The sequence below is a fragment of the Hoplias malabaricus genome, chromosome 6 (assembly GCF_029633855.1).
Source record: "Hoplias malabaricus isolate fHopMal1 chromosome 6, fHopMal1.hap1, whole genome shotgun sequence".
NCBI lineage: Eukaryota > Metazoa > Chordata > Actinopteri > Characiformes > Erythrinidae > Hoplias > Hoplias malabaricus.
Genome location: NC_089805.1, coordinates 26,637,464 through 26,781,642, shown reverse-complemented (window position 1 = coordinate 26,781,642; position 144,179 = coordinate 26,637,464). Strand labels below are relative to the sequence as shown.

General features: G+C 38.4%; 3 protein-coding genes and 1 non-coding gene across 10 annotated transcripts in view; 3 read left to right on the top strand and 1 right to left on the bottom strand.

Moving 5' to 3' along the window:
- The window catches only part of zfand2a (zinc finger, AN1-type domain 2A), a 7,530-nt gene extending 5,812 nt beyond the window's left edge, over nucleotides 1-1,718 (top strand). The window contains exons 9-10 of one of the 2 annotated variants that reach the window (XM_066674704.1): nucleotides 220-359; nucleotides 945-1,718. In XM_066674704.1, coding sequence (XP_066530801.1) covers nucleotides 220-331 — 112 coding nt within the window. In that variant the 3' untranslated portion in view covers nucleotides 332-359; nucleotides 945-1,718. The remainder of the gene's footprint in view (nucleotides 1-219; nucleotides 360-944) is intronic. The other variant, XM_066674702.1, reaches the window with a different exon arrangement.
- Nucleotides 1,719-36,848: 35,130 nt separating this feature from the next.
- galr2b (galanin receptor 2b) lies at nucleotides 36,849-45,060 on the top strand. Its single transcript, XM_066675378.1, has 4 exons — nucleotides 36,849-37,019; nucleotides 39,029-39,095; nucleotides 39,677-40,057; nucleotides 43,596-45,060. The coding sequence occupies exons 3-4, from the start codon at nucleotides 39,684-39,686 to the stop codon at nucleotides 44,356-44,358; spliced, it is 1,137 nt and encodes a 378-aa protein (XP_066531475.1). The 5' UTR covers nucleotides 36,849-37,019; nucleotides 39,029-39,095; nucleotides 39,677-39,683; the 3' UTR covers nucleotides 44,359-45,060.
- Nucleotides 45,061-92,854: 47,794 nt separating this feature from the next.
- Nucleotides 92,855-142,429, bottom strand: axin1 (axin 1). Of its 6 annotated transcripts, XM_066674171.1 has the most exons (13): nucleotides 142,415-142,429; nucleotides 136,773-136,949; nucleotides 122,812-123,009; nucleotides 115,529-116,497; nucleotides 108,958-109,098; nucleotides 107,250-107,346; nucleotides 104,528-104,665; nucleotides 102,049-102,596; nucleotides 101,703-101,873; nucleotides 97,876-98,124; nucleotides 97,448-97,555; nucleotides 95,658-95,807; nucleotides 92,855-95,394 (listed from the first exon to the last, which is right to left on the bottom strand). In XM_066674171.1, the coding sequence occupies exons 4-13, from the start codon at nucleotides 116,416-116,418 to the stop codon at nucleotides 95,268-95,270; spliced, it is 2,619 nt and encodes an 872-aa protein (XP_066530268.1). In that variant the 5' UTR covers nucleotides 116,419-116,497; nucleotides 122,812-123,009; nucleotides 136,773-136,949; nucleotides 142,415-142,429; the 3' UTR covers nucleotides 92,855-95,267. The 6 variants fall into 6 exon arrangements, with proteins under 6 accessions (XP_066530268.1, XP_066530269.1, XP_066530266.1 ...); XM_066674172.1 differs by lacking the exons at nucleotides 136,773-136,949; nucleotides 142,415-142,429 and adding an exon at nucleotides 133,464-133,504; XM_066674169.1 differs by lacking the exons at nucleotides 136,773-136,949; nucleotides 142,415-142,429 and adding an exon at nucleotides 132,769-132,888.
- A 44-nt stretch (nucleotides 142,430-142,473) lies between these two features.
- trnat-cgu (transfer RNA threonine (anticodon CGU)) lies at nucleotides 142,474-142,545 on the top strand. The gene has a single exon. It is a non-coding gene; the product is annotated as a tRNA-Thr (tRNA).
- Nucleotides 142,546-144,179: the final 1,634 nt, after the last annotated feature.

Here is a 144,179-nt window from a genome sequence, read left to right as displayed (position 1 = left end):
GTGGCTCTCTCAGTGGATATGTGTATCCCATCAGTTCTGACCTGTGAGTGTGATGTGTGCTGCTTATTAGATTGCTTAGTAATGCATGCTTATGTATAATCCAGCCTTGCTTTATGTTAGGGGAGTTGGTATTGATGGTGAATTGTCACAAGACAAATTATTATTACTATTATTTATTTTTGGTTAATTATTTTTCTAATATGTCTGTCTGTTGATCAGTCCTCAGGAGCAGGAGGATCTGGCCTTGGCTCAGGCCCTCGCTGCTAGCGAGGAAGATTACAGACGGCAGCAACGAAGACAACAGGTATCCAGAACCCTTAGCAGTCAGTAGCATGCTATGCTAGCAGGACCTCAATTAGGTACTTGGCCTCTGCGGCAACTCTATCTTATCTATGGGTGCATGTGGACATGGGCTGACTGTAACATGGTTGGTATAATGACTGGTCAAAACTTACTGAATGTTGTATAATAGTACCGTACATCAAACATCTGCATTTACTACATATGGATAACTTTGAAATTTGGTGCATTTCAAACAACTTCATTCCTGCTGTTATGGTGAGCATATTAAGAGCGTCGGGTTCTGTTAGAACTTACATGGCATTTGTGTTTTTATAGATTATTTGCTAATCAGTATGTGTGAATTTCAATACAGTTTTCACTTGTGGGGTTTATTTGAGTTTCGGCACAACGGGGATTAGAGGGCCTTTGTTTATCTCTGTGGTATATGTTCAGAGCTCTGGAGACACAAAACATTTTTCTAAACAAAATATCAATATCTCAATCAAAACTTGACCTAGTAATAACTTGAAATTAAAAATTATGCCAAACTTGAAAACAGGTATTATTATACACCCACAGACTGGAGCCACACAGCATGTGTATTCAGAATATTTTGTGGATTAAAAATGTGTCAACACTGAATTACATTTTCTGATCCACAGGAGAGGGAATCCAAGCAGTCCAACTGCCGCCTGTCTTAATGTCAGATCATACTGACCCAGTGCAATCTGCCTCAATCTGCACAAACCATTCCTTGATCCAGCATACAAGCTCCTGAATTTCTGAATGAATGCAACTGAAAATGTTTTAGATTTCATTCTCTTTTTTGTGTGAGCTATTTACAAACAATAGGGACAGGCAATGCTGTTTTTTAGGGGCACAATGTACATATTTTATATAGTAATGTCAATCCATATTCAATGTAGATGTTTCTGAAATAAATTATTTTAAACATATTGCCTTGTCCAGTCTTATGATGCATTTTCTGACTGTAGTCTGTGTTAGAGCTGGCATGCAACGGTGCTCCCACATCATACATTAATGTATCTGTTTAAAGTTACAGTGGGTATTGCCTTATGATATTTCTTAAGCAGATTTGAAGTTACACCACATTTTGATCAATTTATAAGAATGAAAATGTCAAGAATGTTTTTATCTTCATTACTCTGTACACCAAGGACATTCTGACTGGGCAGGAAAGAATGACTAAGCAGGGTAAACCTGTATGTGGAAGTTTGCTTTTTAGTATTAACAAAGGCAGGCTCTGAAATTGTGAAAGGACATAGATAATTAAGAGGGCGTTTGTTATATTTTAGAAGCTGGAAATGGCAGACATAGCACAAATGTAAACAGGTCTTGGCACGTTGCCAGGTAAGGTTTGTATGGTTCTACAATGTCTCCACCGCTAGAGGACAGTCTTGATCCATGTGAAATTTCTGTGAATATGGAATCTTTCTAAACAGTGCAACCGATTTGTTATGTATTTATTATTTGCAAATGTATTAAAGCAGCTCGGGTTATACTACTTCCAAGGCTTTGCTTGAGTCTCTTGCTGGTATAACAATGTTTTTAAATGGAAGGGAAACTGCCCTCAACATTTGGCTGTTGCTGTTGTCTGACCTAGAGCTGAAAGCTTAGGGTTAACTCTACTTCTGTGAAACGGATCTCTTTGGGCAATTAGAAAAAACATCCGTTTTTAGTTGAACATTGCAGCTGTGATCTGAAATTCAGTGGTTATTTTTCTCAACACCTGCATTCAGTGTGTTTAAGGAGCAATCTGTACAATATTTACTGTAATTAGTCATACATATGATCACATACCAGGGTGTGTGATCATAAATTAAGGAAACACTCAAATGCTAAAGCAGTATATACTGAGATTTTCCTTGAGAAAGTGCCCAGTCCTGAGCAGAGCACATATGATCCCGCAGTCACAAGGCGGGAATACTCAGGGCAACACACACACGTCGCCAGTCCACCTAGCAACGTGTGTTTTTTACACCCGGAGGAAACACACCAACTCCTCACAGGCAATCACCCGGAGCGGGACTAGAACCCACAACCTCCAGGCCCCTGAAGCTGTGTGACTGCGACACTAACCTGCTGCACCACCGTGCCGCCTGCCTCTTGAACACGTAACAGCAGCAGACGCCTATGAATAGATTAAAAGGTGTAAATGCCATGGGTTCTGAGTTTATATAAAGAAAAGAAAGTGAGGCATACCGACGTTTAAAAGGTGTCAGGACTGTGTTTTGGGGTGTATTACACGAAGAATGTGAATAACATTGAAACGTGTAAAAACCGTTGTTTGTTCTAAAGAATTTGATGCAGATTCATGTATTTCTCTGTGGTGTGTGTGTGTTTTAAACAAATTAAGGTATAAGAATTGTGTTTGAAAAGCCTCATATTCATTCACCTATTTAAGGTGGAACGGAGATATTAAGCTTGGTAGCAAATATGAAGCGTTTCACTAGTAGGTAGATGATTTAGTGACATAATGTGCACTTTGTCGTGTGTTTTAAATGGATAAAATGGGAAATAAGTGTTTCAAAATGAGTTATGTTTGTAAAAATTAGCGCAAGCTTTAGCCCATTTAAGGTAGAATTAAATGATTGAATACGAAAAGTATGAATAATGGGCTGAATAATAAAATTGGTTTGTGTGTTTTAAACGAATAAAGTGGAATAACGGTTGTTTCAAAAACTACAGCGCTAGTTGCAGCTCTTAAGGTGGAATTAAAGAACCGAGGACTCATAAATGGACACGTGAAGTGGAACGAAATGTTTGACTACGAAAATATAAGATCTGCCTCCTAAATTACATTTATGGTTGAAAGGAAAATCGATAGTCTAGTCAAAATATTTCAGGTGGGTTAAATTTGGATATATTGCACAAATTTTGCATAGATAGATGTTTTAGTGAAATGATAAACACTTTTCTGTGTAAATAGGTTAATTGTGGCACATCAGTTTTCCTCAAACTATATGTTAGCAACCTGTTCGAGCTTCACCTCTGGGGAGGAGGAGGAGGAGGAGGAGGCAGACAGCTCTCTCCACTGTTCTGAAACTGTATTATAGTTCCAATTTTAAACACTTGGTGTCAGTATTACAAAATGCTCATTTAATGTTAAAAAGCAAAATTCGTACATACATACTCATTCTCATTCACATGTATGTACTTACTTGCATTAGCTCTTGTATTTAACATTGCCAGCAGACTGCAAATAATCATTGTGCTGGAAACCCAGGATTGTCTCATGCCAGTATACAAACCGGATCCAAAAAAGTTGGGACACTAAATAAATTGTGAATAAAAACTGAATTCAATGATGTGGAGATGGCAAATGTCAATATTTTATTCTTAATAGAACATAGATGACAGATCAAAAGTTTAATCTGAGTAAATGTAACATTTTAAAGGAAAAATAATGTCAACAAATCCCAAAAAAGTTGGGACAAGTAGCAATAAGTGGCTGGAAAAAGGAAATTGAGCATATAACGAACAGCTGGAAGACCAATTAACACTTATTAGGTCAATTGACAACATGATTGGGTATAAAAGAGCTTCTCAGAGTTTCAGTGTCTCTCTGAAGCCAAGATGGTAAGAGGATCACCAATTCCACCATTGTTGTGCAGAAAGGTAGTGCAGCAATACCAGAATGGTGTTACCCAGCGTAAAATAGCAAAGACTTTTAAGTTATCATCATCAACCGTGCATAACATCATCAAAAGATTCAGAGAATTGCTGTTCATAAGGGTCAAGGCCGTAAAACTCTACTGGATGCTCGTGATCTCTGGGCCCTTAAACGTCACTGCACCTCAAACAGGAATGCCACTGTCAAGGAAATAACAGAATGGGCTCAGGAATACTTCCAGAAAGCATTGTCAGTGAACACAATCCATCGTGCCGTCCGCCGTTGCCAGCTGAATCTCTACAGTGCAAAGAGGAAGCCATTTCTAAGCAAGCTCCACAAGCTCAGACGTTTGCACTGGGCCAGGGGTCTTTTATAATGGAGTGTGGCAAAATGGAAGACTGTTCTGTGGTCAAATGAGTCACGATTTGAAGTTCTTTATGGAACACTGGGACGCCATGTCATCCGGACCAGAGAGGACAAGGATAACCCAAGTTGTTATCAACGCTTCGTTCAGAAGCCTGCAGCACTGATGGTATGGTGTTGCATGAGTGCTTGTGGCATGGGCAGCTTGCATGTCTGGAAAAGCACCATTAATGCAGAGAACTATGTTCAGGTTCTAGAACAACATATGCTCCCATCTAGACGTCATCTCTTTCAGGGAAGACCCTGCATTTTTCAACAAGATAATGTCTGACCACATTCTGCAGCACTCACAACATCATGGCTACGTAGGAGAAGGATCCGGGTACTGAAATGACCAGCCTGCAGTCCAGATCTTTCACCTATAGAGAACATTTGGCGCATCATAAAGAGGAAGGTGTGATAAAGAAGGCCCAAGACGATTGAACAGTTAGAGGCCCTGAATTAGACATGAATGGGAGAGCATTCCTATTTCTAAACTTGAGAAACTGGTCTCCTCTGTCCCCAGACGTCTGTTGAGTGTTGTAAGAAGGGGGGATGCCACACAGTGGTAAAAAATTACACAAAACAAACAAAAAAAAAAGTAAACAATGGACTTGTCCCAACTTTTTTGGGATTTGTTGACGCCATGAAATTTTGAAACAACATATTTTTCCCTTAAAATGATACATTCTCTCAGTTTAAGATTTTGATTTGTGTTCTATTCTGAATAAAATATTGGATTTTGGCACCTCCACATCATTGCATTCAGTTTTTATTCACAATTTGTTTAGTGTCCCAACTTTTTTGGAATCCGGTTTGTAAATATATATATATATATACACGTGTAAGTGTACTTTAATATTCAAATGGTCCTGAAAACCCTTCTGTTGGTATAGTCATTGACTAACTGCTTCAATCATTGGTCAAAATTAGCCTAGCAAATATATTGTGTACGTTCTCTTTATTCAATCCCATTTTGATTACAGATACATTTACAAAATGCATTTCTACAATCTACTCTTATCTTAAATCAAGATCTGGCATTTTGTTGATAAAATATGGATGTGGTTTCTGTGCACTGTTTGGTTGATATTGACATTTCTTCATGTGATATTTTCATCATGGGCTTGCTTTAGCTGTATTGTAAGTACTGTGTCACAATGAACGTGGTTAACTAAAATTTGAAACTTTGTTTCTGTCTATACGAAAGCTTTATTGCTAACTTTTGCTTGCCACATGTAGGTTGTCAGCAAAAAATATATACGCATATCCTCAATGACCTCTGAGGATAAACACAGATGGGGGGCTGTAAAAGTCAGAAACATTTTTGGACAGCATCAGAAACATTTCTAAAGTGCATCTTGCTGGTGTTTAATGGCAAAAAATCTGAAAAGAAATAAATGGACAGAGGGGTAGGGACTGTTTCCTTGCCAGTGCTGCCTCCACTTTCTCACTTGGGTCTGGGAACTGGAATTCTATAAAGCTGCTTTGTGTCAAGACCAATTGCAAAAACACCCTATATATAAAATTGAATTACAAGTAACCAGCAGAAGAATACACAGTGAAAATAAGTGATACACAGGGATTAGTAGAGCATATGACATTAGTGACATGTTTACAACATACACACACAAGTATTGGGACACACATCGCCACAGGTATATATAGTAAAACTAGACACAGGTTTAGCCATTCAAACTTTACAAACATTTGGGTTAGAATGGGTCATTCTAAAGAGCTCAGTGTGAGTGACAGGAACCATAGCGACTCAGAGAAGGTTACAGTTACAGAGCAGGGTCGCCGAAGGACACAATGTGTAAAAGTCACTAACAGTCTGCTGACTTAATAGCTGCAGAGTGCTAAACCTCAGCACAACAGCTGTGGAGCTTCATGACATAGGTCTCCTTGGCCAAGCAGCTGCATGCAAGCCTCATATCACCAAGCACACTGCCAAGCATCAAATGGAGTGGTGTAACCAATCAGTTTAGTTCCACTGAAGGGAACTCTTAATGTTTCAATGTATCAAGGGATTCTGTACAATTGAACACTTCCAAATTTGTGGGACAGGCTCTTTACTGTTCCAACACAACTGTGGTCCATTAAGGCATGGTTGGGTGAGTTTAGTGTAGAGATTGATTGGCCCACACAGAGCGCAAACCTCAACCCAATCAAACACCTCTGGGATTAAATAAAATGGAGACTGTAATCCATGTGCTGGCTAATGTCATGTCTTTTTCATTCAAGGTGTCTCTGGAACCTGCTTTAAAAATAGGGATAGAATCTGAAATAGAGTTGCAATTTTAAAACTTGTTTTATTTCAGACTAAATTTTCACTCATTTTGATTTAGTCTTGTCACAAAGAAACTTGAGAGCAACCGAGACTCAAAAAGGGAACCCACCCTCCTCTGGTCAACACAGGAGCAAATATAATTAAAAAGCAGTAAATAAAAATAGACTCGTATGAATGAGGAATTAGAATTATGAGAGTAGAGTGCTTTTTGCCTGTTGCTATGTGGATTACATCACTTTGTATCTGTGGAAACCAAGCTTTGTTGAGAACAGTAGAGGTGGGCCGATCGATCCAAATATCGATAATATCGATACCAACGCTGGTATTGATATTGAGCAATACTCATGTAAAAAGATCAATACTCAAGCTTTTTTCTCCCCCGCACGCACTGACTGCTGCGAACCCTGATTCATCAAAGTCTACTCTTTGTCTGTAAGAATAACGCTGCGCTGTGTCACACAGCACGAAGTAGCGCATCCTTCCCCCCTCGTCTTTTGTTGTTGCACCGTCTCGTGGCTCAGCGGCGCCAGCCAATAAGCCATGCAGGTAGAGGCTCAGCCTGACTCGCCCACTCAGCGCTCTCCTCGAGTCGACACGTCACAGTACGGAGAGAGACACCACTGGAGTATTGAAATGTCTGAGAGTCTGAGAGGAAGAGATTTAATTCGCTTTTAAGTTATTAAAAATATTTTTTAATTACCATCATCATCATCATCATCTTTTCTGCTTCTCCATTTCAGGGTCACGGTGATTTTTTAAATAGCTTTAAGTTATTTTTTTTTTACACTCTTTATTTAAGAAAAAATGTAGAGAAGTGCACTGAAGGGAAGAAATTCCTTATTTTTTGTATTATTTTATTGTATTGTTCGACTTGAAAAACAGAATAAGTTTGAAACTGTTTACAGTGTTTGTTGTGGTGTGTTCATTTTGTTGTATTGTGGGATATCAGCCCTCTACCTCAGGAGATTCTGTTTTAAGTTGTGTTGAGTGATATTTTTTTACACTCTGTTTGTTTAAGATAAAACAGGATTGCACTGAAAGGAAGAAGATTTCTTAATTTCTTTTTTAATAGTTTTCCTAATAACAATTCTATTTGAAAAAAGAAACAAAGAAAGAAAGAACTAGAAAAGATCTCTAGTGAGGGGAGAATTTTAATTTTTTTTATATAGTCACGCAGCTCCGGGGACCTGGAGGTTGTGGGTTTGATTCCCACTCAGGGACTGAGAGACTGTCTGTGAGGAGTTAGTGTGTTCTCCCTGTGTCCATGTGGGTTTCCACTGGGTGCTCCGGTTTCCTCCCAAAAAACACAGGTGGATTGGCGACCAGATTGGCCGTGAGTGTGTGTTGCCCTGTGAATGACTGGCGCCCCCTCCAGGGTGTATTCCTGCCTTGTGCCCAATGGTTCCAGGTAGGGTCTGGACCCATCGTGACCCTGAACTGGATAAGCAGTTACAGATAATGAATGAATGAATAATGTCAAGGCAAACTTTGTTTCTGTTCCATTGTTTATAAACAAAAATGTTGTTTGTGGTAATAAAGTATTTTGTTGTCACATACAATATTTGGCGAAATTCTGTCCTAGGTCTTTTGGATCCTTTGGATTTATGAAGCTTAAATATAAAAAGGTATCGATATCGGCGATACTGGCCCTGCATTTACATTTAATTCCTGGTATCGCCCACCTCTAGAGAACAGTGTTGTAATCCAGTTACTGATAGCCAGTGTTCTGTCGAGTTGTGCTACTTTGCAGCTCTGCGCATGCTCAGACCACACATTTGAATGTTTTCATTTGTTTTTCTCCAGTGCATTACACAATCTTAGTTTACTGCTATTATTTGATTGAGGGTACCAAAACTGTACACCGTAAAATAAAAAAATATACATATTTTCACCATAATAATTTTATAATCTCTTTAATAAGAGGATTTGGACTTATAATTCTGTAGGGAGCATTGTGATACACTACATTTATCTCACTTATTATTTTATTTAAACAGCTGTACGTATAAAAGAAGTACTGTATGGCAGCACAGCTTGTCAGAACCCCTGATTAGCTCAGTTTTTAGCATTGGACATCAGTTCTGGTAAGAAGTGCTTTATTGTGGGTTTGCTGTGGTTATAACAGCTAGTGTACCACCAAAGTTACACTTTATGGTTGTAATAACACGATCCAGTGTGTATTATGAGCGATATATGGGTTTTATCATGTGGTCAACACATCCACTGAAGCCCCAGAGCCGTTGGCTACTTTTGTAAACATCACTCGATGACTGAGTGAATAAAAGAGAGAGAGAGTGAGAGAGATATGCGTTTGTCTGTGAGAGAGAGACAGGGAGAGTGTGTGCAAGAGCCGGTCGTTGTATGAGGGAGAGAGATATGTGAGAGACTTGATTTCAGGACAGTACTGCAAACGTTAATTACACTCAGCAGCAGGTAGGGGGTACTCAGGAGACAAAATGCCAATTCTTACATTGTATTCCTTTAAGAGCTTTATTAATAAAGTACACACTTAAAAATAATGGTTCTTTATTAAAGGTCATGGTGCTATATAAAAGCCCCGAACATTCAAAGAATGTTTTCCATGATTAAATATTCCTTTGCATTGTGAAAGTGTTCTTTAAATGGATAGAAAATGTGAAATATATGGTTCTATATATCACCTTTTAGAGAAGGGTTTTATAAGGCACCAAAAACGATTCTTCTCTTCTAACAAACAAGACATTTTATCAATAGAAGATCCCGTTTTGGTGTCACATAGAATCCTTTTCCGAAAGTTGCTATATAGAACCACCTATAACATATTCTCCATCAATCTGAAGAACACTTCATGATGCAAAGGACCATTTAAGCAAGCTAAAGGTTGTTTGAGTGTCCAGGGTTCTATACAGAACCAGTTTCATTACTAAAGAACCCTCGTAGGACCATCATTTTTAAGTATATAAAATGAGAGGCAGGTGAACAGTGAGCAGTTCTAGTTAAAGTCCTGTCTCATCACTCTCTTGGTCGTGTGAAGATGAGACACTCGGGGACAAGCAGCAAGATGAGAGATGAGCAGAAATCCTGAAATCTTAAGGCATGTTTTGGCTGATGTTTAGCTACTGCCCCATGTTCAGAGCTGGCCAGACCTCATGCAGGCTGGGACACCCCAGTTCAGACAGGATGGGCGGTTGTTCTGCTTGGAAGGGAAACATACAGATATTTATTTTAACTGGAGTATGTTTTTTACACAACGATATTTATTACACAGACTACTTTATTATTCACTGTCAGGTGAAAAAGGGGAAAGCTATATTTATTTTTATTATTATCATGACTACAGTTCAGCCTGTTTCTCAAATCAGGACAAATGCTTTGTGGTCCTCTTTGGGAACTCATACAGACTCTAAGTGAAAACATATTTCTGATACAGGACTGCAAACCTGAAGTCCACTGCTCCAGTAGTTAATCTCTGAGCTTCTCTTTGGTCCCAAGAGAGCACCACAGAGGCTCAGAATCTGTAATACTGCAGTTTATGAGATTTACAGGTCCATATCACAGTAGTAGGATGAGCAGATTAAGCTATAGATCAGCACCTGACCTTCTTCTTTACCTCAGAGCAGCATTACAGAGCCATAGTAGAGATAATTGCTGTACATGTATATATCACTGAAATGGAGTTATCTTCACTATCATTCCATTCATACCTTGGGCTCAGAACCATCATTATGATATTCCACTGCTGGAATAATGGAAGCAATTTAATTCAGTGACAAAGAGTGTCTTTACTGATGTTCCTATCTGAACCCTCCCTGGCACCTTACAGTGCAGATTCATGTCCTTGCACTCAGTCAATTAGCTTCTAATATTCTGCTTCTAAAAAAAAAAAAGAAAAGAAAAGAAAAGAAAAAGCAATTGTAGTACTTACATTATGGGGCAGTCAAGGGGAGTACAGAGGCAATTACAGAGTAGAGGCTAGTTAAAAATACTCCATGTAGCATTTGCTTCAACAGAAAAAAAGCATATAAGCAGGGTATTAATATATATGTCATTTAAATATAATCACTTATACCAGAAAGGGAAAAATATCAAAGTAAAACAGGAATTTCCAGAACAGGAGAGCAAAAAATTGCCTAAAACATACAGAGAAATTGGGACATCTAACACCCCTATGTGACATCTGGTCAGCCACAGAACCAATCAGAGTTAGCAATACATTTACGTCACCCACCTTGATAACAACATTTCCTTCCAGGTACGTTTAGCCTCTAAAGCCCTGTTGAGATTGGAGTGATGTATCAGGAGAATGCCTGTGATGAAACATCCAGAATGCATTAAAATCACTACAGAAAGAGTCTCTCAGAACGTGCTGTAGCACCTCTATTTCAGCCTTTCCAGCAGCATTCAGGCATGTAGTAGTGACAAATGGTCTCTATCCATAAACGCCAAGATGGGTTTCTTTTGGTTGGCCAGCATTTGGTCCGCTGGGGCAGTAAAAAACACGGGTTCTTAGTACAATATCATGGGGGAACAGTGTTTCCTCCCTATTATAGACGACAGTTCATATCGGAGAGAAAAGAATAAAATCAGGTGCTTCACATCTGAAAAACTCCACAGCTTTTGTCCATCCCTCCACTGTGAGAAAAGGGCCCTTAAATTGGGTCCAAACAGAAATATAGCTTTTGAGAAGCAGCTGCTGGGAAAATAAATTTGTGCATAAAAACTACTGGGTGGTTTCTGCTATTTTCCTGCCCATAAAAAACATAACTAGTGTTTAGTTTACATAATGACTGGAAATTAAATAATTGAATGCATAGTCTGACTTTGGCACAATACTGAATTAATTCATGTACAAAAGATAAATATCACTAAATTATGTCTTGAAATATCTACCAATACATATCTACCAATAGGTATATATGACAAGCAGGTTTCAAGTATTTGAATCTATAGAGATGCCTAAGCAATATTTAAAACTTCAGGACTTTTTTGGTTTTTTGCCCATTATAATCTGAAATGGAATTGCCTAGGAATGCCAAAGCAACATAAAAGTTTCATCTTACAAACATCTTGCTTATTTACAGCTCCTTTCAAATATATGAGCTCTGCTGAAATCAATAGAAGCTAGCACACAAAATGAATGGCTTATTGATTGTTGTCCACCTCCTGCAATGAACAGGTCAATTATTTTACACTATCTGTGAACAGCTCTGATTGAAAAATCACTAAAAACAAATGTTAGGTTCTGATTAGAAGATAATTACTGAGAGATGTAAGGCATTCTTAGTTTCTTGCACTGATCTAGAGCCAGTCTAATATTCCAGCTTTGTGGAAAATCACTTGCATATGTGTTCTGTGTTCTGACCTGATAATGGATATTCTTATTAAATCTGAACCTCACAGGTTTTCTCCATGTTCTAACTACCACTGTACATTGCTTCTTTTCAAGTGGACACGCTGTCATTATAGGGCAGCTACACACATCTTGAGTAGAGCAGTAAATGCCCACTTCTGTAGATGGCCTAGACAATGATGGCAGTAGAGATTATATGTCAAAGGTTACGATGTGTCCAAGCAACAAAAATACGCTCTTAAAAATAAAGGTGCTACAAAAGCTTCTTTGGGCAGTGCCATAGAAGAACCACTTTTGGTTCTATAAAGAAACATGCTTCTTAAGAAATGCATGAGTATGAAGAACCTTTTAAAAGTTTAAAAATACATCACTTGATGAGTTAAAGTGATTGTAGTTTGCTATATAGACTATGTTCTGTTTAATATAAACAAATGTTTAATGACAGTTTATTCACAGTCTAAGTTGACATAATTTTTCAGACTCTCAAAGGTTCTTTGAGTGATGCCAAACAATTACCACTTTTGGTTCCATAATGAACCATTTTTACTAATGTTTAAATGGTAAAGAACCATTGTATGTTCCCACCAGTCCTGGGGATTGATCCAGCAACCTTCTGGTACCAAGCCGGTCCTCTAACCACTAGGCCACGGCTGCTTACAATAAGAAATGGGATTCACCCATAGACTGCCTGTGTTGACTGTCCTGCTTGCCGTCCAGATCGGTCTCCTGGTGAAAATGAATGGCGCATAATGAAAAGTAGAATCAGCCATCTGCAACCACAGATTATGGCAAAACTTTGATGGCAAAAATTCCAACATGATTGTAAAGTGGTGGTATTCAATGATACTTTCCATACTTTAGATTATGTATTGGTGATTGGTTGGAAATAATCGGAATGCCTGGAGCAGGGTAGTAGATGGAGCAACGAAATTTTGTGATGAGATTTCCAGGCTTGTTTGCTGTAAAGGGAATCTGATAGAGATGGAAAGGGAATCTGATGGAGAAGTAAACCTCCAATTTGAGCCCAAACAAGATTGTTCAAATAAAGTGAAGATGGACCCAATAATCACTGTGCAGAACTAAATTATCACAAACTGTGAGAGGTGGGATTTGTTAGCTGCCTCCAAAAGAACGTTATCTGCAGCACCATGGCAATGATGAGTATCTTCCTTTCCCTATTCATATCCCTGGATATGGTGCTCCCTACAAGACTGAGTTACTCCACAGTGAAAATCAGAGCCCATGATGTTGAGAAGGGTTGCATTTACAATCCAGAGGACTGTAATGTACAAGCTACTGCATAGTACTCACAATATGTAGTGCTACCCAATTTACTGGTGTCTCTCTATGTGTCTAAAGTTAATTAAAGGGGACATACACCACTTTTTTTCACAAGTTACACAGTTTTCTTGCGATCTTAATGAAATGTCTGTGACGTTAGTCAAAATACCACAAGAATCAAACAACACAAAAGACCCATCTAAACAGCCTTGCTCTGAATGAATGGTTTCAGGACCTATTGAGCATGAGCCTCTGTGTAAACCACAAGCGAGGTGCCCAGGATTGGAGAGAAAGGAGCAAAAACGTCATTTTTAACGTTGTCATTTTCACTTTGCTGAAAACAAGAACAGAAAAGAATGAGAATATATGTTATCCATGCACTTATTTCCCACAGAGTTGTGAGTCCAGTACAGTTACTAAAGGCTCAGTCATGGAGGCAACAGAACTCTGAGGTTCCTCTTATCTATGTATGACACGGCAGAAAACTGGGGGACTCCTTTTATCTACGTTTTTCAGGCTCAGGCAAGGTTTTATTCCACTGTTTGTGGGGTTGACAAATTAAAGTGCTAAGGCACACAAAAATTAATATATAAAATATGTCCCCTTTAAAAATAATTGTATTTACAGAAAAGCTTTATTATATTTACAGCTACTACTATTATCAACATTTAGAATTTTAGGCATGATGTTAAAGGGGACGTGTACCATGGTGAGGAAATGCTGTTCTTTTTGGTTTGTTTACGTCCAGAAGCTCTGTGGCTTTTAAGGTTGAACGGTATGTTTGAGGGGAAAACGACTTGTTTGTTTGTAAGTGGCTGAGGTTTAACTTGTCTGTAGGTTTTTATTCATTGTTTGAATTATTTTGAGCATACAAAAAATATTGTAGAGCTAGCAAATGGTTAGGAAACATCTTCAGCATTTTATAAAAAGTGTTTTATGATTACAATCTTGAATGACACCATTAACCACCAAAACTTTGTTTTCTTGGGTTGCCTTCTGTGAGGGATTTGAAGTGTTCTCCCTATACCCACATTGGTTTCTTCTGGGTTCTCAGGTTTCTCCTACAGCCCAAAAAACCTATCTCTGGACATATTTTGGCCCTAAACAGGATACAGTGGATACAGAACTTCTGTATGGCTCTTTCAGTTTGTGCCTTGGATGTTATCTTTTGAGTTGAGAAAAACTAAGCCTTTCCCAGCAACAAGACAAATGTGATTCATCCTTTCTGCCAACAAGAACTTAATCAACCATTTTTTTTTTCAGTGAAGCAGTCAAGATTGAATGGACAACCATTATTTCAACCAGTGAGATCAAATGATCTGTTGCACAAAAAAAGCACAAAAAGCTGTTCTTTCTACCAATGAGAGCAGCATTAACAATCTGTTCCATCAATAAGCAATCAAAGTCAACCATTGTCTGTGTAATCACTGAGGGCACAATCTTCTGTCTGTTTCACCAATAACAGCTATGGCTTCCACCGTTGTGTGTGTGGTCTACTGTCGATTTTCATGAGAAAACTAGGGATCCTGTTTTCATCAATTTTTATTAAAAAACTATATATGATTAAAAAAGCCATTTACACAGTTGAGTATTACAAACCTTAAACTTTTGTTTAAACGAATATTAAATATTTGCTGTGATGCACAGTAAGTAATTGTCTGAACACAAAAGTAAACAAAGTAATTTAGCAAACAAGACTGTATTAAGAAAAGGAATGTTTTGTTGGATTGTTAATTAATTGGATTACTAATTAATTTACTATTCACATGTTTAATTTGTGCATTTAATGCATTTTAATAGCTTTAATTTAAAATTCACACAGCAAATTTCACACGCACATTTCAGGAGCAGGTGTAAATTTTATTTGTACCTACAAACACTTTGAGACTACAGACATTTTGATAAATGCAGTTATTTACAAAAATTCATTTATTATTTATGTGACAGTTTGGTCTGTTTACATTTAATGAATGAGGCCCAGTGATTTCTAGAAGTGCTCCAGTTTCCTCCCACAGTCCAAATTCATTGGTTTGTGTATTGGCTACTCAAAAATGTCTATAGGTGTTAATGTGAGGGAGTGTGTGTTGCCCTGCAAAGGACTAATGCCTTTAGGGTGTTTTCCTGCATTGCGGCCAGTGATTCCAGGTAGGCACCGCAACCCTGGTTTAGATAAGTTACAGTACTGCACTCACGAGTCCCATCACAATATCATGTGTCACGTTACTAAATGTAAGTGTCATTGTGGGAGTTGCCATTTAATCAATCCGGTGCAGGAGCAGGACCACATGTATATAAACAAAAATCCTGCAAATGAATAAATAGTCTATCCGAAATGTCAGTAATCATGCAATTATTACCATGCATAAGGACCATAAGGAAAACAGCTAATAAATGAGTAAGAAAGCAATTCAATATTTTGTCGAAGCTACCAATCACGTGAACATGAAATGTGCGTTATTGTGCTACAGAAATAGTGGAGCCTGTAGATAGTTAGTCAGCTTCAGCTGGGGAATGTGCGCTAAAGAAAGTTGAATGCACCACAATTAAGCTATTTAACTAAAGTTGTGACTAATGCAGATGGAAATCATTTACGATTTGCTTGCTGTGATAAAAGTGTACAGTAGTCGGTCATGTGTGCACAGTTGAAAAGGGACAAACAAAACTGTCATTCCCCAATACCACAAAAGTGACAGATGGTATAAAGAAGGAAATGACAGAAAGGTGTGTTCAGTTTGTCTGTATGGTCATACGACCATTTGACACAATCCCTGGTCTGGGCTTGTGTCATAGCACTTGGTTGACACTGCATCGAAGTTTGGAAAATTTGATTGTTGCCCCATCCCAGAACTATTTCACGACACATCGAGGAAGAATCACTAAACCTAAAAAGATTTCTAGTAGACCATATGATGGAGAACATCAGCATATACAGAGGGTGCTGTCACAACAGATATTTGGACAGAAAACTATAGGAATACATCTTTCCTTTCAGCCACTGTCCATAGATGATTGCTACACACCAATCAAAAAACAAATCAAGGGTGTTGTTTGCAAGTCCATCTGAACCAGGAACAAGCAAGACAGTTGCCAACATTTGATCACTGTTGGTTCAAAAACTCAGTGTTTTTAGTGTGCATGCATTGATTAAGGTCATATTTGTAACTAATAGAAGGGCTAATATGGTTTCTAGCCGGCGTGGCTTCACCACAATCAACTGCAGTGCACACACACTCAACGTAATTTTGTGAAGTGCTTTTGCAACTGCCGATGAAGCGGCGTGTGAGATCTCTCAGCCTCTGACAGCCTCTGATATTAAAAATTGACATACTTCAAGCATTCTGGAAAAGGCTAGCAGAAGAAATATCTGAAACGGGCAATAGAGCCCCACTGAATTCAGTTTTTTATATATGATAACAATTTGAAGAAATTTCAACGATAGTGCTGGAAAATAATCAATATGGCAAGATCAGGTGCATCAACAAACACATGCTGGCAACTGTTGTGTCCCTTTTGAAGCCTAATAAAGACACAAAAAATGATTATGAATCAGACCTCTCAACACTAAGTGGATCTCTAGTACTCCAATGGCCTGTCAGACTAATGACGCACTGCACTGATGCGATGGCTGTACTTGCACTCACTGAAGTTGCTTCTGTGTGTGTGCAAAATCTGAAAGAACTTTTGTCAGCAGACAATTCATCACCAAATGCTGTCCACATGCTCTACAGAGTGGCAACATTTCTCATTCCCAAACACACCTACTTTAAAGATGATGTAAATAAACAGTTTAAATAAGAAGTTACATTTAAGAATCTGAGCCAGAACAATGTTCTGTTTTACTTTCAGAATGATTTTCTGACCCATTTCAGCCATTAGACCCCAAATTCAGCCATCAAAATCCTATTACAGAAGAATTAACTCACATGACTAGTGACGAGAGGCAGCATGGTGGTTTCCCTGAAAATATGTGAAAGCATGTTATTAGAACAGTGCAAATTTACTGCGTTAAAACCTCCAGGATCATATGTTAAAGGAGGACTATAAATAAGGATGATCTCAGCAGGAAACACTGTGGCAAGTGAAATCCTTAAAAATCCTGCAGGAATTATAATGGTCAGCTGTTCAGTATAATGTTCACACTGGTCATTTACATCAGCCTTTAAAATCTTTTAAATTATTGGTACCATGGTGATACATAATCGCAAGATGAATGAAATCTGAGCATTTGAACAATGATGTAACAGAAATGCATTAACCAAAGGAGGCTAAGTAGGTTACAGTAAAGTGGCTTTCTTCCGAAATTTGGGTCATTTAACAATTATGGCAGACCTCAGAAAGATAAATGAGTATAATTATCCAGATACACATGATAGAGAGTGCTGTTTTTGAGGGTTTTTTTTTTTTTTGCGCTGTTGTGTCACTGAAGAATTCCTGCATTATTAGTTCATCACATGATAACACTCTAAGTAGTAATTTGGTTGCTTTAATATATAGTTGACTTTGGGTCATAACTAATCACAGTTTATTAGTTATATAGCTATGATTGTATATGTCTTGTGTTTCATGTTGGCTGTTTAATGGGAAAGTCTGTTCAGGTCTCACTGGTTACAGACTTCCAGATGTGTGATTTAAACCTTTGTTATCCTTCTCATCCTGTTTGGAGGTGACAGGTGTTGAAATAGTTCAGCTGAGCCGCAGGGTGGTGTCTAGTTGAGGGGTTGTTGGTGAGGAGAAGCTGTGAGACTTAGGTGGAGTTGGGGTAATGGCGATATTTCATGAAAAACACGCTTGAGCACAGACTCAGGCCTACTCTGATATGTGCAGTCATTTCTCATAGTGACAGACGTGCACCCATGCCATTGCCCTTTGTCTGAAGAGTTCTTCATCACCAAGGCCGCAAGACATACACAGACAAACGCGCACATACACACACAGGAAAACTGCACTAGAGCAGCTGATGTGTTTAGTTATAGCTTCTATGTCTTGCTTATTAATCACTGACAATAAAAGCTGCCGTCACGGTCTTTAGACTAATTGGTTTCCCGGTTAATCATCTGTAAAAGGGCACTGACCTTTATGTCAGATATTAGTTATGCATTTATAAGTGTAAATGATGTAGGAATAAAAAATACTACAAATGTTCAGATTACACATTAAACATCCTTAAACATTCCACACTACATTTTGAAAAGTCCTAATTCAAAATAGTTAATTCTTATTGTCAGTGTCAAATTATTTGCTTAATAAAAACACCAACTGTCATTTACACTGAGGCAAAATATGATAGACAGACCAAAAAAAATAAAGCCAAAAAACACAATCTAATTACATTAACATGCATTGAAATTTGAGGGTGGTTAATCCCATCTTTTGAAAAGATTGTGTGATTTTTTTTTTTTTTAGATATGTAATAAATTGGCGCCAAATGATTCCAGGTGGGCTCTGGACCCACCGCGACCCTGAATTGGATAAGCGGTTACAGATAATGAATGAATGTAATAAATTGCAATTTGTTTTCCTCAATAAAACTCTCAGCAGAAGACCTGTACCAGTCAAATGTTTGGACACATCTTCTCATTAGTCATTGGTGGAATAGGGCTATTCATTGTATAGAATGTGTATCAAACATATTAAGAAGGCGTGAAGTTCTACAAATTCTTTCTTGATGAGGCCACTGCTATTCACTGAAAACCATTTCAGTTGATGACAACATGAAGCTGACTGAGAGAACACAGAGGAAAGCTGTCATCAAAGCCAAAGGGGGCTACTCCCAAGAGACTAAAGTATAAAACATATTCTGGTTTATTTTAACACTTTTATGTCCATCCATCCATTATCTGTAACTGCTTATCCAATTCAGGGTCACAGTGGGTCCAGAGCCTACCTGGAATCATTGGGCACAAGGCAGGAATACACCCTGGAGGGGGCGCCAGTCCTTCACAGGGCAACACACACACTCACACCTATGGTCACTTTTGAGTCACCAATTCACCTACCAACGTGTGTTTTTGGACTATGGGAGGAAACCGGAGCACCGGAGGAATCCCACGGGGAGAACACACCAACTACTTACAGACAGTCACCCGGAGCGGGAATCGAACCCACAACCTCCTGCTGCGCCACCGTGCCTACATAATTCCATGTGTTCCTTCATAGTTTTAATGTCTTCCATATTTACATTTACATTATACAATGTAGATTCACAATATGTGGAAAAAGGCCCAAAACCAAGGAAAGCCTCCCTAAGAGAGCATGAGACTTTTGCTGTATTTTTCAATAAGTAAGCGCAAGAAAAGTATTCTAAATGTGCTCTCAACATTCAGAATGTCTATTATCCTGAATACATTCAGAACAGACTATTTAGTATTCAGCCATCACTAATAAGAATTCTGCCAACACTAAGCACAACAATATCTACATTAAAATATGCGCCAACCACTTGATAAAAATGTCTTTTAAACTGCTAATGTATGATGACGCCAACAGCAACAGACGTAAGCTCTTGGATTGCTCCATTGACTCTTGTGAGTTGCTGTGACATTTTGCTGCCTTTTGCACTGAATCACAAGTGAGATGACAGCTTTATGATGCAAAACATGCCAGCTGTAAAAACTATAATGAATGTAGCTTATTTTTGTGTAAAGTCAATAAATAAATGCTTGGGGCAAAGCATTTCTGAATATTTGCATTTCCCCTGCAACCAGTGTGTAAAAGGGGACTAGCAGTTTGTTACATTCACAAAGCATTTTTAAAAGCTCTTGGTTATGTATGTAGCAGCGTCATTGTGTTGAGAAGTGTTTTTTAGGATTGTTAAAAAATTCAAATGCTAAAAAATGTTATTAAAATACAAAAATAATGTACTATAATGTGTTTCGGGTAAATAAATATATGAGTGTCTTAGGGCAACTAGGGTTTGGGCTAGCAAAAAGAAAACACAAGATTTTGAGAATAAATGTATTTATTTATTTAACGTTACACTTATATAGCACCTTTCTAGAAACCCAAGGACACTTTACAATCAACACAACATTCAATCAACACACACTAGCGAGAAGCAGCAGACAAACACACACAGCGTACTCTCAACCAGGAACAACCGTCCACGTGGAGGACTGCATCAGGAACTAGGGTTTCACCCAGCTTATAGTGCCAATCCATATCTGAGCACATACACATTCATTCACTCACACAGACATTCATTCACACACCAGAACATGGAAACTTTACCCAGATGGGATTAGAACCCAAGATCCCAGCTCTGAGAGGCGAACGTGCTCCGCGAACCACTAAGCCACCAAGTCGCCCATAAATCATAATATTTGGAGAATGTAAAATCACTAGACAACTCGATGACATTTAAAGCAAAGCCTTTAAATATATTCAATAAGAACCCCTAAATTAATATAGGACCTTTACAGATTACCATTAAAAGGATCTTTACTTAAGAAAATGTGTTTTTTCTTGCATTACACCAAGAATCGTTCAGTTTCATTTATGCAATAAGTGATTTCTATGATGGAGTGTTAGGTGCACTAGAACTACAGAGCCAATATGGTCCCCCAGCCATGCTGTTTTTAAGTGAACTGCAAAATGTAAGAATGAACTCATGCATCATGTGGATATTGCACAACTTTACAAAATGTTTTAGGCTTTAAACAAAACACAACTGAACTTATTGACCTTTTCTACTGTTGATTTCCTGGATAATGAATTGACTTTGTTGATTAATCATTTCAGCTTAACAAAAACACCCAGGATGAAGACTCTCCCCATTATGTTTATAGCCCATAATTTCAAACCTCATAGTGCATCTCAAGCATGAATACTGCATCTCTGAGAATATAAAGGGTGAGCGACCTTAGGCTCTTGTTCACATTGCTACGTTATTCAGCCAGGAAGATTTTTCTCAGAATTGACCGCTGTGCTGTTTGAAGAGGGCCTCTATTTCCCCTGGCTTAATGAGGGGGATGGCAGGGGCCAGTGTACAGAGGCTCACTTCAACACGCTGCTCTGTTGTTCTGCCCAGGATGAGGCCACGACTCTCCGGAGGAAAACAATGTGTGGGCAGCCTATTTTTGTCCAATTTCACGTCAGTGATATTAATATTTTACACCATTCTTGCTGAGCTTTCTCACACAGAGCTTTGTAATCAAGTCCTTAGTCCCATAACAAAACATGTTTTGTTGTCACACAGAAGACTGTACTGTTTAAGACTCAATCCTCATTTGCTTCTGGGGATTTCCAAGTGTTACAGAAAAATAGCCTCGTAAACTGCAAAAGACACTTACTGTGTGACTTTCTGAGAACATTTACAGTTGGGATTTTTTGCTTTGGGCTATTTGATGATTTGATAGTTCACAGGGAAGTGAAGCCAACTGTAAAACCAATGTTGCAAAACCAATTCCAGGCAAGTGCTGGGATACTTATGAGAGATTCAAATATAATATAAATTTGTGTATTCTGTAAATACACACTTCTTATCCAGCATTTCTTTTGAAACTGCACAGAGAAGGCTGTACACAAAATGAAAGAGCATTTCTGTGAGAATTTGATGGAATTCATCAGTGAGATCACTGAGATCAGCTACTGGTTGTCTGTGATTTTTACACACATGATTTTATCACAAAAGCCACTTCCCAAAGGTGCTCAGTCACATCGAGAACACAGTTCCACAGCACAATCGGCCATTTATTTAATGCTTGGCAGGAGGCATGATGACCTTAAGCTTGTACCATGGCTCCAGTGCATTCTGTTATATCTCATGCTTTTCTATTGAGAATATACACTGTACGTAGGCAACTAAACCACTGTGTTTATACACTTTGACTACAAACACTTGGGCATATAGTGCAACTTGTGTTTGTAATTGAGTATATCAACATGTTTTAGATTTCATTACAGATACAAGTCTGAGGTCACCAAAAATGGGACTCAATCATCAATACAAATGCAATGCAGGCAGCCTGTGTGATCCCTTGATGCACATGCTGGGTCCACTTGTATCATCACTGACGCATGTGGTTCATTGTGAATGAGTGTGTAGAGCCACGTTGGCTGTGTTGTCTCTCTGATGCAAACAGCCACTCGATCCATGAGATGTGACTCATGCATAAATAAAGCCATTAACGATGTCAGCATTCTTCGATTTGTACTGGTCCACCTACAATGATTTTGTATGACAATTTAGTCTCAAATTTGACCCTGAAGTTACAATGTTTTTTAGTGTGGTGCATAAGTAAATATTTTCGCAATGGAAATGATATGGCAACCAAGGACAGCAGGATATGTTCATTAGAATAATGTGGGATCACTGGGCTCTATTTTCATAAAAAGTTAATGAAAAAACAATTATATGATTTTATGATCTGTGACAGAGATGGCAGATTTGAACAAAAGCATGGCAACAGTGAGGTGTCTGATTGATTTGGCCACTGAGTCCAGAACAGTTGAGCTATTATGTAATCACTGCTTTTTGTCGTTGTACAGGGAGGCAGATTAGTATGTTGCTGTCACTGAACAAATTAGCAGAGATTGTTTGGACGTTACATAATGAGTATTATCACTGACAGGCTAAATTTAAGGTAGTATGACATGTGAGTCCCTGCTCTCATCTCTCACCTGTGCTGAGCCATGGGAAGGTTACATAATTAAACAGTCAATTCCAGGCGCAAAGTAAAGCAGTACAATTTGTGAACGACAGCCTTTTTTCTAAAATATAATAAAGGGGCCCACTGTTGGGACTTCTTATTATATTTGCCATGACAGCTGGAATATAAGCTGTGGAGGCAAAGGTATAGGGGCATATAGCCAGAATGTTTGTAATTTTTTTTTAAAACAAAGCCATGTACCACAATTATTTATACTCCTGCATGTTGTGCAGCCTTCCTTTGCCCTGATAAAAGCAATTAGTCTTCTGCTATACTGTTTGATGAGATAACATGTTTGCTAGATGACAAAACATGGAATCTATGATTATTCATCTTGCACAATCTGTCCAAATCTTCCAGGGTCTAGATCTTTGGACTCTGATCTTCAGTTCATCTCGACAGGGTTTAGATCAAGGGTTTCGGCCAGCCATATCAAAAACTTAAAACACTTAAAAAACTTAAACTCAAAAACACTGGACAACTGTTGTGAGGATTTAGATTTGTTTGGGATTTTTGTCCTATAATTATTGATAAGCCATTTAGCCATTTTGGCGCACACAGTCAGATTTTCTTTTAAGATCTCCCAGTAATATACAGAGTAAATGATGTTTCCTAACAAGGCTTCCATTTTTCTTGTTTGACAAGCCCATCAACAGAATCTGCTTCCAGTAAGGTTTTAGTAGTCTATGATGTGTATATAAATCATTTTTCATTAGGCTTCTGATGTGACTTCCAAATAGTCAATAACTAAATGATTTAATATCTCAGGACATTAATACTGAATTCAGATGGTAGGCACAATAGCATGATTATTTTGAGTATTTTATAATGGCTTCAACCATAGCTTAGTTGGTCTGCTTTTAAATCTGTTTAATAATTAATATTTTGAAAGTGCTTCTCAGTTCCTGCACACTGAGGGAATTGTGGTTCACAGAAGAGGGGACCCCCCCTTTTTTCCCACAGTTGACATAATCACTTTTCAATAGAATATACTTTCTAAGCTGCAAGTGTCCAAGAAGGTTTTTAGAAGAAGAGAAGATCTCTTTTCAAATAGGCACCCTTGGCTACACCCGAACTTACACTATACCATATATGGTTCAAGGATAAACCCTGTAAAGTCAGAAAATACCAAAGGATAGAAAGTGCATGCAAGCATGGTAAAAATCCATGCTTTCCTGTGACTGAACATCTTGTTAAGATTCACATTAAACACGCAGGTCATGCCAAGGCCTTGTGTAATCAATCATGCTTTATATTTAATTATGTATGAAAGGTTATAATGTGCTGTCAAATAAAACTGACCATCATGTTGAATTTTCAGGATTATCTGCCAACTGAGAAGGTCACCATTTGGTTGGCATATAAATGGGATGTCCTGAATTCATGGATGAAATGTACAAAAAATCCGTAGTTGGTCTATCTTTTCTTGCCATAGTTAACACTACTGAGATAGCATCTGCCTGGACGAGTGAGCACCTGGACTCCTGCCCAGTTGTATAATAGGATACACAGCAAGGACATTCACATCATCTTCTCACACTGACACAAACAGACAGCCTGGTTTTCACTTCCTTTATAGTCATCGACAGCAGAGAAGCAGATCAGAGCCTCTACAAAAGTCAGAAGGAGGCAATTCAACTGTTCTGATCTTGTCAAGTTAAAATCCATTAGAAATTATTGTAATAACTACACAAGTATGTAATATTTAATTTTTGGTTACAACATCTTTACATTTACCAGTACAGAATGACACCAATTAATGCAATTTTCATAAGCCTTTAGCTGCTGGGCCATGCTCTAGTAATGTGTTATATAGAAATGAGCCCTGTTAATGAGCAGTAAGCAAGTGTCTTAATGCTGCTAACAATCTGGGCTCTCTTTTCCTTCATTGCCCAAGAAAACACTCACACATCTGTAAACAGTTAAGTTTTGAACCTAGACTTGAAGATTGTGATTGTGTCTATTCCCAAACTAATCTTTTATTTGCAGAGCTGGAGTGTTGAAAAAGTGTTGGAGTGGTGAAAAAGCCCTTCACCCTGCTGGACGATTTAGAAATATCACAGGTATTCAGGAATAATATCATGCAAGAATTTAAAAGTCAGCAGGAGAATTTTATAATCAGTACAGAAGTGGAAGCTTGTGAAGTTATTATATTATGGGGCTGATATGATCCATTTTTCTGGTTTTAGTAAGGACTTTGACTGCAGCATTTTGAACCAGCTGAAGTTCACTTATGTTTCTGCTGGAACATCCTGACCATAGTGCATTGCAACCGTTTAGGCTCCAATTTATGCATGCACTAATTTCCCTGCATCACACAGGGATAAGACATTTCTTAATTTCCCAATGTTAAAGATTGAGAATATAATAATATTATAATAATAATAATAATGTTGATTAAATCCAATATTTCACATCTTTCTCACTTTTCTTTCATTTAAAGTTTCATCAGGACTGGCTGGTCTTTACAGTAGTGTAATATCTGTGAAAGTGTGGAAGTAAATTCCATGTCTGCTTATAACAACAGTGGTGACATGAATATTGTGAATAACAGTCCTAGATAAAGCCTTGTTAGATTCCAGATCTCACTTTGTATATTTAAATGATATGTCATTTACATTTATGAACTGATAGCGCTCTCTAATATTTCTAGGAGAATAGTGTAGTCTATTTTGTCAAAGGCTGCATTGAGTTTGACTAGCACCAACATGGATATGCAGCCTTGGTCTAAGGGAAGAAGAGTGTTTGTTACCTTAACAAGTGCTGTCTCAGTGCTATGTTGGAACTAAGTTCAGATTGGAAATGCAGTTCTGATAAGATTTGTGGGCCACCACTATTTCTAAGACATTAGATATAAATGGTAGATTAGAAATAGGTCTGTAATTAGAAGATGATGATGATGATGATGATGATGATGAAGGTCACCTTTATTGTTCCCTAGTGCAATTTCTTCTCTGTATTTAACACTTCCATGGTAGTGAACACACAAACACACACTAGTGAGCCTCTCTCTCTCTCACCCACACAAACACCACCACCACCAGAGCAGCAGGTTGCCAAACCCCATTGGCACAGGGCATAGATGGATTTTTTTTTTCTTGCCGGTCTTGGGAACCCCAGACCCTCTGGCTTCAGTCTCACTTCTCTAACCTTAAGGCCACAGCTGCCCCAGTAGGCATTACAATAGGATCATGATTTTGTTTCTTGATCAGAATTTTAATAACTCTTATGTTTACAATAATTAAAAGAGGATTGATTATAACTAGTACTTCTTTAAGTAGTTTAGAGGGAATTCCATTGTGCATGCAGGATGTAGAAAAAGTTTCCAGTGTTCTGTAAGCTCTGCCTGTAGTTTCCAGTGTTCAGTAAGCTCTGCCTGTATCTGCCACACCAGGTGACAGAAAAGTTGGACTTAATATTGGGGGACTGAAATTTGTGTATAATATTTTCAATTTTGTTATTAAACAAATGTCCATAGAAATATTGCTAGTGTAAAAAGCTGCAATCTGAGGTTTGGTAGCTGTCTGATTATTTAGTAATCACACTAAAATGTACTCTAGGATTATTTTTTATTATTCTCTATTAGAGAGCCCAAATGTGCTGAAAGAGCGTTGTCAGTTCTTATTTCTTATCACTAATTTAGAGGTACTACCCTACTGATACCTTTATAATACATAAATAACCAGTAATATGTGTTTGATTGTGATGAGCTGAGCAGGTGTGATTGGATGTGTTGTATTTCCAATAAGAAAAGAACAATAAAAAAAGAGCTTTCAATTTTATTTCAATATTGATGTTCTTACTGTTATTATTCACTGCAATAAGAATAAAGTGAATACATTCATAATAATATATGAAATAATATATAATTATATATAATATATAAAAATAATACACACCTCTGCTTTTAAAGGCTATTAAAGGATAACTTAAACAAACGTGTTAAGAATATATTCAGGCCACTGGCATCTGCTTTGCTGCCAGTCAGGAAATAAGCACACAACATTTTGTCACACCCACGTGTGACTGTGCCATAGTCTTATGCTTTATTTACTGCACCTGAGCTGTTTCCATGAAAAGAGAGCCCAAGATCTGAACTGAGATTATCTACTCTGCTCCAGTCTGCATAAGATACAAAAGTGAGATTAAAAAATGACTGATTCCAAGTTCCCTATCCTCTGGTGACTTCTTTCAAAGAATGCTCTAAGGTTTTTTATATTAATAATATATTAATTCATGTAATATTAATAATAATTTCATACACAATATGGCATAAACTTAATTAATTAATTCAGTCAGTCATTCATTTTCTGTAACTGCTTATCCAATTCAGGGTTGCAGATTCTTACCTGGAACCATTGGGCGCAAGGCAGGAATACACCCTGGAGGTGGTGTCAATCCTTCTCAGGGCGACACACACTCACAAGTCCACTCACACCTACAAACACTTTTGAGTCACCAATCCACCTACCAACGTGTGTTTTTGGACCGTGGGAGGAAACCGGAGCACCTGGAGGAAACCCACACCGACACAGGGAGAACACACCAACACCTCACAGGCAGTCACCCGGAGCGGGACTTGAACCCACATCCTCCAGGTCCCTGGAGCTGTGTGACTGCGACACTCCCTGTTAATATTTTATATGAAATGAAAGTAACACTAGGTAAGCTTTGGGTTATATGCTCCTGGGGCTCCCCCAGTGTAATTTATTTGTACAGCACTGTACTGATATCAGCAGGGAGAGGGCGTGGTTTCCTACCCTCCTCCAAAAGTTACATAGTGCAGTTTCTGCAGTGCTGAGCCCAGAGTAGCAATGACAGATTTTTTATGCTATTTATTACAGGAGATTGAAGCATCACAACATTTTTGGGGCTGTAGGTTTAAGGTTAAAAATATCAAATAATGTTCCTTTAAAGGTATTATCACAATATTTGACTCCTTTTGCTGCATTAACACTGTCCACATTTCTAAGCCAACCTAAAAGTAGTTGTAATAATGTTACTATGAGGATTTCATAAGATTATCAGTGAAGTCAGGATTCTGGATGATTTGTTTTGGACAAATGCCAATCCAACCCAGCCCAAAGGTACTGGATGGTTTTGCACCACTCCAGAGTGCACACTTCCACTGCTACACAGCACAATACTGGAGGGCATTAAATTCAGCCAGTACTTTGTGTTAGTGGCTTTAGACTCATGTGCAGCTTCTCCAGAGTGATAAAAAATAGATATATTTTAAGTTTGTAATCACACAAATATACATACAATACATCACACCTCCTAATGTTACGAGTGAATCCGTCTAGGTATCACAAATAAATACAGATGGGATAATTTTAAACAAAACTTAAAAATTAAATAAAGATAACAGTACAGTGCTTGCAGAGGTCAACTGCAACAAGTGTAATTATTGTAAATAATACAGCCATGCAATTAATATTTCACAGCAAACTCTAGAAGGGCTCCAGCTAACCTTCATGCTATGGCTTTTTCATTCTGGCAATGAAGACTCTGTTGCCTGTGATGCCAAGTTAATTTTTTTTTTATTACCCACATACTTCAGTGCTGTGTTGATTTTCTCAGGCATCATTTAACTTCTTAGAACTCTAGGGTTAATGCTAGAAAAGATTTTCTGGCATTTTATGAGAGAATGCCTTCAGTGTTTTAGAGCTTTCAAGAGAACACTCATGTTCTACACAGCAGATATTCAATATCTGTGACCAGATTTTTCAAACGGATATATCATAACTAGTTCCTGAAAAGCACGATGACATCCTTTTTGCGATAAATAATATATTTTGAATATACTTTGTGTATAGTTTTTTGAGGTATGTAGAAAATCACACTATTTGGCCCACATTTTGCTAGTTTGCTAGTTGCGTTGCCTTGACAACCGGGAGACGGGTAATTTTTTTTTCTATAAGAATACAGATGGCTTACTTTTAACACACAAATTGGATATAATGTGTAAGAAATATGAAGGAACACCATAACATTAAAGGGCACAACTATGGAACTGAGCTGTATGACCCCCCCCCCCCCCCCCCCAAAAAAAACCAAAATTGGTTCCAGGAATATGGTGCTATGTTATATCTCTGCATAGAAGCTGTTGAGTTGCTTAAGAGATAGAGAGAGAAAGGTTGAGCAGAACCAGTAATTATGCAAGAAATAGCTCAGCAGACACAGTTCAAGGAGCTTTTCGCTAACCTGCACTTGACTCACATGAAAAATCCTTATAATCCTCCATCTCAAAAGTGTAGGTGTGTGCTTAGAAATCCAAATGGACTCTATTTTTATATTCATCCATTCATCTATTTTTTTATGGTTTGCAGCAATTAGAAGAGCTGCACATATATCCTAAGAGATTTGGTGTCATTCAGCCATCCAAGAAAAATATCAGCAGCATTTTTTATGACTGCTATGGGTACAATATTCACCCATTATTTCAACTGGAACAACATTGTGACAACCCCTAGGAGGACCTGGAAATGTTTGCAATGTTTCAATGTTTTTTTTCTTTTTCTTTTTTTACTGGCTTACAACACAGCTTGGTATTAGACAGAAAACTGCCATCCAGTCCTAAACAGCAGTGGGGTGGGGAGTGATAATTAATTCTGCTGTGAACAGAAAGATAAACAACCACCAACCTACAACACTTCAATGCATAATGACAGAGCAAAACATAGCTTATTACAGAAAGATGGACAGCTTTACACTATAACAGGGGCTTTAGACCAAAGCTTATATATGATATGTGATATATGCAAATGAGCTGAGGAACCGTGCAGGGCTCAGAGTCACTACAATACATAAAGGTGTATAATGTTCACATCTGCAATTACATAACCTCAAATTAAACTATATGTAAATACACTGGCAGTCCAAATTAATTCCACACATGAATGTATCATTACTACTTGATTACTTTGTGTGTGTGTGTGTGTGTGTGTGTGTGTGTGTGTGTATTTAGTCCCATGCTCTGACTTATGCTTTGACTTGCTGGAATTTCCATTTGTTATGTTTTTTTCTCTTTTAAGTGAACAAATGGGATAAACATTAATGACACCTGCTAAATATCAGTCTGTGAATGATCATGGTTAGACATTTTGTCTACAAATACCTGCTTTGAAGCCTGCACTTGTAACTCTTTGGTATTATTTAAATCTAACACATATCTGGAAACTCTGTAGAGATTTATAGTTTTTTCCCCCTCCTAACATATGTGCAGTTTGACAGTCCTTTTTTCTTGACATTATTACCCTGCCAATTCATTTGAAACTTTTCCTGCAGGATTTCTTTCTGCCTACACTATATGCCCAATTAAACAGCTCTTCTAATTAGTTTATTAAGCTCCTTTAAGGCATACACATTGCTGACACAGGCATTCATCTATACCCTCACAGCTTGTATAATCACCATAGAAAAAAACATTACCAATAAATTGGGATGCTCTGAAGTAGCTATATATGAGCCCATGTCAGATAATAGAGGATACCTAGAGTAATGGAGCTCCTTATATGTATCTAATTGCCCAACACTACCTGACTTTATTAATGCTTTAATGGCTAAATAAAATTTAATCCTCACAGCACTATTCTATCATCCATTATAATGCCTTACCAGCTAAGACTGCTACTGTAGAAAACGGTCATATTCCCCTATTAAATCTACATTACAATCTACAATTGTGGAGAAAGCCGGTTCTCTGGTTTATGTTCAGAAGCTCCACGTATTTTAAGGTATGTTTTAAACTGTATGTTTGAGGGGGAAAACGTTATTTGTACGTGGCTGAAGTTTAACTTGTCTATAATTATCAAAGGAACTCATTTGTAACTTACGTTGTTTTGTTTTGCAGCATTATCGATCTGTGTTTACAATGTTGGCGCTCTCCCGAATTTAGTCAGTTCCATCTACATCAAAAATAAATCATTTTTACCCACCTATAGAGCAGGAATAGAGCATTAGACCGGTCTTGAGTGTGCAAACAGACCTGACAGCTAGCAAATGGTGAGAAAACATCCTTAGAAATTTATAAAATAGGTTTTGAACATTGCCTTTAATACTTAGATAACGTAACTTTATTGTTGTGACAATCCAACACAATGAGCAGCACTTTGAACACATTTTATAAGTGGTCAGAAACTTGTAAATAACTCATGAAAGAATAAAGTTACATTAAAAACCAAGCACACCATTGTTTTTCTTGTGAAATTCCCAATAAGTTTGATGTGTCACATGACCCTCTTCCCATTGAAAAAACAAAAGTCGGATCCAAAATGTCCGACTTCAAAATAGCCACCATGGTCACCACCCATCTTGAAAAGTTTCCCCCCTCCCATATACTAATGTGACACAAACAGGAAGTTAATATCACCAATCATTCCCATTTTATTAAGGTGTATCCATATAAATGGCCCACTCTGTATAACAAAATATAATGTCAAAGTGTTTATTTTTGACACCAAAAAGAACTTGCTGTATCATCTAACCGTAATTATCAAACTGTATGTCTAAAAAATACAAGCCTTTAAATATTGAGTATTTGCCGATACTGAGTCCTGATCTGATACTTGATTTTCCTAGATGGTACTGGTACACAGTGCACACTTTGAGTAAACTTGCATTAAGAAACAAACTGCCTGCATCCAAGCTGCTGCTTTTTTTTTTTTTAATATAACAATGTAAACAAATGGTGTCTTCACAATCAGTTCATATACACAATTTAATATTATCTTTACATTTTTTATATGAAATAATCGAATGTGCCCCCTCCAGGGTGTATTCCCGCCTTGCGCCCAATGATTCCAGGTAGGCTCTGGACCCACCGTGACTCTGAACTGGATAAGCGCTTACAGATAATGAATGAATGAATGAATAATCTAATGTGTTTTTTATGTATAAATAAGTACTTCGATTCTAAAGGTCATATCATTTTATTGCCATTAAAGATGTGTTTAGGGAAAAATTAAATGCAGTTTCTTTGTGACATGTTGCTAAAATAAGCAGTCTGGCTGAGGAAGAGCAGCGCGTCTGAAACAAGTCATGACAACAGCGTTCTTTTTTATGGAATTAAAGCTACGCCACTGGTTTCATTTTTGTCCATTGTTGACTTACTTACAGTTATCAGAGAGGTAGACCTGAAAGCACACAAATGTGCTGAGAACTGCTCCAGCAGCATATTCGAACAAGGGCGGGAAAACGTGGTGTGTGTGTGTCTGTTTGTTTGTTTGGGTGTGCGAGCGTGCGTGCGCGTGCATTCGTAGGTTGTGCGCGAGAGAGAGAAAAAAGAGCTGAACGGGACATCTGTGCACTGTTTTAAATGCACTCAGATGGAAACTCTATATAAGGTATATGGTCATTTTAAAAGTTGTGTAAAAATATTATGGAATGTATCGATATATCCCCCAGCTTTAGCTTGAGCTGAAGTCACGTTCACAATATCGCAATATGGCAACAGTCTTATCAAATAAAAAACATACCGGTATATTATATCGCCCACCCCTATCATAGATATATCAGCACTCCAGAATTCATGTTTTTCAGTTGAATCGCAACTCCCTATTCCTCACAGTTATCAACTCTGAAGGCAAAATGTTGACTTTTCAGTTGAGAAGAGAAAATCTGAGCCATGATGTGGGAAAAATATAAATTGCCCACCTTCTCAAGGAGTCTATAATTGATACACTGTACAGAAAGCAAGCAGAAAGGTGGACTGCTAGACCTTTAAGTCCCCCCTAACTTGTTGAACGAAAACAAGCCAGGAGAGCTGAGATATTTAAAGGCAATATTTGTGTCTGTATTCTACCCACACATTCCACACACAAGGAATGCATTTCCCAGTGCACCCTCTGCCCTCTCATTAACAAGGTCATATCCCACAATGACCTACAGCACCACTGTCTCTATGCTTTTCAGCACAGCTATTCAATGCTTAAGAGATAAAGACCAGAGATGTAGGCAATAATTAAGTGACACATTTGTCATGAGGAGATGGTAAAATGTACAATTAAATATTAGACAATGTGATGAATGCTGATGTGAGGAGAAGCCCGGCACTCATTTGAAGCCTCTGTATTATCAGAGAGGATTTTCAACATGCAGAATGCTTGCATGCTGATATGATCCACAGGCCGAGAGCCATACAGAGTAACAGTGGTTTCTTCCAAAACCCTTCAATATGTAAATATCTGTTGATGATATTTCAAAGAAACAAAGGAATTACTTCTCATGCAGAAATGGGAAATAATTATATATAACAATATCTGGAAGATTAATTTAGGTGCTTTAAGGGTGTTTGGTTATATGAAATCTTTTTAATTAAAATGAATTGTTTATTAAAACCAACTGACTGCTCTACTGCGAAACATTCCAACATCAGCACTAAAATCAACCCTAGTATTTTTGAGTTTAAGAGTTTTAGGTTTTCTTTCTTTTTTTTTTTATTATAAATCTAATACTTTTATGCAAAAACATGAACAACCGTGAGCTGGATCAAACCAATCTAATTCTAACAACAGCTTTCACATTGTTCAATGTATTCACTCTGGCATTTAAAGAGCAAAACTGTGGCTATGATTGAAACCCCCAATGTAGTCCCAAGAGCTTTGCCATGGTTAATGGTTTCCTTTTCAGTTTCCCCACAATGTAGTAGGTAGTTACTGTTATCAACATAACAGTCCCCATAGTTCATCAGAACATTCTAATTGGTCAAAAAAACTGATAACCTCCCTATTAGGTTGGCTAGAGAAAAGCAACACATCATTTTAACCTCTTCCAGATTAAACATGTACACAGACATAATAATATTCATTCTTTCATTAATTCCCTGTTTGTAACTCTTTTATCCCATTCAGCGTCGCAGAATCACAGGGCACAAGGCTGGAACACATACTAAACAGGGCACTAGTCCATCATGGGATATTATTCATTCCCACACTCTCACCTACAGACAAACTGAATAACCACCTACCAACACGTTTAGGTACCGTGGGTGGAAACAAGAGCGTTCTGAAGAAACCCGTGCAGACACAGAGAAAATGAGTCATGGCTCCTTAATTTTTGGGAATTACCAAAATACAGTTGTATCAAATCTTTTTTTTAATTTTTTTTATTACAAGTAACCAGGAGCTTCTATACCTAATTAAACATAATAATAACACAATAATGTATACAGCAAAGTCTTATAAACATTTACCCTGAATCTCATTACAACTGCAGGCTTGATTTGGTAATTGAGGTCTGAAACCTTGTCAAAACAAATATGAGAGTGTGTAAGTGCTAAGGGCGTCCAAGTTGTTACACAGGCCAAACTGCATTTTTATGTTTTGTTTGTATATTCTGTTATGAAATTCAGAGTAACTAAGCACAGTGGTGCAGCAGGTAGTGTTGCAGTCACACAGCTCCTGGGACCTGGAGGTTGTGGGTTCGAGTCCCGCTCGGGTGACTGTGTGTGAGGAGTTTGGTGTGTTCTCCCTGTGTCCATGTGGGTTTCCTCCTGGTGCTCCAGTTTCCTCCCGGGGTCCAAAAACACACATTGGTAGGTTGATTGGTTGATTGGTGACACAAAAGTGTCTGTAGGTGTGAGTGAATATGTGAGTGTGTGTCAACATCTGAAGGACTGGTGCCCCCTCCAGGGTGTATTCCTTCCTTGTGCCCAATGATTCCAGGTAGGCTCTGGACCCTGAACTGGATAAACAGTTACAGATAATGAATGAATGAATGAATAGGCATTAGGATTTGCCAAAAATATTGTTTAAATTTGATTGGCTACAGAGGCTGTGTTTACAAGCGTGTCCACGCGTGTTTATATGCACTTTCACGTAAAACTAGGTCAGAGAGAAAGAAGCGAAGAAATTACACTTGTGCCAATGAGAAGAAATAATGATGTTATATGTAGCTGTGAAGCTGTGAACGGGTCCTAAACAAGCCTGAATCTACTTCATTTTCACACTGTCCCCTGTGTATGCTCTGGTATTCTAATAGGTAGATTGTGCATTTCTTTCTTGTTCAATTATCATGCATTGCACACAGTTGCCATTTTCTGACTAATCATCCACAAAATTAAAACAGTGTGGGGATTCTTTTTTCAAATAATTCAATGCTCAACAGGACATATTTCACTAAAAATAATTTGGGATTTGGGGGTCACAGAACCACAGGCATGACAATTTACCCTTCTCATGTTCCATATAAACTTGCTTTAGAGTCTTGTTAAATGCATTCGGCCATAAGAATATTATGAAGTCAGGTGCGGATGTTGGATGACTAGTGCTGGATCACAAAAGCCACACAAACTCCTCTCAAAGGTACTGAATAGTGCCACAGCACTACAGAGAACACAGTTCCATGGATTCACAGCCCAATGCTATGGAACTTTATATTCCCTTTTGGCCATGGGATCATATGTAGCCCAACCAGAGCTCCCCTTTCTGCTTGGCCATGCTTTACTATAGAAACTATACAGACTGTGTGTGAGTGGGGGTTAGCAGCAAAATACATACTAAATTAACCAAAATTAATTTTGACCAAATCCCATGATTGGGATTTTTAACAATAATGTTTCTAGGAATATTGTGAAGATTTTATTTTTTATTTTTTGTTTGCCTTTTTTATGCTTTCTTTTTCAATTGTCATGCAGTGTAGTCAGTTGCTGTCATTAACTGAACAGTTCCCTCAGCTCATGAGACCATTCTGATTGATTCAATTAAAGTGGCTGAAGAATCAACTCCCCATTGGGAGCTGGGTAAAAACAAGTGATTTTTTTTTTACTTTTCTAGAAAAAACACGTATACATGCAATAATATGCAGTTATATGAATCAGTGATAGATATTAGAAGTTTCCAAATAAACATTACAATTTACTGTTCTCATATTATGTTCATAGAAACAAGTTCTGTCAAAATCTATAAAATAACCTTAAAAATGTGCAAAATGACGCTGTATTTCTCAGACTAATATTTTATTCACACCATGTATGACTTTATAGGAGCAAATAATTATGTAATGAACATTCACAATATGTGTTTTTTTCCTATTTACACCGAGAACATGGGAATAAGATAGAAGAGGAAGATACATTGATTCCTCAGCTAGTGGCAATTAATTTAGCATCTGTATTTTAATCACTGCCAGTGCAAGGACAAGCATGAAGGACATCCTACACAAAAGGATGGTCATGAACAGACTGTTCAGTTAATGATCTGCTGCTATTTGTATGGAATGTAGCAAAGACAGCAGAGCTTTTTTTTTGCTTGTTCAGATTTAAAAAACAAACAAACAAACAAAAAAAAAACTTATATTGTAACCTGATACAAACGATCCAGACTCTAAGTAGCTCCTTCTGTTTAGCCAGTCGTCCTAAAAGGAAAACAAAAACCTGTAGCTAGGATGAAGCCTCCATTTGAGCTTCAAAAGCTCTGCTCTGGCTTCTTCTTCCATGCACGGTAGCTGAGTTTCAGAAGGATGTTCTTACTTGCCGTATCTTTTCTACACTACATGTCCATACAAGCATCTGCAGTGTGTAGTCATTTGAATAATTTAATTTGCAATGGAGTATTTTCTGAATAATATTGAGAGTGGGCTTAGACTGTGCTGTACACAGTGAACACCTGGTAATGTGCTAGTTCCAGACAAATTGCAGTGCCACAAAGGTTTCTTTGGAGCAATGCCAAAGAAGCATTTTTCAGTAAATCGTTCTGTAAAACAGATGTGTTAAGGAGAATGAAGAACATTTTTGACATTTATCCTCAACAGAGCCATTTAGGAGGAGACACATTTCAGATTTTTTTTTCATGCACAGTGAGCTTTTGGGTGGGGGGACATGACACATCAGCAGGGGTAGTGCGGGTAGAGAGCAAAATACACTGCACCTTTATTCTGTGTCTCCTTTCCTTCTGCAGTGATGTGTGAACATCGAACGGAGTGTGGAGGAGGAGCTTCCATATGAGAGAGAGCGAGGGGGAGAGTGGAAGAGGGATAGGGAAACACACACCGACACAGAGAGAAGCAGAATAACAATGAGAGAAGAGAGGAGGACAGGCTGCTGAAGTACTGAGAAGCAGAATTCCCTGCATTTTTAAGAGTGGAATACAGGACATCAGCATGACAATGAAGCTGACCAATGGATAATTAGTTATGGAGCATCCCATTGCCTGAGTAAGTAAAGGATCCTGATGAAAATGCACTCATTCCAACTGCACTGCATGCACGACAGAACCTTCATTTCCACATGATTGCTGTGGAGAAGCTTCTTTTGATGTTGTAACCCTTTTTCCTGCAAATGTTGTTAAGATTGTAGTTCTGAGATGTTTCATGAACCGCCATTGCCAACCGCCTATCCATCTGTACGGGTTGTATTTAACATGTGCACACAGTACATAACTGATTCCTATGTTTCTATGCTCCTCCAAAGGATATGCTCCATAGTGCATTTCCTAACTAAAAGCAACTGCAGGGGGCTGCGCAAATTGAAATATTTCTTTAAGCTTTTCATAAGCCGGGCAGTTGATTTGTTCCAGGGCAGAGATTGAAAGCATAAAACCACAAGATATTATCTGATTATTATGGAAAACCGCCATTGCCTGGAACTTCACTGAAAGCCAATCTCTCCCCCTGAGGTCCTGTCAAGTGGCAGAATAGAACCAATGTTTTGGTCTCTGGGGTTCATCAGGGGCATCAGCTAGCCCTTGTTCTGACAGACACCAGCTCGTGTCGTGCTCTGTGGCGGCCAGGTGGCAGGCAGCCAGCCCTAGGCAAGTCCATGAGGAGGAATTTAAGATGTGCCCAAGAGTGTTTTCTCTGGAGGCAGGAGCTTTGAGTTTAGTCTGACAGAGAGAATGATAGATCTGAGGGATCCAATCCAGAAGGCTGAACATAAGCCATACTCAGGGGACCAAAGTCACAGTGGGAGTGTGTTTTCTCCTTCAGCTATTGTTGTATTGGTATGTTCTTCGATAAACTGTATTTACACAGCAGCCTCATGATGAAATTACAGTGTCGGGAAATTGCACTGCCAGCGGGGAACCTGCAGTAAACATCTAATGACTAGCTTCAATCATGTGGCAGTATTGCTTTTTACATCTAAGTTGGTTACCATAGGTGAACTGAGGCTGAAACAGGGCCATGAGTAAGTAGGAGGTTCAAGAAGCTTGCTGGCCATCACCTCACCTGAGGGAAACACACAAACAGAGCACCTGTTTGGTTTTGAAGGAAAGACTTCCCCACCCCCTTCTCTCTCTCCCTCCCTCTCACTCTCATTCTCTCCCTGTCTCCTCTGATTTCTCCCTCCTTTTTTTCTTCCTCCCACCCTCATCTCTTTGCTACCCCCAGCTTCTTCGCCCCCGCTCTCCAAAATAGGCAAAATTCTGCGCAATCCAATTCACGTGGCCTGGAATGCTCTTATGACAAAGATAGCTTTGCTGTGCTATGTTTACCTTTCGCCTTGCTGACCCAGTCATATAGTACTGCGCCAGCCTTCATCTCCCAGTGCAGCTGTCCCATAGAGTAAGACAGGGATGAATCATTTGCGATAAACTGTCACACAGACATTAAAATCAAGAGCAAGCACTAACAAAGTGACTCAATGTTTCTGTGTTAGTAATAGAGCTCAGGTTTTATTATACCACACCCTGAGATATTATTAAAGCAAAAATAGTGTTTGAAAGGTGAAGTGTTTTTTTTTTAAAACTGGTTTCTGTAGTGCCTTTCATCATTACATAACCATTGTGACTCCTAGCTTAGAAAGCTCCAAGCACTTTTTTCCCACTGCAGCAGAATGCAACACCCTTCATTTATTAATTCCATTCCCTTTGAAAAAACCCTGAAAGTGCTCTATCTTACATGCTTTCTCAATCTTGCCTCTGTAGGTGTCTTCGGTATTTCTGACCAGGTTTGTCATTATTCTCCAATAAAAGATGTTCAGTCATTGCCTGGGGTGCTGTGAGACATGTTTTCAGCATCAAATGACTGTCAAAAGTGGCTCTAGCATCACCCACTCCACCCCTCACGCGTCCGTTCAAAATTCACACTGTGGTTCTGAGCCAACACAAAATATAGGTGTAAAATTACCTGAAAATACAAAAGAGCAGGTCACCTATTCCCCTGAAATATAAAGGAAAATGTCCATGACAGATGAAAAAATAAAAGGGATTGCCTTCTTTTCACAGCTTGATCGATTTCCAAGGGTGAAGAAAACACTCAACAGTTCTACTGGCTCCTGTCATTAAAGCACAGGTATGAATTTCCTTTCCTTTTCCTCAGCTAACCCGCAATCCACATTGTTACCCCTTGGACAGTGTCCTTGACATCTAATTGCACTTTTAAATTCCATTGAGTAATGTGTAGTGATTTCTTATGAGGAGTCAAGTACATTTATGTGTATCAAAGCCTGGGAGCTTTTCCTCAGTGATTGTCTTAAAACACAAGTGGTGTCACATCTGATACTGTTTTATCCTGAAGTTGTTATCACTTTAATGTTTTTTATTCGGAACAGAACATCACTTGGAGTCAAATCTAATGATTTTTATCACACCTATCTACCTACATTTTTCTTTTTATATCTCTTTTTTATCATTGTATTGAAATTCATAGAACTATACCATTCTCATCCTTCTGTCAGTGTTCTATCAGCTCAAATTTCCACCATTTCAAAAAGATTCGATCTGTTTGTAAGAGGAGACGCCATGAGTCATGGCTTTTGACAAACTGCTAGGCCTTCACACGTCAGAACATGAGTGATGAATGAAAAGTACTGAACAGCATAATGCATGCAAAATGCAGCCCCCTCGGTGCCTACTAATGGATGACTTTTACAGGTTCACAATGTCTGAGCAGGAGGATCTGACCAAAGCCATGGGCCACTGGAACTCCTCTGAGAGCTACCAGCTGAATCCGGCCAGTGTGATCGTGTCTGTGGTTTTCTCGCTCATTTTCCTTCTGGGCACAGTGGGGAACAGTCTGGTGCTTGCAGTGCTCCTTCGTAGTGGCCAGGTGGGCTACAACACCACCAACCTGTTCATCCTCAACCTTAGTGTGGCTGACTTCTTCTTCATTATCTTCTGCGTGCCTTTCCAAGCCACCATCTACTCACTGGAGGGCTGGGTGTTCGGCTCCTTCATGTGTAAAGTAGTGCACTTCTTCATCAACCTCACCATGTATGCCAGCAGCTTCACACTCGCCGCGGTGTCTGTGGACAGGTGTGTACTTCATCTCACCATTTACAGGCAATATAGCACTGCAGATAGGGCGAGTGGGTAGTCTAAATTTGATCTTTCCTCTAGAATCTGTGCTGAAAATACAAGAAACTAACCTCCCAACACCAGCCATAACAAATAAATGGCATTATTTCTACTGACTGTTCATTTTATCAGCACCAATGACCATATAGGTTCACTTTGAACTTTTACAATTACAGACAGTAGTAATCCTGCTGCTCTGCATACTTTGAAAGTCACTCCCACAAGAGTACAACCACCAAGCAAGTTCTGTTTGGATGGTGGATCATTTTCAGTGATACTGATGTGTTACTGCAGTGGTTCTCAATCCTGCTCCTGGCAGGCCACTGTTCTACATGTTGTAGTTTTGTCCTAACTCCATCAACCACTTCAATTCAGGACCGGTTTGTTAGTTAGCTCATTTATTACATAAAGTATAGCTGGATGAGATGAATCTCTAAATTGTGTTGAACAGCTTCAGTGGTTCAATTGTGCTAGAAGCATTTTTATTGTGATAGAAGTATTTTATTTTATTTAAAAAACAATGCCCACTCACTGTCTATTAGACAAACGTACCTTGATAATACACTTTTATGTGCGGTCAGATAGATTCACTAATCTGTTGCTGCAGTTTGTGATAGTCATCCTTTAGTCTATGATCAGTGGACACTGACCGCTGCCCAAAAGATGTTTTTTTAGTTTGTGGACTATTCCGCAGTCAATGAGATGTTTAAATGAGCTGTTTAAAAACTGCAGCACCATGGCTGTGAATAGTCTACTTGTTCCAGAACAACACACGTTAACACCACAACATCAGTGTCACTGAGAACCCAGAATGACCCAACTTCCAGATTTTGCTGGTCCTCTGCTAAAATGTATGCAGAGCAACATATATAGATAGACAGAATCTGTTTTAAAAGTCATTAATAATTATTTATATCACATAGACAGAAAACGCAACAGTGACCTGCTGTTTTGCCAAATAGTGAGCCCATATCTATTTACACTCTTAAATCTAAGATCTCTGTATACTTACCTTACTTTGTCCTCTCCATCAGTTGACATTAACTCTGTCAGTTTCAGCACAGGTTTGTAATATGTTTAACTCTGTAACAGCCAAGTTTAATCAATCCACCAGAGACAGAATGTGATTTTAGACCTTGATGATAATGTGGTGAATCTTAACACAAGAAATGACTAACTTTTACATGAAAAAGAGGTCACTATTTACCATTTTTCTTTGTTACAAATTATTATTATTGACCTTTAGATGTTTACAACCTAATTTATAACCATGTTTGTCACACATTTTTAACCATTTATATACCTTTATGAGTGTAGTCTTAGTTTAAAGTGGTCCCACAAGATGCTGAATATTTGCTGTGAGAATTTGATTGCATCTAACACTAAAAATATTTGAGACTTCAGGTACTAACCACTAAGTTCTGAATTACAAACTCCAGCTCATTCCTAGATTAGCAGATGGAGCTCAATCACACCAGAGAATGAAGAAGCTTATGTGAAGTTGCTAAATTCCAGTATTATAAGGGATGGTCATTACCCACTACCAGAAGTGTCTTCTGACACTATGCCAATAGTTTCCTGTTATGTTTTCATGTTTCCTCTATTTTGATGCACCGTTACTCATATTAGCATCTTCTTATTAGCTGCCAGTATCTTTGTATATCACATTCTCTCAGTAGCTGCCTCAAAAATGATCAATACACAAAGGTTTAAACAACATGGTAGCAATTAAGGAACTAGACATCTAAGTGCTCTCTGAACAGAGAAGTGCAGAAGCTATAAAGGTTAAAGGCAATTATGGAACTGTGAACTGTGTCAGAAAAGGTTATCTCTTTTGTTCACTTTCTTGATGAAACATCTCCTCACAGCTATAGCCAATTTTTCTGCTCTTTAGACCAGAGCTTTAAAACACCTGCCAGGTGTATTCAACATCGACTTTTACTCACAAGGCAGAATTTCTACAATTTGGTCATAACAGATTTTTTTAAGTGAAACTGCATATTAAGAGGCTTGCTGGTCTTTGAGGTAAGATGAGGTTCAAAAATGGTTTCAGGTTACAATCTTTTGAAAACCACAATGAGTGTGAATGAAGGGAATAGGTGACCTTAAAGCGTAATGGAAAAGTGAAGCAACTGGAACAAGAGCTCTGATGTGTTAAGGGTGAAAAGAGCCTGTTGAAATGAGCTTCTCTCAGACTACAGAGCCAAAAAGCTCATCTGTTCTGAGTGTTTACATTTGGAGTAAGGGAAAATATTTCCCCACTCGGTGAGGAAAACAGTGATTGCCACAAAGGAGTTTGAGTATTTCCAGTGCCACTTACCTCCCCAGCAGGTAAAGAAACAATGCATATTTTTTCCCCTCCTGAAAGGCTATTACCTCCTTAATCCCATAATATTAAAAGGATAATTGGTGGAGCACTATCTAAACAGCTTTAGTGTGCTTTTTTTGCCAAATATTTGAGAAAATCACCTGTCTGTAATAACATGATGCACACATATTGCTGTGCAAAAGTCAGAGACCATCCTATGTACATTTAATTTCCAGTGAAAGCAACAATAAGGCACTTCATTCATTTATTAATTTATATATGTCTAATGAGTTTAAATCTAACTTTGATGGAAGTAAGCAAGTAGAAAATCAAAGGAAATATGTGAAAAAAGAGTTTCCAAATAACAGTTGAAACAATTATTAAATCATAGAGAGAGGAATAAAAAAAACCACACTTTTTATAAAATTCAGAAGATATTTCTTCACCACTTGCTCACTCCCCCGTCTGGAAATCGATCTAATGTGTTTATAAAATGATTATTTCTTTCTGCTCATGGGAAAGAAAATTCTTTTTTCTTTTTTTTTAAACCGCCAAGAGAACTCCAAACATTCAAAAGCATGAACCAAGCTGAGGATATTTCACTATTCCAGCTTGATAGGTGGGTTATATTGACTTATTTTTTCTATTTACAATTACTTAAGGTGGAAATATCTCCAAATTCAGGAGACTGCATTACCAAACGTGTGTTATAAACTAAACAACCCGAGTTACAAATGAGTTTCTGTGGTAATTCAAACTGTTAAACTTCAAATTAAATTGTGTTTTTTCTGAAACATACTGTTTATCCTGACTATCTTTTCAGCATGAGATTACCAGTCAGTGCTATAAACCTGAAAGGATGCAAATCTGATAAGAAAAAATAATAATATATAAGCTGCTGGAGTGCCCAAAACCCAGACATCAACTTCACCAATTTGTGATTGTGATTTCTTGGAAAGCAAACAACTTCTAACTTAAGGTTGGAGGTGTGGAAAAATGTCTGTACATATGTTGTGATCAATGCAAAAGTTGGGTACACTAAATACTGAAAAACCAACATTACTTTTCATGCAAATTTTGTTTTCTGCTTTTTCTCCTGAAACAATGAATAAATCAATATCTCTGACTTTTGCACAGTACTGTACTGTAAGTGCTGTAACAAAACAATGTCCTTCTCCTGCTTTGCAGGTATTTGGCCATCAGGTATCCCCTGCGCTCCAGAGAATTACGAACGCCTTGTAATGCCGTTGTTGCCATGGTAATCATCTGGGGTCTGTCTCTCATTTTTGCTGGACCTTATTTGAGCTACTATGATCTCATTGACTTTGAGAACAGCAACGTGTGTGTTCCTGGTTGGGAGGAGCATAACCGCAAGGTGCTGGACACCTGCACATTTGTGTTCGGTTACGTTATTCCCGTGCTTATCGTCAGCCTGTCATACACACGCACCATTAAGTACCTGTGGACGGCTGTGGACCCCCTGGATGGCATGTCTGAGTCCAAGCGGGCCAAGCGCAAAGTCACCAAGATGATCATCATCGTTACTGTGCTCTTCTGCATCTGCTGGCTCCCATACCATGTAGTCATCCTCTGCTATCTCTACGGAGATTTCCCCTTCAACCAGACCACCTACGCATTCCGTCTGCTCTCACACTGCATGGCCTATGCCAACTCCTGCCTCAATCCCATTGTCTACGCCCTAGTTTCCAAGCACTTCCGCAAGGGCTTCAAGAAAGTCTTCAGCTGCATCCTCAGCAAAAAAGGCCGCAACAAGGTCCATGTGGTGCATGTCGCCAACACTGTACCTGGTTTTGAAGGCGGTTCCACAGAGGTATCACATATGAATGAGGAGAATGGCAGGCAAAATGAGCGCGAGCTGGTCAACCGTCCACTTACTGAGCCACAGGACGCTACAATGGACATAACATTACCCTTCCAGAACCAGCCGTGAGAACAGAGCACAGCTGATGGTGCTATACAGAAAGCCTTACTGAACTGTGAAACCAACGGACCACAGCCACTGGACATAAATCTAGTCTTGCATTGAACACTGCAGACAATGTTTACCTCAACTGCTTTACTGAGGAACAGAAGTAAATGGGCAACATATTTTGTGTTTGCTTATTGTGTTTTGTTTATTTTATTTTATTTTTTGTTCAGTATTTTGGTGATTACCCATGTTTACATGCTTATGTGTTAGTGTCTCACTTGAAAACTGTACTTACTTTCACTGTACAAAAGGCTGGCCTTCAGAGCATGTTGCAATATATTTATGTTTCTTTAAAGATTAAATGAATTTGTGGAATTTTGCAGCCAGTAAGTTTAGTAATGCACTTTAATGTCTCAATTCTATATTCACATAGGAATAAAACTGACTGCTTTTCTTGTGTACTGCCTTTTAGTAAAACACTTGTGTTTTCTCTTACCTCTGTCATATATCTGCTTTATATCGCTTGTAATCTTCCTATGTAAGCTTTGTCAATATTTGCACTTCAAATTCTCTGGGTCAGATATCTCCCATGGTTTCCTAGCAATTACAAGAAAGCATATGGTTTCATATGAAAATGTAACATTTTCTATAAAAAAAAAAATCAAACGTCCAATCTTCGTATGGCTCATGTAATGACTGCCTTACCTTTATGTCTTACTCTTCTTCAGTATTATGCAGTAAAATGTATAGAATGTTATGTTTGATATTTAAGATATTGATGTTGTTGAATTTCAATAAAATGTTCATTATAAAGATGAGCTGCTTCTTGCCTGTGTTAATATGATATTATTTAACAATAACAACAACAAAGTTCATAGACTTTCAAAGCCTGAGGCTTCATAGTTTACAACCTCCAAATGAACTTGAGCAGGCAAAGACTGAACTGCAATGTGACTAAATGTTCATGTCCTTTCAAAGGAGCTAGCCTGGTCAGCTGCCAAGCTATAGACACCACTCCTGCTATAATATTGGATCCATTTCCTTTGGCTTTGGCTTTATTATTTGCAGATCTGTGGCAGGTCTTTTCAGAGTCTGGAGACTTTGTGGGTGATGTGTCCTTATGACATGCAGGGCATGTGTGTAAGTGTCAGTCAGTCCTTTGCTTGTACCTTTGCTTCTACTTCTTAGAGCCTCTGGGACACAATCTTATACTGTCAAGTTACACATCAGTTGTATAATCCACCATGTTCTGCAGCCAGTTCTGGCATGACTGGTTTGAAGAGAGATCTACTGAATATTTTAATATTTCCAAAGACTAGGGCTGTGCTTTTCCCTGTGTCTGCCAAAGAAGAGTGTTGTTGGTATGTTAGGATTCTGAAAGAAGAACAGAGCCAAGAGCTCACTATGAACGTCATCAGTCAATAATGAATTACAATTATGAGCCCACAGTTGGCACTCTGATTAACTACCTTTTATTAGGAGCATGGAGCCGACTAACAAACCTGTGATTGACCTAGAGTTTTTGCAAATCAGTCACTCTGCTCTAATGTCTCCACAGCACATTATTTCCTAGGAATGCTTTTTGTCAGAGCCAATTATCATTCCTGCTAGCCTATGAAGCTGCTTCAGTGTATCCTCTTATGTATCCTCTAAATGATTCCAAAAATGTTTTTTTTTGCGATGCCATGGGTTCTTTAACATTTCAGTATTTGGCAGACAGTCTTATACAGAGCTACTTACTAGCTTGTAATGGGTTACAAAGGAAGGTTAATGTAAAATTAGTAATCTTATTAGGCTCTCTTGGGACTAGGGAATCAAACCCCAATCAGTAAGGTTTCTAAAAGCACAGATAGAACCTCCCAGTGGATAGTATATATAATGTGTTGTTGTGAAGAAACATTTTAAGAATTTAAAATGGTGTTATTTTAAGGTTCTTTCATTTTTTAATAGGTTTTTATTTACCACCACTTTTCAAAAACTAATTCTTTTAAGGTTCTGCCAAAAAACAAATTTACGGCACAGAATTTGACTGTAAAGTGTACTCTATATCTATTTGTTCAAATGGCTTCAGACATCTGAGAAATACAAAATAGAAGTTGAGTGATTCTGAATAGTGGTATAAGGCTAATTTCCCTATCTAACAGATTAAAAAGTGTGCTTCTTCCCAAGAGCATAAAGTCTGCATTCAAATGACTTTGATTCCTCTAAGATGAGCAGACCTGCAGAATTAATTTCTAACATCTTGTGTTTTATGTGCGTGAAAAAATGTTGCCTAGCGAAATGATTATTCATTCAGCAAAATGTCACTAAATGTAGACCATTTGTTTTATGAGCATTTCATATTCAGCAATAAAATTTAATGTCTGTATCTTAACATACACCATACACTGATCAGCCACAAAATTAAAATCACTCATAAATGAAGTGAATAATATTGAGAGTTTCCCAAGTTTCTTTAACTAGTATCTCCACTGACTGCTAGACCCGTCCATCAAAACTGCGTATCTGCCCACTCCCCTGTTCTCCCAGTATGTCTTGAGTGTCTGTGCTAAAGTTAACAACTGAACGCACATTTACTCATATTAAATATTAGGCCAGCATGATTATAATTATCACAATAACGATTAAATAAGCTGATTTCCGTCAAGTATAGTATTGCTGTGGTTACACAGAGGTGGACAAGGCTTGCTGGAATCCACTAAATGAAATCTGCATTTGTCCATTTTTTTTGCTGTCTATGATAAATGCAAGTTTGTTTTACATATGAAACTTTTGGACATGTGTCCCAATAAACATATTTTCACATTTCTGAGCTGTAATGGGGATAAATCAAATTATCTGTGGTTTACTTTTACTCTTACTTTCAGAGAAATGCTGGCTTTTAATGTTCCTGAAAAGTTCTTTTGAGAGACATGTTTTTAATTGAACAGTGATGCTATGTTGCTATAAATGGAAGTCTACCATCGCCCTACATATACACAGACGTATGAGCATGCTTTTGGTCCACAGCTTTGTCTCTTCTCACCTGTCTGTCACTTGCCTGCTGTTCACGATTACCTTAGAAAAAAGCTCTACCCTGCAAATTGACAGGATTGATTCCTTAGGTTATGACCTAACTTGCTTTTCACTGGTGGGAGTCTTCAAGAAAAAAGCAAAGGCTGTCACTATACCAAAGGCAGACAAGCTCTACATAAAACCCTTAATTGCAAAAGAAATATGGGCCGATGCTCATAAACATTTGGCAAAATAATGTACTCTGAATAAAAATCACATTTGCTGTACTGCAGCAAGCTTGTCATCTTCTTGGATCTCTGCGGTGGTTTTCTGGATCTAAATAAATTATCATCCCCAAAAAGAAAATGCAGCAGGCTCCACAGAGTCAGCACAATTTCGGAGTGCCCACTCTTACAAGGCTCTTCGCTGTGCTCACTTTATAGTCATGGACTGCCTGTGCTTATTATATTTCCATTACATGAGTGCTAAGCTGCCCTCAAGGAACTTGAGTTAAACTATCATGAAAATTCAAAAAGGCTCCTACTTTTATCTTTGGATAGAAGTGCATCCATTATCATGTAAAAACAAGCACTTATTAGAGATAAGTGTGCATGGGTGATGGTGATGGTGGGGGTGTGTTAGGGGTTAATTGTGAACCGCTGGCTAATTTTGTGCACTGATGGGTGGATTTTATTTTTGAAAGCTTTTATGAACAATTAAGCACATTGTCATTGCCAGACTTCATCAAGGGCCATTCCCATTGTTTGTTTAGGTTTGGAAAATTACAGTATTTTTGCTTGATATCAGTCGGAACCATTCAAGCACATTAAAGTATGCCGCTATGCCAGTGCTTTTGGAATATGATTAGAGGACAAAAATGAGGGGTCAAAAGTTCGTAGACACTGCAGAAATGAGACATTAAAATGCATGCATTATTAATGGCTCAGTGGTTCTTCAGTGTCATGAGTCACCTTACGTATTTAAGCATGGAATCATTGTGGACAATTAGGAAATGCACAAGTTTATCATCCGTGTCAGTATGGATCAAGAGCCCCAGAGAGATGAACATACCAACTGACCATATTTCTTTATGTACTTTTCATTTGTGGAATGTAGTGTTTCGATTTGTGTTGTACCAACTGGCAAAAAAATATATAAACCCCACTTGGCCTTAAAAAGTGTTTTAAAGAATGCACTCATTCAAATAATTCTCACTTCTCATTGATCCAGCAAATGGTACAAAACGGATTCTCTATTCTGTAAACACAGTTGTGCCCACTGCAGCTGCTGAATAAGTACTTGATGAAAAAAAGTAACAGTAAAAGTATACTTGGATTTTTTTAAAATTTCAGGATGTTGGGCATTGAGGTTACTACTGCTCATGTAGAAATCATATATCATATATAAATAATTTAATAGCATTTAATATTTATTATTCTTTGAATAGTATCCAATCGGGAGGGTTATGCCTTGCATAGGAAGTAATAATATACCACATTCATGAATATGCATGTATAAAATTTGTTATATTTTCAAAATGGCAGACAAAGCTTCAGTCAGAATAGATGGTATGGTAAAAACACATGACCAAGCAAGCTTAGTCAGACAATTTATATTATCAGCATCTAGCACATCAAACTAGATATAGAAAATGTAGAAATTGACCTATCATTAACAGCCTGTTCAAAACCACACTTATTTAATAACAATAAATATATAAATCACCATGTTTCAGATAATATAAAATAAAGTATAATGGCATTCCATTATAAAGCTGTAGCTGAAAGGTCACACCAAAAAGCAAAATCAATACACACACAGCAGTAATAAACAAGGGTGGCAAACAAGGTGACAAAATTGTAGCATAAAGTTAAAATACTTTTGAGGATACACATAAAAACTGGGCCTGTGCTGTTTGAACATCAATTATGTCTTACCAATTCATTAATCCACCTTCGACAGCCGCTTCATCCAATCAGGGTCACAATTCACACTTTTTCCACAAAAAGAACTCTGGTTCTTAAATCAATTCCATTCTTGGAACCTTGGTGCACTCCAGTGAACCAGCCCAAGTTTAGATGAGAACTACAAATACGAATCATCAGTGGGGGGCTTTGCAAGGTTGCTCTCATTGTTGTGGCTGAATTCAGCACCAGAAGTAAAGGTATAGTGTCAGAACATTGCCATTTTTTATGCTTTTGTTTACAGCAGTGTCAGCTCAGAGTGAGAAATGATATGTGTGTAAATGTTGCAGAGTTCCAAGTTGCCCTGCTGAGCTTGTGAACAACAGAGTAAACTGGCCAATGTGCTTTGTGTTTGTTGCCCTGAGCAAAGCCCCGAAAGCACACCAATGGAGTAAACGGAGTATATATATATATATATATATGAAACACTGTAAATGACACAGCACCATTGCACAATTACTCTTTTTTTTTTTGAGGCTCTGAGCTCTTTCTGGAGTGTTTTAGCTCGACACACCCATGGACAACATCATGGTTCACTCTGAAGAACCCATTATTCTTTGGTTCCAGTTGGGAACTAACTTTTCTGGTTTGGGAAACAATTTATGTTGGTGGAAGTGAACCAGAATCAACTGGTTAATCCAGGATACTTCAACCAGGGCCACTTTGCACCTTGCAAAATCCAAACACACAATCTCAAGAAACAACATTCAACTCACCAGAGGTGGTGCATGAACCAATTTTGCTCATTTGTTAGAGAATCAGTTCAAGATGCTGAGCAAACCCAGTTAACATACCACCTTTGGTGAAGTGAAAGTTCTCTCAAAGCTGCAACATTGCAACTCCAAATGTATCAGAATGGCAGGTGTCCCCTTGCTTAAAGGCTTGGACATCCTGGCTTCTTTAGGGTGTGAAGATTGTCTCCTTGCTTAAGGGTGTGGCACCCCTGCTCATTCAGGTTGGAATTTAAACTTGTCCCTCATCAGAGGCGTTCCAGTTTTAAGAGTTTTAGAGTTCCTTGAGGTCTAGAGGGCTGAATCTGTGGTAGAGCAAACAGACCAAAGATTCCCCACCTGATATCAACATTGCATATTTTAACATGAATTAACCATAAAACATGTGCCTTAGCAGTTTAAGCAAGTTATGTTAAAGTGGCCAAATGTTGTGCCTGAAGCTTTTGATGAACAAAATATAAATATGATAAATCTTTTTTTTTTTATTTGTCTAGCAGTGTGCACCCAGTTGGTCAATGACTTCTGTCAGTGCCCTGCAGCAGTGTTTTTCTGCTCTCCTGATTGGCTTAAGGCATTGAACTGAATCTGATGGAAAGTTGAGAATTCTTAGGGCCTTTAATAATAATAACAATAATAATAATAATACCAATTATTATTTATTATTATGATTATTTGGTAAATAAGTGTGTGCTAATCACAAGCAGAAGAAAATATCCCTGGCAGTTTCCCATGGAACATACATGTAACCATGTTTAAAAATCATGGCAATCACATTCAACTCTGACCTTCACCAGCTCCCGCACACTGCCATCAAATGCATAAATACAAATGTATCATAAATACAATCTCTCTCTGTTTACCGTTCAGATGAAAAACGTATGTAGAGTAGAATATCAAACAGAATGATGTTTATGAACAAATACTGGGCTCTCTTATATGCAGTTTAATCTGTTTGTGCAGAAGTCAATGCTTCAGAATGGTAAGGCATGGCACTGAATGTGAATAAGAGGCACACAGACAAGCGTCCTCTTGAGCCTCTACTTTTTCTAGCTATGGACCTTGTCTTCTCATTTGCATGTTTGACAACTGGCTACTCCATAAGCAGACACTTCATTAAAGAGAAAAGCTTGATACGGTATATGTGTTCAAGTGTATTCATCTGGTGTGGGTATTTGAAAATCACTCCAAGGCAGAGAATCAACAAATCAAAAGCAACAGTTGTGCTGGCATTCAGAGAACACAATTATGAGGTGGAAATAGCTGCCAGTAGCAATTACAGGGACCAAGCAACCTGCAAAACTTGAGCTGTGTATGAACAATACAACCCTCAGGCAACTGATCTACTAATGACACAAGAAAACAGAACAGAGTGTTTTAAAAACAAAAGATGGCAAAAATAAGGATCATTGCAAATGACACTGTTAAAACAAGCAAGAATGCTTAAAAGTTACATAATATGCTGCAATTTGCTTATATAAAATCTTTAAGGCAGCAAAGCTTGCACAGCGGGTAGAATGCAAGCTATTTTGCATAATTTAAAATCAAGTAATATTCAGGACCTTAAGAAGCTGTTTGAAGCATCACCAATATGAAATCAGAATCCCTTAAAATCAATTATTTATTTGCCACCATATCACATGAGAAAAAGTAATATGTGATTTTATTTCTTCATAAGTGAAGAGCTTTAATCTATTTTAAAATGCTTTTATGGCCCAACTCAAACTGGTTAAAAATCCAGTCTAAAATGTACAGTTCACAGTTTAATGGGAAAGATGACAGAAACAAGATAATATATATAATATTCTTTTAAGATGAAGGTGAGAAATACTTCTCATATAACTGCTTGGAAATAAGACATGATGAATTATTTGACAATATAATGAGACTATTAAAACAGCATATTTGTAAATAAAGTTGTACAAAAAGCTAATTGGGAAGATACAATTACTTGGAAAGCAGGCATCATTCAGTCACACCAAGGGTAAACACCCTTTTCTGAATTCAGGTTCCATCTAAACTAAATGAAATAGCAAAATGTTTTTTTTAACAATACCATTTTCTTTTAGACCATTTGGTTTAAGTTCACATTATATTTTTAAGAAATGATCTTTACATTCAGTTCATAAAACACTAGCTAAACAAATAATTTTTCTATTGCAATTTACTCAGTCATTTTTGTTCTGACTGTGTTTAACAATACACAGATTAGCCATAATATTTTGACCACCTCCTTGTTTCTACACTCACTATTTATTCAGGAGCACTGAAGATCTTCAATTACAGACTGCAGTCAATCTCTTGCTCTGCACACTTTCGTGGCCACATTTCACCATGTTCAATCTTCAGTTCAATCTTCAATAAGATAAGATATATTTTAAATAAATATAGGTATACATTTAGCTATACACTTATTGCATTGAATGGAGAATCGATTTATATATATATATATATATATATATATATATATATATATCACAGCTCCAGGGACCTGGGGTCTGTGAGGAGTAGGTGTGTTCTCCCCGTGTCTGTGTGGGTTTCCTCTGGGTGCTCCGGAGGAAACACACGTTGGTAGGTGGATTGGCGACTCAAAAGTGTCTGTAGGTGTGAGTGTGTGAGTGAATGTGTGTGTGTGTGGGTCTGCGCCCCCTCCAGGGTGTAATCCCGCCTTGCGCCCAATGATTCCAGGTAGGCTCTGGACCCTCCGTGACCCTGAATTGGATAAGCGGTTACAGATAATGAATGAATGAATGAATATATATATATATATATATATATATATATATATATATATATATATATATATATATATATATATATTTTTTTTTTATTATTATTATTATTTTTAATACAAATAAAATATTTAACGTGTATATTGTACAAGTTTGGACATCTCATGCGTTGCAGTGTTTCAGTTTTTTTCTTTTTTTTAGACCTTGATTAACAAACTAGGCCTGAGGCAGGTCCCCTATCGTAATTATGAACAGTCAGCTAAATCTAATTTCAAAGCATTATAAATACTCCAGCTTTTCAAATATTATGCTAACACTCAGCAACTATGGGCCCTTTAGGCAACTGTTTAAAGATCAGAAAAAAGTAATCAATGCCCACAATGTAGTGGAAGGCTATAAGAAGGTATTCAGTTTTTGGCATTCACAGTGCTGAATTTTATTAAAAAATGTCATTTCAGAACCTCATTTGACCTCAAATTATGGAGGTCAAGATCTGCAGTTGATCTCTTGCTCTACACACTTTCTTTGCCACATTTCACCCTGTTCAATCTTTAATAAGATAAGATAAGGTATATTTTATTGTCCCCAAGGGGGAAATTTATCTTGGTCTTCACATAGCTATATTTGCAAAAATTGCAATGATCAGGAGTCCCCACTTAGCAGGTATGATCTGGCTGCTGGATTATTCTAGTGTAGTAACACTAATGTGGTGGGGATGTGTGAGTGTGTGTTGCATTGTTATGAATGGATCAGACACAGCACTGCTGCTGGAGATTTTAAACACTGACCAATCTATTAGACCCACCACCTACCCTGTTGGTCCACCTTGTAGATGTATTCAGTTGTAACATGACTTCTGCATTTCATTCATTTAAGCAACACTAGGTAAGATTTGGTAGTTTTTCTCCTCTGCTCCCATTCAGTTGCATAGAGCTATTCACTGTCCTAAAATAAAGGGGGAAAGGAGGCTTCTTTCACCCTCGTCCAAAAGTTCCACAGTGCAGTTTCTGCTTTTAAGGGTTTCATGGTGTGTGTGAGAGAGGCCCCTCATACACAAACACTCCACTCTCATAAATCCTGAAATTGATAGTCTGTATAAGCACACATATTAAAACATTCATTCATTCATTCATTATCTGTAACCACTTATCCAATTCAGGGTCGCGGTGGGTCCAGAGCCTACCTGGAATCATTGGGCGCAAGGCGGGAATACACCCTGTAGGGAGCGCCAGTCCTTCACAGGGCAACACAGACACACACACACACACATTCACTCACACACTCACACCTACGGACACTTTTTGAGTCGCCAATCCACCTACCAACATGTGTTTTTGGACTGTGGTTTTTGAAAGTGAACAGATTTCCAATTCTTTCTTGTTATAGGATTTCAGTAGCTCAAAAGCTAGGCTCTCCATTACAAGTTTGTCTTTTATAATGCAAGTCTGGTCTGGTGAATTGGCCTTGTCTTACTGAAATAAACAAGGCTCTCCCTGAAAAAACTATTATTTCCAAAAAGAATTAAAGAATTAAAAAAGAATTAAGAACATATTTCCACATTCTTCAATGAATTCTGGCCCAGAGAACACAGCAACATTTCTGGATCTGAATCCCGTTTATATGGTTACTTCTTTGCAATTTTGGGTTTTAACTTGTGTTTTTGTATGCAATGATGAACCTTTTTTTTATTATTATTTTGGTTACACAATTTTACCAGTCAAGTGTTAGCTAGAGGAGTATAAAGCTGCTGGGCTGTGGAGCATTCTTTATTGTTTAAGAGTGTTAGAGCACCTTTCAGTACTTTTGTGATGAGTAGGAGTCAAATTTGTCATCCAAAACTTACAACATCAACAAACATCAGCATGCAAATTCATTAAGATTTTGTGGCTGAATGCCATCAAATCCTCACAGAATACCAAGATGCAGGCTAAAGCTCTTCCAAGGGAGACTGTTATCGCAGTAAAGGAGAAAACTTCGCATTAATACTCAGAACAGAAAAAGAGTTGGTTGAGCAGGTTACCAATCTAAGTTGCCCAGTATCTAATGAAATCTAATGAATGTAACTGTCTCATACAAATACTTTATAAATCTTTCAAACAGGTTTGACAGAGTTCTGCTCTTTCATTACCTTTTGTCTCATGCATGTGTCGAGAAATGCTCTTAGGCATGAGGCTAACTTACGCTGCACCAAGGATGTGTGTGCATGCTACATTATAAACATTCTGCAGGTCCATGTGATAACCCTGCCACAGCCAGCTGCCTTTTAGGCATGACTCTGCCAGTTATGCTTAGTACAATATGATGGATTTTTGCAGGACTTATTTAATGTGATAAATAAGATCATATTGTACTAAGCATAACTGGCAGAGTCATGCCTAAAAGGCAGCTGGATGTGGCAGGGTTATGTCAAACAATTGTCAAGAGTATAACAGACTTTATGTAACTTTGGAGAACACTAATTCCAAGAAAAAGACTTTCTAAAGCACACTGTTATTGCTATATAAACAAAACAAAACTAAACAAAAAAAAACATGTATTCAATGTAGACTGAAAGCTCTAAGTGATTCTGTTGGATATTGGATTTTGAAATTCACTTCTGGGCTGCAGAAAATCTCTAAAGGCCGATGGATGAAGACTCAATTAATCCTCAGCAGGGCACTAACTTGAACCCAGTGCTTTTTATCATTTTATTCTCCATGGTCTTTTAATTTGATGGGACATTTAATTGCCATGCCCTAATGCTAATCAGCATATACCTTTTTGGTTCAGCTACACTAGGGTCAGTCTCTCTTCTTCATGTTCTCCTTAAGTGAAAAATCTTTTCCTGTCTTTACTGTTCAGGGTGGCAGATACTACAACTTGTTTTTCTCTAGCTTCAAGAAAAGCATCATGTCTGTAATCCAAGAGGGATGTTTATAAGAATTCCATAGTAGCAGTATTCTACATCTGGCTATAAAAGAATCAAAACCAACAATGTCTGATTGTTTCGAATATAATTGTCTGGAGGCCCAAAAATTGCAATCAGAGGTGATGGTGCTATAAAAACTTTAGTTCTATTAGATAACACTTCGAGGCATGCCCAGAACAATGTGAGTTAAATCAGTGTGTATACCCCCACACACCAATCACAGGTCTGGTCTGCATGTGGATAGAGATTTATAAGCTTGGATTTGCATAAATGGATTTTATAAAGTTTTAAATTTAATAAGTTTAAGATGTGCACAAGAAGCTGAAGTGTGAGCTTGTCATGGGGCAGTTTCTCTCCACTCATCATCAAACCTGGTATCCAATTCCACCTCCCATTTGGACCTTTGTTTTGAAGCAATGTCATCACAATGCTGAGTTAAAATATGATGTTATAATTGAGAGATTAGACCTTTCTGGTTGTGTGTTAATTTAAATAAGAAATTAAGTGGGTCGACTTCAGAAGGAGTTGGGAATGATGAGCAGCAAGTGCACAATGTCTCTGACTTGAAAGTATCAACACATTTCCGTCTGAAAGCTTAAATTTGTTACAAATATCAGAAAACACACAAAAAGGCACAAATTAGTCCAAAGTGTCTATAGGTGTGAGTGAATGTGTGAGTGTGTCTCGCCCTGTGAAGGACTGGCGCCCCCTCCAGGGTGTGTTCCTGCCTTGCGCCCAGTGATTCTGGGTAGGCTCCGACCCTGAACTGGATAAGCGGTTACAGATTTTCTAAGGGTGGCAAACAAATATTGCCATTCAAATCAGTAAAATGCCTTTTGGGCATCTAATGAAATTACAGCCTCAGAAACATGTGGTTGCGATGAGGTGTAGACTATACTCAACTACTTCCTTATGTGAGAGATGTGGACCAGATATAAAACCTGTTTGTTCTTCTACAGTGATGGATGGCATGAATGGATTTTGTTGCTAAAGTTTTGGACAGAATCTATTTTTTTTCTTTTCTTTTCTTTGGGAATAAAAATATGATGCTTGTGTAAGTGTAGAAGGAAGCGATTTATTTTGACTTTATTGTATATTTCTAAAAGTGTAAGTGCTAATTGTTTGCTGAATATTTTTTAAAAAATCTGCAGGGTAGCTGTCTGGGCCTGGGTTTTTGTGACTTTACATCTATGAATGTTTTTAAAGGTTTCACTCATTATCCATGTTATCATCTCCACTGAAAATACAGGAATTCTGCATAGTTTATCGCCGTTTCGCCCTGTTTTTCAATGGTCAGGACCTTCACAGGACCACCGAAGAACACTTATGATTCGGGTAGTGGATCGTTCTCAGCGCTGCAGTGACATACATGGGTTTGGTGTGCTAGTGTTTGTTGTGCTGGTTTTACCGGATCCGACACAGCAGTGATTTTTGAGTTTTTAAAGTCCTCAATGTCACTGCTGGACTGAGAACTGTCCACAAAACAAAAATATACAGCCAAAAGTGACCTGTCACCACTGGTGAATGACTAGGTATAAACATCACAAACTGTGCCACAACAGATCAGCTACTGTCTCAGATTTTACCAACAAGGCAGATGTGTTTAACAGAGACACAGTGTATAAAAATTCAAGCAGCATTGCTGTGTGTAATCCACCCAGACCAGCACAACACACGCTAATACAACACCACGTCAGTGTCACTGCAGTGCTGAAAATAATCCACCACCCAAATCACACCTGTTCTGTGGGGTCCTGAACATTGAAGAGCATGGTAAAATAGAGATAAGTAAGTATGCAGGGAAAAAAGTGGACTACAGTCTGTAATTGTAGAACTACAAAGTTCTCCTGTATGGTCAGTGGAGTTGATAAAATGGACAGTGAATGTGGATACAATGTAGGGGTTCCAAATCCAGTAATCCAGTGAATTTTCAGATTTTTCTGTTACATCCGATCACAGTGTCAAGTTCCAGCTAAAGAGATTAATAATTGCTTTCAAAGACATAAGCCTGTAGTAATTAGATATTACAGTGGAATTCCACTAATTATTCATAATGTCTTTATATTTAATTTATCAGCAGGCAAACAAAGATTTTAGTAGAGGCCTGGCATGAAATTCTAAATATAATGCCTTTAAAACTTCCTTTTATGCTGTACTATATAGCAAAAAAGTCCTTCTGAAATAAAATGTATTTATAGGAACTTAACAGAAAGGCCACATAGGAAAACTGCCAAAATAGCATGAGCTCAGGTTTGTATGCTTTGTTCTCGATCAAAAACACACTCTCTCCCTCATCCCTAAGTTTGGACAGAGCTCCATCACTCCAGAACATGCTTTACACTTTAGTACAGCCTGATGATGTGGGGCTTTATACTGGTCTAGCTGATACTTGCTGAAAGGCATTGTGACCTTAAGCTGAGATGTAAACTGCTTGACAGTGTTGCATTCAATTTTTCAGTGCTTTTCTATTGAGATTATTCACACTGTGAGCACCAAACAAATGTATCTGTCACGAGTGGAGAAATTTTGTAAATGTAAATCAGTTCATTAATAAGAAGTGGGGTACACAGGATTTTTGACATAGTGTATGTTTCTGACCTAAACATGTTTCTGGCAGTAAAGTCATGGCGAAGAGGAATGTACCTTGGACATTTTTTTGTTTTGTTTTGTTTTATGTAATACATTTATCTACAATGCACCTATTTACATCAAACCATTCTGAATGCCTTTTACAGCTCACCATTGGATTTATACAGCTTCATATTTTTAAATTTCTTACGTTCCTCTAGCTGTTGATTCAGGGGTATGCCAAATCTTTCTTCTGTTTCTTGTCAAACCAGGGAACAGCTCTTAGCGGTGCATTTAAAAAAGTGTTGCAGGACAGTGTTTAAAAGATAAACCTTTGTATTTTCAATGGATGTGCTCATTAACAAAGTCTCACTGTGCTCATCTTTGTTCTTCTTTTTCATATTTTTTTTAAAGAGGAAGAAAATCGTATCCATCCTGCGCTACCCCCTATCATCCATTCACAGGCAGTATTGCTGAATAAGCACATCAACAGGGGTTAAAACCAGGGATTTGTGAAATCCAAGCAAAACAGCCATTACTCACTCAAGGCTGGTTTCCACTGTTTGCTATTTGTGACAGTTAAACTGTTATTCCCAACATCACCGATCATAAAAGAATTTGCTGTGATGTGCTACATAGTGGCAGATGTGGTGATTCTGTGACAAAAGACAGCATGCGATATTCTTCAGGCAGTGTCCAAGATTTTGGATCAAAATCTCAGGGTGGATCCACAGATGCAGGCCAAAACAGATACGGATGAATGAAAAAGTCTCTGTTTATTGCCAAGAAAATCTATTCACAGTGTAATAGGGCATACATGAGACTGCATATTATGTCTGAGAATTCGGTCAAGTTTTTGCTGCAGCATTTTTTCAGTGTAACAAAGTAAGGCAGTTGTTATCACAGTGGATACTAGGCTTCCATAGAGTAGATCAAGGTCCCTGTAGCACAACAGAGTGCATTTTCTGGCCTTTTCTTCTGCTCTGAAAGCTGGGGTAAACCACAGCTCTGGTCACAGTATCTCTCTAATGAAGAACAAGCTGAGGCAGCGGAGGAGTGCTTTAGTCACAATCTCAAGGCTGCAGAGTCTGCCATACCAACAAGCCTCTTTATGCTGCCTTTGAACCGCTATATGACAGTGTGGGCGCAAAGTAGGAGTGAGAGATTTTATTCAGTGGTGACTTTTTGTTATTGGTGTCTTTCCCAGAAAACATATGCTATTATACCTGCATAATACAATAATGTAATGTGAGAAACTCAAAGTGTTTACAATAATTCAGTACAGAGAGTTCCCTAAAACCCTGTTCTTCTGACATTTTATGACAAAATTGTTTGGTAATACTGCTAATATTTTTCATTGTTGTGACAAGCATGTAAAACACATTCCACCTTCCCAGACTGGTAATTAAGCCATCTCTAAAGTAGCACCAGAGTTAGATTTCAAAATGACAAAATTCATTGCTGGTTTTCTTGACAAAAACCTCAAACATGTGCTTGTCCCCGATGTCTTCCAAATGCTTTGTTCTTTCACAGCTCTTCCTTTATGTCTGACTGGAGCCAAATCATGCTAAGCTCAAAGACACCAAGATCAAAGCTTCACATTTTTACATAAAGTCAGTCGTTAAGCCCACGAGCAGCATGTTCACTACAGGCAGTTTGTTCTAATAAACCACTCGGACTTTGAGCACATTTTGGCACTTAATCCCTTTTTCTAATTAGTATGAGGCCAAGCTGGAAAGGTTGCTTTTAAAATGTATTTCATTATGATTCATGAATTACTTAATAAGAATTATTAGCATGTATAAGCAGGAGTTGGATTAACATAGTCATACTGAAGTCCAAAATCTGAATTTCAGATATACTAAAACTTGACTGCAAAGTGAGCTTTAGCCTTTTAGGAGCACACCCCAATAAATGTTATAAGATAAAATCTGAGAATTTTTTTCCCCTCTAGGGGCCTCAAGCTATAATCACTTTTAATTAATTTTGGATGTGCTTATAGTAGGAGTGAACAATTACTGTATCCCTGATTTTCTTATTCAATCAATTAACCATAACATTTACTTTGAAAATGGTTAATTTGCCTATTAGTTTTTACTGACTCTGCTGTCTGCTGTCACAGTTCACATTTCCTATTCATCCTATTCATGTTTTCGATAATTGTCAGAGTACTGCCAATGTATGTTTGTTTATGTAAAATCTAATTTTTCATTAAGTTTAATATTGAACTGAAAGTTTTGTTTGTATGAACACTGATTAAGTTGGCTCGGGACTGGAAATTTGTAGCTCAGCTTATAGATCATTTTTCAACACCTGTGTGACTGAGATTCAAAATCTGGGGGAAAAGACAGCGTCCATGAATATGAGTGTTGTTAGCAACACAAAAGACATACAGTGATATAATCTCCTTGTCTCTACACTTGTTTTCCAATGTATTGGCTCCATTTGCCATATAGAATCACTTTGGAGAAAGGGGGTTAACAAAGTATGCAGAGCAACAGGTGGACTACCCTAATTACAGAACTACAAAGTAAACTTCTATGGTCAGTGGGGCTGATGAAATAGAAAATTAGTGTGGAAACAATGAAGTAATTTTAATGTTACTTCTCATAAGTAATTTGTAATTTCAAAGTTCATGATGTACATACCTTTTTAGCATATTCATTCATTCATTCATTGTCCGCGTATCCAATTCAGGGTCGCAGTGGGTTCGGAGCCTACCCGGAATCACTGGGTGCAAGGCAGGAACACACCCTGGAGGGGGCGCCAGTCCTTCACAATGCGACACACACTCACACATTCACTCACACATACGGACAATTTTGAGTCACCAATCCACCTACCAATGTGTGTTTTTGGACCATGGGAGGAAACCAGAGCATTCAGAGGAAACCCATGCGGACACATAGAGAACACACCAAACTCCTCACAGTCACCCAAAGCAGGACTCGAACCCACAACCTCCAGGACCCTGGAGCTGTGTGCTGCCCTAGTAGGGTGTATAGTAACAATGAAAATAAGGTGTAGTTTCACCTATGAAAATGGGCTGTAGCAAAAATATGGAAATGAATGCATTTGACCATGGAAACTATTGAAATATGTTATAGAGTTGCCATGGAAACCAAGAATAAAATATCCATGGAACAATGCATGTGGACCAGGATGCATTGTGACTTTCACTGTTATTAAGGAACGGAGGTCCCTGGAGCTGTGTGACAGTGCCACTGTGCCGCCCCATTTTTAGCATATTCATTCATTCACTATCTGTAACCACTTATCCAATTCATGGTCGCAATGGGTCCAGAGCCTACCTGGAATCATTGGGCGCAAGGCAGGAATACACCCTGGAGGGGGCGCCAGGGCAACACAGACACACACACACATTCACACCTACGGACACTTTTGAGTCGCCAATCCACCTACCAGGTGTGTTTTTGGACTGTGGGAGGAAACCGGAGCACCTGGAGGAAACCCACGCGGACACGGGGGGAACACACCAACTCCTCACAGACAGTCACCAGGAGTGGGAATCGAACCCACAACCTCCTGGTCCCTGGAGGGCTGTGTGACTGCGACACTACCTGCTGCGCCACCGTGCCGACCATTTTCAGCATATGTATATGTTAATTTACAGATGTATACATCGTTTTTTTTGTTTTGTTTTGTTTTGTTTTGTTTTGCAGAAAATAATATTTGGGGTTAGCCATGCTATCCCGGTATGTCATTTTTTTCTTTCAAAAGCACCTAACTTTTTAGAAGTACATATAATGTCTCTGATTACTGTCAAGTTAACAGTAACTATGTTTTCTGTTTTAAAGACAAACTTAAGTAAGACATCTTTTGACTGCTGCTGGATGCTTGCATCAGAAATCTTTAACATAGCTTTAGTATAAATGATGGCCAAGACTGATAAGCTGTGCCTTTTATCTGTTTAATGATGGGATTAAGACTAAATGAATTTAGCCAGATTTTGTTGTGTCCGAATACGAGTGTCAGAGACGAGTACCAGTCATGTAATGTGACATCATCAAAGATTGGCAATATTGCATCTGGCGTGCCTCACATTAGCACAATGAAAAGTCTAGCATGTTCAATTTTTGGGATATTTTCACCTAGTCTGACATATCCTACAGTATGTTCCTTGACGATGACTAATAGGATGAAAGAGCACTGTCTGGCACACATATGTAAATGTAGAGAAGAGAAAGAGGGAGGCTGCTGCTGCAGCTGTCAGGTGGAATAATAAATATTAGGAAATGTCTTTTTGCAAGACTGACAGTCTATACCGCCCTCATCTAAACACCCAGGAATGGGTCATCAACAGTTTTTTTCTTCATTTTCTTTTTGGAATACAAAACCACCAGCAGCACACACGACACTTCTGTAGCCATGATTGACAATTTCTTGACCTGCCTCCCTGGGAGCCTCTGATCTCACGCAATGACACGAATGAAGAATGGTCCTGTGTCAAATGTGTAGTGTTGCCAGTCTCCATGACACGGCACTAATTTATAGCTCTAACCTGACATAGAGAATGTTGTAAAAGACAACAAAATTATATAGTCTGATCACGGCATAAGATATTTATGCTTGAAATGGGAGCTGATTTAACAATTCAGCATGTTACCCTATTCTTCTGATTTGGAAGCACTCTAACTTGCTGTTCACTCAGATCACACTGGCAGATAACAGTGGGCATTGATGACTGAGTGAGTCTTAATCCTATCCATGGCACAGGATTTGCTGCTGTAAATGGGCTTATGTACATCTGCCTGGCTTTGAAGTCCCTCTCCCGCAACCAAACCCCTTCACTCACACTGATTCTCAGCTCTAAGGTTTTATACTCCAGTACTCCAGGGACAGAGAGAACTAGGTCTGAAAACCAAGTGCAGAATCAATGACTTCTTCCATTTGCTCTTATGCTGACTCAGTCCTACATGCTGTTTCCACAATGACAGCTGGTATAGGCTCACATTTTCATGCTGGAATCCTTAACCTGTGGGGGAAAAACAATAAATAAAAAGGGAAAATGGAAAACATTGAATCTGTATAAAAATCCAAATCCTATCGGTTGTAGACTGCCACTCTGTAATCAACAAATCAGGGACTATGGGCCTAGATTGTCTTAGATTTATGCTAAGCATAAATGTCAAATTTGAAAAAGAGCTGAGATCAAAAGAGAACTTTTTTGGTTACTTCATGTATTGATGCTAAAGAGACACCTGGTGCTAATCCCCTAATTATATGAAAAACCCAGTGTATCTGGCAACGCTAACAATTTGCAGCTTCATGGTAATTAAAGCTCTGCAACAGAAGGTTGTTCAGATGAAGGCTAAAGGAATGAGGCCTTTCGGCCACAGCAAGACAAGTGTCACACCCTCGTCCTGTCTGGTCTGTTTTCCCCGCCATGTGCTCTCTCAGCACATGGCTCTGTTTGGTATTGTTTTTGTCTCCGCCTTTGTTCTGCCTCCTTGTCCGTCACCCTCGTTATCTGTTTCAGGTGTGTCTCGTCTGTTTGTGTATTTAAGTTCCCTGGTGTCACTTGCTTGGATCAGTCATTTGTTCTCGTTTTGTGTCCTACTCCAAGTAATGTCGTTTTGTTATAATTCCTAGCTCTAGTCATGTTGTTTCATGTTCTCGTTCCTAGTCATGTTTCTCGTTCCAGTTCCTCGTTTTGTTTCGTTCCTGTTACAATTCATGTCGTTTTGTTTGTATACCTAGTCATCTTGTTTTGTTCAAATTCCTAGTCATGTTCTTTCCTCGCTTCGTGTTTGCCCTCGGGTCCGTTTGTGTTTGTTTTTGTTATTTTCTTGTAAATAAAAGTCTGTGTTGTAGCGTGTGCGTCCGCCTCCGTCAGTCCGACTCAGCGTTCCTGACACAAGCTGGTCATTTTAAGAGGAATACTGAGGCTTTGCAATGTTTAAAGACACTGCACTTTCAGAAATCTTATGATTGGATGACAACTCAAATTGAACATTTTTGGTCATATGTGCCAATGCTACAGAACCATTTTTCAGAACCGTTTTGTCATATACTACAGTAGGGCTGGGCAATTAATTGAAAATAAATCAAAATCGACTTTCAAAACTTCTAATCGACATAAACTAGTTTATATTGATTATATCGATTATTTTTATTCTGTTATGTCCCCACTGTGTGTTCCTGTGCTGTCCCTTTAAAACTATGCTACATGGAAGCAGCCTAAACACTGAGGCCGACCAAGCGACTCGAGCAGCTCATACCAAAGAAAAGCAATGCGTCTTTGGTTTCGACGTGCCATGTTTTGACTATAATTAAGTCAGCACTGAACAATAAGAAGCCAAATGTAAATGCTGAGAAAAAAGCACAACCAAAGCACAATCACACACCAAATATAAAGTGCTAAAAGAAACAATAGAGGAACAAGCTCCTAGCAACATTAGAAAAAATATCCCATATATAATACTGGAGCATATTTACAGTACAACACTTGTCGCTGAACTATGAGAGTCAAAAATACAAAGGCAATATAATTGTTCATTAATCATAATTGTGGTAAAATGTACAATTAATTGTGATATTGATTTGGGCTCATATCAGCCGGCACTATCCTACAGTGAAATCCCAACCAGATTGCTGTCCAAAACCATTAGCTGCTTGCTTTTTATATGATACTCTGTCTTTTGCATCACATAGACAGCTATTTGTGAGATTACAGGCTTAGTAAACCATCTTGTGAAGTCATTCCAACCTCAAAAACAGTGATCAAAATTTCGGATAGGTAAAAACTCCAACTGTACGTCCAACCACACAATGGCGTCCTGTATGGGGATTTATGCATGCATCACACCCTCCCCATCACACTGTATGCAAAACGACAACCAATGAAGCTGAAATTAAGCTCGTTCCTATGGTTAACTCCATATAAGGAAATATGACAAGTTACCAGGGCAAAACAGAGACTCATTTGTTGTAATTCAGTTCAAAACAGCAGCTGGAATTTCTCACAAATTCAGGGCTGCACTGGCAAGGTTCTGTCTCAGCATACGGTATCTCACCTGAAAGAATTTGAAATATAACCCGAGAGGAGGAGAACTGGTCCAAAACATTACGTTAGTTAAGAGACTTTAATTCAGTTAAGTTTAATATAATTCAGAACCTGATCGAGAATCTCAGGATCTCACTGGTGACAGTGTTATAATCAAGTAATGAAACTGTTCCTCTCTAGTTTTGAGATCTACCTTAACAATTATAAAATGGATTGAAATACTATACAGAACACACCATAAAGTAGTTCATGTATTAACCAGTATTTAAAGTTTTTGGGAATAGCAAGATTTTCTTAAAAAATAAATTATGTAGTGTAATTATTTATTGATGGATATCTGCCTTGAATTGTGATTACCTCATTTAAAATGAGGCATGCTTCATGTTAATTTAATTACAAGTGCTCAGTATTTTGCAGCTTTCTCAGTCATTAATGAATCTACAGGTCCATTTTATTATTCTGGACATGTGTAATGTATTCTTTTTCTTTCACAGTTTACAACTAAATAGCTGAAAGCTGTAAAGGTGTAGTAGCAGTATACTAGCATTATATCACACATTTATTTGCAATATTATGTTTTTCTTTTACTGAAAGAATTACAAAATCAAACACTATGCTAGACAACCATCTAATGGTTTGTCAAACCTGGAATTTCAATGCAGTATAAAGAGATGAAATATTCCAAGTAGAGGTTACCTATTTGAAAGGAGGTCTTGGCTTGGACGTCTTTTGAATTGTGAGGCACAGTATCAATATTGTCATATACCTTAGATCTGAAACAAAATAAAAATGTTTTGCACATAATACATGTCATGCTTATTTCTTCAGGAATATTTATTTTATATAAGATATTAAATAATTCATACATTAAAAAAAGCATGGCATGTATTATGTAAGATATTTCCTATTACATAAAAAATATTGCTTTTAAGAGGATGATGATTAAACTTTCATCTACATAAAAAGAAAGGCATTATGACTTATTTGATATATAGGACCAACTGTTCCTTTAATGCTGATGTAACAATTCCATCTGTTAGACCATTAACAGGCAGTTTATTTCACTGCTCTTCAGCTATTTAATTTTTTCTACCCATAAACAGATCACCATATGTGTTGATGACTGGGTGAGTCTTTCTCACATCCAGCACACAGGCATTTATGCGCTGCAGAAGGTGTGTGCACTTAGCTTTAAAACCCCTCTCCTGCCCACACTTGTTTTCCACTGTCAAGCTTCATGCCACATGGGCCACGGAAAATAGGTCAAAACATTTAAGTGCAGAGTCAACATGTTCCTCCACTAGCTCATATGCTGACTCTGTATTCTGAGTGGTTTGTATATCGGTAGCTGTTGTAGGCTCAAAACACTTAAAAACACTTAAAAATGACCAAATCAACAACACAGATGCTCCAATACTGGTGTATTTTATAAAGGCCCAATTTTTAGACACAGGTTCATCAAACATTTCTGAAATCAAATGGTATTATTATTGTCCTTCTCTTTGAGAATGATGTTATACTAGATGTTGGAACATTTCTGCAAGTGTCTGATGGCATTAAGCCATTATACCATATGAGAATATATATATATATATATATATATGTAGGAGTTGGACAATGAAACTGAAACACCTGTCATTTTAGTGTGGGAGGTTTCATGGCTAAACTGGAGCAGCCTGGTGGCCAGTCTTCATTAATTGCACATTGCACCAGTAAGAGCAGTGTGAAGGTTCAATAAGCAGATGGTAAGAGCACAGTTTTGCTCAAAATATTTCCAATGCACACAACATTATGGGTGACATACCAGAGTTCAAAAGAGAACAAATTGTTGGTGCACGTCTTGCTGGCGCATCTGTGACCAAGACAGCAAGTCTTTGTGATGTATCATGAGCCATGGTGTCCAGGGTAATGTCAGCATACCACCAAGAAGGACGAAACACATCCAACAGGATTAACTGTGGACGCAGGAGGAAGCTGTCTGAAAGGGATGTTCGGATGCTAACCCGGATTGTATCCAAAAAACATAAAACCACGGCTGCCCAAATCACGGCAGAATTAAATATGCACCTCAACTCTCCTGTTTCCACCAGAACTGTCCGTCGGGGGCTCCACAGGGTCAATATACACGGCCGGGCTGCTGTAGCCAAACCTTTGGTCACTCATGCCAATGCTGAATGTCAGTTTCAATGGTGCAAGGAGCGCAAATCTTTGGCTGTGGACAATGTGAAACATGTATTGTTCTCTGATGAGTCCACCTTTACTGTTTTCCCCACATCCGGGAGAGTTACGGTGTGAAGAAGCCCCAAAGAAGTGTACCACCCAGACTGTTGCATGCCCAGAGTGAAGCATGGGGGTGGATCAGTGATGGTTTGGGCTGGCTTATCATGGCATTCCCTTGGCCCAATACTTGTGCCAAATGGGCGTGTCACTGCCAAGGATTACCGAAACATTCTGGAGGACCATGTGCATCCAGTGGTTCAAACACTGTATCCTGAAGGCGGTGCTGTGTATCAGGATGACAATGCACCAATACACACAGTAAGACTGGTGAAAGATTGGTTTGATGAACATGAAAGTGAAGTTGAACATCTCCCATGGCCTGCACAGTCACCAGATCTAAATATTATTGAGCCACTTTGGGGTGTTTTGGAGGAGCAAGTCAGGAAACGTTTTCCTCCACCAGCATCAGGTAGTGACCTGGCCATGGACTTATATATATATGGACGTATATGTCATTACGAAGATGAATTTATGCTGTATTGGCTGCAAAAGGAGGTCCTACACCATATATATATATATATATATATATATATATATGTGTGTGTGTGTGTGTGTGTGTGTATATATACACTCAATTACTTCAGAGAACTGTTTTCTCACACACGCGCGCGCACACACACACACATGCAGAGTCCAGTGCTCTGAAGGAATAATGCATTTCTAACCCAAGCCTAGCCTCTGGCAGAGTTACCCTGGGTTAATGTGCAGCTGCTCTGACATGTCCCAGTTCATTTCATGCTTCTCTGTTTATATTATGTAAGCTGTGAGTTGAACTTGTGTGTCCAATTCGGTGCACCTTAAACTAGCTGAATTCATTACTTATAAAAGATGTCTGCAATTGTTTGAATATACACCATACGTCAACCATTAAGTAATTAACATTAAGACCACATCCTTGTTTCTACACTCACTATCCATTCTCTCAGCTCCGCTGACCATACAGAAGCACTTTGTAGTTCTACAATTACAGACTTCAGTCGATCTCTTGCTGTGTCTGATCCACTCGAAACAAAGTGGTCATAAAGTTATGGCTGACATGTAAATAGTGTATTTTGGTCTATGTGTTTGGATTTATAAAAGCCCAAAATTAAGTTAAAATTGATTAGCATTTAATCATTATGTTTTATCTTTCCAAGCTCCACCAACTTGTTCTGCCAAGTACCAATCTGTGTTTTATCTTCTGATTTCTGGATCTGTGGTCATTAACAATTGATCCATGTAGCAAATGGCTGTCTAGCATTTGTACATGTTCCCCTAAAAGGTAATTTTGGTAAGCTTTGTTTTCTTTATACATTAAATCCCCTCTTTACACTTTGTTCAATTATTGAGGTTTTACAGTTTGTTAGTGTATGCCATCAATGGTATTCCCTGTTGCACAGCTAGCATTCAAACTTCAGTGTATGACCCTAAAATGAACCTGTGGCTGCTACAAAGTGAATTACACAAGAGATGGAACATTAAATCTGGTTTTCTTTGGTAGTGAGACATGAACTGATCTTTTTCAAGCTGAAAGTGATTGAGGTTTTTCATCTCTTTGCTTAAATAGTGTTATCTATTTGGTTTCACTAAACTATATTTGGGCGGCACGGTGGTGCAGCAGGTAGTGTTGCAGTCACACAGCTCCAGGGACCTGGAGGTTGTGGGTTCGATTCCCACTCCGGGTGACTGTCTGTGAGGAGCTGGTGTGTTCTCCCCGTGTCCACGTGGGTGTCCTCCAGGTGCTCCGGTTTCCTCCCACAGTCCAAAAACACCCGTTTGTAGGTGGATTGGCGACTTAAAAGTGCCTGTAGGTGTGAGTGAATGTGTCTGTGTTGCCCTGTGAAGGACTGGCGGCCCCTCCAGGTGTATTCCCGCCTTTCGCCCAATGATTCCAGGTAGGCTCTGGACACCCGCGACCCCTGAATTGGATAAGTGGTTACAGATAATGAATGAATAAACTATATTTGTTGATGCTTCATTACATTCACAGTATCGATGAATTGCTCTCCTGCTTTATTCCTCTTTCGCAAGCCATGTGTTCTTTTATTTCCCTCCTCTAGTTTGTGGCCTTGACATTCAAGTCTCCCATCAAAGGCAATATATTTCACTGCCAGATCTTTTCAACTTAATTTGAGTGTTATTATAACACTTTTGAATGTTTATTTGCTTGTATCTATTTTAGGGCATATATCTGCATGAAATAAGACTAACAACAGTCAATCATTTACAGCAATAACATTTATGAACAAAATATATTGTTGACATCTTTACTGACAATGGAAGCCAGTAAATTTCATGACCTGAGATTCTCAGTGATGTACTCTAAATTAAATTTTAAAATCAGTTTTACCTTCTTGACCCATAGGCTATAGATGTGCAGATGAATCATTGTTATCATTTCTTCTAGCATGAGCCATACTCTACTCCAAATTCTGATTCTGACTTTAAGTAAGATTCAGAAATCTGTAATGCAGCTCTGAATTCTGAGATCTACTGTAAAGACCTTTAACATTTACAGTGCATCATATTGCCCCATATACCTACTGTCCAACACAGGTGGTGCATTTGTTTGGCTCTCTGTTAAGATGTTGTTGCGATACTGGTCCTTCTCCTTCATTGCAGTTCTCTGGAATTCATGGTTTAATCGTTTTGTTTTCAGCTTGTATTGCTGTTCATGCAATTTCCTCTGTCCTCTGTCATCCATTTTGATTTCTTTCTCTTTTTCTTTCCTTTTGGACGAATTCCATGCATAGCTGTTCTGCGTTTCCATCAGTTATGTCCAGTTACTTGTTCTTAATGAATAATGTACTCTCTGGGTCATATTTTGGACGTCTGATGATTGCCTTCTCCCACACAGTTGAATAAATGACTTTTCTGTCATGACCTCTGTCCTCATCTACATTGGATCATCTGGGAATATCTATTTCCCTATATTGCTGCTGTCTAATATGAGTTATAGGTTTTCTACGGCTCTCAGCTAAGACATTTCTCCTATAGGGTACATGGAGGAATAAGTTAATATGCCATGCAGTAGAATTATGTGCTTCCCTGAAGCATGCAAACTTCCCTGACTCAATAAGGTATCACAACATGAGAAACTGTGTTTAACATTCACAATTTATGAGCCTTCAGCTGAAACTTCTGTAGTGCAGTAATTAATCACAAATTTATTATTACCATAAAGATGAAAAGACCCAGGGAAAAAATATTTGCATATAGTATTTGAAACAAGTCTGTAACAGAGCTATTCAACAAAGGTAAAATGTAAACTTTATTGTCAGGGGTTTGGGGAAACCTGCTCAATCAAAATTCCTGAAATCAACAGGTATTAAATTTAATTTTGTCCCCTGTTGCTGCAGTAATTCCTTCAGTTCGTCAGTTAATATGACAACATTCAGTCACAAGAGTTTTAATGACGTCAAGTACAGAACAATTAGTTCTGGACAGTGCTCCGTCATTCCAGAAAACACAACTGGAGTGCTTCTGATTTAACACTTCAGTTTGGTCCATGTACCTGTTGTTAATTGGTTATTCATTCTAAACCCGCAATAGAAAAACGTAGAACAACATATTTCCCTATTTTGTACGTTTTCAACTGTACCAGAGAATGTAGACTTTATTTGTTTTTCTCTTTTCTTCCAAAGCATCAAAACACAAATGGAGGGAATATTAAACTTGAATATATTTTGATTTTATTTCACTATAAATTGACATTGTTTTATTTCTTCATACCTAACAGGAAGATAAGAGATATGCATGTCACATAAACGTCACTATTCTGCTGCGGTTTTGCAAACTTACTTAAATTAGACTTAGAACACCCTCTCCCGGCAACTATGTCCCCAATGTGCATAGGAAGCTCAGCATATTTTGCCCCATCCATGACCATATTGTTAATTAAATCCTGAATTGGGTCAAGGATGTTCATCTTTAATCTACCAGCAGACTTAGTTCCTCTGTTTGAAAATATATGGAACTATTAGCTTTAAACACTTCCGGTTCTGGCTAAAATCTGCAGCCCAATCCATAATTAGCCACAAGCAGGAAAGAAAACACTCATTATTTTAATTTACATTTGTTCATATTCATTTTTCATATTTTGCTGTATTTAGTTTCATTATGTTATAGAAAATGGTTTGTTTTCTTTAATTCAGTTATATTTATATCATTCAAAACAGGGAAATGGGTCGTTCTCCGTTTTTCTATTGCAGGATTAGAAATGGAAAACCAATTAATGAAAGGTACACAGACCCAGTTTGTTAGATGATCTACTGCTTTTCAGCAGATAAATCCAGGATGAGTTCTGCAGACAGCAGATCTCACCACCAGATCACATTAGGCACAACTGTTTCAACGATGACAACTGAGGCAGGCTAAGGATATTTCATTAGAAAGGACAAAATTATTATTCTTATTAAAATGCCCATAATACAGAGCACTGAGGTACAGAGTTGTGTCTGTTAAGTCATGATGTATCGACCTTGTGAAACGTCACGTCTGGGTCCAAACCACTGCTCATGGCCAACTTGCCATACGCTAGATTTCCATTAGGTTTAGTGACTTTTCAGTCCTTCTAGCAAGTTATTAAGATAAAAAAAAAAACAGACTACCACCAAATATAGCTACTTTCTGTACAAATCCTAGCTACTTTACATTAGATAATCAATAGCACAACTCGTTAGAACACCGGGACTGACCGTGAGCATGAGTAACGTCTCTCTTTGTGGCTCCTCTGCTTCCAGAGATGGAGCAACCTGAGCCACGTCTCTCTCTCCGCGGTTCCTTGGCTCCCAGAGACGAAGCTCTGGGAGGCACAGCTTTTTATGCTTAATGTATCCCTTTTCATGAACCCCTGAACCAAGATAACAGAATTGATTGAGATTTTCAGCTTTATTAAAACAATAAATGTATGTCTTATGAAAGTATGACATGGGACCAAAGGCATGATTGGAGCCAGAAATGACAAAATGTCATGTGTGATATAACACTTAAGAAGTGGATTTAAATCTTGTTTAAAATGCTGCCTGTTTTTGCTCCAAAATTGTAATTATTCTGGCGAAGGGGCGCTTGTACAGGTGCCCGGGCAATGTGCTGAAACACTGAATACTCTAATGTGACTCAGTTACAAACACTTTCATTTCAAAATGCTGCCTTGTGAGGCAACAAGAGCACAAGGTACATGCTGCTTTCTGTTTTGGACACAGCCCAAGTGACCCAAGGGGTTCATTTCTTTCCAGAGCAACTCAGAATTCGACAAGGTTTTGCACTCAGCTGGGTCTTCACCAGTAATGGTCTTGTCCATCTCCATCTTTTTTTGTGATTTTAGCAGTAGATTGCTCCTCAGCCCTTCATTCACTCTGGTAGATTCCAGTGGGCAATTTTTTTTCTTGCATTTTTATTTACATTTTTACTAACAGATTTGATTTCAAATGTAGTGAAGTAATTAGCCATCATTGTTATCTGTTGTGCTCTCATTACTGACCCCAGAGCTGGTAAAATTTTTATAAACTAGATTCTGGCGGTGAAACAGAGGCCAGTGAATCGGATGATTGGAGTAGCTTTATATTTGTACAGACACTTTAACAAAACCTGAAAGAAGACCCACCATTTCTGACTCGCTGCTAAAACACGTTAATCACGATGGCGCACTTTCAAAATAAATGTTTGTGAAAAAAACTTTTCACTCCATGGTATATTGGTATACATGGGGGACGACGATGACAAAATTTAAGCTGTTTCTAATTGGTTCTTACACCAATATCCCGAGGTACATTCAAAGTCATGAACATAAAAGAAAAGCATTAAAGGGGATCAATTTATTTATTCATTCATTGTCTTTAACCAATTGTACCTGGAGCTGTGTGACAGCAACACTACCTGCTGCATCATTGTGCTGCCCTAAAGGGATCCATGTCATGAAAAAATTGATTTTTCAATTAAAGTTTGATTTGAATTCTGATGAGACCATTCATTTATTGTGTGTAACCACTTATTACTCACATTGTGTGGCACCAGAATCACACACTGGAGGGGGCACCAGTCCTTCGCAGGCAACACACACTCACCTATGGACACTTCTGAGCAGCCAATTCTCCTACCAATTCTCCCACGGAGTTTTCAGACCATGGGAGGAAACCGGAGCACCGGTTTACATATATATTAGTTTACTTAAACAGCCGGTTTAACAAACTTAAAAACCCTTTAAATTCATTAAATTTTTTTTTCATTTTCTCTAACTGCTCCATCCTGTTCATGGTCACAGTGGGTACAGAACGTATTCAGAATCACTGGGCCCAAGGCAGAACCAGATCTTGGACAGGGCACCAGTCCATCACAGGGCATTACCAGACTGCCCCCATTTTAAATACAAATTGAGAAACTAGAAACCATTTTGCTGCTTTATTTATTGCTGTCATTACAATACACCTATACTAAACAGCAAAGACCTGTTTGCATCATTGCATCACTGTAACATCATGTTAAAACATGGCCCATTATGGCCTAAGTGGTTTAAAAAAATATTATACAGTATTCCACAAACACACCAGATTTTGTACAATTTGTACTTTTGTTATAATTAAGAGTTCAATTTGAAAACAGAGTACATTTGGAGGCAAGATTCCTTTATAAAATGTTATTGCAAGACCCAGGCACACCACGTGGGTGTTAAAAGGAGCTTATTTGTTTGACTTCTACTTTAGCTGTGGATGCAGGCAACTAGGCTGCTTTGCTTAAAAGATGTCCCCTGGAGAAATTAACTCATGGCTAATTACACATAGAAATAAGATCAAGTCTAAAGTGTGGTTTCTCCATCACACTGGTAAACTCTCAATCTTGGAAAACTCACCATTCTGAAAGACAGCAAGGTACACTGTCAATGTCAACTCCACTTCTCCTGGAGTTGACCACACATTCATGATCATTTAAATTACAATAATGAGCATACAAGAGTACTCCACCTAGATAGCTCTACTGCGTTCAATACTTTAAAGCCTGACACTCTGCTTTCCAAAATACATCAGTTGCAGATCACTCCATACTTTATCTTTTGGTTCTGTTCCTTTCTTAACAACAGGAAACAGCTGGTTAAGGTCAAACTCTCCCTTGGTCATGACTCCTTTTGTAACTCCACAAAGCACTCCACTGCTACAGTGCCTTTACACTAAAGAGTCTTACCAGCGTCCTGAACCAAATGTTCGGATGATAAAGTGCTTTTGGCATAGTAGAGGGAAGAACGGGAGAATAGCACATAGCTGAACAGTGTCACCAAAATTGTCCAGTGATACAACCTAAATATTTTCATGCTTAATACAAACCGGATTCCAAAAAAGTTGGGCCACTAAACAAATTGTGAATAAAAACTGAATTCAATGATGTGGAGATGGCAAATGTCAATATTTTATTCTTAATAGAACATAGATGACAGATCAAAAGTTTAATCTGAGTAAATGTAACATTTTAAAGGAAAAATATGTTGATTTAAAATTTCACAGTATCAAGAAATCCCAAAAAAGTTGGGACAAGTAGCAATAAGTGGCTGGAAAAAGGAAATTGAGCATATAACAAACAGCTGGAAGACCAATTAACACTAATTAGGTCAATTGACAACATGATTGGGTATAAAAAGGGCTTCTCAGAGTGTCAGTGTCTCTCTGAAGCCAAGATGGTAAGAGGATCACCAATTCCACCATTGTTGTGCAGAAAGATAGTGCAGCAATACCAGAATGGTGTTACCCAGTGTAAAATACCAAAGACTTTTAAGTTATCATCATCAACCGTGCATAACATCATCAAAAGATTCAGAGAATCTGGAACAATTGCTGTGCGTAAGGGTCAAGACCGTAAAACTCTACTGGATGCTCGTGATCTCCGGGCCCTTAAACGTCACTGCACCTCAAACAGGAGTACCACTGTCAAGGAAATAACAGAATGGGCTCAGGAATACTTCCAGAAAGCATTGTCAGTGAACACAATCCACCGTGCCGTCCGCCGTTGCCAGATGAAACTCTACAGTGCAAAGAGGAAGCCATTTCTAAGCAAGCTCCACAAGCTCAGACGTTTGCACTGGGCCAGGGGTCTTTTAAAATGGAGTGTGGCAAAATGGAAGACTGTTCTGTGGTCAGATGAGTCATGATTTGAAGTTCTTTATGGAACACTGGGACGCCATGTCATCCGGACCAGAGAGGACAAGGATAACCCAAGTTGTTATCAACGCTTCGTTCAGAAGCCTGCATCACTGATGGTATGGGGTTGCATGAGTGCTTGTGGCATGGGCAGCTTGCATGTCTGGAAAGGCACCATTAATGCAGAGAACTATGTTCAGGTTCTGGAATAACATATGCTCCCATCTAGACATCATCTCTTTCAGGGAAGACCCTGCATTTTTCAACAAGATAATGCCAGACCACATTCTTAGCACACATCACAACATCACAACATTATAGCTACGTAGGAGAAGGATCCGGGTACTGAAATGGCCAGCCTGCAGTCCAGATCTTTCACCTATAGAGAACATTTGGTGCATCATAAAGAGGAAGGTGGGACAAAGAAGGCCCAAGACGATTGAACAGTTAGAGGCCTGTATTAGACATGAATGGGAGAGCATTCCTATTTCTAAACTTGAGAAACTGGTCTCCTCTGTCCCCAGATGTCTATTGAGTGTTGTAAGAAGAAGGGGGGGATGCCACACAGTGGTAAAAAATGACCTTGTCACAACTTTTTGGGGATTTGACGCCATGATATTATAAAACAACATATTTTTCCCTTAAAATGATACATTCTCTCAGTTTAAATTTTTGATCTGTGATTTGTGTTCTATTCTGAATAAAATATTAGATGTTGGCACCTCCACATCATTGCATTCAGTTTTTATTCACAATTTGTTTAGTGTCCCAACTTTTTTGAAATCCGGTTTGTACTATAAAAATAGAAGGATGCCTTCCTTTTTACTTCACTGTCCTAGACCTACCATGTCGACTACATTTGTAATAAGGTACAATGGACGATCTGCTTCTGAAGCAGACTTGAGTCATTTGGTGCCAGTAAGAAATGTTCACTCTGATTTTGCTCTACTTTACTAAATATCTTGCAGTTTGACATCCCAGTCTGACTGGTTTTATTGCATTTCAGCATCTTTCATGTCAAAACTTTATAGAAAAAGACATTCTTGTCTAAGGTGAAGAATATTACTTAGTGGCTGTTCTGTGAAGACAAAAACAATGTTTGTGGATAATGGAGGTCTTGTCCTTAAGTACTTCTAGCCCTACAAGGTTGTTACTTTTCTCACATATTTTCAGTGTTAAGATCAAACTAACGCATAAAAACATTGTCACTGCCTTTATAGCTGTTCTTCAGTAAGGACACCAGTAACCGTGGAGGGCACTGTACCACCTTCATTAGGTTTGTTTTTGATTTTCTGGGTTCACTGAAGAAACCAGGGCTTAATATGTCAGTACTTTTAGACATAGACTAGATGGTTCAATTAATAGAGCTCTCAGAGCGGTACCATTGCAGCAAAATGAACAGCTCAATGCTGAGACCTTCAGATTGATCACCTCCTCACATGGAGCTGCAAACAATATTGGCAAAATGTTAAATAAATAACTCAAAGTAAGACAACCGTTAGAAAGGACAGAGCTATTTTACTCCTCACTGGCTCATGAAAAGCTGACCTATTTGTAGATCATTACAAAAGCCTAAAACAGTTATTTCAGACCTGAATATGTCCATTTTCTCTCACTGAATCATTGAGTACATGTTCCAAACTTTCATATGCAGCATGAATCATTATCAGAACAAACCCAGTTACCTACTACAGCAGAAATCATATTTTAGCACTTGTATTTGTCACTAAGACCAAACAAATAAGTTGCAATTCTACAGTCCCATATATAGCTAGATGCATGATTTCAATCCCAGACTGACTATCCCATTTCTCCGCATTAGTAATGTATTACATACTGTAAATAGAGAAAGCCAGCTGACGCCAGGCTGGTTAGAAAGTGATGTTTAAACAATTGAATATGGACCATGTAATGTTAATTTAAGTAAACTGAGCTCAAACCACATTTGTACAACCACTGTATGCTAGCTCATCTATATCTTCTTGTCGCCTAGCAGCTGAGAGGGCGAGGAGTCTCAGTGGTTATTCAGAATCCATTGATTACTTCCAGACTGGACCGCTAGCCTAGTGCAAATCAGTGCCCTTCCCTGCCTAGCCAATGAGGACCACATCAATGTTGCATGTGCCCTGAGAAGAGCACAGGGCTGAACATGGCAGATGATAGCCTGGATTTGAAGCTCATTACGTGCACCGCAGCAGCCTAATGTGTAGGGAATGAAACACAACTCAAAATAGCATTAAGGCTTCATTCTTATTCCAGCTGTTGCAAATGAAGGATAATTAGTGATCATTAGGCCATGGAAATGAATATTGGTTAATAAAAGACAGCCTGTGGTTTATGCTCTGGTTGCATATTTAATACATAATTTCCCAAATGAATTAATATAAAAGTGGCTATAGTGAAGAATTCCAAAAGAAAAAAAAGCACAAGTCAGAGAAAACGAACACAATTTATACAATTTATACGTCATTTTTCTCATCTACCATGCATGTGAACTTAGGAATGTTACAATTAGTAACTATAGCCCATCTGCTGGAATAGCTGGTCCATTACTGAAAAGAGAAACCACCATAGGATCACAGCTGATCAGATCATTTTGACTGGTGGATTGTTTGAGATTTTCGGTTCACAAGCTTTTCTCATCACGGCAGTGACATGGTACAGTCTAATACCTTAAGCTACTCTGCTATTGCTGATACATTCATGCATGAACCACACTTGTAACCATGTCAAAAGTATAATTAGCATCACCTCTGAGATAAATATGGTCCTCAGCAGTGGTCTTGTGCAACAATATATGGGCTACACTCAGTAGTTGCTAATCTACAAAATGAACATACAAGATTGGTACAGTTGATAACCAGTGAGTATGTACAAGATAATCTTAATCACTTCAACTGCAAACATACATCACTGTCAGAGGCCACCCTTCATTTATCACAATTTCCATTCAACAGTCCATTAAAATGAATTAAACGCAATAGGCATATATATTCAAATCAACAGCATCAGGAATAAAAAAAAACTTGCAAAAACAATTATGCTAAAATAAAAAATAATTCTAAATAAATTTTCACTATTTAATATCTCAGTGTATATCTCATAATAAACCTTCCATTTGGAGAGACTTGATTTAAGTTTGTTTCATAGAAATCTCCAAAAATATTTTCCATGTTTCAAAAGTTTCAAGTTTTATTTGCTTTTCCTATTTTTCACTGTGCAGTTAATCTCTAACACATTCATTTGTGCTGATGACTGGGCACAACAGAGGTCAGTCCATTGTTATGAGAAACATCTTTGTGGTTGGCACTTGTTTCTTCAGATACATTTCTCTGTAGTATATGAAAGAAGAAAACTGCGGCAGCAGTTTGGGTCATCTACCGAGTTATTAGGTACTACATTTCTCTATACCTTTATTAAAATAAAAATAAATAAATAAAATAAAAATTATAAAATTGAAGCTCCAGAAACTTAGTTTTCCTTTATTTTATTTATTTTTGGTACCCTTTCCTTATGAATGAGGAATGTTTTTTTTTTTTTTACCTTTCTCAGAAATATCCCCTAAAAAACTGAAATCTGTGGTTAATCATTGTTTCAAATGGAAATGGAATGGTGGTTTTTGTTGTACACAGAACTGCATGAGCTAACCTAAAAATATACATTATCCACAGTCATTTCACATGGAGGAAAGTGCTGAAATTCTCAGAATGCATTTTCAGTCCTCAGGGCCTAAAGACATAATGCACTGGAGACAGCATGCAGAACAAAGAACAGAGCAGAGAGACAGCTTCAATAGCAATGAGGACCGCAGAGTCATGAAGGAAGCTAGAGAGGGGAGGTAAATTGAAGCAGACGATACTGAATGATACAGGAAGAGAGAGAAGAGAGCCCACTCTGGGCTTTTGAAAATGGGCTCTGCAGGTGAAAGGAAGAGACCAGTGAAATGCATTATGAAGAAGATCAAATGACTCAGGTCTCTGATGACTCCCACTAAAGAATATAAAGCTGCCTGAGAAAAGAATCTTTGGGCCTGTTGCTTGTAGTGCCCTGAAACAAGGTGGTCTGCTGAATGATAAGTCAAATAACTTTCAAATGGTCTCATCTCTGAAGCTTTGTAATTTTTGACACATCCTATTGTAGCGGGGGCCTTAAAATATAATATATTACAATAGAGAACACAACAAATTTTAAACTCTAGCAAAATGTCTGTCCTTAATTCAGCTGCTTAGCATATCTCTATAAAGAGAAGAACAACAAAGCAACAAGGTGGCCTTTAATGTTTGGAAGAAATTGCAACAGGAATTTTTGGTTGTTATTGTTATCATATCTAGTGCTGTGAGCTAGCATTACTCCCACGCAGGTAACTCAGGCTCTACTTTTTGCAGTCATTTTTTTGAAGGACAGGGTGTAATCATGGCATTGCTCTGTAAGAATAGTCTTAACTGGCCTTTTACCACAACTGTTTGCATTTCAGGAAAATGGGCTTTCATCAAATTACTCACGATACTCTTTGATGCAGGCTAACATTTGGCTATTGAGGCCGGAGATGGCCGAAGTGATGATTAAGACATTTTTACTTTATACCTAGGTGCATCTGGGTTTGCACTCATTATGTTGTTGGACTGCATGATGGTATAATTGAGATGACATTTTCACATGCTGCCTGATATTTCTGAGTAAACCACTGCACTCTATTTCCAACTAACTAACTAATAATTAAAGAAATCATGAAAAACTTTATTTATTTATGCATATATTTTACTTATTTATGGGTTAATTTTTGTATTTTTTCCCTCCAGTGTTATAATGAGGAACAATAAACCTACAATCTTTTTGTTAACCACAGAGAGAGCAGTGTGCTTGATTACTTCTGCCTTCAAGTTCTGGTGAGTCAGAGTCAGACGTGAATAGAAAATGCCAGGTTAGATTCAGTGTTTAATAAAAAAAAATCAAAGCTATATTTCGTTATTGGTCAGATTGCATTTTTTTATTTTTATTTATATCAGTATGTTGATAACATTTTATATTAAAACATTGTGAAGTAGACAATTAGTAATTAATCAGAGGTAAAAGGTGCATTATTATCTATCTCTACCTTCCAGTAACAAAAAGTCTCAAAAACTGAAACAATAGAAAACAAATAAATAAGCATGAGAATTTGTTACAGATTTATTTTACAGATTTATTAATAAATAATTTGTTCTCAATAGTCTGATGATTCTGACAATACCATTTTAAAAATAAATATCAACCAATTTATTGTAAATTTTTAAAATTGTGACTGCATAACACATTTGCAATTACACAATGTAGGCCAATAACATTTTTGGCTAAATTATCTCTTTATTCTCAAAATGTCTCAAATATAATGAGAGAATCTCAATATCATGAAGATCATAAATTTCTATCTGATTATTTTCTCATTTTATCTCAAAGTAGTTCAGCATATCGAGGTAATCAACACAATTTAACTGCGGCCCAATGTAATGTTCTTGTTCAGCCTTGACCTCTCACTCAGGCAATAAAAATCACTCAGAAGTTGGCAATAAAAATCTATTTCATGATTGCTCTACTACATCTGCAATTTTTCTTCTGTCCAAAATAAAACATAGTATGTCCATTTGTGTAGTGTTTAATTCATCTGCTAGCAAGCATAACTGCAACTCGGATAAAAGCCTCTGCCATAATGGCAAGGTGAGAATAATAAAGTAATTGAGAGTCATGCTTTCCCTAAGATTAAGCTATGACATGTATTTTTGGTGATATTACCTATAGTACTAGAGATAGAAATGTAGGAATACAATTTGCATAAAATAATAAATACATGAACAATAAAACTGTTTATTTCTTTATTTATTTATTGCTCATTCTGCAACTTATCCCTTTATTTACTCTTTAACATCACAATTTTTATGTTTATGCTTTTTGGATTGATTATTTATTTATATTTTTCTAGTGCTTAATTAATAATTCATTTACTTGTTTAGGCTACGTTTTTATTTGTTGATTTGGCCTGTTTGCCCTCCATATCCATTATCTTTAGCACTGTGTTAGCTCTATTAAAAGCCCTGAAAATATGTTCCTCAGTAACGACAAAATTATAAACCTAGCACAGCAACATATGACTGTGCCATCTCCACTTACAGTGTGCTAATGTTTTTTCTAACAGTTGGGAGCATATATTTAAAACTCTCCACATGCTTGCATCCACTGTGATGCTTCAGCAGTACCATCAAGACTGACGAACATTTAACATGGCTCTCCTGAGAGGAGTGAAATAAGAGTGAAAAAAAGAAACCATCTGAGACAGATGCATGTAGGTATGATGTTAAAAAGGACTTTTACACTCTTTATCAAGGGCCCAAAAGGGTTTATATAACAAGGCTTTTCCCCAATTTGCAGCTTATTACAGAGCAATTTAAGGACTACAATTTTCACAGGATTTGGATAGAGGAGCTGCAAATGGTCAACAGACAACAATTTCTGAACTGTCTTCACTTGAATGATGCAAAAGACACCAGGATGAGATAGACAGCTCCTTCATGTTTAATCTTAAGCAATTCCTAAGTTCACAGGCTACAGCTTTCAAATAAACATAGGATGCTTATATTTTTAGTGCAGTATTTCTACCAAATTTATTGATGCCTGCAGTTGTCGCAAAAATGAAAATAGTGGTTGGAAATGTTCTCAGAACTAAACAAAAACACCAGCTAGAGGCACCCTAGATCCACTGTGAACACATTTATATCCAGTGTCTGTAATAATTATTATTAAACTGACAGTATAAGTTGTTCAAATGTTCTGCCACATCTTATAATCCTGGAGAGTAATTCAAGGAAAGAAATGAGATGAAATGGAATAGAGACATTTTTTAAAAAAAAGGGGGAAAAAAAACCCTGTTCCTCAGTGACATAGCAGTATTCAATTAGCTGCAATGTGTCTCAGTGCCTGAGAGCCAGGTGCATGCCCAGAGCTATCTGGTGGGAATTACTGTTCTGAAACTATTTATACACAGTACGTCTGTGAATAGCATCAAACTAATTGCTAATGATGCAGTTGTGTAAATACAGATGCCACCAACATACGCAGTTCAAAACACACATTAAATACACACAGACCGACACACAAAAAGGTAGATAGATAGATAGATAGATAGATAAATAGATAGATAGATAGATAGATAGATAGATAGATAGATAATTAGATAGATAGATAGATAGATAGATAGATAGATAGATAGATAGATAATTAGATAGATAGATAGATAGATAGATAGATAGATAAATAAATGTTGGCCATATGCAGAATAATTTCCCTGATCTTACTTTGTTTATAAAAACATATTCTGAATATTTCAGTTATACACTGCTGGCCGGGACCTTAATTTTAAAAAGGCAATTTAAACCACACACACAGTGTATGTCTGAAAAGTCAAAACAAGATATTTCCTTCCTAACTGTTCAGCCCTAGTACTGTTGACTTTTATGTTGATGAGCCTGAATATTATACAGAGAGAGCACTGTTTTTACTGCTGGAGCCTGAATGAGGTGGAGCCTTGCCTTTATCGATAATCACGTGTATCTAAATATATCAGAATCTTAAAATTAGAAACCAAATATATATATCCAATGAACAAATATCTGCATACCGGAATATTTGGGGCCAACCCTACTGTTCAGAATTCAGAAAAAAATTAAAGCTGCACTTTGGCTCCCAGCATGGCTCCGCTCGCTGAGTCATTCATTAACTCATGCGCTACACGGTGCCACTAAGGGCACAGAGTGTACACAAATAAACTAGAGCTTCTTTGAGTTGTAAAGCTGACAAACTGTAGCTTTGCCGTGCTTTGTTGTAAGTAGGTTGCTGTAGCTTGTTAGGCTGTTTTAGGCTGTTTGAGACTTTTATGTTGACAAGGCTGAATACATGTGGAGTGGAGGGATGCCCTTATTGCCACATTTATCCAAAAACAAACGAATATCCAAATCTCAAATTAACCAAATACCTACTCAAAAACGAATATCAGAACATTTGGGGCCAGCCCTAGAAATTTCACCAAATTAAGATATTAGGCACTGTAGATGATTAAATCTTCTCCAAGTGCTTTACTATATTAAGTTGAGAAAAATATATTCTTAAATTGTTGCCTTTGCAGTATTTCACAGACCACATACATCCCCATCTTTACTTCTGAAAGACTCATCCTCCCTGAGATCATAGATCACACAGCCATTTTGCCAATTAACCCAATTTGTTTTTGACTGTATTTCACTACCAGTCTTTTTTTTTTTTTTTTGCCACATTTCAAATATTTTGGAATGTGTTGCAAGCATCCAGTTACAAATGGGCAAATATTTATTTAAAAAAAACCCTTAAATATTGTCTTTGCCCTATGTTCTATATTTAAAATTGCACAATATTAAAACCAACAATTCTGACCCTGTATTTTACAGCTGATCATACTGACCCTGAAAGATATATTAACTAAAACATAACTTAATGTAGACTGGAGTAAAGAAATATAAGCTGCTGCACCATTTAAGGAGAGTATTGCATATGTTGGATTATGCTGAACGTGAGATATTCAGTTTAATGGCAATTATATTATGAAATGCCATACACGCCATCAAGAATTTTACCGTGAAAACGGTGATCATTTCTTGTACTCCGTCAAAGCATTCCTAGTGCAAGAATCTACGTGAAGAAGCACTGCAGCACTAGCATCCCCGTGAGCAATGCTGGAGCAGTATATTCTATTTTAGATGTGCCCAGTCCAGAGCAGAGCTCCACTGGAATTTCAGCCTCGGATCCTGCCCTCTGTCCAATCACATACAAGTCTAAACCCACCGCGGTTAATGTTATATTTTACTGGACCCAAAAAAGCCATATTGCCTTCTAAAAATCACCATGACCAGCGACGGAGTAAAATGAGAGGAAATATTGAGTTTGAATGAGTTTGAAAAGTGGAGGCAGTTTAGATGCAGCAACACTCAGTCAGAGTCAGGCTAATTTTCTTCTGAACAGGTAACAGCAAATCATCTCTGAAAAAAATATACAAGAATCATGTCTATGTATAGATTTAAAATAGTAAACGCCTTAGGTTGTGTGTTTTGTGTAAAGAAAGTGAGGCATAGCTACGTTTGAAAGGGGTCAGGACTGTGTTTTGTGCAAAGAAGGTGAACAATATAGCATTATTTTTGTGCCACAATTCTGCAGTTCAAAAACTGATCATGTACAGAGAGGAAGGCAGGCTTAAATCAGCCCACCTGAGCAAGGTGCACGCACACAAAAAAAGAAAAAAAGCATTGAACAAGTAAGTTTTATCTCTGGAAAACAAACAAACCAGCATGTAAGTTGTCCGCTTCAAAACAAGCTTGTTAATCCTCATGTTTGTATCAAGAAATCTTGCAAAAAATTTAAAAAGTACAACATAATAAAAATATATATGCAAAAAATTTGATTTCCCATGAGCTCCGCAATGACACACTTGCCGTGCACCTAATGACACGTCAATCAAGTCTGTATATCAATCAGGGGCAGAATTATGGTGATGCACAACCAAGGAGGAGGGACAAACACAGACCCCTGCACATTCGGTTTCAGCGCCTAACAGACCCAGACACTGCGAGAATGTTTTCAAAGCTTAGACTTCTTTTACTAGCCACCTTTTCCCCCAACTGGGGCAATTTTCAATATAAGAGGGGGCGTGAGGGAGCTGATCACTTTACAGCCAATCAGGATGAAGCTTCCACCTTCCACCATGTTTGATATTTAAAGGGACACTGTACTGGGTTAGAAAGAAGTTTGAATAATAAGAATTAACCTAGGAAAAATCTGAATAAAACACAACATAACAAAGATTTTTGCTGTTGGGTAAAAGGTCACTTGGAGATGTGCATGAGACTAGTTTCTCATACTACTCACTGTCTACTCCGGCCTGAGTAGCTGTAGCAGGACTGTAAACAGGACTACTCCAACCATACACCATTTTAGCTCTAAGTTAAGTCTAACTCAACTTCTGATTCAAATTATTTGTTGCGACAATGCACAGAAAATAAAATAGGGCTGTAGTAGCTCAGTATTTGAGTGCTATGCTATAATACATAAATATTTTGATATTGTTTTTGCAGAAGTTATGTGAAGCCCCATGTTTACTCTGACATTATGTTATCCTGAGACATTTTTCTGAGATTTGCAGGCAATCTGACATTTCTTTTGTATACAGTCATATACTATCAAAAGGACACAAAAAGAGCTACCGGAGCAAACCCACACAGATACAGGGAGAACACACCAAACTCCTCACAGACAGTCACCCAGAGCAGGACTTGAACCCACAACCTCCAGGTCCCTGGAGTTGTGTGGCTGCCACACTACCTGCTGATTTTGCCTCAGTATGTCATTATAATACCACTTAAGTTCAACTTGTATTAGACATTTGAATTAGACTACCATAGCAAACCAGTGTGATTTAGAGAAAGGTTTTATATTTTTTAACAAATGGGAATTTTTGAGGCATCTTAAGGGAGGATTAAAATAACTTCATACTAAGAAAAATTAATGGAATTTTAAAAGGACCATCATTTGAAAAAATCTCAAGTTTTGACACTGCACTGCTGACTGTTCCTCCGATCTGACACAAGGAGCAAAATAATTAAATAAATAAATAAATAAATACTGCAAAAAGATGTTATAGTGTATAAACTCTACTAAAATGCTATGAGTGAATAAGAAAGAACATGAAAACTGGAACTATAATCCTTCAAAGAACATTAAATTGTCTGAAGAAAAATATACTTTTTTCAGTTTCAGGGAATATGTCCAAAGCAGATTTAAGAAAAATGTTCTGAGAATGTTAGAAAAAAACTGGACAAATCCACGTTGAGGAAACATTCCAGTGCAACATTCCCGCAACCAAAACGAAACGTTTGGGGAACATTCTGAGAACATAATTTTGTTAAATTGTTAAAAAGTAAACCATTTTAAAGTGCTTTACACTATTCTTGTAAATGCAGGGACAAACGGCGTTGTTGCCTTTCACATAAGTAGGTAAATGTTTAGTGACATCGCATACAATTAGTTCGTGTGTTTTATAAAGATAAGTTTTATAAGATATAATGAATAACAGTTGCTTCAAAAAGTTTCAAAAGCTATAGCGCTAGCTTCAGCTCTTAAGGAGGAACAGAGAATTCAAGAAGCTGGAGAATAACGCCAATAAGACTCGAAATGGACACATGAAAGGTGGAACTAAATGTTTGACTAAGAGAATTGTGAATAAGAAGCAAAGATCTGCCTGCTAAACGGCATTTATGGTGAAAAGGAAAATCGATAAGCAACACCAGCCTCGTCTATTCTAAATATTTAATGTGGACTTGGACAGTAAAGGCTTGTAAATGCAGGGAAAGGGCACTGCTTGTTCACTTTTTTGCCTTTCTCTTGTGTAGGTGGATGTTTTAAGGCTCCTTTATACGCCCTCGATACGTGCGGAAATGTATGCATCTGCTTCAAGAGATATAACCGTATACGGTCCAAATTTCTTAAACTTGCCTCTTGCTTGTTCGTTCAGTTTTCCTCAAACTATAGCTACCTGTTCGAGCTTCACGTCTGAGCTTCAGGAGGGGGAGGAGGCAGACAGCTCTCTGCATGGTTCTGAAACTGTATTTAAACGCTTGGTTTATAATAGAATAAAATACAATAGAATATTCGTTTCTCACAGACCGCACAATCAATTAAGTTGTCCCTTTCCACATTAAATGTTGCAGCATGTACTGGTGCCTGCAGCACAATTTAAGGTGGAATGGGAAAAGTGGCAAATACACAGCTGGCATCAGCCTCCTGCTGATGTGAGAAATTAGTATTACATTTACACAGTTCTGTTAATTGGTACTGTGGCTGTGTGCTGGTGATGGATTTAAAACAACATCTACAGGAAACACTAAATTCAAAAAAGTATCTTCTAAATTGGAGGCTGCTTTGAGTCTCGTCCTGATCGTCGAAGAAGACTTGCACGCCATCTTTGCTGCATTCTTTCAAATACTTGCATTTATCATAAACAACACAATTTGATAATTGATACAAGCACATATTGGTTTATGAGTTAAAATGATTTTGAGCCACTTTAACCAACTCAAATCACAGGTATCAAGGAGCATGTGATATGAGCTACCTATGTATAAAATCACTCCCTGCACTGCCTCTGAAATTTTGAATTGGAATGTGATGTCGCCCTGTGATGGCGATGATTCCAGGTAGGCTCTGGACCCCCGCGACCCTAAATTGGATAAGCGGTTACAGATAATGGATGGATAGATGGAATGTGATGTCATTTGCATGCAACCTATTAGCTAAATTAGTTGGCAACTAATTTGTTCCCCTATTTTAATTAACTTAGTCGACTGCCCTATTCACATTGGCTCATGCACAGAAACATCTTTGTGAAATATAATCAATTCATACAAAGTTTTAAACCTATAGCCTTGACCTATGTCACTGCTTGTTGATATTCTCTTTAAACAACAATAGCGTTGATTGATTTTTCACAGGGTGCAGGGTCATTGGAGTGGAAGGATCAGGTTATTCAAGGACCAACTTTATTGTATACACACTCAGGCTAGAGGTACTCTGTATTCCTTTGGTGTATGCACCCTAAAGCAAGAGATATTCAAGACGAACATGTTGAAGGCAGGTCAAGGAGCTTTCTGCTCACATTTAAAAGACCTCAAGCGTTTGAGCTAGCACACATGCCCGACTCCAGAATGTTATGCAACAAGCTATGATCTTGTTCAGGATCTCACAATAATATACACTTGAGAATTTCTGGCACTAAATGTTGAATTTTCAGCAAAGCTGAAGTGTTGTTACATAATCCAAGCAATATATGAGTTCTAAAACTTCATGTAGCAACTGTAAGTTTTTTTTTTAACCCACAGTTCAAAACAGCCTCTTGGGAAAACAGACTGGGCTGTTTCTTAAAACCATGTATTGTAATTGTTTCCCTTTTCCCCAGTATCTGTAGGGTGTGTGGAATATGATGAAGGGCATGGTCACAAAGCTCAGGTACCACCTTCAGTGTGTACCATGGAATCAATGTTTTTAAAGATTCCACAGGCAAAGGATCTGACACAATTGTCAAGTTTTTTATTAGTTGATTTGTAAACTCACACTTGCTAATAATCTAGTCTAGTGTAAAAGTTAGTGTATTCCTGTATACACTAGAAGTGTATACAGTCAGCCAAACGCACACAGCGTACTCTCGACCAGGAACGAGCATCCACCTGGAGGACTGCATCAGGCACTAGGGTTTCACCCAGGACAGAGCGCCAATACATATCTGGGTTTACACATATTCACTCACACATACAGACATTCAATCACGTTCACACTCATTCACTCACACCAGGACAGTTATTATAGAGGCCAATTCACCTAACCTCCATGTGTTTGGAAACCGGAGATCCCAGCAGAATCCCACGCAGACGCAGGGAGAACATGGAAACTACACCCAAATTGGACTTGAACCCAAGATCCCAGCGCAATCTGTGAGTAAAACAAAGTAATGCTTCAGGAACAAGACTTGCACAAAGTGTATGCAGGTTGGTAGTGGCCATCCAGTGAATCTACAATCACTCTGGTTCTGACAGAGAGCCAGATGCTTCTTCATCACAGCAGCTGCTCTGAGAAAAGAAAACCTTTACCACATTGGAACAGTGATCAGAGCTGATGAAAGGAAGAGTCATGAGCTTGTGGTAGCACTCTCTGCATTTAATCAGAAGTGTGAAGCAGAGCATCAGAACAGCTTTGATCCTCTGAGAAAAGCCTTCAAAAATCAAACAGCATGTGCCTGGACTCAATTACCAAAAGACATTGGAAATAAAAATAATAATAATAACAATAATAACAACAACAACAGGGTGGATATGGATGTCCTCAAAACGTGCCATTCACTAATGAAGGCCCTTTTGTTTTGATTTGGTCCTTCTGGCTTGCTGGGGACTTTGTAGCAGAACACGTTAATGATCTTCCCTTTTCAATTAAGCTACTTAGTTTTCTAAACTGACCTCAACACAGCAGACCAGAATTAATTACAAATCCAATAAGAGACAGTCTGTGAAATCAGCCTGTCTGGGTCTTCTAGATGTTTTGATGAGGGAACATGTAGCGCTCCATTAAATACCACAAGCAAAAAACATACCTCCCCATTATGCAATTCTGACAGCAGGATGTTCAAGCAACTAAAAACAGTGCAGAACCCCTTCTGTGTTGTGTTGTCTCCAGAGAAAATGTTTTCTTGAGGACAGGCATGGTTTCTGAGCCATGAATTGTGTAGCTAATTGTTCTCTGCTTATAATACTGCCCATTTTTTTAGATGCAAAGCACCTGTAAAAATGCCAGAACAATTAGAAAACATGTGAGAACTGCCATTTACTCACTCACTGATCCAGATTCTCTTACTATTTTACATAGTGCATCACAAAATGTGGTGGTCATATCACTGACTATTTATCATTTTTATTTCTTGAAATGACAACTGTTTGAGGTTTTTTAATCAAATTTCCTTATAAAAATGTGCTGTAAGATTGCAATTTCTTAAAAATAAGATGTTAAAAGAGGGTCTACCTCAGGCTTAATATCATCCTGTTCAATGCTTAAAATGGAGCACCATTTAAAATGAGCTGGAGTGGTGTTTGTGATCCAGAGCTGAGCATCCAACATCAGTAACTTACCTTACTAATGTCCTTGTAGCTTGGCCTTTCCAGAAGAGCAGATGTTGTTATTGTATTTAAATGGGAAATATACTTGCATTGTCAAAAAACAAACTATAAAAAGTATTGTATGTGTACATTATTGTCACTAAATATACAGAGTGTAAATGTACCTTTAAAGGTACAACGTTGGTTTTAAAGTCCAGTTGTGTTCCTTAAAGTTAAGTAAATATTTGTATGCTTACATTAGAAAACTGTGTAAAATAAAAGATAATAATAAAAGTCCTGGATATTAAATGGAGTGTATGAAATCAGGACAGCATGGTGTTACACAGCTCCAGGGACCTGGAGGTTGTGGGTTCAAGCCTCGCTCCGGGTGACTGTGAGGAGTTTGGTGTGTTCTCCCTGTGTCCATGTGGGTGTCCTCCGGGTGCTCCGGTTTCCTCCCACAGTCCAAAAACACACGTTGGTAGGTGGATTGACGTCGCAAAAAAATTAAGTGTCCGTAGGTGTGAGTGTGTGTTGCCCTGTGAAGGATTGGCACCCCATCCAAGGTGTGTTCCTGCCTTGCACCCAATGATTCCAGGTAGGCTCCAGACCAACTGTGATTGGATAAGCGGTTACAGACAATGAATGAATGAAGTCTAGAAGTTTGTTGATTCTTAATGGAAAACTTGTCAAAGCAAACTGCAACACATACTATCAGCCTGTAAATATAATTTGCCACATGGTCAGTACACATGAAGTCATAACCAGGTGCTAAGGGTATTAGTATATTTGTTGGAAAGCATTGCAGAGTGGTTGTAGTAAATAAGTGGTTAGGTTTGTGTATGAAAGTGAACATATTCAAGAGTGTGGACAGGCTATAAATATTGGTAGATGGGTAGAAGCATGAGATTGGAAATTTCTGAGTCATAGAGTACACCGCAGGTTTTAGAGTGCCAGACATGGTGCTGTACTCTGAAAGTAAACAGATGTTTATTTTATAGAGTAAGCAATTCCATTTGAGGATGCAGTAGATGAAGCATTCTAAAGGATGAAGCTGAAGTATACAACCTTGGCAGCTGATGTGAAGGAACACAGGTGGGAGGCACATGTGTAGTTCGGCTTTAGGGGCAGAAAACAAAGACCAGCTGTGAAGGAGTTATCAGAAAAGGGTAAAAGGTCTAGTCAGTGGTGGTGGATAAGGAGAGCACAGACTAGTTGGTGATGTATCATGTAAAGTTCACATGGAACTGGTGGCTCTGAGCATGCATTAACGGTGCCAATGGGGCTAGGAACAGCCTTAGTCACCAGGGAGGCCAGTGTGGATTTATGGCTGTTAATACTTAAGGGTAAGGTAGGTGTGGGTCTGGGGAGTCATCCGGAGATGTTGTGGGCTTAATTCAACAAAACACTGACATGGGAAGGTGCCTAACTGATGACCCCTGTGAAGAGCTTTTGATAGAGTGAGTAGTTGCTGATTGGATTATAAATGCTCACTGAAAATGTGCAGATGTAGGATTTAAACAATGGGTGATAACAGAATTTTTGTGGCAGCAGGTACGCGTTAATGGATTGGCATAGGGTGTTTTACATTTTTCTTGTGTATAATTACATTTACAAATAAATATGTAAGAAGGTATAATACACCCAATGGATGATATAACTGTATGGCCATAGAAACTGAAATCCAACTGTAAGGGAACTCATTATAAGGATTGTAGAACTTCGGTAATCACCATGCAATTCTGTCAGATGAATATCAGTAGAGTTCAGCCACCATTTCACAATCACTCAAGATTAAAAAGCAGTTAAACTGATGACTGTCAAACTACAATGGTGGAGCGTAGAGTCTCATAATTTTTATTAAGTTAAAATCCATTCACCTTCCTCCCACCCTATTTAAAAATGTTAAATAATCTTTATTCTCACATCTCTTCCGTCTCACTTGAGCAAATAGGTCAAGGGGTACCAGACCCTGTTGGTGTTTCTCACTGCCAAGAAATTTTTCTCCATCTCTAAACAAATAATTGCAGCTAATCAACCCAAGAGAGCTGGCTTTCATAGGCTGCAACTAAAAGCTGCAAGACAGAAGACCTCAGTCAGCAGGGATTAGCAATCTCACTGGGCCCAGTTTTTACTGTACAGGGTAACTTGCAAGACAACAAGGTGGAATACTAATAATTTTAAACTGATTACAGCAATTACACTGGACTAGACTCTGGAATTATTTTTGGCCACCTCGATGCATGTAGAGAAATTGAATCTTGCAGATGGATCTAGTCTGTTTCAGCTGGTGAATTTCATACAATTTCTGTAGAACAACAGTGCCATCATCTGTAAATGTTGTGCCAGTGAAGGAGTTACCGCTCGTGTTGGCTTCTGGTTGCAAAAATCTTCCAAATCAAAGATCGTAGTCAAAATATAAGAGAAACAGGGGCATGTTCCAAAAAAATTTTAAGAACTTCAGAGAAGCAGCTGCTGTGCTGCCATAAAATCACAAACACAACGTAGCTCTATTTTATTACATGTCTTTATTGTCCAAAGTACCATAAAATGATAACTGTACAACTCGGCACACTTAAGCAGAACCAGGGCACTAAATATCCAAATCGGGTCGCTGGCTGAAGACACATATAAAAATGTACATATTTACATAGAAAAAAAAAAGGCTTATTCAAAGTGTGGTGATGCTTTTCACATGGGAAACTAACAAACACATTCTCATACAGAAGCAAAATAAAAATATAATGCTTGAATTTAAGGGAAAAAACAAAAGATCTAGTCCCTGGTAATCATCAGAAAGAACAGAGGGGATGAGTCTGCAGAGCGTGAGCATGCTCATAAAGGCACTCTGTGATGTACTATATACAGTTAATCCATCCTAAGTGAGAAGCTCACTTGCAGGCTTTTCACAGTATTTATGACTCTTTACAACCCCACTGAAAAAGCCAAAGCATGATGACAATTACACTGTAATTATAATGACTCAGAACAAACCAGCTTAAATGAAGTTCCATTGTAGAGGTGTAGGAAGTTCTGATGGGATGGATTCAAAAAGACACACGATTCTTAATTTTTTTTTAACAGGCCTTGAGAACTACGGTGAAATAAATGCAGATATGTTTATTTTCTTAAATATCTATTAACACAGGAAGACAGGGTCTTTGTATGGGACGACACTAAGCATCTATAGCATTACAGCACCATTAAGAGCTTGCCTCTTCCCAGCAGTAAACACTAAAACAAGTGTCAGCTCAGATCAGTCCCGACAAGCATTCTCTACAAAACATACACCATCCCCTCTGTGCAAGAGCTTCATCTTCTGATACAAAGGGTTTGGAGAACTCAGTCAAAAACTGGACAACTAGGTGGAAATGATTACAAAAACAGACAACAAATATGGAGAACATTTGTAATCCCTACGATATACTGTTCTTTGGTGTTTTATGACCTCTTAACAAGGTATATCATTTTATGCTAACCTTTCGGGATAAAAAACAAAAACACAGTCAGTCCATTCCTGCCAGGCACCAAATTCAGCCACATTAAGCTAAAAAAGGCTACAATTCATTATTCGATTCTCTTTTTGTAATACATTAAGGTAAGTGTAAACATACGTTATATAGGCCAGTGGCACTCAGTGGACACCAGCATTCCACACAGGCCTCACCTTCTTATCCATTAGACAGACATTCACTTACAGAAGCCCCCACTGACCCAAGACACTCCCTTCCAACCTGCATTAACACAGTCTGATAGAAAATTTGCAAACACTTTGATAGCAAATGAATGGTCTTATGCAAATATCCCCCAAATGCTTATTTTTGATTCTTAATATATAAAAATAGTTTTGTTACAAATTGCTGATATGCTATTTCGTGCAAGAACACCTTTCAATTGCTTCTTCTCATTTCCTTTGTTCTTTCATTTTTTTAATGCCTGATAGATTCTCTCTTTGGGCCTGACCACATGCTGTAGGGAAGATGGGGTTACTGGTACATATTCAGATAAATGGGTGGCAGCTGTAAGTAAAAAACCATGAGACACTAATCAAGTCGCACACAAAGTCACAGGTTACACACCACCCCCTCATCCACTAAAAAGGCATAATCATTTCAAAGACATCTTTAAGAAGCTACCTTAACTTTCCCCTCTGAGATCAATGCATAATGTGGTGAAAACTCAGCACGAGCCAGTGCCACTGAGTGGAGAACTGATAAAATTGTGTTGAAGGATTAAAAGCACTTGGTAGAGCATGGGCTATGGTTCATAGCTTTCATCCGACCACCTGCACAGAGCCTTATGAAAACCGTGGTTCTTAAACTCGATCTGTGCCACAGCTTTAAGATTAAAACCAATAGTTTTTTTTTTCATTTAAATATTTAAATAGATATAAAACTTTTGCTTTTTTGTTGTTTTAAACAGACAGTCTGTACACATCTGGTACCAGTACATATAAAAAAAATTACAAGAGATGTTACATTAGAAAGAATACCTTCCTTCTGATACGTCATATCAAAAATATGTGATACTTTAGTAAACATTTCATAGTAATTCTTTTTTCCTAGTCAAACTTTACATTGCTACATTACAAGTCAAAGTTAGAAATATACCAAAAAAGGATGAGAGTATGTTGCCTCGCTTCTTTAAGAAGTCATAGGGGTCTCTGCACGTCACGGTGACCAGTAGCACGGAGCAGCTGTGTACGACTAGAAAAGGCTTTAGTGCGGAGGTAGAAGCCTTGGAGTCAATAGCGTGATTCCCACAGTGCTCCCACTCTCCCCTCCTCTCTCTCACTTGCCTTTTCTTTTCTCTGTCATGCCACCTCCATCAGATACACATACTTAGTACCATTTCTCAGCACTTCTCTTTGCTTTTGCTCTTTCAAGCTGCTGAGCAGCTCCAGCTCTCGTTATTCCTCTTCCATCTCCTCCTTGGCCATTTCAGTCAATCTTCTCCACTTTGCCAATGATCTTCTCCTCGAAGATGGGCAGAATGGCATCATCCTCACGTACCTCCTCGAATACCACTCCACAGTCAAATTCGTCACTAACCTTTTTGAAATAATACCTAAACAATGAAAAGTAAAAAAAAAAAAAAAAATGTAGAGCAAGTTACTGCTTCAGTCACAGCTCAAATACAAAAGAAAATTTTAATAAATCACCAATTCACAGAAAATATAACACTGTATATTTTCTATTTAATATACTGTATAAATGCAGTACACATTAAATAATCTCAGCTTTTCTTTCTTAATTACTAAAACTACAGAAAATCCCAACAGTAGACAAGGTTTTTCATATGGGCAGGAATGACAAAAAACACATCTCCACCTGTAGCTCCCTTTCTTGGTAAGCAGCTCCTTGAACTGTCCCAGCGTGACAATCCTCCCTTTAACTGAAGTCCTGTAAGGGATGGGCTCACCGCAGAAGTAATAAGCCACAATGATGTTCTCACATGGTTGCTTTTTCATCCCTTTGTGTCTGCATAACAGAAGGGGAAAAAAACTGAGTGTGCAATCAAAGCACTACAAACAAAAAAGAAATCTACAGAGACTGCACAGCACATCCTTTTAAGGGAGAAAGTTTTTTTGCTACCATCTGCAAGAATGAGGCCACAATGGTATGAACCCTGTAACACCAATGAAAGATGTGAACAGGGGACCATTATGTCCAAAGTATTCCTCCATTACAACCCCAGAACATGATACTTGAGGAATATAGTAATGAGTGTGTGTATGTAGGGTTCCTTGTAGCTCTCGATTCCAGCACCCTGTCACACAACCCATGATTCTCCAGTAGAAAAAAAATAATTTTATATATATCTTCTTCAGTAAAATTTGATGTTCCCTTCAAAGGGAGCAAGTCTTCCTCGCAGGAACCCAAACTCGAGATGGCATACATCAAAGAGGTCTCTGATTCCAATGATCAACATTGTATAGATGCATAACCAGATAAGGTTCAGTGAGACTGAAACGACATCTAAACTAAAGCTACGGTTTTGTTCAATATTATTGACACCTTTGCATTATAGGTATTTAAAACAGTTCAACGTGCCACAAACAGCTACATAATGCTGCAAACAGGAATAACAAGGTCTCTGGAGATGGCCTTGTACCCTTCTGAATGTTTGTTTGATTATGATGATCATTCTGATGGCCTCAGACAGCTTGTTACTTTTGTCAAAAACAGAGAAGGACAAAGAATTTTTTTTGTATGACAGTCTTTCATAACTAAATGCAGTTTTTTCAATTTTTATTCTACAAACACACATTTTTGTTCAAAAGTCAGCTGATTTTGTTCATATTATTCCAAAAAGCAAGGGTGTCAGTAATGTTGACCAGATTAATCCACACTATCAGGTCAATTGGAACACTCAGTTTAGAACTATATGAGACAAAAAACTGAGCATTAACAAGGTTGAGTGTGTTAGTGGGCTACATTAGAACACAGGCTGCACAGTCTAGCCAAGAAAGTGGGTAGAGGTGGTAGAGACATATGGCTAACCAATATATTATAGCAGAAAACATAAAAATATAATTATGATTTGTCCAATACTGGAATTACAGCCAATAATTACAAACAAATAGTGTCATGTCCAATTTATGCACAAACTGCTGCACAGCCACATTCTAATGCTGCAGAATTTCTGGCAATGCTGATGTTTTGAAAAGGTTCAATACAATATTCATGTTTACAGGAAGAAGAAAACACATCAATGCAACTATTCAGATAAGTCAGTGATCTTTAGTATACTGCATTAAATATTCGGGGTCAGTTTTAGAAGCTGTACGTTTCAATGATTTAACCTACACTTCACTTTAATTGGAGATTCTGTGCGGTCCAGATGAAGACTTATATTAACCTTGGTTTTAACATTAACACTCTCTTCTCTTCATATGAGACTAAAGAATGAACTTGTTATTTAAAGTCTTAAAACTCAAGCAGCCACAAAAAGTTCTTAATTATCAGTTAATGATATCAGTTGAGAAATCCCATATCAGTGCAGGCCTAGAAATGTATGCTTCTAGCAGTGGATGGGACAGCGGAAGTGGATGCAGTGCCTAATGAGGATGAGGGGAGATGACAGTGGGGCGGTGATACACGGGGCCAAAGGAACATACTCAGACTCGGAGAGCTCTGTGTCGGAGACAGCAGGCACCACGCTGAGTGGGGGAAACGTGGCAGGTCGGATGGCAGCACGCCCCCTTTGGATCACCTCCATCACATACCTGAGGAACAACTCCCAAATTAGGTACGCCGTGTGTTCTTGCCCTCAACCACAACTAACAACACTTGTGTATGGGACAGAAAACTTTCAGATGGATTATTAAAAGGGGACGACAGCCAGCCTTGCCTCATGCACATGCTGCTATGCATTAAAATGCTTTGCCATTTACACTACAAAAAAGACCCAACAAAACAGGAAACTGTGAACCATACACTTCTAATATCCTACAGGAAAGAAGAAAATAAACATCAAACAATGCTCAAGCCTGGTACAGGAACTGACTTGGGTGTTCTCTTTCTCAGAGATATAGAACTAGCTTACCTCTGCTTAGTCTGCAGGGTTCCAGACTTCTTTTTCTCCTCCTCAAGTCGCCTGCGTGCCTCTTCCAGCTGAGTAAGGGGGTTGGGGGCTGGGTTAGGAGGCATGGTGGGGTCCTGGATGAATGGGTGCGAGGGCTGCACATTGTTGCGGAGCTGTGCACTCACCCACGGGTGTACAGCCCCTGGACGCTCCACAGAACCGGGCCTGCCCGGCTCGTGGCTTTGGCTCTTCTTAGAGCCAGAGATGCTCCTGAAAAAAAAAACAATAGGATCAGAAAGGATTTTAACATGCCAGCATTTTTAACCTGACAATACAACACTTATAACCATATGTTACATGCATAGAAAAACATTTCCTTATAAACCACACCTGTTACATCACATTATGAATATAACTTTTGGTCACAGAATACACAACAAAATTGAGTATGCCTGTTTTCTGTCAGATTAAATAGGCTATACTAATTTTAATAAGGTTTTAACTTTAAACAAATGGGTCAGTACTTTCAGAGAAGCATCAATTTTATTCTTAGAGACTGGTCTCCGTGAGTACCTAAAAATAGGACTCCATAGACAGCATCTAGGAAGTCACAATTGCAAAACTAAGGTTTGTAAAAGAACAAGAAATATGGAGAAAACTGGCATCATATTCTCTGGTTGGATGAAACCAACTTTTGGATCAGATGAGATTCAGTATGTTTGTCATGGACCTTGCCAAGATTATCATAGTGACAGCCAGCGGTGGACAAATTACACAAACCATGTACTTTAGTAAAAGTACAGATACTCAACGTAAAATATTATTCCAGTAAAAGTAGAAGTCCTTATTGTAGATCTTCACTTGGGTACACTTGAATGTAAAATCTTTTGTACTTTTACTCAAGTATTGAAACTAAAAGTACCGTGACGTATTATGGCTCTAATGTCCTATTATAATTTTTGTAAAAATTAACTTATTGTAGGTGAAAAGACTCTAGTGTCACTCTTGGTTCCCCAGATTAAATATCAACTATTACATACACTCAAGGCGCTGCCCCTCAAAACTAATAGACGTTGCTGTCCCCAGAGGAATAGGCACAAATTAAGCTTCTGTGATGAACATATGCCGTAGGCAGCACCTCTACATAAATTTAACTCATCTTATCTACACAGACCACAATGACTACGATTGGTCTGCAGTTGGACGAACATGGTTCAAGTTGCTCAAGTCAAGACGTCCAGAAATATTAACTCATCTACACTAAACATCCTAAATAGTGCACTTTAAAGATTTGTAAAACTAATACTACATTGCACACTATATAGGGTTGAAGATGATGTTTGAAATTCAGCTCTAGTGGTTTGGCGGTGTAACTGCAGAGCAACACATACACCAACGCACAAGTATAAACTTTCACAATGGCATAGGACACTATTTAGGAACACTAGCCAAGATCTAATCAAGGTCCGCTCCTGGGGCTCCACCTTGTGCAATTAACTTTTACAGCACTGTACTGAAATTGGTAGGGAGGAGAAAGGGTGGTTTCCTACCCTCCTCCAAAAGTTACATAGTGCACTTTCTGCAGTGCTGAGTAGCAATGACAGAGGCTATATTTTCCCTATTACAGATCAGTGAAGCATCACAATGATTTGAAGCTGTAATTATAAGGTAAAAATATTACAGAGTGTTCCTTCAAGCTCTCTTTTGTCTACATAGTTGCAGAGCATAGTTTGAGCAATTTCTGCAACTCTGAAACCCTTTTTTTATTTTTATTTATTTGTTTTTTGCCTGATATTTGGTTTGTCTTTTGGACTTATCTCCCTGTAATGATATGTGGCTTTTGGATTTTTTCTTCTGGTTTTGACTTCACAGATCCGTATTCTATAGTATTATTGGTTTTAGGCTGAGAAATATTTTCACTTGTTTTTGGAGCGGCTGCTGCGTTTGTTTGTCACCTAGGGAGGGAGTCGCTGTGTATCAGGTGGAGAGCTATCTGAAATAGGGAGATTGGTTCATGTTGCGGATTTATTCACACATAAACCAAAAAGTAACAGCAGATTTTCATAAAGCAGTGGAGTAAAAAGTAAGATATCTGTCTTTGAAATGTAGTGGAGTGAAAGCGAAAAGTATGGGTCTGTATGAGTTCAGAAGTAAAGGGGAAATTGCTCTTAAACCTTTTGTTTTGTTTGAAGTGAGAAAAAAAATTAAATAAAATATGACAACAATCCTAAACACACAGTAAATTTTCAGGTTGGGCGGTGTAAAGGTAAAACAGAACTATGGTATTTTAAAATGAGGACTGTATCTCTAAATGATTGCTGAATTTATGACGGGTGTTGTGTGTCAAATTTCTGTCCTGTGCCTTCTAGTACAAGTCCAAAAAGTTCATTTACGTGCATTTAAGAAAGCCACAGGGAGGTGGCACTATGGGAGCTAATAGACTGGTGATGTCACACACTGAAAACAGGTGGAGGGGGGAAAAATAAATAAATAAATAAATAATTAAAAAACACAAGCCCAGTAGACTACCACAGTTGTAAGTTTGGTGTTGAGTTTGGGTTAAAAGAGAGAGGAGGGAAGCTGTAAGCAGACAAAACACTCAGAAGTATTTGCTATTAAACCTTAACTTCATGCTCACAGGTATGAGGCTTTATCCTGAAAATGTGTTTTGAGCTCAGTTCACTGGAAAATAATCTGCTGTGATGTGCTAAACCACAAGTGCCTGTTAGATGGCCAGATGCACTTCTAAACAGTGTCGATCCTGTCTTATTTCACTTATTTTTAATTTTTTCTGTTCCTACAGTTCCAGTGACAGTATGAAAAATGTGGATACTGACCATTCCTTATGAAGACCATACTAAATTCTAAATAAGAAAGTAAAATCCACCACATGGATTTGGAGCAGTCTAGATCTGTTATACCAGGTAACTAATTTATACTGTTATACCTATTACTGACTAACGGGAATAAGTGGACCATAATTCCCATACACATACAGCAAAGCCTTATGCCTACCTTATGCTCCTTTCACACATGCGTGGCAATCCAGAATGATCCAGAGTTTACCAGAAGGAATTTTATGTGTGAACGAGACCACCTGCAATATTCATCACTGATCTTACCCGGACTTTATCTGCGTGCCCTAGTAAAGGCTCTAGGGTAAAGTGCATGTGAGAACAGTACGGGAAATGATCCAGTTTTTCTCCTGCACTCTCAGAACAGGGACTGTGCAACGTCTAAAGCACATGTTTAATTTCTCACTGTTCATTGCATGTGTGAATGACCACTCCGAGACCTCTCCAGATCCGATTCTACCGACTTTCTCTAGGAATTCTCCTGAGTTCATTTATGAAAGAGATACTACCACGGGGATCAAACTGCTGATCTTCTGATGGAAATGATGTGTAAATTTTTAGTGAATTTACACACTTCTGTTGCTTTCTGTAAAAACACCATTGTTTTATTGTCAAGACGCCATAGGCTCTTAGATTCCAATCAGGTAAGAACTCTCTCTAGTAGCCCTCTAATAAATTATAAGGAATACTATGTAATTTTTTTACTTTAAAATCAAACTTCAAAATAATCGAACTACCCAACAGACCAGTAATAGGAGCCTCTGTAATTGCTACTCTAGGCTCTTTTCTGCCCGTTACAGGTCAGATGAGCATCACAATTATAAGTTTCATTTTTTACAGTAAAAAAATGCTCTGTAGTATATAAAGCCATAATGTAATAAAAGTAAGGTTTGTGCACCAGGTACATCATCAGGTGGGTTCACGCTCGATCCTTGTAAGTGATTAGAGAGATATTTGGCAGCTTTTTTAAGACATCCAATGGAACACACTTACCCATATGGGCTCTTCTTGTAGCGGCCTGCCTCCTTCTCTCCCTCCATCATCCACTGCAGGATCTTCTGATTCCTATCCAACTCCTCTGGAGGAACTGTTTCTCTCATCTCAAAGTTCCGCAGGTCCTCACCTTTTTTGAATATTCGCTTTGACAGTGTGCCACCCTTGCTGCTAAAGTAAACAACAGAAGGGTAAAAATAGATTAAAAGATCATTCAAACCAAAGATTGTAAGGAGACCGAATTTTTACCTGGTTACCAACGATGCTAATTTAATCAGCTTTTTTACAAAAATTACAAAATGGTATAATACAGTTTAAATAAAACAGCAAGCTTCTGAGAACGTACCCGTAACCCACAGGGTCTGCAATGTTGGGACTGGCACCCATTCCATCGGCATAGTTACGCATCTTAGATCCATAGTGGTGTTGCTCCATGTTCCAGGCAAAGCCACCATGGGCTCTCATTGCTGCCTCTGCTTCCACTTGCTCTTTTGGCTTGCTGCCCATGGTGTGGTGTGTGTGGTGCACATGCTTGTGATGGTAAACATGCGCCGTTTCACCCTTGGGCCCAAGTCGTGCCTGGTGCTTGCCCTGGCTGCCTGTCAATGGCATCAACCCTGGCATCTTGGCTGAAGGCAAGCCATCTGGCGAGCGTGACTTGGGTGAATGCCGGCCAGTGCCTGGTGATTGGCATCCAGGCGTTTTCATGACACGCTGCACATGCTCATCAAGGATGCTTTCAGGGTTCTCCTCATGAGCATCACGCAGAGCCAGCCCATTGTAGCTCACATCAGAGTAGCGTGCAGTATAGTGTTGTACATGGACAGCAGGGGGCAGTCTGTGGCAGGCCTGTGATGGTGCTGTAGAGATGTCTGCATCATCACCCTCCTCTTCCTATAGGAGGTCAAAGATTGTTTACAAGTGCTATTAGTATCATATGACTTAGACTGGGTGAAAGATAAACCGTGAGCTCAATTTCAAAAGAAGCTTAGCAAATCTCATCTATAAATTTTCACAAGATAATGGTCTTCATCAGTTAACATCTATACAAATGGCACAGACAGTACACCAAATACATACTCTAAATAGTGTCTTAAATTGTATAATTTAGCTACGTAACCTCATAATTACTTAACCTAAACCCCAACTATAACTTAGCCTAAATTGTCAGGCTTGGAAAATATATAACAATGTACTTAAAATCATTGTTTCCTTAGACAAATCCATGCAACATAGTTATAAATTATAATGCACGCAGACTCCTCAACAATTTTGTCTGTACTTTTTGTCCTCATGTTTAATATTATGAAATTTTTTCCTGAATTATACCATAAAACAGAAAATTAAAGTTTGTTTCACTGATGCCCTCCCTTGATATACTTTGTTCCAAACATAAGAACAATTTATTAACACCTTGAGTGTAGTTACAGAAATACCCCACAAGATGTCATCCTTAGAATCCTAAGGATTTATTACTGCGACCAAGCAATTCTCTAATATTAAGACAAAATAAAGCATTTTTTTCTACAGCTATACGTCGTAAATTAAATAGCCTGGCAGACCTATAACTTCAGGACACATTAAAATTAGACAAAATCATGAATCAGACAATGTATTCCACTTCCTGACACCCCAAATAGTGCCAGTTTGAGCCACAGAGTGAGGGACCCACCTTTAGGTAGCGATTTGATACTGGATTCAGTAGTGAACGGCAGCGAATAATTTATGACTATGACACTTTGATGCTCTCTCTCCACGTACATTAATCCAATAAAGTAGCAGCAGACTTTTTCGGAATACCTGGCACATATAGATTTTATTTTCCCTCTAAGCAGCTGTACAGGTCCGTGGCTCTGTGTTCCAAATTATACTACTTATACAAAATAAAAATAAATAAAACAATATTAGATGCAGAGTGTATAAACCGCAATTCACAACTAATAATTGGACGTTGTATTTAACATTGTGCATCTTGACCTGCTTGTTAATAGTGTTGCATTCGTTAGGCCCATGAAATGAGGGACAGGTGATTATCTATTTCAAAATTCATAAATTCACCTACTAATAATGCTGTCAAACACTATGTTAGGCATTAAAAATTGTGCAGATGTGGATAAAGCAGTCACAATGTATTCAGTCTCGGTTCAGTGGGAAGAAACCAACAGACAGGTTACATGCTGCTGATGGGGAAAAAAGTTCAAATGAGTTTGGAAGGCTTCCTACCTGAAAGCACAGAACTCAGAACTAATCTCTGAGGAAGGCAGCAAGCGGTGAGAATATCAATTAAAAGACAATGACATTCCTACTTCAAGCTCTTAATAACGGAGAGCTACTGGTCCGTGACGGCAGTTCCTCTTACAGGAGGCCAAACTACACAAATTATCTGCCTTGAGACTTAACACCTGGCTTTGTGTGGGGGAAAAGATTCCCATTTGCGGAGAGTGCTGGCGTTTCTTCACGCCCCAGCTCACATCAAACAAAGTCATTACACAGAGGCAGACTAGCAAGCAGCTCAGCCTCCGCAGGTGTTTCACCTGACACTGAAGACAAAGAAACAACAGAAACGAAGTGGGGCGTCTGATAAGACTCCTTACAATGCATGCTACGTTCTCTCTCAAAAAGAGCTGTCTAGGGACCCTCATGGTCCGACAGCACTGTTCTCCAGCTAGCTTTTTTCTTTAGAGCCTTGAATACTATTGTCAGGTAAAGAAAATAGGTTCAGACGTCAAACATTGCGGTTTCTCTATAGCGTATGTGTAACTATAGCCGTGAAGAGGAACATAAGGCCAGAATGTTTGTCATGACGTGTTTTAATGTGTGCTCACCAGTCGGACTCTCTTCAGACGTTCCTCCAATTTCTCCTGGGCTTCACGCTCCCTCAGCACTGCTTCTAACCGGCTGATCAGCTCAGCTGCAAACTTCTCTGGCTCTACATGTATATCCTTTGGCATCCGGTTTGTGCGCTACAAAAAATAAAAGTCAGTCAGAATAGAAAGGTCTGAATCCTGATATTTCTTTTTCAAATAATTATAATAAGAATAAAAGGCTAGCCATGCTGGCAGACACTGGAATATGAAGAGGAATAAACAAAAAAGAAAAAGCATGCAAAACCTGCTACTACTATGGCTGGCACAAGATATGCAATGGAAATAACCATGCCCTACTTTGATAATCTCAGTTCAAGGTTGAGCTCAGAGGTCAACACAACAGAGAACCTGACTATGTATTTAAGTCCGGTGAGACTGTGTCAAGACGACTCTGCAGTACCTAATTTTAAGGTCATAAGTTCTAACTTGCACACTGCAAAATGAATAATGCCGTACCCTAGGCCACTGGTGCTGACCAGACAACCATAATTGCTCTTGATCAGAGAAGATTATATGTCACAAGAGACTGGTAAATTTAGATCAAAGACCTACAATGACTCTTTTCTGCTATCATACCAGTGTGATTCCCAACTACAATAGTTCAGGAAATGTACTATTCAAAAATCCTGGAAGAGAAGGACATGGGGTAGCAGTTAGAAGGATGAATCAACAATTCTTCGGGAGCCCCTGACCAGCATACAGCAAAATCATATAGGAGCCTTTAAAATTTTGATTATAGGGTCAAATCTGATCTGGTCTCTCCATTTCAGCTCTTTTTGTTCAGTCTCGGCTCACTTTAGATTCATCAGTCTCCTCCCTGGCCCATGTGGCTACGTGCCCAGTGAAGCAGCAGTATCTGTCAAGCCTTGACAAGATGTTGTGGCTACTGAGTGTGCTTCACCACTGCAGACCACCCTTCAAGAATAAAAGCTTTTCTTCTCTGTCTCTCCCTCTCTCTATTTTTCAGTGAGACAAAGCATGGTAAATCACCAGAAGAATGGAATGTAGTTGCCTCAAAGTAAAGTTTTAGACAATATGCTATCATTAATGCCCTATCCGAATATAAGAAATGTAGTTTTCTCTTTTAGTACTACAAACAACATAAACCATGAATATTAATTTAACTACATTTACTATACATAGTTTACTAAATCCTTTGTTCTTTGTAAGAAAACACAGCTCTAATGCAGGAGATATCGAGCTTCAACAAGCACTAGTATGTGTAATGTCAAATTTAATCTTCAGTATTTATTCTTCAGGTAGCACAGTGCATCCCTTTGATTTCTGAGGTAATACATTTTGAACATTACAGAAGTGTACTTAATTAACATGCAATGCATGATTTTGTACTAAATAATTGCAAAGTCCTGGCTGGTGTGACTGTCACAATACATGAAACTGAATTAATTCATGAACAAATCCACGTCAACATAATATTCATATGTCTTTGGATATAGTTTACTTGCCATGAAACCAAGACAATAATAATTAAGCCAATGAAATGAGTTCTCAAACATGTAGTTAAATTTAATTTGGAGTGTTAGACCATAAAGTACTCATGATTTTCAAGTTTAGGGGAAAGGAAAGAAAAATGTACAATACTATTTTGAAAATGATAAATGAAGGGTGGTCTCTGAACTTTGCCCAATAAAATATATCTTCTTTAAAGCCTGAGGATGGACTGGCTCAGCTGCCAGGCAATGGTACAGATGTATGAAAATATATAAATGCAGGCACAGTATTATATATACATAAAAAAAAAGGCCAGATGAGTAAAAAATGGATCACATCAGTTTTTCTTAATATGTTTTTTCCCCCCACAGTGCAAAACGAAGAGATCAGCTTGCCAGTTTTATGCTGTTATTCTGTGAAGGTACCATTTGCTTGTGACACTAAGGATTTTTCACATTTTCTTTTTTATAAAATACAGAAAATAATTTAAATATGCACATAAGATCTAACATATAAATGTTAAATAATCTGTGAATTCATTTAATGTGCATATGTGGGCTGATTTTTTCACTGCTTTTAAAACTCATGATTTAACATTTGACATTGAAGCTGAGACTTGATACAAAACAGTGCACCCATGTTTACTCTTTGGTTTTAAACTGAAAATGTATGTCTCCCAGCTCTCTGGACTCCCTATATGTTGAGTGAAAGCCCCTGGTGAAGGGAAGCGCGGGTTTGCTCGGTTAAATTGGGCTCCATCTCAGAGGCTCCAATTATACTGCAGTCAGTGCAGCGGGGAAGCCCAGCCATCAGAGGAGAGCCTTCACGTCTGCTGGGCATGGGCAGGCAGAGCTGAAGAGAGCATCAGGAACGCTTCAGACAGTGCGTGCGCGCACACACACACCATCAGCTATTCGCCAGCACATGATCAAAGGCCCCCCAGCCACCGCTGTGCATCTTAAGAATGCACATTCATTTTGGGGGAGAGTGAGAGCAAGGAGACACAGGGAAGAAATGGAGAATGACAAAGAAAGAGAGAGAGAGAGAGAGAGAGAGAGAGAGAAAGAGAGAGAGGGAAAAAAACATGATAGACAGGGGTACAGGCCAAAAAAAAAAAAAAAAAAAAGAGGAAAGAGGTGTTTGTGAGAGAGAGTGGGAGAAAGGCATAGAGAGAGAATAAAGGGCTGCAGTGTGTAGAGCGTCAACAAGATGTTCAAAGAATACTTACAGGAATATGAGGTAGTGGCACTCGCCCATTAGCTTTGGCACTTTCGTGCATCTCTCGTCGAGAATGTTTACGATATCTATAAGGGGGTACACCATCTCTGATGGGAATAAAGTACAATTTAAAAAATTAAAAACACCACTTCAGTAAACAATATACTGTATGTCTAATAGTCTTATAATTTTATTCTGCAAATACTAAACCAACCACATCCCTCCACATTCGTCATGCATTTAAAAAATAACGGTTAAAGCAAGGCTACATTGTGTACACCTATACATATTTCAATGTATCACACTGTGATCAAGATATCAGCTCTGCGGCACAAACAGAGCTGCTTCATTTATATTCAACAGGCATGTACAAAGCAGAATCTGAAAGATTTTTTCCTGTTGTTTCACAGACTGTGGGCGCATGACTGTCTGAATCGCTAAGGTAGTAGCAGTGGTAGTTCAGGGTCCCTCTCTGCTGGGGCCCCAGGGAAGCTTTCATCCTCCTGGGGCTCCATGAGTCCTGCTGTGCCAACCCCTTCCACCAGGGGATCACAGCTGATAATGGCCTCTAATCTAGCCCACTTCAGACACATGTTTTGGTGCTGCTGCACTGCCTTTCATGTTTCTTTTAACATGATTCCCCAGTGCCATCTCTGAACTTAGCACGCTCCCCATGTCTGTCTCTTTCTCTCCCTGGCTGCTTTTCCCCAGGCCACTGTGTCCTCGTTCACCTCCCTAAAAGGAAATGAACTTCCTGCAGAGAAGGAAGAAAGAGGAGCCTTTGCACTAAATGATAGCATGTGTTCAGCAGCAGCACCCATAAATTTAAAAACAAGCCAAGCACTATAGCCGCACAATCTACTTGATGAATGTGTAGCAGGTAAATACTTTAAAACAGACGATAGATGAAAATAAAATCAATGTCTTAATATTGCTTTTCCTCCCTCATCTTACAGGCTGTGATTGGGACTGCTTCTAAGCTAGTTAATATAATTGCATATGGTCAATATCCTTCTGGATCTGTAAAAACACAGGACAGTCTGATTACTGTTGTTGACCAGTGCATGCTACACTAGAGAATAGATTTAAGGTTTAATTTGTTTTCAGTGCCATGATTACGTATAACATGGGGGGCCAGTCATGCAGAGTTTGGGGCAAGTAAATCTGTAGAGAAACAGAAGTCGATGCCATCAAATTATAGCCTGCAGGTCCTGGTGTACAGCCCAATTGGAGGCTCTATAATTAGCATAAGTAATGACATTTCGAGTCTTTTGGTAGGGCGGGTAATGAGCAGATGGGCGGCCTCAGAGGAGGGCCGATTTGCTCCTGGTCCCACAGCAGTGCAGGGGGAGGTGCCTCTGATCCGTGTATTGGAGACACTGCTCGGAGATCAGCAGACTGTCGCAGATGCCAGCCCAAGCTTCAAACACTCTAAAGAGGAAATGTTCTCCAATGAAGAGAGGTTATTACACTGTTCATTGCTAGTTAATACATTTATGGCTTTGGAGCAGTGCTAACAAAATTTCTTTGAGGGCATGGGAAGTTCAGCTGATTTGACTGGGGAATGCTGTTGACTTGGAACTTGATAACACAGAGATAACCGAAGGGTGTCATTCCTGTAAAATGTGCAATGTCTCATGCCCTTACGTTTACATGAAAATGAATACTCATCTGTTGGTGCCAGGGAAATGTGCATGCAATTGAATATGTGTACATACACACTGCTGTCTGTCAGGGAGAGGGTGTCTGCATCACTGGACATGCTCTGCTGCTCACTGTCGTTTGCACTAGTGGCAGGGGCCAGGGCGTAGCCAGTGTTGACATAGTAAGGGTTGAAAGGCTCCCTCCATTGCGCATGCCTAGAGACAGAAAAACAAAAGGATGAATATGAAAATCTATTAATTCAGTTATTTGTTGTAAAGCCATTTTAAAATATGTCTTTATTGGCCCACCTTACATTTTTGACGTGATATCAGGTCAGCTAAACTCACTAGGCCTATTTGCTGCTCAATCATAATTTTTTGAGATTACCTCAACAGTTTCTCTAGAGTCCTTCACTACAACAACACATTTACTAGTTCCCAGCTCTAAAAAAAAAATAAGATAAAATAAGACACACTGGTGTATATTAATCACTGATTTATGTCAACAGAATAAAGGAGGCATGAGGGATGTTAATGACCTTATTACATGGGATATAGAAACTGACCATCAGGTTTATCCAACAGTGGAATACACAATAAAACGACACCTTGTGTTTTAGATAACCCAGGAATTAAACAGGAGTTTATATGTAATTAATCTATGGGAGCATATAAACAAATCCTCCTGTTTTAGAAAACACAGGAAGTTTATTGGCCTAGATATACTTCACAGAAGTACTGAATTCTGTACAGTGTCTGCATAGAAACTGCTAGAACGCTGCACGCATCCAAATGCAACGAAAAAATATTTGCAATTTTTGCCGGCTGGTGTGAAAGAATATGCTGGTTAATAGAGAAGAATATTGTGTGCAGCATGCAACGCAGTTACCCCATCTGGTGTGCAGCTCACACTCACTTGACTTGGGGTAATTCATAAATTAATATTTAACAAGAAATCTTTTTATCACAATAATTCTGGAGATGGTGATATTTTGATATTTACATTATTGCCCAAGGCTAAAATGCACCCCTTTCAGGCTTGCACATTAAGTTTTTCAAAATTACACTACTGACTTACAGTACAATATGGACACTACCACAATTTTTGCTGACTTCTGAATTGCCCTTTGTGTTTACATTACAATGAATGTCATCAGAATTTTAGCTGCTCCCTCTGCCCTGTTCTCTGGTCTCTCTATTTGAAAAAAGCAATTTTATTTGTTATTTAACGATTTTTAATGTTTCAATTCCAGTGCCTGAATATTTTTAAGTTAACTTTTCCTAAAAGTTGTGTAATAGCATTATTACGCTATCATAATCAATTATACAAAATTACAATAGTATGGTTTATCACAATTATTTCTAGCTAATAGTAACCCAGAGCTTTCCAGATTTAGCCAGAGGAGCTGTGTGTGTGAACGCAAATGTCTGAATCATTTGTTCTGGACATTACCTGGATTTTATCCTGCCAGCACCCTAGTACAAAGTCTGGGTATTGTCAGAAAGCACCCATGTGGGAATATAGCCAATAATGATCTGGACAATTCAATATGGATACAGATGAACTCTGGCTGTACACTACATGTGTGGAAGTTCCTATGTTGGGTTTAAACTTCAGGCTTCACAGCCATATATGATCCTTCATTCCCCCTGCTTTGGTCATCCTCTCTTTTTCATTATACTTAACTGTTTTAAATCCAGTACGCTAGAGTCACCTGATTATATTTATGACATAGAGGTGGTGGTACCATCAATGCTGACCATTGGTGTCACCAGTGGTGACACTGGTGGTGTTAGAGGTGAATTCGGAATGTCCAAAATAATGTAAAGTACTCCGAGTGTCTAGTAAAGCTTTAGATAATTATCATACTTTGGGGGCTATAAGCATTAAGAATGTGATTAAAAAATAAGGGCTGTGAACTGAGTCAGGTACCATTAGTTTCGTTCAACCATAAGGACATTAAATTTATCTTGGCAGAAGCACTGTTACAATTTCACTATCTATGGAAAGGCATGTATCTCATAGGCTAACAGCGAGTCCTATGTGAGCACTGCACACTGAATATTTTTACAGACTAAACTAAAAATTTGGGATTTTTGTGAAAGTAATATTTGACTATAAAATCTGTTAAACTGTAATAATTGAAATGTTGTAAAATGTATTGTCTTCTAAAAGTATTTTTCTATTTGTCCACAATCTAATGACAGAAGTTAGGGTAACATTGGAAACGAGTTGTATTTTGTCAGCGTTTACTGTGTGCTTCAGTTGATGAGAGTTTGGGTCAGCTTCAGACTAAAAACTTTAAATATTATATCGGGTTGGGTCCAAATTTTAACAGGTTCTGTTCAAAACACAAGCCTGTGTTTTACATAATGTCAGGCTTGATAACATTTTTGTACATTTCTGTACAAAGAATTTAATGGCACATGGTAATGTCTCAAGTGAGGATATTTGAATAGAGATTTAGAGGCATTGTTTTTATATTTTACTTGGGATTTTATTTCTCCATACATTTTCCACACTTTAAAAAAAACTTGAATATCAGTGTGTTTGCTAACGTTGGGGCTACTTTACTTATTAACTCACTTACTTTACTTACATTTTCACCTATGAAATCTGGAGATATTCCAGGGAAACAGATCCAGAGATTTTCCAAAGTGTTCCTTTCACACTTATGCTACAATGTGGGAGATATTTTGTGCCAGATGCATTCTCTCAGCTGTAAAAGGTCTGTTAGCTTTATGTATGGAGGAGGAACATTATCATTTTCTGCTAGGGGACTGTCGGGATAAAGTCCAGGTAAAGTCTGGGACAAATATTACAGGCATCTGCGTTCACACATACAGCTTCACTGGGTTTCTGTGCATATGTGTGAAAGGGGTTTAAATCTTGTTTTCTCGGTACATTCATTGATCAAGCCAGTATATTAGTACCGAAAAACCCTTGAACAACAATCATCTGCAAACCTACACTCATATTTACCAAGCTAGGAGTATACTTCACATACACCATAGGTTGGTTTCCCAGACTACATGTCTAGTCTTGGACAACACGACACAATGTATGGTGAGACTCTAATAAAAGGAAAGTGTAGTGTCTACCAATCTTGATTCTCATTTGAAAACCTCTGAAAAAAAATTACCAGTTTAATAATACTCCAATCATATATCAATGTCAAAATAGCTTCAGATGTTTCATATTTAACAGTACACCAGTTTTCAATATAGAAAAATACAGTATGCCTTATATAATCTCCTGATGTCACAGAGATAGTTATGGGTGAAACCTCTCTTCAGGTAGCTCAGCATGCAATGTCCCATGTCTTTTGTTGCCCCAGCTTTTATTGATCTGTGATAGGAGACCACATCTCCATCGCTGTGCGGCATGCCGTGTGAACTACAGACATTACATTGAAGGAATATGTTATGAGCCTTGTCCTAAGGCTGGCTCAGAGGGAGAGAGAGAGGGAGAGAGAAAGAGAGTTAGAGAGCACGAGCAAGAGAGACTAGGGTTTACAGCAGCCTCCAGTGATTATTCCCAGCTTTCAGCCCATCCTCAGCCTTCTAATGATTCAAGCAGCAGGCATGTCAATATTCACAGTATTACAGTGAGCCAAGAGCCTGAGGAGAGACGCTCCCCTGCCTTCCCTACTACCATTCCACTTGCCACTCTATTTGATTTCTCACCAAACAGTCGCTCATAAAATCATAGACAAGGGGTTCATGGGTAGCTTTAGATTATTACTGTGATTCCACATAAAATCAATTAGTGTTTCTTTTACAATTACAGCAAATGCAACACAAAACAAAGAGACTGGTGAGTGTGCTGGCTAAAAACAGCCATGATCTATTTGAATTGGATTTCCTGTTGCACATTACCAATTAAATTATGCAGACCACTGCCCATCAGCATTGCAAGCTGAAAAAAAAGTTAATTTGGGAAAAGCCATTACATAGGTAGAGGCTTCATTTCTGGTCCACCAATTTGAACAACTACTAAAATTGACAGAATGATTACCAACTCATTGTCCACAAATTTTTTTTGTTTGTTTGATTAGACTCTATACTACAGCACAGGTAAAAGGCACGAGGCAGGCTTTCAGGTCACTTAGTATATTACCTCAAATGGCTGGCAATTACTGCAAAGGCCAAGTAATATGAAAAGGAGCATGAAAAGGTTGATTGAGGTCAGCAAAAGAGATTGGAGGCCTAAACAAATGAGTACACAGCTGGCTTAAAGCTGCACCTTCCTAAGATCCTAAAAGTTAATCTAATATTCCTACAGAATATTACAAACTTGAGCAATGACATGCATCATTCCTAACCATAACTTTTAAAGTATCCCACATACTTATTTGCTCCATAATCACAACGACAGTTCCCATGCACTGACAGTTATCAGGGAAATATTCACAATTAATTGCCCAATGTGAAAAACCACGAATAAATTATACAGTGAATCCTATGCAGCTCCCTGTGCCTGATTGTCCTTCTGGTAGATACATTTTATTTTATTTTTTTTAAATCATGCCAACAAAGCAGTGGTCAGAAAGAAAAAGAATGAACGTAACTTTCAAAAATAAAACTAAACAATATCATCTAATAGAGAAGCCATCAAGACTATTGCTAGTGCACATTCATTCATTTGTTATCTGTAACCACTTATCCAGTTCAGGGTCGCAGTAGTGCACATTCAATACAACACAATTTCAGGTTTACCTGATGTATGTATCCAGTCTGTGAAAATATTTACAGCCTATTTAGTTCCAAAAAACAGGACTACTGCAACATTTACATGCACCAAAAGCCTGAAGGGTGATCCTAAAAGGCTATTAAAAAATGAACGTGGCATCTTTTTGTAATTCCAGCCAAATATTTCACGTAATGAAATAATCATCTGAAAACAACCTCAAAAATACATTGCTCACTAATTAAAAACGCATAAAGTCCAGAGGCCATGGAAGACACATTCAGCTGGGTGGAGCGTGTTTCTGTGGTTTAAAAATATCAAAGCTTCTCATTTTGTCACGTTATGGCTTGTTAAAAGAAGTGCCCCACAACAACCTTCAAAAACTAAAAAGCTCTCATTTCCAACTGAAACCATTTGGGAGAATATAGAAGGAAAAATTTACAGTGACAAACTTAAGAGAAAGAGAGAAGGGGAAACAATTTCATGTCTCTCTACTATATTTTATTTTTCTTGCTGCAGTCCTTGGGGTGTTTCACGTCTATGTATTTCCAAAGCTGAAGTTCTATAGCCTGAGCTTTTGGGCAGAACAAGGTTACTGCATTCTCTCAACCCATGTCAAGTTTGTCTCAGACAGCTGAGACAAAACTGGGTCAACTTCTAGGTAGAAAATATAACAATTTTCAATATGATGGAGAGAAGGCAAGTCAATGTAGCATGATAGAGTTCTTCAGAAGACCAAATCACAATGTATTCCTGAGCATTTTACAGGAGCTAAATCAGGCTGTGCAAATCCCTCCTCCAACTCACCATGGCTGCTTAGTGTTTAAGCTCTTGTACAAGAAAAAAAAAAGAAAAAAAAAGAAAAATAAACTGTACATCACAAATTGCAAAATTGGAAATCATCTTTTTTTTTTTTTTGGTTATGGGGGATGGATGAGAGGGGACCTGCCGATATTTGCTTTTAAGTCAGTGGTAGAAAGCTTTGTAATCCTCTGCACAGCCCTTTCAAAACCCCACATAAACAGCTTCTATTGCAATGGGACAAGGATTAGAGTCTTAAGTAGTCACATCTCTAAATCCCATTTTGCTTATATGGAAGGATACAGGGCTGTGATGCACCAAATGATTTGCTGTAAATTTTGTAGCTTAGCCTAAACTCACTGCCTCTGTCAATTAAACGATATGAGGAACACAATACTGAAACAGTAATGTCTACACACACAAAAGCAAAAACTGTCAACAAGCAGTGAAGGACGCCTTTGGTAATATGAAAAGGGAAAACACATTTGGCCATTTGAAACACAGACTTCTATCATCGAATAATATATGCATGTTTAGTGATCCAGGGAATGGAAATCCATGCCTTAACATGCTTCAACACAGAGCAGTTTTATGTGGCTTTTTCCCCCTCTAGTGTTAACCTAGGTTTCTCCAGAATTCGTGCTTAGATATCCATCTTCTAAAATAACAGCTTGACATTCATAAGACGCCTGGGCAAAGAACACAGAGTACCCATCAGTACCCGTTCAGAGTAGTCAACGATACCCCACTTTGACCCAGTCAGGCCCTGGGTTCCACAGTCACAGATAGCTGATTTGAGCTTAGAGCTTTGTGCCTACACTGAACACCTCACATCTCAGGAGGGCTGTACTAACACTCAGCCTGTCTTTTCATGTGATTCTTCAGGCAGAGTCTGCAATGAGGGGATAGAAAAAGCATTGAAGAGAAAACCTGCTGCATGATATTGATAAAATACCATAGAAGCTACATGATGCATTTGAGATTTACCTTGAGATAATGCAAGCAAAAAAAAAACTTGATACAATGTGGGTAAAGTCTGTTTCATTAGGAAACCAAATATCTGTGTGAGTGCCATGATTCTCCTTAACAATATATTCACAGTTAACAAAATACAGTAAATATATATATATATATATATAAACAAGTAAGCTTTACCTGTATTCTCGACTGTCATGGTATCTCTTGTTGTTTCCACGCTGCGGCACTGTCTCCAAGAGGAGCTTTTGCGTCACTCGATTGCTAAGTGGGGGGTTGCTCTCAGGGTGCTCCTCAGGTTCCTGTTCACACCTCCACTCCTCATCCTCATTCAATGTGGGAAGGTAAGCTGGCAGAACCTTTCCGTTTCCTGACACAGAGCTCTGGTCACTATACAACTTAGGGCTCTCCCCCCCTGTCCTGGTGTATTCCAAATAAATGTCAGATTTTAGAAACAAAGGGTAGGTGTTCTCCTCCATCTTGGTTTGAATTTCAGTCTGAGCCTGGTCAAACATGGCAGGGTCAATGTGTAGTTTCATCACACAGTCCTTGATGAAGCTTTTTGTAGCTGGTTTTATCTGTCGTGACACAATCCCATTGTTGTCCAGAATGTATTTTTTATAGATGGCTTTTGCCAGCTTCAGCTTTTTTTCTTCATTGCCCTCACTGGTCTCCAGTTTGCGGAAGCCGCTGCAGGCAAACCAGAAGTCCAGCATATCGGCACAATCCTCTTGCTTGAGGAACGTGCGAAACAAATGGATACCATCCTGGTCGTCAAGCAGCGAATGCAGAGACTCTGCCCACTTCAGGTAGGGCGGCGTGGGCGAGGCACTGCCCTCAGGTTCGTAACCCAGATCCAGGTCAGGCCGCCTGGGCGTAGCCGTAGAGGCTTCGCTTTTAAGGCTCTCACACTTGATGGAATAGAAGCCCAGGCCATACTGCCGCCCATCACGAGACACCAGATCACCCTCCTCGCCTGGCACTGGAGGTCTGGGGGCATCCTCAGTGAAGCTGCCCCCAAGGTCCACCAGGTAAGGCTCCTCGTTCACACTCATCCTCAGAGTATCCATGCCCCCAATCCCAGCACAGTCCACTTAGCAGAACTGTTAGATCCAGATTTCTTCTAATGCCACTGTAAAATAATTCCTCCTAAATAAAAAGAGGGGGAGGAAACACAGTAAGACAAACCCTCAAAAATTAAAAGAAAAAAAAACAACAACACTCAACTCTAGATGCTTTTACAGAAGTTTGTTTCAGACTTTTAAAAGAGGTTTACATACTGCAAATTAAACTATTTCACATGTTATATCAATGTGGAACTTTCAACTAAGCGCTCAATTACCCATGCATAGAAATGCCCCAAATGGTAGCCAGGATTTCAAGAACCAGATACTGGCAGCAAATCTAATATTAACAGCTAGATAGAGGCCATAAATCAATAAACATTGAATAAGAAATTAGTCATGGATTACACGAAAAACACTGCAGAGTTTACAGTCATTATTTCTGGCCTACGACACTGGGTGCAGTTTGTCTTTTCAGTACGAATTCAACTACAGGTGTTTGTTTTACAAGCAGTGTACAACGGGCTGTTGCCTTAGAATGTTTCAGCATTAACAGTGAACAGTATACATTTGGGGGTAAGCGGCAGCTGGGGAAAGTTATACATTTTAATGTAAGTGGTAGAATAGGCTTTATACCTACATTAAAAGTCAAGTCTTAAATTCCATGTACAGGGGGTTTCTCTGAAGAGTAAAGCCCTGTCAAGGTTACCTACAGAGAAACTGCAGGGTGCTCCAAACCTCTCATGACTAATTGCTCTCCTGTAGTGACCCCGGTAAAGCAGCTAACGTTACGGCCTTGGATGAATTACCATTTGGATTCAGAACTTGTTAGAACTACCAGCAACAAATGAGGAAAGGGTGCCCTTCTCTGAGTTGCAAAATAGGTGTTTAAACACCGCTTTTGGATGACGTAGTTATATATGTTCTGCGCTTCTTGTGTTCGTTTGATACACCCCACGTTACTCTGCAACCTGCCTTGCCAAAACATGCAAAACTCCTATTCTCACTTTTATCTGTTATCTTTTAACAGTGGAAAACGGTATCGCTTACGCGTACGGGGACAAAAGTTTCAGGGATACAACTACTACCACTACTACAAGACAATAGTGGTCATGTTTTAAAAACGAACCAGCTAGATAACATATTACTCTGATCACTCAACAAAGGCCGCTGTAATTTTATTTATTCACATGTAAGCTTAAGGTACATAGCTCGGTTGCTACCTTTGTCGTTCGTTGGTCCAAAATAAAGACTCTTCTGGAGGAGCAGGAGCCTCTTTGGAGCAACTCGCTAAAGTGGCTAGCTAAGTTAGCCACGAACAAAACAATCTAGCCATCGACCTGCCTTTCATCTCCAGTCCTCAGACTTCTTTACACACATTTCCGCGGATTATATGAAACATATGTAACCGAACAGCTCAAAGCACACAGCGAACCTGTCGCGTACACCGTGAAAACCGACGGCGGAGAGCTAGCAGGCTAGCTAGCTAACCCCTTCTGCAAGCGCATAAAACTAACGTTAGTCTGAGGCAGCGGTCGAGCGCCCACTAGCCCAGACCGCTAATCTGGCTAACTAGCGGGCTAGCTCGTTAAATTGATATGACAAGATCCGCTCGATTCAACTCTCGGCTTCAGAGCGACCACAACACACTGCAGAACCCACTTCTTCGACATGGTTATATTATTTCCCCGCTGAGGTTCCCCGAACAAGCGTACCAGGGACAGTCGGTGCGGTTTTAAAAAAGACTCTGATACTTTGTTGTTTCCTTTTTTTCTTTTCCTGACGACATTACAACACCCCTTCTCTACCCTCCCCACTGCTTTGAAGTGAGCCCCACATTCATTGCATTCATGTCTTGGCCTCTGAGTCTCAACAGCACAGCAGCACTAACGGATGGGGGAGGGGAAAGTAGAAACAAACTCTCTCTCTCTCTCTCTCTACACACACACACACACATACATACACACACCCAGGCCCTTCCGCAGTCGAGCGACTAGTAGGCAACTTTACAACATTTATTTCTGACTCGAATCAGTACGTTAACGCGCTTGAAAAATACGAGCTCGCTTTATCTCACGCAGCTGAGCGTAAAAAGTCGACGAGAACCCGCCGTATAAGCAGTGCACCTCCAATAGGTATTCAAAAGCTTATGGCACATTTCATCTCTCGCTACCGCATAAACCCTCCATTCCCGAGCCAGGAGAAGAGAGAGGAGAGGAGACGGGAATTAAAAGTGCTCCGTACTGTACCTGTGAGAACGTGCTCTCCGTTTGCGTGAGCATCGCACGCAGCCGCGCACGGATCGGGTCATAGATGCGAATCTCGGACTTTAAAAATAACAAAGAAAACAGTCCGTTCTCCACCTTTCCATGGCTGTCTCTCTCACACACACTCTCTCACTCCTGTGCCTCTGTGTGTGTGTGTGTGAAAGGGAGAGAACAAGCAATGTGTAGCGCCGCGCGCGTTCAGAAATCACACTGCCGCCTGGAGAAAAAGGGAATATCAAGGATGGGTTTTGAATTCGTTCTTGCCTCAAATGTTCACCCCTCTAAAATATATTTAATCGATACTATAATAAACAGGCACCGGCGTGCCTCTGGTGTCAATTCGCTCCCGTTATGAGCCCGCGGTTTAGTCCCATATTCAACAAACAGAGACCCCTCGGCGTGGAATGAATTCTCTCTGTTCTGAGGCTTGTGTCTATTTCAGCTGTACATTCAAACCGATTTATGTAATTCCATACCGGAATTTAAAGGACGAGTAGATGCAGTAGGTTTACCCCAATGTAAATAAAATAACATTAAGCAGTGGTAAGTAAGGTTAGCTAAATTAACGGAAGAATGGTGCCTTTAACCGTAGTTTGCTGCTCCTTTAAATCGAGGTAAGCCTATCAGTGACACTCGTGTTTATTATACACCTCCACCTGACTTTTGTGACTTAGTTTGTGATAATAATATGAACCAAGTCCACTTTGGGTGTTTTTGCTAATATGAGTAAAGGGCATTTGCTATGAAACAAAGCACACAATTTGTAAATTCACATTAGAAAATAATTATTGGTTCTTTACAAATATGGTATATCTCAAGCAGTGTGTATGAAGATAATGACAACAGAACATGCTTCAGTGAACACTCAATGGGGAAAAATAATTAATTTCCAATACTGCAACAAATCTCTCCTGAAACAGTAAACACAATGTCTTATTGGCTCCATATTCCTTCATTTTTGCATTTTTGCATATTACTTTTCATATATTCACTTAAGATTTCAATCAAAATTACCTTTTAATGTTAATATTTTCAACAAATGAATCACAGATTACAGATCTAAAAGAGAAAACATGGTATTGTGTGATCTCTAGCTGTTAAGTCAGTCACTGATAGGAGCAGGGTTTAAATAGATGTTGAATTCCCCACTGCAATGTGATTTTATGAAACCTGTCTTCAAGAAACATAAGCTGTGCCTTAAAAAGAGGTTAGCAACTTCAGTGCCTCCATTTATTATTCCACATCATGTCAGAATACAAGTCAGTTAGTCGGTACTTTGTTCATATCTGAGGTAAATATACATCTGATTAAAGATTTTTTTCTTTATTTAACTATAGCCTATTTTCAGTGGGTCAAATGTTTACATACATCACTCTCACTGTCTTTAAACAGTCTGAGGCATTACAGAAAGGGGTGTAGTGACTTTCAGAAGTGTCTGATTGGCCAACTGCCAAATTAGGAGTTATTTATTGGACCTGTGACGGTAATTAAGGGCCTAACTTTCCAGTGAGTGCCTTTTTCACTTTTGATACAATGGGGAAATCCAAGTATCTCAACCAGGATCTCAGTAAATCTTGGACCTCCACCAGTTAGATTTCTATTTAGAAGCAATTTCCAAACAGCTAAAGTTACCACAAGCAACTGTACAATTGTATTCAATCTGTATGATATGGGATCACACACAAGACACTGTTCAGAAAGGAGGTGCAAATTAAATCCCAGAGTAAATTTTGATCAGATATATTTGAAGGTTTAAAGGAAACTAAAGCCTACAGCAAAGGAGATGGATGCACAAGGTACCAAAGTGTCTACATCCACAAATTAAGGAAGTACATCACCACAGTCTCAAAGTACACCACGCAAGAAAGAAGACCCTACTCCAAGACAGGCATTTAAAAAAAAGCCAGGTGGAAGTTTGCATATGATCCACAGAACAAGGAACTAGTGCTTTTTTTGTTTGTTTTTGTTTTTTTGATGGAATGCCTTCTGGTCAGATGAAACAAAAATGGAACAGTTTGACCATAACGATTAATGCTGCGTATAGAAGAAAAATGGGGAAGCTTCTAGTTTAAAGAACACCATCCCAACCGTGAAACATGGGGGTGGCAGCATCATGTTGGGAGTCTGGTTTACTCTGAAAGGGACTGATGCATGTCAGAAAGAAGAAGGCATCACGAAGAAGGAGGTTTATTTAGAAATACAGACGCAGTTACCCAAGGCATCAGCTAGAAAGGTGAAAATTGGTGGACAATCGGTTTTCCAGCAGGACAATGATCTTAAGCATTCCTCTAAAACTTTGAGAAAGTGGCTTAAGGAAAAAAAAAAAAAACGTGACTGTATCAGAGTGCCCATTGCAAAGTCCTGAAAAAAAGCATACTTAATCAAGAGGCCAAGAAACTTTTTTTTTTGTTTTGTTTAGAGGAATGGGCTAAATTCTAGTTTTGTTAGAAGTGAATTTAGAGAAGCTTGTACACAGCTAGCCTCAGTGTTTGATTTAATTTAAGCAATCAAAAAGCCATGCCAACACCTCCTAACAAAAGATGCATTCCAGTCACCCCAGTAGTTCCCTGTGAAGTGGACTACACAAGGAATTTGGACATTTTAAGTGAGATTCCAAACCATAGGGAGTGTAAGCATCCAGTTTGAAGGGAACTTCATGCTGTGTAGGGAGTAGCAATGGTTTATCACTGCACAGGAAGTTGACGGTGAAGTTTACCTGTCAGTCATCCTGAGAGATATAGCTTTTTTTATACAAACATAAACCATGATGTAAACATGACACAAACCTGTTATATGTCATTTATTCCCATATAATCACCTGTATTCCCACTATGTTACATACTCAAAATCATACATGGCTGCAGTTCATTAGTTTGCTAGTTAGTTCAAAGGGGAGTTCAAAGACTGTTGTCAGTGCGACACTCTTTTACGTGATGTAGCAGGGCATTCCAAAAGAAACGGAGTGAAGTTCCCTTAGCTGATGTTACATGACTAGTGTGCTTAGGGACCCTGTGTAAAGAAGGTGGCTAACGTGTATGTAAAATTTTCATCAACTGAATATATATTATAATAAATCAAACCTAAAATAAATGAGTATCTGAGCTATTATTTTGCAAAGACTTCAAAGTGTTGGCCTTTATTTGTTTAAAATACATAAAAAAATGTGGTTTATATGCAGGTCTTAGTTTATTTAAAGAGCTCTGAAACATTCCACATGCTCTGAATCTACAGAAGTTATGACTCAACACCTGGATATAATCAACCAAGTAATCTTTTGCCTTTTTAGTGAAAAGATCAAAGATCCATGGAATGTAGGGTGTCATTCCTTCACTTTATGACTTTATTAGATTAGCTCATCTGAAAAGCACAAAGAGTGAGTGCAATGTTTTTTAATGATTAGTCTCAAATTCCAGTCATTAGCAATCATTCAAATTCACTCCAGCACTAATTTGTTTTCTTTTTTAAGAAGCCAGTGTTCACTGAAACAGACATATGCAAAAACAGAGCTTATAACCAGACATGTAAATATATCTCCAGCACGAATTTTGCCTTACTGAGTCAAATGCTTTCACTGTTAGTGCTCCACTTAAATAGTAAACAACCAGGAATGCAATTGAAATATACATTTCATAAACCTCACAGACATTCAGCAACTGCAAACTGCTTTGACTTATCAAATATATTTAAAACATTTTAAAACCTTAATATAGAGCTTTATTCTCATTGTCATACATCTCCCTCTTCCTGGTAGTGAAATGGTTAAAACCAGGTAAACTGACACACACACAATGTGTTTTTTTGTTTTATCCACATCACAGATACTACATACATACATGCTCATTAATAATTTAGCTATATCAAAACAAGAACACAGCAGGCACCTGATAAATGCCAATATGAAATGAGATGCACAAACTTTGTCACAAAGCTCAGCTTATTTTTCCTGTGCATTTTCATTTTTCATCACATTCTAGTCTTTCAATTGGGAACCCCTACTGGGACTAAACCCTTTAACTTTAGAGTACCCATTAGCTAATGATAAGTCTAATGTCAACATCAAAGTCATTATTTTGTTTCATCAAATCATTTAATTCAACAAGCTTCAAAAACTTTAAATTTAAAATAACCTCACCTGGGGGAAGCTGGAGCTTCTTTCTTGCACTGGAAGGCACCCCCCAACTGTCCATCCACCAGCAGCAGACACCATCTCCAGACCATTTATGACATCAAGTGCCCGTAAACACTGCATCCTCTGCCTTCCCAGAGTTAAATAGTTCATTGTCCCCAGTGAATCTTGCCATTTCCATCTGTATATTGTATCCATTCGTATCTGAAACATAAATACAAACAAGGCTTTGATGATTTGAAGGGAAACAGACTATGTTTAAAACATAAACAGGCAATGCATAAATCATAACCACATACATATTGACCCATCTATTGGAATTTACGGTAATTATTAGTTTTAAAATATTCATTAATCCATATTCTGTAACCGCTTCATCCTGTTGCAGAAGGTCCAGAGCTTATCCAGAATCACTGGGCATAAGGCAGGAACACATTTTGGACAGGGCACCAGTCCATCACGCAGTCTCTCTCTCTCTCTCTCTCTCTCTCTCTCTCTCTCTCTCTCTCTCTCTCTCTCTCTCTCTCGCTCTAACTCCCATTCACAAGTATTTTTGTAAGCCAGTCTACCTACTAACATGTGACATTTGGATTATGGGAGGAAACTTGATTAACCAGAGGAATCCCCAACAGATGCAGGGAAAATGCACCACAACCTGTTGTATTTATCATTCCTGTATCATGTAGGTGTTGACTATGATCCATCTATATACAGTCCACAAATTCCATTTTTTAGGCAAAATTCTCTCACCTAAAACATGTACACTGTTATTACATGTGTAATGACACCTTGAATTAAAACTCTCACAAGTTTCCCACTAAACTGTTTATGTTTAAGTTCTGTCATAGGGTCAGAAAACACAAAAACAAGGCAATTTGACATTGAGGCAAGCATGCAAGAATTTAGATATGCAGTTTACATTATGCTAATTGGAGGAATAGCATTAAAAAAGAAAATAACTTTTAAAGCCTATTTATTTGGGTACATTAGTCTTATAGCTCCAATGCAAAACAAAGGAAAAATGTTAGATTGTTGACAGCGATATCAGCTTTCAATTGTCAATGAGTTCTTCAGATTCACTCCCAACCTCCCTTGTCTAAGATTCACTATACTTGTTCATGATAAGTTATAGAAAGCAACTTTGTGGATTATGGTGTACTGCTTTTAAACCAAATATTAGTATTGGTGAACTTGGTATCATTTTTATGTTTAAATATTAATTATTGCTCATAATTATTGCCTTGTGTATATTGAATAATTAAATTGTTCTGTGGTGAGACATTTTGCATTAAATAACTTTAAAATTAAATTTGAAGAGTCTAAACACCCTCCACAGAGTAAAGGGCATTCCATATATGGCCCCCTGAATACCATAAGGTCTACTCGGCCAGCATTCAAATCAGATGGCATCAGCAGCTGCAAACTCAACCCTATCCTTGCCCTTCCTGAGGCCTGGCTTTGATCACTGGGCCCCCCACTGCGAGCCAACACATGGCCATGAGTGCATACTAACTTAGCGCATGGACTCTGAGCAAGCACTTGGAAACAATCAAGTGGAAAAGAGCAGAAAATCGAGGTGTTTGGAACAAAGTCAATGCTTTGTCGAGATCACACAGATTGAGAAAGTATTTGGTAATTGCTCAAAACCAAATTAATCTTTAACACTGGAGCTCTCACAGTGGGCTGTTTCGGGCAGTAGTGGAGCAGGAAAAATGCCCTTTGAAAGTCATTTGATTTTACAATATCCCAAGCTTAGGTGCATGGTTGCATTTCAGGACTTCTCCCACTTTGTTGTTCTGATCTATGTGGTGCACGGAATAGTTCAAGTCTCAGAAGAAACGACTGGAATTATTTGACAGCTGTGCTGGCTGAACTTCCTGCAAAGACTGACAGAGGTTGTGACTGACAGCTGTAGCTGCCAATCAGCTACCTGTTGAGTGGCCTTGTGACTTCTAGACAAATGAGTTGACAGGTGCAATTTCAGCTTAAGTACCTGTCTCTCTTTATAGGGCAGATGATAGGCTTGATTGAGGCTGCTGAATGCAAGATTTAAATTAGTGCTGTGTTACTCACTGCTATCCTAATTACCCCCAAGTAAGATTAGTAAGAGACTCATGAAATTTCTATTTTCTCAGCCCAATACCAAAGCAAGAACAGAGATGTGAAATTTAACATGCTGACATATACCCTGATACCTGGCCATAAATGTAGGAAACAAACAATAATAAATGGTTTAGCTAAATAAAGTACATATAGTAAATATATACATATTCAATTTACATGACATGTGATTTGATAATTACATCCAATTATGATCAGGTTAATATGCAAATCATTTACTGATTTTCAGATGCCAAACTTTAATCCCAGAAAAGGTCCAGTTCTGTACATTTACCTTTATATGTGAGGTTTACTGCTTAAACTTTCCTTATTTTAAAGCAAGCCATGCTCTCCGCACTCTCAGTTCCCAGTTGCTCTCCCTGATGAATTGTCCATAGGTTGACTGACACAATCGATATGCTATTTGATGAAAATAGTTTATTCCCATTAGTTTTAACTATTCGGTCATGGATCTAGACCGAATTGTCACTGGAATCCATGTCCTGGACCAAGGTCAGCCATTAAAAGATGCATGATATAGTCAGTCAATGCAGGACACCACTGTGTCATAGGCATGACTTCATTCATTTATTCATTGTCTGTAACTGCTTATCAAATTCATGGTCGCGGTGGGTCCGTAGCCTACCCGGAACCACTCGGCGCAAGGCAGGAACACACTTAGGCGGGGGAGCCAATCCTTCACAGGGTGACACACACACACACACACACACATTCACTCACACACTCACACCTAAGGACACTTTTGAGTCGCGAATCCATCTACCAACGTGTGTTTTTGGACTCCAATACGTGGGAGGAAACCGGAGCACCCGGAGGAAACCCATGCGGACATGGGGAGAACACACCAACTCCTCACAGACAGTCACCCGAAGCGGCACTGGAACCCACAGCCTCTAGGTCCCTGGAGCTGTGTGACTGCAACACTACCTGCTGTCCCATTTGCCAAAATTTTTCCAAATAATTAAAAATTGTAATTACACGGGAAGGTAATATACCACAATAATAGCTGTGCCTTTGTCTGATTTTTTATGATGGATATATATATATATATATAGACAAGGTGAATAAACTTGTAAGACATGTTTGGAATACGACATCATCTCACACATACTGTAAGTATACATTCCAAAGGCTTTGGAATCTGAACGACTAGTTAGCTATGGTACTATGGCTTATCTTTATCAGCAGGAGTAATTTTCACTTTCAAGGACAGACTGTTCCATAAATGCAGTGCAGAAGTGCAGTGATACGTGAGGCATAGCATGATAGCAGGCTCATAAATATAATCAGAGATGATGTCACCCCCTCATTTACAATGTAATTAAATACATTACAAGAACATCATCATGTGATGTATGGTGCATGGTGCTTATGAAAACCACTGTTCAAGAGGGCAAAACTGAAAAAGGAGTGTAAAAACAGACAGCAAATCAGACAGAAAAATAAAATTTCATGTCCGAAATTAAGGCTTGATTAGTCATAACGCATTGGCAATTTGCTTTGATAATTTTGCACATTTTACATTTTTGTTATAGCAATAAACCAAACCTGATAGACATACCCATTTATATATTTTGTAATTTTATACATTGTTATTTTATTTTGATGGTCAAATTTACATTTATACAGCATTTACCCATATTAGCAGGATGGGCATATGGCTGACTGCTGTTTATTAAATACAGTTTTATCAAGTTCTTTCTTTAGAAGTTCCTAGTTGTACAAAAGCAATTATTTTCATTAATCACTAATAAACTCTAATAATCACCTTCTGAATGCTTTATGGTGGTTAAATATTTTGAAGAAGGCAGTCATTCAGAAACATTTTTTCAAACATTTTAGAGCTTCATGGGTCTTAGCAAAATGACAAAATATTTCTATGCACTGAGAAGATTGTATGTAAAAATCAACATGAGTCTAAAATCAATAGATTCTAGATGTGTAGTTTCAATACAATCAAAGATAAAGCTATTATTATATTCTGGCTTTGATTTTGCTTTGTATTGTCTACTCTCAATTGTTATCATTACCTCAGACATGCTATGACACTGCACATCTGGGTTTGTTTTACAAAAGACCTAAGTATCTACTGTCACAAAAATCAGTTTAGTTAATAAGCTTACTGTCACAAAACGTGATTTTAAAAATATAATATTTTTAGTAGACACTTTGAGTAGTTTTCAATAGGTCACTAATTACTTATTAAATTATCTCTCTGAATTTCAGTTTAAAATAAATGTTGGCAATGGGTGAATGGAAACAAATTGTGCATAAAAGATTATAAGAACTTTAACATATTTGATTATTTATGAGGTTTCTACCAATAATTATAAGGTATTTATTTGGACTTTTGTAGCATAATGCAGAAACCTGCAGAGAACCTGCATAAATGAAAAAAACTATAAAAGTGTAATAAAATATGTTGGTGTATTTCACATTTCTCACACATTTTTGCATCTCTAAAATGCATGGTGTATTGTTTCTAGTGATATGATTCTTGGAATGAATCAGCTGCTGAAATTGCCTTTCAGTGTATTGTTTTATAATTTTATTTGTTAAATGTGGTCTAAAGTTTTATTAATTGAGGTTTGGGGGTGCCTAGAGATCTACATTTTCTATCTGCATTTTCTCCACTTTCTTGGGGGTCCTGGGCCCTAACCCACACGAATGTGGAAGGCCATACACATAACGCTGTGTTCTGAAGAAAACCTTGTATATCAAAAATGGTTAAATATAAGAAGTAATAATTATTGTTAACTTTTATTTATGCATATAAAAGAGATATAATTCCACTAGAATTCAGTGCAGTAGACTACTACTCAAAACTCAGGAACCATCTTCATTCAAGAAAATCTACCTACACAAAGGTAAATAAAACTAAGCCAAATATATACAACTTAAAAAATATATATATATATATATATATATACATATATATATATATATATAGTGCTGAACATCACTACAGATTTCTTTTTTTTTTTTGTGAGGAAATTGTGTGGAAGTCTCTCAAAAAAGGGAATGTATTGTCATTGATTCGAAGCACTGAATAGCATCTCCTTGTGGCGCTGTTCCTACAAGTGCCCGAGTATGTGAGTCAGAGACAGTTCCACAAGGTAAATCTCCTCTAACAATAAATGTGTAATGTATACAAGGGATGTATACACTAAATACTGAAAATAATGGTGGTATAATTTAGTTTGTTGAAGTTATTTTGAAATTTTTGTAATTTTATTTAAGTAAAATATCTATACAACAATATATGAAGTGTAGACTTGGGTTGAAATATGTTTAGAAACAGAGTATATTGATACACGGATATCAATATTCATAGATGTACATTTGTACAGCATGTATATGAACAAGTGATACAAATATAAACCTTTACCTTCACTAAAATTCAGCATGTGACACCCATGCTCAAATACACTCTCAGAAAAAAAGTACTGTATGGTCACTGATGGTACAAAGAGTGTAAATGTACTTTTAAAAGGTACAACATTGGCTTTAAAGTCCAGCTTTGTTCCCCTCTTCCCCAGGACATCATCTTCCCCTCTCCAGGAGAGGTCAATCTTTGTAAACTTTCATTATAGAACTGTCTAAAATAAAAGAACATAATATGAGTCCTGGAGATGGAACAGGGTGTATGAAATCAACACAATTTTAAAACCTACAATTGTTATAGAATATAGTGTCCTTGAGGGCAGCACCATAGTGACAGCAAAAAGTAACAGCACAGTTTCTGAGAATGTAGTTTACAAATAATAATAATAAAAGGGATGGTTACAGTGTTTACATTTTAATTACAGATCTACTTACTGTTATATTTATAAATATAAATATATTTAAGTAATTGTGCTCTATTGCTGAAAATATCAATACCTACAACCCATGAAGCTCCATCAGGAAGCTCAGCTATACACCTAAGGAAAACGTTTTAGAGACTCTGACACTGAAGTACAACAGGCTGTCATTGTCCCCTAAAAAATACCTCACCATATGCAGCCTAAATTGCCACAGCTGGATTTAGTTTGGAGCTGTGAATATTTTTTTAAGAATTAAGATGTAAACATGCTAAACTCTCAGAGTAAATGTGGCAGGTTTAAGAATAGACCATTGAACTAGTCATCTGGATATAATGCCAATGAAGACATTCACTGATTTTGGCTGGAGCTGCCTCCATGTATATTTCTGAATCCACTGATTTTTAAAATGTACTCTTTCATGCTCCTCTCTTCTGCTGCACATATGGTTAGTATGATAAGCTGGCCTTACACAGACCACCGAAGTCTTCTTTTGTCTGTGACAAGCCCACTGCCTCAGTTTTGCCTGTACCAAGAGCAGGGGCAGATAAGAATGCAGCCACAGAGACCCCTGCAGTGAAACCACAGAGGACAAACATCTGACGGACTGAATTAATGTACCCTCTCGAGCTCAAATGAGAGGGGTTTCTCAAAGAACAGCAAATTTCTCATTGTCACTGATCAAAATTATTAAATTACAGTTGCCAAACATTTTATTAATTACAGTAAATATCAATATAAAATCTTTCTAGCTTCTAATTTGTTTAAAAAAGGATTATTATAGTGGACAAAAATGACCAATACAAATAAATAAATAGATGAATTAACAAATTAATTTAAAAACAGCAGCAAATTACTAGAAAATATAACAATATATCTTTAAAACTCAAGCCTGTCTTCAGATTGGCCTCTGATTTTTTTCCATAGTTAGACATTTTGTACCTTGTCTTTGTCTGCCAGGTTTTAATTTCATTATAAACGTCTCATCAAATTCATCAGTGTGCAATAATTTCATGGACACTTAAGCTGTAAGGCTAGCTAAAGAGGCATATAGGACTGTCGACTGTAAAGAAAAGAAAGAAGACAAAGGACATTCCAATCTCTCAGCCGCATGTCACTGATTCTTGTGTGCTGTGGCTTGGGCTAAACCATTTCAGGAGCTGTGACAGACTAATATGCAGCTCAAGCTTTCAATAAAAAAGGCGATGACAGCCATGTTCCTTGAATGAGATTCTGAAGAAAAGGAGTGGAGCCTGCAGGTGTTCTTTTGGCCCCTAATCACAGTGGCTCAGGGAGAGCTCCCCATCAGTCAGCTGGATTCGCTCAAACTGTACAAGCATTCATTTAAAAGCAGTTTCAGCCACAGGTGGGTCAGATAAGAATAACAAAATGAGCATGGTCATTTTATAATTCTGATTAATTAAAAATGAGTTCAGAAAGCTGATGGGGATTTTTGTCTGGTATATGCACAGTTGTTCATTTAAACCCTTGCAATGAAGAAACATATATGTGGATTTTTTGCTAACATCTCTTAAGAGTCTAAGGGAGAGCTCTATTTAAAATAAAACAGTCAATCAACAATGTCTTATTATTAGGCTTGTTTTTTTTTTTAGTTAAAGTAATGCACACGCTGAAAACTGTTAATCTTAAGACTGGACAAGCAAGCAGTGCTTCTAAAAAACGGAAACAGTTGATATATGGTTCTTCGCTGCAAGGGTTCATTAATACATTTACACCTATGAAAAAATTTTCTTGTAAAATGCTGTATTTTACAAAAATGACTGAATAATCTTTAAAATATTCTTATTCATTCATGATAAACAATGTATAATGTCTATTTGTGCAATGTTCTAATTTTTTGAGCTTGTTAATTTAAAAAAAAAAAAACATCAATAAACTACATCAACTACAGATTAAAAGTAGAGTAAAATCTGAAAAAAAGCAAGTAAAATAAGTAAAATACTTCTTCTGATATCATGATAAAAGTCCTCTTGACGGGTGAAAAACACTCTCTTCCCTCAGAATTCTTCTGTGTTGGTTTTTGTTACAGCTGCCAGTGCTGATTTAGGCCTCTATGTAGGCTGTGCTTGAAATAAGCTTATCTTTTGAGGGGCCTGATCAGTTGACAAAAGCCCATTTAGATGTTAAAACTGAGCGCAGTTCTTTTGATAAAAAAAAAAAGTTAATTAGATTCCTTCAAACAATTCCAAGTCAATTAAAGATCCCATCAACTGTTCTGCTGCAAAAAAGGGAAGAAAATACAGGCTGAGAACAATGAGGAAATTTCAGATTTTGAGGTGAAGAAGGAAAAACAGATAAGAATAGCAAAAACATGAAATGACAGTTCGGGGAGCGCTTTGAAAGTGAGAGAAAAGGCAAGCTTGGTCAAGAATTGTTGAGCTATTCTGAATGATTGGGACATCATAAAGAGAGGGTGCCTTTGGTGTATTGATAAGCTGCTCTTTTAAGTGTTTGAGAGTCTGGGGAGAGGAGGAGGTATCCAAAGCCTGTCAAAATGTATTCTGGAGTCCTGCTGATAGCTTTTGTCATAGCTGAATATATCGTGCCTAACAATCCTAGAAGTGGATTAGGCACAGAGGATTAAATGATTTACCGCCTGGAGTTTATCTAATACTGAAACTAATGATTAATGTTACCATATGCACGAAAAAGAAAAGCATGGATAAAAAGCATTTTTTGTTCAATTTTGTTTATTGTAAGTACATAGAATGTCAGCGATTTTGATGTAGCAATGTAGCTAGTCGTATATCTATCGCTGGAAGACTGGATATTGTAAACACTATGCTAAATTGGACAAATGCATAAAGAGAAAAACACCAAAGCTTGTCATTATTTCCAATTTGAGCTGGTACCATTGTCCGAGCAGTCGAAACAATTGATGCACAGCTTTAAGAGCAAGACAGCCATAACGGATGCAAGGCTGCACAATGAGACAAAAATGTAAGCCATAAATAACAGAAAATGTGGGAGGGGCGATATACACCACAGAAACAACATAGTTTAGAGGAAGGAAAAACTGCCTCCATTATGCTTTGTGGTAAAATACTGCACAAACTGAACACCTACCATCTTCTTGTGGGGTCACCTCAGTGTCTGGCACTTTTTGTTATTGTGAAGTATAGCTTCATTCCAATTGTCTTGCAACAGATTTGGTCCTGTGTTACGCAGTCTGCGGCATGCCCAGCCGCCATCTTTAATCTTGCCTGGGTTCAGCTGGTGGTGGTCCTCTCCCCTTCATCGTCTCTTCTCTTCTAGTGCTTTCAACACTTGCCCCCCACACTCTCAGATGGTTTTGGGGGGGTTCTTCTTGTCTTACTGGCATCATATCGCAGTATCGACAGGCTCCTGGGCTGCTCGAATGGGGGCAGCGTGAACATAGCGCTCCGGCTGCTACGCTTTGCCATGTCGCTTATTCTCCGAGCATGCTCCACTCTCTCCCAAACATATCCGCTGAAAACAAAAATTCATCCCAGATCTGAGGCCTTTGATCTGGCAAAGGCCCGAATTTAGAGCCCCCCTTTCAAAGACAGCGTTTGAAGATGGCGTTCTCTTAGATGTTCCAAGTAATGAGATTTAGAGTGCTATGATTAATCTAGGCCAATTTTATACACATGCAGACACGAACATAGACGAACACAAAAGACGCGAACCTAGACATAGTCTGACCGATCAAATTAAGTTTCCTTGGTGGGTGCATGCACTCGCAAATTAGGGAGAAAAATGTATCAAAACTGAACAAGAGCCCAGTTGGAGTTCTTTGATCGCGGTTTTGGAAAAAAAAAAAAAAAAGAAATTGATCTGAGTAGCCTTTGACAATATTTTCGTAAAGTACAGCCACGCTCATTCTTTCATCCCGCGTCCATTCTTTCCCATGGTCACTGTCTATTCAACCATACCAAATTTATCAACCTTTCCCCCATTTTTATTGTTGGCGCTTAATGCTAATCTTGTTAACCCAGTCTCTGTCTTGTCTCATGGAGTAGTCTATGCTAAGTCTCAAAATGGATGATGCTCTCACCTGCCTCTCCTGCTGGGTTTCTCCTCCGCTGTGATTTCTGTGGTCCGCCATGACTGGGCGCAGTCGTCTACTTGCCACCCTGGAGTACTTTCTAATACTCATGGTTCTGTTTCTTTTCCTTACTACTGTGTTGCTGAAAGATGTGCATCTTTACTTTATGTTGCAGCTCCAGCTCTGCAAGCTGATTGGTGGACGCAAGGACCAGATGATAGACCTCAAAACCCTATTGTAACTATGGCAACAGACCCCACAGGCACAAGTGATTTGCTCCTAATTGCTAGGTAAACATTAGGCATAGAGCTGGATCAGATCACAGTGCGAGATGAGACTTGGGGGGTGATGATTACAAAAATCAAACAAGCTTTGAAAATGAAAGGACAGCTGAGCACTGCCCAGTGCAGTCCATCCTGAGCGGGATAAAAAAAAATACGGGAAAGCACACTGGGAAAGAACACCAGTCCTTTTCATAACACTGTACCGAAAGCCAGATTTCATGTTAGTTGATGTTGGGATGTATTTCAATTAAAAAGAAAAAGAAAATAACCAACAAAATGGAAAAGCAAAATTGAGCAGCGTATAAAAAGAGAAAGCGCAGTAAGAAGATCGGTGGAGACAGATGAGAATGGTGGAAAGAGAAATGTGGAGAGGGGGAAAGATGATATTGCCTTTGTTGGGTAACGTTATCAGCTGCTTACCTTTCATACAGATTTCACACTTGCTTGTCTGGTAGCGGCTAGGGTCAGATGAAGCAAACTCTTCCCACAATGCCTGATTTTCCATTCAAAACATCCTTGGTGTTGCCTGCCACTTGCATTTGCGTAGACACCGCCGCACTTAAAGCAAATTCGCCATACACACTTTGTCTTGTTCGCAGGACCCTCTCGTCCTGCTGCATTTAGGACTGCGTCGCTGCCAATGGAGCGCTTGTGTGGAGGCAGTGGAGATCCCGCACACCGCACGTACAAAAACAGCAGAGTGACTACTGAAAAAAGAAAGTCACGGGATAAAATAGCAGCTGGCCTGTAGTCTCAGCGGTCCCACAGCACACCAGAGTATGGACTCATCTGTTAGGTTCTTGGGGTTTTAAGGGGAGGGGGGGGGCATTCTTTAGTAGGGAAATGAAAAGTTACATAGTAAAATACAGATTATATATGTGAACAAAGAAAAACTTGGATGGTAAAAAGTTAACATCTTACACAAACCCAGCTGAATTGATCATCTACTATTTTTCTACATTTCTGAGTCATTGTTTCGATTGAACAGTTTGTAACCAAGAATTGTTTTCTGTATGCACTTGAAATCAATTTTAATGTAATTGATATAGTTATCGCAAACTATGATCCAATGATCTGACAACTTTCCCTGTTCATAGATATATATATATGCTAATAAATGTTAATTTATTAGCATAATATCTAATCAATATCTAATGTCACATTATTACAAAACGGGGTCCTCAACACTCACATAAGGCATCAGTTAGAAGACCATTATTCATATAACTGAACAATAAAAAGAACTCCCCCCACTCTTCAATTAAATAAATATTCAGCCAGGGTTAAAAACTTCACAGTTCCTTTTTTATTATATAGCTTTATTAGAAGATCTGTACTATGTATCCAGCAAATAAACCTTTTTTATGATTATCTGAAATATTTTCTGTGTTTCACGAGAGTAAAAAATGTGGAATATATCGTTTCAATTTACATTAAGAAGGAAATATTACTTCAAGGAAACCTTTATTTCAAATGACCAAACTTCCTCATATGACTATGAGTGTCAGAGATATACCATATTTATCTCACTATAATAACACTGATAAGCTGTTATAAACACCAGACAACATTACTGGGTGAAATTTATTTTTCAATGTTCCGCATAGGAGATTCCCTAACTATTCCATGATTCATTTTCATCCAAAAAACAAATAACACTGCTGTATAGATGCAAGCAAATGCAGCATGAATAAAAAGCCAAATCAGTGTGATTTTTAATAGTATCTTCCATTAAGTGCTCTACAATCAAACACAAAGCTCAGCAACAGATGCTGCATACCTGTTTAGGTCAAAGCTAAAATAAAGACTAATGAATACAAACAATAAATACAATAAATACAAATATTACAAAGAAATATTATCAAAGTACACACTCTGTGCTTTGTAGCTCTGCCATTTGCCAAATAACTACAAAAACTACCAAAAAAAGCCCTGATTTTTCTATAATTTGTAATAAATTAATTAAATAAGGTTTCAGAATGAAAATATTCATTCTATTCATCATTTAGATGGGGTAAACTACCAAATATGTAACAAAGTTTTTGCTCTGATGATTCAGATGATTCTCCCTGCTACTGCTGCAGATGGAAACTTTAGATCTTGGATGCTGGGAACAATTAATGAATAGCAAAATGTACCAACCCAGTAGGATGACAGCTACCAGAGTTATCAAATTTGAAGACCGCAATGTGAAATGACACCAGAGGTGTGTCTTAAAAGTGAAAAAAAAAGCATAAATTATCCTGAGGGGACATGGGTGTGTCCGTAAACAAATATCCATTTTCCAGTTAATATTAAGAAAATACCTTATTACAAACATCTCATTCTTGTTAATGTTTAGCCATATTACTATTTTAAACACAAAGGGAAACCTGAGATGAATAGATTAGCTTCTGTGTCACAAAAAAGAGTTCTTCACAAAAGGCTGGTCTCAGCTTTTTTTTCACCTTTTTAGATCTATCATCAAGCTACTGTATGTACTGTAATGAACTGTTCCTTTTAAAGACACTGACTATCATTAAGTCTCATATTACTGATCAGTTCCTTTCATAAATTACTGAAGACGACCTACACAATATTTTACACCAAATATCATGAACAACACAATGTTCCTTTAAATGCAATACACACAGCACACATTTTTCTAAAACACATGTTCAGTAGCTTTATATTCTCAGTAGAACACAACAAGGAGACGAGAAAGCCGAGCAGCATATGAATAAAATGTTTTGTTAAGAGGTAGGCCATGCCCGTGAATGGTTCTAAGGATGTGCTGGGGCATTGATTTCAAATCAATGAAGAGCGAAGAGGCTCAGTGTGCTAAATCAATCTTGCATAACATTACAAATCCAACAGCTCAAATCCTAGTCTATGCACTATGATGGTTGGATAGATGTAGGCAAGCAAGTGGTGTTCGATTGGCTTTGATAGGCACGAAGACTGAACTTGGGAGAGCTTCTTTCACAATCTGCCCAAGCTGTTACACTTAGACACAGTCAGTCCATAAGAAAATGTATTCAATAGATATGTTTCACAAAAGTAATTCTATCCCAACTTATACATACCTAATGATTGACAACATTATTCCTATGAAAATATGTCTAATAATAGATGATCCTGAAAGCAGAATCCTCCATCTGTATTTCATTTGTAGGCTTTTTTAAACCTGTTACCTCTGTTTTTAATTCTCCTCAAAAAACATTGTACATATATTATATAGCATTGACAGACATTGAAAATAACAATATGAAAAGAACAATAAAGGTGCTTATAATGGGGAAGCACGTAGGAAAAGTTAACGTAACAGTCACAGAATCTGCAGCTTCCTCTGTGCTCATCCCTGATGGTAATGAGCTGTATTCATTTATAAAAGCCTTTGAAATAACCCTGGGGTGTATTATCAAATGAACAGCCACAAGGCAGACACTTCTTTCAGCAGTTCTGCTGAAGGTAGAGCTTGCCTGAACTCATGCATATTGTATCATGAACTAACCCAGTGAGCAATTCAAACGAAAGAACTATGAATATCAATTCACTATTTCAACGTAGTTTGCAGCCCAAGAGTCAGTTTTCTGTCCTTTCCCTCTCACTATTTGCTTGAATATATTCATAGGAACTGTGTACGCACTCTCAGATATGTGGTTCTGGTGAAGTTTATCACAGTCTCAGAATTGAAAAAAAAATAATTTACCAAAAGGTCTGCCGTCTCCAAAATCATACCTCACTTACATTCCAGTTCTGCAATTCGGAGATACTAAAAAGCATAGATCTTGGGTTTCTCCTCCAAAGCAGAGCTCCTCTCCCCATCTTTATGCTGCGGCTTCCCCTCCCACCTCTAGCTGTCTCCCACTCTCCCAGAGGTGCTTGTTTATTCCTCCCTTCAGGCTGTAAGACTGAAGCCTGGGCCTGCCATAAAAGAACACACACAGAACAAGGGGAGATTAAAGGACACTGAGATATAAGCAGTGCATCTGACCATACCATCTGTGCTACTTGAAACATTTTTTTTTTCAAATCTTGAACTCATGCTCAAAACACATAAGCTACAGTCAACATCACATAGCAGGAATAATGCACACATTCATAATTCCTTTAGATAAAGAAGCAAGTAAATTTATGATTGTACCCTCTGGAAAGAAAACAAATCAATTTCAAAATAGTGGACAAAATATATATAAGACCAGGCTTTGAACAGAATTACAAATCCATAAATAAATAAATAAAAAACACAGATTTACTTTGAAATTCATGCCTGACAGAAACATTCAGAGGCTCTTTGATAATTTCAGAAAAAAGGATTGTAGCTTTTTTCCTTGAGATTACCATAATTTTGTTACTATTATTTAGTTAATTTTTTAAATGTATAGCAGTATATTATACTAATTATTTGTCCAAATATTAGCATATGTGTTAAGAATTTTTGTCATTGATTATTGCAGTGTTTTTAATCATGGTTTAAATTGTACTGTTGTTAGCGTACTGCTCTTAGTGTGCAAATATTTCAAGATGTCTAGGTAAACACAAAATTGCATAAATAAATCAGTGAGATTACCCAAAGTAGTATTGGGTGGTCTGATAGACATTTCTACATGAACTACACTGTTCTAGATGAAAATACAGAGTATAGTATATACAATGATTAGTAAAAGAACCAGATATTTGAAATATATTGCAAATATCCTTATATATTAGCATTGTTTTATGATCGATTTAAGATAAGGTTTTGGCCAATTTTTCAACCCATTCTGGGCAGATGAGTACATTTAGAGGCTTTTTAACCATTATCAACAATAAACCTCACAGTAGGTACAGGCTCACTACTTGCTTTGACTCGAAATCAAAACGATATCATGACCTCTGGTTCCTATCACCAGTCAGTTGTTTCTCTACAATGAACTGTTTCATATCTACCTGCTTTGAATAAATTAATGTCTCAACCACTTTGCAAAAACAAATCAATGGAATTTCACTCAAACTACTTTCATATACATAACTCCAGCTTAGGAATTTTAGCATAAAATACTATTTATGTGTCATTATAGGATAGATTTTGGTACATTCTTTGAAAATATTACCCTGGAAAAAAGTCATGTCATGGTGAATTCTGTTGTAGTAAACTTGTCTTCACTTCCAGCTGCATTGTTGCAAATATATGTGTATCCCTCTGCTCCACATACACTGACTGGCCAAAATAAAGTCACATTGATTGTCCATTTTATCAGCTCTACACTGTAAAAAACAAACCCGTAAAATTTACGGTAAAATACTGGCAGCTGTGGTTGCCAGAATTTCACCGTGAAATATATGGTCACGTTTTTGGCAAACATAAATTTTACATTTAAGAACTGTTTTGTTTACAGTACATTTCTGTTAAAAAAACAGATATACACTGTAAAAACATGGTATTTACATAAAAATAACAAAGAAACATTGTTGTGCTATAAAATTAACATGTAAATTGTGTGAGAAATTAGAGAAAGGAGACTGAGATATAGTCATATTTAGATATAGCCAAACTGCATCCTGTATTCAGCCCTTAAAAGAAGATATTGCTGAAAGGACTAAAGAAATGTTCGGTATCTGGGTGCCACACGCGGAACACAGGCTGATGGTGAACTTTCCTGACCAACACACATCTCGACATAATATGCACAGAAACACAAACACACACAGTGATCACACCAATGCAACCCAAAATCAGTATGTATCAAAGACAGAAAAAAACAAAGAAACTCTCAAAATCACAGAAAATATGGAGAAGCAAAGCATGCTGGGAGCTCCCTAATGAGTCTCAGCTCCTCCCAGTCCTTGGACACTTGTACCGTCCCTAATGGTTTGTGTGTTTAACAGTGAAATAATGTATATTTTACAGTAAAGAGATGTAAAAAATTGTATTTTGGCTGATAAAAGTATTTACGGTATTTCACTGTTACAGAAACTGTTTTCAACCTTTTTAGAGTTTACAGTCATTTAATGTCATGGTTTTACAGTTTTCCACCGTAAAATTCACAGACATTTTTTACAGTGTATTTACGATAAAAGTACACTCTATATTTCTACAATTACACATTGTTGTCCATCTGTTGCTCTGTTTACTCTTAGCCCCTTTTCACCCTGCTCTTAAATGGCCAGAACCCCAAAAGAGCAGGTGTTATTTGGGTGCTGTATCATTCAGTGTATCAGTGTGTTAGTGTGTTGTGCTGGTATGATTGGATCAGACACAGAAGTGCTGGTGAAGTTTAACCCCCGGTGTCACTGCTGGACTGAGACTATTATATATATATATATATATATATATATATATATATATATATATATATATATATATATATATATATATATATATATAATTATATATTATTATTATTGACTGAGACAATAATATTGTTGGTTATTGTTTTCTGGTGATTACTTATGAAGGACTAATAGTGGACAAACATAAACTGTACAGCAATAGATGAGCTTATGTCTATGATTTGACATCTACAAGGTGGACTAACAATGTAGGTGTGTCTAACAGAGTGGACAGAGAGTGGAAGTTTTTAAAAACTCAGCAGTCTGTGGCTGATCCACTTAGTGCAACAAACACTAACAGACCACAACGTTAGATACACTATATTGCCAAATGTGTTCACTCACTCATCCAAATCATTGAATTCAGGTGTTCTGATCACTTACATGGCATGCAGACTGATTCTACAAACATTTGTGAAAGAATAGGTCACTCTCAAGAGCTCAGTGAATTCCAGCATGGTACTGTGACAGGATGCCACCTGTGAAACAAGCCCAGTCATGAAATTTCCTTGCTACTAAACATTTCACTGTCAACTGTCAGTGGTATTTTAACAAAGTAGAAGAGATTGGGAATGACAACTACTCAGCCACAAAGTCGTAGGCCTTGTAAAATGACAAAGCATGGTCAATGGATGCTGAGGCGCATAGTGCACAGAGGTCACCAACTTTCTGCAGAGTTCATTGCTACAGACCTCCAAACATTTTGTGGCCTTCAGATTAGCTCAAGAACAGCGTGTAGAGAGCTTCATGAAATGGGTTTCTATAGCCGAGCAGCTGCATCCAAGTCTTACATCAACAAGCGCAATGCAATGCGCCACGGGACTTTAAAGCAATGGCATGTCGTCTAGATTTATGAATCACGCTTCTCTGCCTTGCAGTCCGATAGACTATTCTGGGTTTGGCGGTTGCCAAGGGAACGGTACTTGTCTAACTGCATTGCACCAAGTGTAAAGTTTGGTGGAGGGGGATTGTGGTGTGGGGTTGTTTTTCAATAGCTAAGTTCAGACCCTTAGTTCCAGTAAAATGAACTCTTAATGCTTCAGCATACCAAGAGATTTTGGATAATTTCATGCTCCCAACTTTGTGGGAACAGTTTGGGGATCTCTCCTTCCAGTTCCTACAAGACTGCACACCAGTGCACAAAGCAAGATCCATAAAGACATGGATGAGCGAGTTTGGTGTAGGAGAATTTGACAGGTCTACACAGAGTCCAGACCTCAACCAGATAGAACATTTTTGGAATGAATTATGGTGCTTTTCCACAGCATGGGTCAGACTCTACACAGCTCACCTCGGCACATTTACAGCGTGTCACTTTTCCACTGACAATGCTCCCCGGCAAAAAAGAGTGGGTGATGTCGCGAAACCCTGCAAATCACTGGCTTTGAAAACCACAACAATGGCTCAGATAAAGTTAGACGCTGTTTACTCATCGTGTATTAACGTGTTGTTTTTGTTTTTTTGACTGAACACAGTTGCGCGCCCCAGTTCTCAGAGATCAGTTTTACTTATTGCAAGTTCGGCTTTCACTGGAAGTTTTCGTTTGCCATCAGCCCAAGGACAATATAAACCTCTTCAAAACACCTCGAGGTAAAATTATAAGCCAATCAGTGCTCTGCAGGGTTTACACGTCACCATTTAGTACCTATCCTGGGGTGAACTGTGACTGAAAACGTACCCGGTTCCAGGGACCAAGGAGCAGATTTGTCCAGTGGAAAAGCAAAAGAGCTGTGCCGAGTTGAGTACAGTCGTATAGGTTCCATGCAGTGGAAAAGCGCCATTACTGCAGAAACTGTGAGCCAGGCCTTGTTTCCAGACCTCACAAATGTGCCTCTCGAAGAATGGGCAAACCTTCCCATAAACACACCCGAGCACTTTGTGGAAAGCCAAATTGATCAGTGAAAGATTGCAGGCACTAGTTAATGGAGGTTTCTTCCAAACATTGCAGTGTATTATGAGTATGCTCTGTCAGGAACATGGGTTATACACTACATATTTCGGTGCATGGTGGATTGTTTGAATGCATTTTAAATTGTGCACTATGTTTTCATTTCTGCAAAATGGTGGAACCCCAAAATAGTGCACTATATAGTGAATATGGACTGCAGTCTGTAACTGCACAACTACAAATTGCAAATATATGGTAAGTGGAGGCGATTGCATGGACAAAGAGTGTAGTGTGCAAATCCTTTGTAAAAAATAAATAAATAGTACGTTTTTTCCCCCAATAAATAAGTATAACGTTTCAGGACGCAATGGTTGATGTACTTTTCAAAAAGGAGGATTTTTTTTTTATGTGCTCACAATGATAAAACCCGCCAGAGTTCAGATTTAAATCATATAGAAGATGTTTGGTCTTAACTCAAACATAATTTACCTTGGAAATGTTGTAACATGGTAGATTCGACCCACACTGAGAGAAGCGGGATCTTATTTCTTTAAAACATTATCCTCTTGGCGTCAACATTTAAATAAAATAAAAGAATATCCTTTGCTCGTTTACTTGCTATAAACATTGTCATAAGCTAGTGATAGGTGGAGGAGCTTTGTGTGAGAAGACGCAGAAGTGCTGAAGCATTATGATAACACAGCCTCCCCTTGTGGTGATTTATAAAAAAGACACAATGAATTTACAAGCTATATGAACAGATCATTTTACCATTTCCTATGCTAATTTATTAAAATCCCGTGGTCCTTTGGGACTGACTGGTGCCGATACATCGTCGCGTTATAAATGCTAATAGCCGTTAAAGAAGTTTTCGGCTAATGTTAACGTTAGCTAGCATAGTTAAGATGCGCTAAATAATTAGTGCTAGCTGACTTTCTGTTACGTGTGGAATTCACTATTGTTCGCTAATTTGATCTACAATAAAATAAACCAAAAATGTTTGGTGCTTAACCGACGCCGAGTCCGAAAACAGGCTTGCGCTCGGTTTCTTGTTGCTTCACATCTTCTAAACTTTCCTTGGCGTGCTAACGTTTCTATTCCAAAGAATATTTATTACATTTCATAAGGTTAACTTGGTTTTAACGTGACTGTGGATACCCAAGAGAGAGTCGGTAAAAAATGCACCTACTAGAGCGGCCTGAGAGGCCTGTCCTGTTTGTGAGAGGCTCTAGTCCAAATGACGGCGCAGGCGCGGTGGCCAAGTGGTAAGGCGTCGGTCTCGTAAACCGAAGATCGCGGGTTCGAACCCCGTCCGTGCCTTTTTAACGCTGTCTGTCTGGAACACGACAATCACGGCGTTTCGTCGCTGAACTTGTAAAAGCGTGAGTGATCTGGACAGATTTGGGCGCCATGACAGAAGACTCTGGACATCCCGGACAATGAAAATTCGCGGTTAAGTCACAGCTCACACCGAAGAGTCAAACATAAGGAATCAGGGTTTATTCTGGTGGAGATGGGATTTACCCTAGAAACATGAGACCCTTGTTATGAATAATATCACTCTTATCAGAGAAAGACATGTTTTTTATTTGTCTGTTGTTTATTTATATCCAGATGTTAGAAACGGATACAACATTCAGAATGAAACCCTTCAGATAACAGAGCCTGTGTTGCTTGACCGCAGCACCCGCCTTTTCTTGGGGAGCCATCAATCCAAGTGGCCAAAATGTGTGGACACGTGCTCATCCTATTTCCCGGGAAGTCACTATCGATGGACATTGGTGTGAGGATTCGTTGGCATTTAGCAAAGAGGACACGACTGTGGTCCAGTGCTATCCAGGGGTGTCGTAGTGGGGTGAAAAGTAGGACTGAGGACCAGGGCACCAAGTTGGGGGAGGGCCCTTGAGGATTTTATTTTCTTTAAATATTAATATCATCTAAAGGTTACAATAAATGTTGCTAACTAATATAAATGTAATGTTTTGGGTAAATAAATAATATGGTTGATGAATTGTGTGTCCTATACAGTGTCTGAGGACAGGGACCCTCGCTTGGTGGTTGAGGGGGTCCCATGCAGAGGGCCCAGAGTTTGGTGCTGCGCTGTAGGTCTTCCTGTATGTGTCTCTGTTTCGATTTGTTTGCCTGCTTGTCTGTCAGTCTCTCTATCCTGAGGTCTGTCTTTATCTGTGTATCTTGATGTCTGACTGTCTCTCTGATTGTCTATATCTGACTGGCTGTCTTCCGTCTTTCTGCTTCAAACAGCTAGGTTACTAAAAACTGATGTAAGACATTTTCATTTTGTCTCATTTCCAGAAATAAAATTACTAAGTTAATTCGTTCAATTCAGTCTGTAAACGTTCAACGTGAATTTATCATCATTAGGCGACGGCAAAGATTGAACGAAAGGGGGCAGCAAACAGCAAGCAATATCCGTGGCTGAGTTGAGCTGAGCTGCGGTTTGATAAATCATTTTATCTGGAGCTGGGAAGATAACCACGGCTGCACTGGACTTTTCCAAAGGCTCTGCCAACGCACCTTTATAATCATACATGTTCACAAAGTGAGAGAGAGAGAGAGAGAGAGAGAGAGAGAGAGAGAGAAGGAAAACGACTGTCAAGTCTTAGAGGTTTCTAAGAACGTCTCTTCCTAGTTTCTATATTTGGAGATGATTTCTAGGAAAATGGAACTGGCCCGAGCCCCGTATTCACTTCCACGCGTTTTAAACTTCGCTCCCTTTTAAAGCAACAGAAAAAGAAGGCGTGCGCAGGAGGCGTCCTGCTGGAGGAGCGCTGTTAACGTCTCCGCCGCCCCTTCGACAGCCAGCTTTTTTTTTACTAACGGCGCTGAAACCGGGCCGACAGCCCGGTCAGCGCTTCGCCCGTGTCCTGTGGGAAACTGGATCCTCACCGGCCGCACGGCCTCGCATTCACCGCGTGGAGCAGTGTCTGAGGCGG

Bases quoted from the DNA above. Each gene is read 5' to 3' on its own strand.
- galr2b (XM_066675378.1), top strand. From the start codon at position 39,684: ATGTCTGAGCAGGAGGATCTGACCAAAGCCATGGGCCACTGGAACTCC. The intron at 40,058-43,595 runs GTGTGTACTTCA...CCTGCTTTGCAG, and splicing joins GCCGCGGTGTCTGTGGACAG to GTATTTGGCCATCAGGTATC.
- axin1 (XM_066674171.1), bottom strand. From the start codon at position 116,418: ATGGATACTCTGAGGATGAGTGTGAACGAGGAGCCTTACCTGGTGGAC. The intron at 98,125-101,702 runs GTAAGTGTGTTC...TTTTTTTTTCAG, and splicing joins TACAAGAAGAGCCCATATGG to GAGCATCTCTGGCTCTAAGA. The intron at 95,808-97,447 runs GTATGTTCCTTT...TCTGTTATGCAG, and splicing joins ACAGAGCTCTCCGAGTCTGA to ACACAAAGGGATGAAAAAGC.